This window comes from Silene latifolia, chromosome 3 (genome assembly GCF_048544455.1).
Source record: "Silene latifolia isolate original U9 population chromosome 3, ASM4854445v1, whole genome shotgun sequence".
NCBI lineage: Eukaryota > Viridiplantae > Streptophyta > Magnoliopsida > Caryophyllales > Caryophyllaceae > Silene > Silene latifolia.
This window is the reverse complement of record NC_133528.1, coordinates 14,306,821-14,450,999: the sequence shown is the minus strand read 5'-3', so window position 1 is coordinate 14,450,999 and position 144,179 is coordinate 14,306,821. Positions and strand designations below refer to the sequence as shown.

The 144,179-nt window shown below is 37.8% G+C and overlaps 5 protein-coding genes, 4 long non-coding RNA genes, 13 other non-coding genes and 2 pseudogenes across 23 annotated transcripts; 19 read left to right on the top strand and 5 right to left on the bottom strand.

Annotated features, from left to right (window-relative positions):
• The first annotated feature begins 20,132 nt into the window (after nucleotides 1–20,132).
• On the top strand, nucleotides 20,133–20,709 carry LOC141647261 (histone H4). Its single transcript, XM_074455382.1, has one exon. The coding sequence runs from the start codon at nucleotides 20,208–20,210 to the stop codon at nucleotides 20,517–20,519; it is 312 nt and encodes a 103-aa protein (XP_074311483.1). The 5' UTR covers nucleotides 20,133–20,207; the 3' UTR covers nucleotides 20,520–20,709.
• A 5,018-nt stretch (nucleotides 20,710–25,727) lies between these two features.
• Nucleotides 25,728–25,859, top strand: LOC141650174 (U1 spliceosomal RNA; annotated as a pseudogene).
• Nucleotides 25,860–26,866: 1,007 nt separating this feature from the next.
• On the top strand, nucleotides 26,867–27,083 carry LOC141650434 (small nucleolar RNA U3). The gene has a single exon (XR_012546469.1). It is a non-coding gene; the product is annotated as a small nucleolar RNA U3 (small nucleolar RNA).
• Nucleotides 27,084–34,101: 7,018 nt separating this feature from the next.
• Nucleotides 34,102–67,127, bottom strand: LOC141645940 (uncharacterized). The gene is made up of 3 exons (XR_012545234.1): nucleotides 66,768–67,127; nucleotides 34,438–34,883; nucleotides 34,102–34,333 (listed from the first exon to the last, which is right to left on the bottom strand). It is a non-coding gene; the product is annotated as an uncharacterized LOC141645940 (long non-coding RNA).
• Nucleotides 42,635–42,795, top strand: LOC141650697 (U1 spliceosomal RNA). Its single transcript, XR_012546715.1, has one exon. It is a non-coding gene; the product is annotated as a U1 spliceosomal RNA (small nuclear RNA).
• Nucleotides 45,615–45,775, top strand: LOC141650082 (U1 spliceosomal RNA). The gene has a single exon (XR_012546144.1). It is a non-coding gene; the product is annotated as a U1 spliceosomal RNA (small nuclear RNA).
• On the top strand, nucleotides 46,816–47,033 carry LOC141650425 (small nucleolar RNA U3). The gene has a single exon (XR_012546460.1). It is a non-coding gene; the product is annotated as a small nucleolar RNA U3 (small nucleolar RNA).
• Nucleotides 51,423–55,290, top strand: LOC141647260 (uncharacterized). Its single transcript, XR_012545698.1, has 9 exons — nucleotides 51,423–51,692; nucleotides 52,027–52,123; nucleotides 52,212–52,298; nucleotides 52,939–53,036; nucleotides 53,121–53,207; nucleotides 53,379–53,449; nucleotides 53,548–53,592; nucleotides 53,670–53,822; nucleotides 54,150–55,290. It is a non-coding gene; the product is annotated as an uncharacterized LOC141647260 (long non-coding RNA).
• Nucleotides 55,991–58,920, top strand: LOC141647259 (uncharacterized). Of its 2 annotated transcripts, XR_012545697.1 has the most exons (3): nucleotides 55,991–57,147; nucleotides 57,896–58,047; nucleotides 58,428–58,920. It is a non-coding gene; the product is annotated as an uncharacterized LOC141647259 (long non-coding RNA). The 2 variants fall into 2 exon arrangements; XR_012545696.1 differs by lacking the exon at nucleotides 55,991–57,147 and having other exon boundaries at nucleotides 57,155–58,047.
• LOC141650093 (U1 spliceosomal RNA) lies at nucleotides 61,449–61,592 on the top strand (annotated as a pseudogene).
• On the top strand, nucleotides 65,581–65,799 carry LOC141650426 (small nucleolar RNA U3). The gene has a single exon (XR_012546461.1). It is a non-coding gene; the product is annotated as a small nucleolar RNA U3 (small nucleolar RNA).
• Nucleotides 66,760–66,920, top strand: LOC141650049 (U1 spliceosomal RNA). The gene has a single exon (XR_012546112.1). It is a non-coding gene; the product is annotated as a U1 spliceosomal RNA (small nuclear RNA).
• Nucleotides 67,128–67,957: 830 nt separating the features above from the next.
• On the top strand, nucleotides 67,958–68,175 carry LOC141650422 (small nucleolar RNA U3). Its single transcript, XR_012546458.1, has one exon. It is a non-coding gene; the product is annotated as a small nucleolar RNA U3 (small nucleolar RNA).
• A 2,419-nt stretch (nucleotides 68,176–70,594) lies between these two features.
• LOC141645938 (uncharacterized) lies at nucleotides 70,595–72,984 on the bottom strand. The gene is made up of 2 exons (XR_012545233.1): nucleotides 72,623–72,984; nucleotides 70,595–71,227 (listed from the first exon to the last, which is right to left on the bottom strand). It is a non-coding gene; the product is annotated as an uncharacterized LOC141645938 (long non-coding RNA).
• Nucleotides 72,615–72,776, top strand: LOC141650003 (U1 spliceosomal RNA). The gene has a single exon (XR_012546069.1). It is a non-coding gene; the product is annotated as a U1 spliceosomal RNA (small nuclear RNA).
• An 829-nt stretch (nucleotides 72,985–73,813) lies between the features above and the next one.
• LOC141650428 (small nucleolar RNA U3) lies at nucleotides 73,814–74,026 on the top strand. Its single transcript, XR_012546463.1, has one exon. It is a non-coding gene; the product is annotated as a small nucleolar RNA U3 (small nucleolar RNA).
• A 4,438-nt stretch (nucleotides 74,027–78,464) lies between these two features.
• LOC141650038 (U1 spliceosomal RNA) lies at nucleotides 78,465–78,625 on the top strand. Its single transcript, XR_012546101.1, has one exon. It is a non-coding gene; the product is annotated as a U1 spliceosomal RNA (small nuclear RNA).
• A 1,037-nt stretch (nucleotides 78,626–79,662) lies between these two features.
• Nucleotides 79,663–79,877, top strand: LOC141650430 (small nucleolar RNA U3). The gene has a single exon (XR_012546465.1). It is a non-coding gene; the product is annotated as a small nucleolar RNA U3 (small nucleolar RNA).
• A 4,440-nt stretch (nucleotides 79,878–84,317) lies between these two features.
• On the top strand, nucleotides 84,318–84,479 carry LOC141650881 (U1 spliceosomal RNA). The gene has a single exon (XR_012546891.1). It is a non-coding gene; the product is annotated as a U1 spliceosomal RNA (small nuclear RNA).
• A 20,767-nt stretch (nucleotides 84,480–105,246) lies between these two features.
• On the top strand, nucleotides 105,247–105,403 carry LOC141650857 (U1 spliceosomal RNA). The gene has a single exon (XR_012546869.1). It is a non-coding gene; the product is annotated as a U1 spliceosomal RNA (small nuclear RNA).
• Nucleotides 105,404–106,395: 992 nt separating this feature from the next.
• On the bottom strand, nucleotides 106,396–111,750 carry LOC141647258 (cysteine synthase-like). The gene is made up of 11 exons (XM_074455381.1): nucleotides 111,647–111,750; nucleotides 110,379–110,431; nucleotides 110,185–110,294; nucleotides 109,996–110,053; nucleotides 109,278–109,541; nucleotides 109,051–109,188; nucleotides 108,705–108,756; nucleotides 108,199–108,278; nucleotides 107,896–107,955; nucleotides 107,492–107,572; nucleotides 106,396–106,683 (listed from the first exon to the last, which is right to left on the bottom strand). Exons 2-11 carry the CDS (start codon nucleotides 110,418–110,420, stop codon nucleotides 106,591–106,593), a joined length of 978 nt encoding a protein of 325 aa, XP_074311482.1. The 5' UTR covers nucleotides 110,421–110,431; nucleotides 111,647–111,750; the 3' UTR covers nucleotides 106,396–106,590.
• An 8,234-nt stretch (nucleotides 111,751–119,984) lies between these two features.
• On the bottom strand, nucleotides 119,985–120,870 carry LOC141647257 (uncharacterized). The gene has a single exon (XM_074455380.1). It carries the CDS (start codon nucleotides 120,664–120,666, stop codon nucleotides 120,091–120,093), a length of 576 nt encoding a protein of 191 aa, XP_074311481.1. The 5' UTR covers nucleotides 120,667–120,870; the 3' UTR covers nucleotides 119,985–120,090.
• Nucleotides 120,871–122,500: 1,630 nt separating this feature from the next.
• Nucleotides 122,501–124,292, top strand: LOC141647256 (putative transcription factor At3g04930). Its single transcript, XM_074455378.1, has one exon. The coding sequence runs from the start codon at nucleotides 122,657–122,659 to the stop codon at nucleotides 124,013–124,015; it is 1,359 nt and encodes a 452-aa protein (XP_074311479.1). The 5' UTR covers nucleotides 122,501–122,656; the 3' UTR covers nucleotides 124,016–124,292.
• A 6,828-nt stretch (nucleotides 124,293–131,120) lies between these two features.
• Nucleotides 131,121–136,194, bottom strand: LOC141647255 (B3 domain-containing protein REM16-like). Its single transcript, XM_074455377.1, has 6 exons — nucleotides 135,946–136,194; nucleotides 135,734–135,859; nucleotides 133,319–133,952; nucleotides 132,236–132,514; nucleotides 131,942–132,096; nucleotides 131,121–131,611 (listed from the first exon to the last, which is right to left on the bottom strand). Exons 2-6 carry the CDS (start codon nucleotides 135,854–135,856, stop codon nucleotides 131,315–131,317), a joined length of 1,488 nt encoding a protein of 495 aa, XP_074311478.1. The 5' UTR covers nucleotides 135,857–135,859; nucleotides 135,946–136,194; the 3' UTR covers nucleotides 131,121–131,314.
• Between the last annotated feature and the right edge of the window lie 7,985 nt (nucleotides 136,195–144,179).

The following is a 144,179-nucleotide window of genomic DNA, read 5'->3' as shown; positions in this document are numbered from 1 at the left end:
ATGTATTTCGTTTATGACCTTTAATCATCATTGTTAAATTCGTTATAATCCTTCTAGTTTAAGGGAAGTATACAGATTATTTCCCACAGATAGCACGATAATCGGATTCATTTTCAATCGGGAGATCATCTTGTCGAGTGAGGGGCGGATAAGGTAGCATAGGCGTTGTAGACGGGTTACTATCCAGCATGTTGTATCGAGTGAGAATATCAGTAATATATTTACATTGATTTAAATGCAAACCTTTCGTTGTCGGAGTGACCTCCATCCCGAGGAAATAAGACAAATATCCTAGATCCTTGAGAGAAAATCGTGATGAAATTGCAGCAATAAATTTGTCGACTGCAGTAGCATTAGTTCCTGTAACAATTATATAATCGACGTAGACTAAGGCATACAAACGGATATTAGCATTAGCGAGAATAAACAATGACGAATCAGAAATAGAGTGTCGTAAACCATAAGAAATAAAATATCGTTTGAGCTCATTGTACCAAGCCCGAGGGGCTTACTTGAGCCCGTAAATTGCTTTCATTAATTTGTAGATATGTGACGGAAATTTGGAGTCAATGAATCCAGGGGTTGGACCATATAGACGTCTTCATTCAAAGTACCCTGCAAGAACGCATTATTGATGTCGACCTGTCGCAATGACCAACCATGGGTAACGGCTAGAGATAGGATGAGTCTAATGGTGGTTGGTTTAATAACTGGGCTGAATGTATCGGTGTAATCGAGTTCGGGTCGTTTGTGGAATCCTTTGGCTACAAGACGGGCCTTATGTTGTTTTAAACTACCATCCGGGTTATATTTGATACGGAAAACCCACTTGCAACCGATGACATTGGGAGTTGAATCAGGAGAAACAAGAGTCCATGTTTCATTACGGGTTAAGGCGGCATATTCTGCTTGCATCGCAGCACGCCAGGACGGATCAACAAGCGCCTGTTTTATGGTGGAGGGAGTGACATGTGGTGAAGGTAAGGTGGAGACAAGGGTTGTGGTACGTTTGGAGGAGGTAGGAGGTTTGACGCATTTCGGGTTCGGTTTAATAATGTTGTTAGACAGTCGAGTTGTTGGTCGAGATGAAGATGGGGGTGGCGGTGGTGGAGGTGGTGGGGCAGAGGAGGACGGGGCAGAGGCAGGGGGCATCAGGTGTGGTTGATGCGGCAGTAGCAGGGGATGGGGTAGGGTTACTGGTAGGTTGCGGGTCGTGTTTTGAGGAGGGAGTGGTGGTGTCAGAGGTGGCGTGGGCAGAGGCGGGTGTGGCAGTGGAGGGTACGGTCGAAGGGAGGGGAATAATTGGGACAGAAAATTGACACCAGTCTGTGGAATTGATAGAGGAGGTAGGAGATGGTATTTTCAGCAGGGAATTATAAGGAAAATTATTATCAAAGAAACGAACATGACGCGAGGTGTATATGCGGGACTTAATAGGATCAAGGCATAAATAGGCACTTTGTGTCGGAGAGTAGCCTATAAACACACATTGAATGGAGCGGGCTTGAAGTTTGTGAGTCGTGTATGGACGGAGCACAGGAAAGCAAAGACAACCAAAGTTGTGAAGTTTAGAAAATTTCGGATTTTGACGAAATAAGTTAAAATAAGAAGACTCATTTTGTAGAATGGGAGTAGGGAGACGATTAATTAAATACACGGCCGTAGAGAAGGCATATGGCCAAAGTGAGGATGGGAGTTGAGCATGAGTGAGAAGGGATAAGCCGGTTTCAACAATATGTCTATGTGGACGTTCGGCAAATCCATTATGCTCAGGCTGTGTGGCGGAGATGTTAAATGTATAATTCCATTAATATTTAAGTGAGAAGTTAATTTAACAAATTCACCGCCATTATCGGAATAAAATTGTTTAATCGGTTTTTCAAAAAAATTCTCAACGATGGCATGAAATTTTTGAAAGACGGTTTCGGTTTCAGACTTTCGTTTAAGTGGATAAATCCAAATATAGTGTGTAAAGTGATCAACAAATGCGACATAATACTTGTATGATTCGGTTGAGGTAAAGGGTGACGTCTATAAATCGGAAAATATTAAATCAAAGGGAGCTGTGGAGGTAAGAGTAGATTGCCCAAAAGATAATTTGTGACTTTTATTAACTTGACACGCAATACATGGATCGGAAAGGGAAATACGGAAATTAAACTTAGAATTTAGAACTTGAATAACTTTGTTGTAGGGATGGCCAAGACGATGATGCCACGAGTCTTGACCAGGGACGACGGCTGTGTGTGTGTGAGGCGGAGATGGCGTCAGATGTATGACCCATCAATAAGGGATCCTTGAAGTAGAACTGCTCCCGTCGTTTTTGCCTTAAAACAAAAAGAGCTCGATGAGAAAATAGCAAAAGCATTATTATCATTACAGAATTGAGTGACGGATAGTAATTTTCGTGATATAGACGGAACGATTAAGACGTTATTAAAATAAAGAGAATAATTAAGGGAGGTAAAAGGAAAAGAACCGGTGTGTGTGACCGAGAGAGCTGAACCATCTCCAATTACAAGATCATCACCATCATAAGGTTGGTGAATGGAAAGAGTATTGAGGTCATCGAAAATATGGTGCGAGGCACCACTGTCAATAGTCCAAGCATTCGAGGGTTGGGTCGATGGCTGAGAGGCAGTATGGGCTTGAGGGGTAGGGCCACGGTGCTGTCGGGTTGGGAAAACAACATCGGGGTACTTAGCTTGAAAGTCACGACAGTCGGATGCGACATGACCAACTTCATCGCAAAACTGGCAGCGACCTTTATAGGGTTTGGAGTAGCTAGGTTGGGAATTCGGTTTTGGAGTGTAGTTGCGGTTTTTTTGATTGGTGCGTAGAGTGTAGGTAGCACGGTTTTGGTAGTTGGTGTGGGTTTGATGCTATCGGGTATGAGTATCATTGGCAGAGGGGGTAAAGTTGTTGGACGGGTTGGCAGCGGGTGCGTGTTTACTAATTAATCAACCCAATTAAAACCCCCCAAAAATTAGGGTTCATAAGACTACTATTAAAAGGGGTAGATCTCAACTTACAAGGTGAAAGGATGAAGGAGAAGGTGAGCAATTCTCTAATCCAAGCTTGAATCTCCTAATGTGGTGTTTGTGAGGGTTTTAGAGAGAAGGGATGGAGTTTGGAGAGATAAGAAAGAAGATAAAATGAATGAGGATAAGGGCATAAGATTTCCTTATCTCTTGTTCTGATTCAGAACCACTCGGTCGAGTGGCGAGTCCACTCGGTCGAGTGTCACTCACTCGTTCGAGTGTCGGTCCACTCGGTCGAGTGCGACGCAGCTTTCAACAATGAGCAGTTTTCGTAAAACAGTCATATCTCACTCGTGTATTGGTAATTTTGGGTGTGTGACCTATAGTTAGAATCCTAAGAGAACAAAATTTCACCTCCAATTGGAATCACATCAATATCATGTCTAGATCTCAAGTTATGACAGTTTGAAGACGACCCTTCTACAGATGGGCATTATCACAACTTCACTAAGTCTAATATAGGTTATACTCGGTCCACTTGGTCTCCTCGGTCGAGTGAACGCCTTAGAAACTACGAGGTATTACATGTTATATGGAAAAATTTGGATTTGATATATTTGACCCTAAAAATTGGGATGCTCTAGATTCTAAGATGGTTGATGTTATAGTCGAGGAGGGCCTTAAAAGGGATATGACTATTGATCAAGGTCTGAAGGATAATTTAAATAGATTTTTCTCATCCACTTCTTATACTAGAATTTTACTAAATGGAGAAAAATGTGACAGAGATTGATTTGTTTATTCAAAGGAACTTGATAGAGTCTTTTGTTTTTGTTGTAAGGTTTTTAGTAAAGATTGTGCAAGAAGAGGCAGATTAGCGATGAAATGTTTCGATAGTTGGGTACATCTTAGTGGTAGGCTTAAAGAACATGAATCAAGCTTAGAGCATATTCAAAATATCACTACTACAAATCCAGACAACCACAACGGCCCTTTAACAAAGCTTATTCACGAAAATCACCATAAGACGTTGTAGAATGGATGGCGCGAATTTTACTAAACTTAATTACAACGGTTATGTGTTGTTAACCGTTGTTATTGGTTTTAACAACGGGTCAAACTTGCACAACCGTTGTTAATATAAAAACTAATAACATGTAATACCCCGTATTTTATATAATCAATTAAATGGATATTATTATATATTAATTATTATACATTTTATATTACTAGTTAAGTCGGGTTAATGGTGAGTCGATAATTACGTTAAGCTATCGTAAGTTAAGTAAGACGGGTTTATAAGGAATGCGAAATGTGAGCTAACCCATTTGAGTTGGCCCAATAACATATTAAGCCCATTTAACCCTTAACCCTAAACCCTAACCCTAATAGTACCCTAACCCTGCAAACCCTACTCCCTCAACCCGCCTCCCTCAATTCATACTCCCTCAACCCGCCTCCCTCTTTTCTTCAACACCAATCTCAGCCTTTCACGCATAGAGAGAGAAAGAGAGAGAGAGAATGGCCGTGGGTGTTGACGGCACAGCAAGGAAGAGCTAGGGACGATTGTCGACGGCCGTGGGTGGCCCTGGTGGCGGTTGTGGTGGCGGAAAGGTAAGCATTCAACCCCCTCCTCTGTTTTCGCATTGATGTCGGGTTGTTGGTTGTTGTTTCGTGTCTTATATAGGTGGTTATGGTGGTTGTTGACAGGGTATATGAGTAGTGTGGTGTGAGACGAGTGACTTGGTGGTTGTTGGGGTGGTTTTAGGTGGTGGTATTGGCAGGGAGAGGCGGCAGCGACAGGGAGGAACAAACGGGTTTAAGATACGGGTTTTCAGGTGAGTTAGAGGGTTAGGATTGGGGTGGCGTCACCGTGGACTCGGGGGAGGTCGAAACGACGGCGCCATGTCGTCTGGGTTCGTGGGCTGACGGTGAGCAGGACAGTGGTGAGTTGACAGGTAATAGGTGTTGGCTGCGGTGGTGGTAAGGAGAGAACAGGGGGTGTTTGGTGAGGCACGGTGGTGAACCAGGCCTTATGGCAGCCCTGGTTCGACTCGTCGGCGGCAGTCGACCAGGCTGGTGGCGGTTGTTGGTGGTGGGGTCGAAGTGGGGGGCACGGCTGGTGGTTGTCACGGTGGTTCAGGCGGCGCGTGAGGGTTTGGGCGAGTGAGATGTCACGGGTTGTGGATTCGGGTTTTTCGAGTTGTTTTATGTTTGTTTCGAGTTTTCTTAAATCGTTTAATTCGTTTAATATTTTATTTATCATATTAGTTATTAAATGCAATTCCCGAGTCTTTTAAAATAATTAGAGACGGATTTTGAGTCGGGTTTGTTAAAAGAGAAAAGTTACTATATCGGGAAAGTTTCCATTTTAAGAAATTCTACTTTAGTAACTTTCTATTTTGGGAAGTTGGGTCAAATACTAACCGGGTTATTTTAGTTATCAGTTGGGCATAAGTTTGGTGTCGGGATTGTATTTCGGGAAAACTTCTATTTTAGGAACTCTCTATATTGGGTAACCTATCTATTTTTAGTAGCTTCTACTTTGGGAGATTTCTATGTTTAGTAATTAGTAATTATAAATATTATAATTGTTTTAGGTGAAGGATTCGTGAAGGATCGATAATCAAATTCGTTGCTTTATTTTCTGGACTGCTTAAACTGCTTAATTGGAATTGCTGGCACTTTGAGGTAGGGAAATACACTTGACTTATTATCGTTGTTGTTGAATTGTGTTGACTTGATTCACGGTTGTTGATTTATGTTATGATTCATATACGGAAGGTGATTGACTGAATTGATCGTATTGAGTATGATATCACAACATCGGGTAACCGGCATGATTTTATGATTTATCAATTCAGTGATTTATATATATATTGTGTTGCATTAATTTCTTTTGAGCATTCATATGCATTGGAGATGGAGGATGTTGTAGTGATGTGGTGTGGTGATGATGATGTTGTGTTAAGGCCCAGGCGGGTTCTGCAGAACTTGCCCTGGTGTCCTCAGCTGCGAGCTGGCAGATCGGCTACGGTCGATATATATAGTCTACCGGGGATCGGTATGGCTGGGCGTTCCAGGTTATGAGTTATGAGAAATGAGATACGAGATATGAGTTGAGATGCGGAGATGGAGGTGACGGAGGATCATGCATATCATATTTTGTTGTTTAATTGTTTTCCCTACTCAACCTCGTGGTTGACCCTGTGTATTCGTGAACACCTGTGATGACCCAAATATTGGCGAGCAGACTTGACAGGTTTAAGAGATAGGACGGGAGCTTGGTGGGCGTGAGACATTGGATCAGAAGACTTAGTAGCTAGATCATCATCTAGAAGACTTTCACTTTTATTTATGTTAGTTCTTTGTAATTTGACGTAAAAGAGGTTTTGTAATAATTAAGTTAAAAATAATTATATAAATTGCCTTGGAGTTTAATTTTTTATTCACTACCTCGGGAAACCGAGATGGTAACAGTCCGGTTTATTAGGGAATGTCTTGGCGAAGGCTCCTTCATAAACCGGGGTGTTACATAACAACAGTTTACTCTGTAATACATTATAACCGTTGTTAATAATTTGGCGCAAAATTAGTGAAAAGTAATTATAACGGTTATAATAAAACCCGTTGTTAATACTTTTTAACAATGGTTTTCAAAGGAACCGTTGTTAATATATTATCTAATGACAACGGGTTTATGTGTAATAACTGTTGTCAATACTTATACCACATTATATACCGCACAAACACAGATCAGCTACAGCCACAAACACAAACACAAACACAAACACAAACACAAACACAAACACAAACACAAACACAAACACAAACACAAACACAAACACAAACACAAACACAAACACAAACACAAACACAAACACAAACACAAACACAAACACAAAATCACACTCTTTCTCATCGTCTCTTTCTCATCGTCGATTTATCATCTCCGTCACTGTTGTTGTCATCATCTCTTTCTTTCTCTAATTATTAGGTAAATATCTATCGCTTTATGGTTTTAGGTTTTGTCATCTCCGTCATTATTGTTCTTTCTCTAATTATTTTATTTGCATGTGTTTTTCTCCGTCATTATTCTTTCTCTAATTATTATTCGTTTAATTAGTTTTCATGCGTTTATTAGTAAAACAAATTAAATAAAATAAAACAAAGAAGATGCTGGAGAGGAATGCATAAACTTAATTAATTGATATATATACATAAACTTAATGCATTGCTAAAAATACAATTCGTAGATGTTCATATAGGGATGCATTCTCTGCTATGATATTCATCCTCTCCTCCTTTGCTATTTGGAGGTTTCATTCTGCAGATGCAATATCGTCATATAGCTGCATTATTTGCGGCTCTAACAAGCCATTTTTTTTGGCGTCCTTGAGTGCGATCCGAGCTTCCTCAAGGTAGAGCTTGTTCTTCCTCTCGATTTCCTGCAAACGGCGTATGAAACTTTTGTTTTACTCGGTCATAATGCATGTAAAACGAATGGTATCATTCATTATTTAAGGAAGTTTGGAGTTTATTAGGTTTTAAAGAGTTAGGGTTTGGAGTTTAGGGTGGAGATAGTGATATAATAGATTGGTTAAGATAGTGGAATGAATTTATACTTAGTAATGTGTCGTTTGAGTTGTTTTTTAATTAATATGTTTAGGAAGTTGTGTCATATCCTGCTTCAAATCTTAAAACCCTTCGCATTCCATATATTGTGTTCTTTCATATGCAGGGATTTGGCAATAATAATGTATGCATCGGAAGCATAAGGGGCAGTAATAATGTATGCATCTAGTAATATATAATTTTTTTTTTTTTTAAATCAACAACAACGGTTATTTAAAAAAAAACCGTTGTCTTTAGTTATAACAGTTTTTTCTATTGTAACCGTTGTTATAACTTTTCCACCAAAAATTAGTCACACTTTCCACAACGAATGTCTCGTAACGACAACGGTTTTTAATTGTTGTTAATAGTTTTCACAACGGGTTTCTTAGAAAAACCAACCGTTGTTAAAACCTTTAACAACGGACGCTTTAACAATGTCTACTTTTTTTATATAACAACGGTTTTTAACCGTTGTTATAACCTGTATCTGTAGTAGTGTATGACCACATGGTATGATTTACATATGAGACTTCGGAATAATCAAATAATTGATAGTATAAATCAATCTCAAATTAAAAAGGAAAAGGAGCAGTGGAATCAAGTTTTATTGAGAATAATTTCAATTGGGAAGTTTCTTGCTAAGCATAATTTAGGATTTCAAGGTCACAAGGAGCGTTTGTACGAGGGTAATAATGGAAACTTTTTGGGTTTAATAGAAATGTTATCTAAGTTTGATCCTATTGTTCAAGATCATGTTCGAAGAATCACAGATCATGATACTCATGTTCACTATCTTTGTCACAGAATCCAGAATGAATTAATCCTTTTGTTTGCCTCTCAAATTAAATCTGAAATCGTAAGAAAAGTAAAACAAGCAAAGTATTTCTCTGTGATACTTTATTGTACTCTTGATAGAAGCCATCAATAACAAATGACTATGATATTAAAATATGTTGATGTTTCTTCAAAATGTGTTACCATCGAGGAATCATTTATGGGATTTTTGAATGTTGATGATACAACAAGTTAGGGCCTTCTGATGTTCTCGAAGTTGAACTAAAAAATATGGGTCTTGACATATACGATGTAAGGGAACAAGGTTATGATAATGGCTCAAATATGAAAGGGAAGCACGAAGGAGTTCAAAAGAAATTGATAGATATAAATCCCCGAGCTTATTATATGCCTTGTGGTTGTCGTAGTCTTAATTTGATATTGTGATATGGCTGAAACCTGTGGTAAAGCTAGAGACTTTTTTGGAATTATTCAACGCATATACACGATATTTGCGAATTCAACTAAAAGATGAAAGATTTTACACAATAATGTAAAAAAGTTAACTCTTAAACCATTATCAGTCACTCGTTGGGAGAGTCGTATTGAAAGTATAAAGGTTATAAGCTTCCAAATTAGGGACCTACGAGAAGCTTTGCTTGATGTAGCCGAAAAAGATAATGATTTCAAAATAAGGAGCGAAGCAAAATCTCTTGCATTAAATGAACTTGGTGATTTTGAGTTTTTAGTGGCAATAATTGTTTGGTATGAAATGATCATGTTATTTTGGTGAGCAAGAGTTTGCAATCGACGGATATGTTTATAGATGTTGCAATTAAAAAGATGAAGGGTTTAGTTACTTTCTTTGAGGAATTTGAAAAACTGGTCTTGAAAACGCTATTGAAGAACTAAAAAGATTGCTCTTGAAATAAATATCAACCCCGTATTTCCTCAAAGACGAGTAATTCGAAGAAAGAGGCAATTTGATGAAAATCAAAATGACTCATCAGTGGTTAATAATCAATGTGCTGAGGAATCCTTCCGAGTTATTTATTTTTTATTCATTGTTGATCAAGCCATTACTTCATTTAAATGAAGGTTGGAAAAATATCAAGACTTTGAGAATGTCTTTGGCTTCTTATTTACTTCTGAATACTTCTCTCCATGAGTCCATGGATGACACATGCTTAAAATTATGTTGCATTGGTCTTGAAGATGCTCTTAAGAAAGATGAACAAGCTGACCTTAATGGAACTGATTTATACACGGGGTTGAAGTTTTTTAGGGGGGTCTTGTCTAAGGAGAAATTGAGAGCGGTTGAGGTGTTAAACTTCTTGAAGAATTTTAGTTGTTTTTCTAATATGATTATTAATTAGAATCATGCTCACTATTTCAGTAACTGTTGCAAGTGCGGAAAGAAGCTTTTCGAAACTCAAATTGTTGAAATCTTATTTGCGAACTACAATGTCACAAGAAAGGATAAATGGTTTGGCGTTGATTGTGATCGAGAATGATATTTTAGAACAATTGGAATAGATTCAAGCTAGATTAATTTTATTATCCATTTATATTTAATGTTTTGCAAAAAAAACAATATTTTACATTGATTCTATTAGAAAATGTGAATTATATATATATATATATATATCTTGGGGCCTCAGTCTTACATTTTGAACATGGCCATCAAAAGTTGTCGGCCGCCCCTGTCGTCATGACATGGAAAACAAGATCTCCACGAGTTACGAAATTTGCGGTCTAATATACAGTTGAAGATCATAAAACTCTATTTCTTAAATTTTACCAATATCACACTTTCATAATTTACTTGAATTATTTCACACACTTACATACGGATTATGAAGTTTCAATTTTTAAGAAGACTTAACACTTTCACATTGCATTATTTTCTCGGAATTCGAATTTTATTAAACACACATCCTAAACTAAAGAGTAATTTATCGATTACACCCACGCTCAATCCGCTTTTTTACACTCACTCCCACATCATTTTTTTTAAAATTATACCCAAATTAATACCTCCGTTTATAAATTGCACCCAATGCCATTTTTAGGTGAATTTTTTTATAAAATGACGAATTTGCCCCGCATCCATTCGTCCTCAATCCTCCTCCATTTACCAGAACTTCCCCTCTCTCGTCTCTACTTCCTCCAATTCATCTTCATCAACATTCAGCTTCACTGGATTTTCCTCCATTTTCCCCCTTTAATTACCTTCGATCATTATTCTAATTCATTATCTACCTTATGAATTATGTAGTTTTTTTTCTCCATTGTAAATTGGGGCTTTCGTAATTCCTGGGCAAACATTGGTGTTTATAGCAACTTCTTCATTATTAATCCTTACTTCTTGAAAAGAGCAAACTTCATGAACTGTAGCAATGAATAGTTACAAGGCAATACCCTCCTACACCGTTGAATTCCTCCTAAAAATCTCGTCCCTCCATCTCTCCTTTATTCACAGCCACACTCTAAACTTTTTTTTCCAGTCATTCCACTCCATTCATTCTCATCCGTCTCTCTTATCTTCACTCTTCACAAATCGCTCAACCAAGCTCAGTCTCACATCCTCCCAAAGGTATTTAATTTTGTTGTTTATTATTTCAAACTTATCTTTGATTTCATTGTTATTGTTATTATTATTGTTACTTGTTCTCATCCGCCTCTCGATTTTTACTCTTCACAGATCTCTCAAGAAAACTCGGCGCCTCACATCCTCCGAAAGGTTTTTAATTTTAGTATTTCGATCTGATCTTTGTGTTCATTGTTATTATTATTATTGTTACGTCATGCTCTAAAAACTTAACAATATTTTAATACACCGATAGATCTAACTTCGACAATGGCGTTCGCGGATCGGGATTTAGTTTTTCGAACTGGCTACGTTTTGCTCGGGTAGTTTTCTAGGCATACAATGTTGAGCTTATTTACGCAATTGATAGGGTTATGGGTTTGGGAATGTGTGTTTGGGTTTGATTTCATAGGGGAACGTAAATTGGTGTCTTGAATGTCGTCCGGTTTTTTTTTTTTTTTTTAGAATGGTGTTGCGGAATTGTACCTTGGATTGTGTGCAGTAAAGGGTTTTATTTGGTTTTAGGGGTGTTATTCTGTGGTGTTACTTGACACTTGATTGATCTAACTTCGACACTGCCTTCGCAGATTGGGATTTTGCGTTTCACTCTAGCATTGGTTTTACTCAGGTAATTTTCTAGGCGTGCAATGTTGAGCTGATTTTAGCAGTTTGTAGGGTTATTGGATTTTAAATGTGCTGGTTTAAGTAAGGATATGGAAATGTAAATTGGTGTATGAATGTCGTCTGTGCGATTTTTTTGTTTGCATAGTGTTGCGAAATTGTACCTTAGATTGTGATAGGGTATTGTGGTTTATTTGGTTGAGGGAGTATCATCTTTAGAAGTTGCTTTTCATCAACAAATTCCTTTTCAGTCACCAGTTAATATTTACTTATGGTTGCAGCTTGTGAGACGTGCAGCTGTTTTGGCACTGAGCACGGCTGCCCATAATAAACCTAATCTCATCAAGGGCTTGCTTCTGGAATTGTTGCCTCTATTGTATGATCAAACTGTTATAAAGGTAACATTATATTTGATAGCGTTGAGCCGTTGACTATGCTATATATTATGTTTTTTAGTGGTGTGAGATTCCTTTTGAAAACCTACAAAAAATGGAAAAATCTGTAGTATAAAGTCTGGTGGAGCTGTCATTCACTGCCTAATTTTAGTTATGTTTTAAGTTGGTGATCTTTGGCTTTGTGCAACAATTGATAAAGATCGACCAGTTTCAGTCTTGTGTTTGATTTTTTATAGGCTAATGTTCATGCTACTCTCTTCAATTTAGTGTTTTCTAATGCCATTTTGTTTTTGTTTTTTGTTAGTGACAGTAGCTGGGGTTACACCAAGTCATTCATCACTAATTAGTAGTGACCTATTATTTTCATTTTGTTCAGTGTCTATTTAGTTGTTTTATAACACATTTTATGTTATAAAATGATGTTGACATGATGCTCAACTAATAGTCAATACCATCTTTTATCGGATTATATTGGATGTGTAAGGCGGCCTCCTTGATAAAAGGGTGTATACTGAAGAGCCTTGAACTCCTCTGCTTTCCTTTTCACCCAATTAACACTCTCAATTAAGTGCATGTTATTTTGAAGTAATTAAGATGTAAGTAGTCAACATCTACTTCAACCTTACAAATAGCCATGTACTCCCTCCGATCCAGACAAATGGTAACATAGGGAAAAAGTGGTTATTTAAGAAAAGATGAAAAAGTGAGGGGTAAAGTAGGAAAGTTTGATTGGGGTCACATGGATTTAGGTGGATTAAATAAGTAGTTGGTGAGTGGGTGAATGAGTAGTAAAGTTGTAAATAGGTAGTGAATGTAAGGGTAATTTAGGCATTTTTCATGCCAAATATGGTATGTTACCATTGATGTGATTCATCCATTTTAGGTAAGTGTTACCATCTGTCTGGATCGGAGGGAGTATAATTTTTGGGAGGGGTGAATTTGATGTATTTGAAGTGAAGTATTTATGCGTGCTTCCCTTCCTGAGGTGTTATATTGGTAGCGCGTGGTCTTGCACCGTCCTCTTGTAGAACTGTGCAAAGCGTATTAAGTCTATATGAGAGGTTTAGACTCTTGTATATTATTGGAAACCAAAATTGAAAAGCTCGGCGGGTGGAGAGCTATGGTAAACTGAGCAGTAGCTAGAACTTAATGAATAGAATGAAGAAAAAGCCTTAATCCTAAAATGGTGTGGGTACGACGTAGATAGCCGTAATTGAGGCGATGGTAAGACTACGAGAATGCCTTCATCTAGATTCTGTCTGTCGTTTCTTAACTGTTGTGTAGATTCTGAGTTGTGCAAACTATCTTGGTTTGATGAACCCTTGGGATTAGGCATCGTTGTAGTCTCTGCTAATTATTATATACAATGAAATAAAGTTAGATCGCATGGCGATCTAGAAACAGATTAGCAAATGATCCATATTTCTCTTTTCAATCTTATGTTGCTTACCGAGTTGCGTTCTAACGATTCATTGCAGAAAGAGGTGATCCGAACAGTTGATCTTGGTCCAAGCCTTATGCAACAGAAAAAAGGTGCAGCCAACTGTTGCTGCTTGCCATGATTGCCGCGTTCTGACCTGTAAATGGCAAACATCAGGTACCAATCAGTGAACATCAGCACACTTCTGTACTACCCAGGAATTGGATTTGATCTTCGTAGTTAACCCAGTGTTTCCGAGTCTTCAAAACTTTACATTATTCTGAGTGCCTAACAATACTACTTGCTTTTGCTGTAATCTATGCAGGAACACATGTAATAGCTGTGTGCATTCAAATGCCTATGCCAGGCTGTGGATTGCTGCTCCTCCAAGAGTGCTGGAATGCAGATATCCCTTCGCTCATTCACAGTTGGTTTAACCTTATAATTCCCAAATTGCCTCTAGCTTATTTCCGCCTAGCTTGTAGCTTAGTATACCTGCTTAGCTTTCTGAGTGTTGATAAGTTGCCAAATTGTTGCCAACGTTTGGCCTCTAATTATGTGAATTAGTAAGTTGAGCGCAACAGTTACGGCATGACCTATCAGCAACACCTTGTTACTACTGGTTAATAGTTAGGGTTGCCTGGGGATAGTATCAGATTATGAACATGTTTTTTGGGATTTATAATTTGCGGAACAAATACCCTATTTAAGGGTCTACATTCTATTACGACCAACTAATTTGTTTTTTCTTCGATATTTTGAACTGTTTTTTTTGGATGTGTGTGTTTTTCCCCTTATGCTTACTGTGAGTTTATTGGCACCCACCAAAATATACATTCATTCCCAACTAATCGAGGTTACTTCCTCAACCCTAAATGCTTCTTTTAAGGTTTGGTGCATGACACCAAATTCAGCTATATGCTATGTCTTATGATGTGGAATAGGCTGATTAGCGTGAACGTTTACTCTGCATTTGGTAACCTTATTCCTAATAAACTCCTGCAACTGCCCATCTGTGCAGGTGGCAACCACCTCTAATACTGATTGTCATTTTTGCGCCTTTGTGAAAGGCAAACACCGGGTTCCAGACAGCACCCGCCAGCGTACTTATGTACTACTATGAAACTAATTTGGGTTTTCCTTACTTAACTAAAAGTCACTTGGACTTTAAAGCCTTACAATATTTTGCCTGCATAACAATACAACTTACTTCTGCCGTAAACAATGCAGGTCAAGTACATTAGTTGCGAAATTTTGGGAATCTGTGGCATGCTATGGAATCCTATCCTTCCCGTATGTGATTGGAATGCATATATCAAGTTTGCTAATGCATGGTCAGTTTTACCTCAGAAAAACCATAATACTTATGGGTGTTTTAGCCTAACTTGTAGCTTAATATACATGCTTAACTTATTGTATATTGCGAGGTTGTTACATAGTCTCCTAAACGTGGCATTTAGTTGTGCGAGTTAGTGAGTTGGTCGCATTAGTAACAGCTTGCCCTATCGCCACCACCTTCTTGTTCGTGGTTAACAGCTAGCCAAGCTTAAGCAAGCCTACCTGGCAACCCAATTACCAAATTTACCTCAATTGTGGTTGCTAGCCAGTTCGAACAGTAGCCAGCTTAATTGCTGATTCCATTCTTGGATTGGTCTTGAAATGCCCATTTTAAATTTTCAGTTTATTGTTTGCGTTGTTTAGGTGGCGGCCCATCGGTTCCGCCAGGATAAGGGGGGTCCTACATCTGCTGCGCTGTCAACTCAAGGCTGCAGCTGAACCACACCTAACTGCTCTGCAAGGTATAACAAGTTTTTGGCCTTGCCTTCTCACACTAATTAGGTTGCCAATTGTTAGTAGCACTGCTCCTAATACTTTCGTACTCCTAAAATATTCCCTGCAACTTCTTACCTCCTATTTATCTTAAGTGAGTTATCCTGCCACGGAGTTAAATTAACTTGTGTACGCAGAAACGTGTGGCTACCTAATTCCTAATGGCCGTTACTTGAACCACAGGCACACCATGTATATTAACCATCCAACCTATGTAAGGCTAGGGCATGCGTGTGTAATGCTTAACTAATTTAATATAGCTTTTGCATGTGAGCCGGAATGTGACATGTGGCTATCTGGATACCAGCTGACTGTATGGAATGTTCCAAACTTTCAGAATTACAAAGTAGATGTGCGTGGGCGCTGTAGTTTAAGGTACTTCTTCTAGGGCCTCAATAACGCTATTGTTATGTGTGCATCGCTTGCTCACTAGTGTCATGTACGAACTACTCTGTTGCATTCCTCACCACCCTCACACCCATGCACACAGGGCACATGCGCACACCGCAAAGGCCCTCCTATGATGACCTACTCCTGCCACCTACCCTAATAAACACAGACAAACTCCCCAAAGAAATACGGGTGCCATTTGGATACCTGACAATATTTATGAAACAGAAAGTGCAGTGGGAATGCGAAAGGATGAAAGAAAACAGGCTGGACAGGGGAATAAGGGGATGGCTGAGGCACCCATCGGCCTTGACAAGAACTAAAGTAAGTCCCTTCTGACCTATTCATAATTTCCTGAAAACTTTCCAAAGTTAAAAGCGTACCTTAGCGTAAATGTACCGAATAACGATGACAACAAAGAAGTGATTTCCCGCCCCAATTTCAAAGGATAGCGTTGTCGTAGGTGGCGGTTTATGGGAAAGAGAGGGGGAAGGGAGGAGGGTGCATCTTATTTATAGAGTGCCTTGTGTATAAGCAATTGTGCCATTTAATTATGTGCTAGCCATCTGGCTATTCTCTGGCCACATATTATGCGAAACTGCTATCGCAGTGTGAAGCCTACATCTTACATCTATGTCACACTTTACTGTCAATCTAGGAAGTCCACTACATTTAATCCACGAACCGAACTCTGTATTCTGCCTTGGATTACTTGGTAAACTAGCCGAACTTAACATCCGCATTGCTTATTAGTAAAAGAGCACCGCGGAAAAGGGCTAACTAATAGAACATAACGGACAACTGCAAGCATACTTCTATGATTGGCTTTGTATGCAGCTTACTATATAGAACACTGCAAGCACGCCTTGATTGGAAACTGAATACCTTCCGTAGTATCATAAGGATTTGCACAGCGTCTTAAAAGCCCTTTATAGTATGGTCAAATAAACAACTGTCGCTTTTGGAAGGTGGAGTATGTTCTTTAATCACTGTGCAGATTTTAGTTTACCTGCCCCCCACGCAATGTGCCATTATATGAAGCATTCATCCATCTTAACAGCAGTGTGCCTACAATTAGAATACATGTATATCGCTATGTAAAACTAAAGTAAATACATGTGTCATTCCTGCAGGAAAAGGAAAGCTACATCAAGTACACTGAGAACAAATTAAGGGATTCCAAACTATACGTTCAAGTTGTGCCTACCAGAGCTCTTTATCGGAAACAACAACTGAGGTGGGCGCTCAAAGAAGTTTCTTTGAAATAAACGCCCGAAAGATCGTAGGCTACCTTGACAACTTTTGGTCCATTTTGTAAACGCTATGCAGTTCTACCTATAAGGATGTAGAATCTCAGGGTTAGGGTAGCCTTAAATCAGATGCATGGGTATATGAAACTGCAGAAGCATATAAACAACTAGCTTCAGCCGTTAGAAGATAATTAGAGCTTAGTATTGTGTATAAGTAACTAACTTTTCTGCTAAACTACGTTTTCCTCCTTGCATGCATCTATCTCTCAATTTCTCCTATCATAATCCTAACAACCCTATGTCAAAATCCGTGTATTATGCCTTTGCTAATTAGGTAGTTACATATATATATGTGTATTTGATCAGGTTTACAACAACATTTCATTTCCTGCAATCAACATTTAAATACAAGGGTTCTAATTGCTCGTACATCCCAATATGGAAAGTACTTGATTCCGACAAGTTTCACAACGTAGTTAACAAACTGTTCTATAAACATAAGCACGAAAATAACACGATAGTAATATCGGGAATCAAAAGACGGTTCTACAAATTGGGGCTCCGCGCCCGGAAGGGCGCGGCACAACAACTAGTTAGAGGAAAAAGTGACAACTTTTTACTTATGGATTAGAACAAATTTCACAAGTTTGGTCTAATTGTTAAACCAATGTTTTTTTTTTGAGATGCCCAGATGGTTTAGTTCGATCTGGGTTTGGTATTTTGGTGAGAAAAGGGAAGATTAATGGTGTTAACCAAATTGATTTGTAATGTTTATGATTTGTAACTTTTGGATTTTTGTCAACAAATCGCCGAAACCGCTCCCAAACAACACAACATCAATAATAACATGCTTGGGAAGAACCGAATTGAAAATCATAATTGCTTAGCATTAACCGAATGAGAATGAATGAGAATCGGGCTTTTGGTGGCAGGAGACAAGGAGAATGAGAATGAGGAGAAAAAAAACAAGCTGATGAGAAGTATGCTTCATAAAAGAAGAAGGAAGGAAGTGCAAAATCGTCATAAAATCAATGTATTAACCCAAAAATTTTCAAATTTGACGGAAAAGTGGCCTGGATCCGATATTGGGGGCAGTTATAAACGGAGGTATTAATTTGGGTGTAATTTTCAAAAAAAATTTAACGAGGGAATAAGTATAAAAAAACGAATTAAACGTGGCTTTAATTGATAATTTATTCAACACTAAAGTCTTTCCCAAAATGTGGAATCCCCTATCTATAAAAGCTGAAGCAATTAGAGGATTGTGATTGGTCCCTGATTTGTAGGGAGTAAAAAATCTTTTATTTCAAAATGCAACCCACGTTCTATGAAATAGATTAATTACCACCTCTCTTCTACCTAACTAGGTTCCAGCTTTCATAAATAAATCCATAAATAAATCAAGATTAGATTAATTAACATTATACTATGCTTTCATTTCATAATTAATCCGTGAATCAATAATTAAAATGATTAATAATTACATCCAAAATAACCAATTACAAAATCAATATACTACGTTTATTATAATTACAAAACAAAAAAAATCTTCATTTGCTACTGATGTCTTCACGATACAATTTAATGCCCAATTAAAATTTATGCCACTCAAAAAATTCAATAGTGGTATTAAATTTACATTGCTATGATTTTAAAATACAAAATCACTAAAAAAAATATCATAAATCATAATTTAGAAAAAAAATAATGTCGGCATGATTACAAAATCAAAATAATTATAACCAAATTAAATACATAAATAAATCCGGTTGAAAAAAATGAAGCTTGGATTGAACAACTTAAATAAATTGGTGCGATGATTAGAACTTGAGTTTCAATCAAAAATTTTACCTGGAGGCATTCAACAAAAAAAAAAATCATGAAAGCAGGGAGATCTAAGGTAAAAATAGATTGAAATAGATAGATATGTGAATGTTATGAAGTCCATAAATTGTGCAAAGACTCCATTGTATTGTGTGAGTATTTAATAATTAATGTGTTTTATAGAATATGAGATTGAATTAAACGGGTTGTGTATATAGGAGGAATATATATGAGGTTTTGATTATGAATAAATGGTTAATGGATACAAGGTTAATGTGATAGAAACTATAGAAGGTGATCAAGTGAGTAAGTGAAGGAGGCGGTTGGAAGTTTGGAACTTGGAAGTATGTTCAAGAATTTAGGTTTAGTAATTATGATGGGTTGGGCTTGGTATACTTGGATATAGACGTGGTAAATGGGATATTCAGGTTGAGTTCGGGTCGGGTCACATCGGATCGGCCCAATAATTTATATGATCACTTCGAACCGGGTTATATTGGGTCGGGCAATCTGGGTCGTTTATGTTATTTTGGGTCATGATTTTGCAGTAATTAAGTCATTTTAGGTCAATCGGGTCACTTTGGATCGGGTCAGTTTTGGGTCGGGTCACTTCGGGTGTATTGCGTCACTTTCGGGTGATACATTTCCGCTCATTTTCGCGTCTCGGATCATTCGGATCGGGCCAATTTTGCTTGGTCTACTTGGATAAATGGATAGTTGAATTTCATTACTATTTCACTTTTTGTCAATAAAAAAATATGAGAACTTAATTCCGGATTATAATTTAAGCTACGACATATTCTAGATCGCTTTCCTTGATTATTTGTTTGCTTTGACTTTAGCACATAGACAAAAAAGGGGTAGGTCAATCATTAGATGACAAGTGGGAAAAATTGAAAGATCGAGGATTCAATTCTCTATTATAGGCATCCCTAAAATAGAAAAGCAAACAAATAACTGTGACGGAGGGAGTATAAACAACTAATTTACATCTCACATTTTTTTAGTTATAATTCGAACATTCAATTTTATCATATCAAATCCATAATTCTCAGAATAACAAATCATATGTAATAAGAAGTTAGATAGAGAAATCATGAAGTACTTCACCTAAATATTTACATCTCATTATATTTATATGAATTATCAGACGTCGAATATCATAATTTTAAAAGAATCCCGTGCAATTTTCTGCACGGGTGTAAAACTAGTTATCGAAATATCGACCGCGTGTTTCCTCCACAAAATCTCCCGCCATACCAAATCCTAAAAACACAAATCCACAATCCGCACACCATTTCCCATCCAATCTCAACCCTCCACCAAATTCAATCAACGCCTCACAACGCTCTTCACAAGCTCACACGGATCGCTCCTCTCACCCTTCATAAAATCGCACACCTATATATAAACACGAGACACACCCCACACCTTTCCCATTTCCTCACCTGCAAAGTGTAAACAATTCAACTCTTTCTCAAATAAAAAAAACAAGAAACTTATTCAACAACAAAAATGTCAGGCAGAGGAAAGGGAGGAAAGGGATTAGGAAAGGGAGGAGCGAAACGACACCGTAAAGTCCTCCGCGACAACATCCAGGGTATCACCAAACCAGCCATCCGCCGTCTAGCTCGCCGTGGTGGTGTCAAGCGTATCAGTGGTCTCATCTATGAGGAGACACGTGGCGTACTCAAGATCTTTCTAGAGAATGTCATCCGTGATGCTGTTACTTACACTGAGCACGCCAGGAGGAAGACTGTTACCGCCATGGATGTTGTCTATGCTTTGAAGAGGCAAGGAAGAACTCTCTATGGTTTTGGAGGTTAATTGATTAATCAATTAGGTGTTTGGTATGGTTTTTAGGGTTATGTTGTTGTGGATCTGGAATTAGTTTTCAAATTAGTTTAGTAATGAGTAATTAGTAATCGTAGTAGTTGATGCTGATGATGTGGTTAATGTAATTGAAACAAGTGTTATTACCTAAAGTTTGGATTAATGAAAATCTTGTTCTTGTTAATTCTTGTTTTCTGCCGCACATTTAATTGTTTCTTCAATTGACGATTAATTTCAACTTAAGCATGTTATTTCTGGTTTGAGCTAGCTCAAATTCATCGAAACAACAATTTAATGATCAAATGATACAGAGTTCTTCAATTTAGACCAACTCTGAATTGTTTATTTATTAATTTGTAATTTGCATTGGCGATGTTCTGTTTACTTCAAATGGAATATAGAGGAATTGACATTGTGAAGGCGATTTTTGGCTGGAAATGCGGAAATAAAATGCTGAGTACACAAGATTATGCATTAAAGCACATGAAGTTGAATGCAACATCATGAGTTCTTTGCATAATTAGTTAATCGATTGAAGTTTTATCCGCAGTCCTTTGTTTTCTATGTAATCAATACTCATCTAAGGTAGTACCTCAGCTCATATAGTTTTTGAGCATATAAACATTTTTTCTAAGTATATTAACATTTATAAATATAGTTTTTGAGAAATATTATATTTTTTTTAGTGTAATATTTTAGTAAATGTGCTTAAAAAATTTATACTAAAGCAAAACTCAAAAACTTTAAAATAAAACTCAGAAAATAAACCATAAGAGGTACTACCTCAGATGTAGTCTATGAACTGTCAATACTCCGTTAGAAAAGGATGAATAAAATGAAAGATTAATGTCCTATCGACTCCGTTAACAAAATCTCACTAAAACCCGATCGATGTCCTTAGTTATCTCATTCTGATAATTACAAAACATACACAATTTTTTTCTTAAAAGGGGAAGGGGATACTTATTTCTCTACAAAAGTGTTCTTTATCTTGAGCCACGTTTCAATACGACTCAAAAGGTAGATATAATAAAGCCAGTCTAGTCTCACTCGCTGTACAGCAAAAGTGAACGCCCTCAGTTGTTGGGATACTCTCTATACATAGTACTCCGTATTTCATTTCTAACATTGCATAATCAGCTACCCTTGCTGCCTCGACCTAACACGCCTACCCAACCTACGCTTCTTTTTTCGCTTTTCTTCTTCTTCCTTGTTGCATCTCGACTTCATGCTTCCAACTCAGGCCTTGGCTCAACTTCCATGCTCCGTCTACTTGCTATAAATCCATCTCAATCTCAAGAGCTAATATAAAAGTGTTGGGAACACGATACACAAAACACCGCTCTTGGCACCTTGATTATCACTTAATCTAGAAAGACCTAAAAAGCCATGTATTCGAAATTGTATATTGTTATATACGAGCTTTAATATAATATTAGTTATTTTTTTCTAAAATATTTTTTGTGTGACATTGTAAAATTCCTAACCAACGTATCTAAAATGACTCGATAACAAGCATGACTCGCATAAACTCTCAACTTAGCTAGTCCTTCTCGAACAACTTTTTTAGTCATATCCCTTCTACAGTTTGTACCATCGGTCTCAATTATCAAAAGATTGCGGTAATCTCTCTCTTCATTCATCCTTCTTTAGCTTTGATTTCACTTTTATATCCATTTTTTTTCTATTAAACCCCAATTAATGATGATAATCACTCACACTTAGGTTATTACTTAGTTCTAATTTCTAAATCATCTAGAAATTATCTATGTTTAATGCATTAGTTGAGCACCATATGAAATGCTTCGCGAAATAATAAAACAATGTCGTTTCAATATCGAAGCCTAAGATGGATTTCCTCTCTTTTTAGGTATATATAAGATCATAATGTTATCACTTGAATTTAGTATGATTTTTATAAGCAGTGCAAAGTAGTATAGAAAACGTGTATTTATATTAGGTCAAAATTAGTTACTAGGCACGACCTTACTTGAATAGGATCTTTCCTATAGGGTTGTACCTCTGTATCCTTGATCAGAGCGTGATTAAAGGCGACCGGCAATCGCCAGGTTTTATGTATTTATGAGATGGCATATTATTACTTTTTATTGCATAAAATTGAATTAATATGCATTTATTTTATATAAGAGTTAATAAATTATGATGCATGTTTATTTTTAAATAACCACTTGCATGTTCTATTTATGAGAATTAGTGTTTTTATAAATTAATGTGATTAATTTAGTTAGTTTATTGATTTTTATTTGATAGAAATCGGTAAATAATGATTATTTAGTAAATAAATATTAATTAATTTTTGGGCTATAATTTTTTTTTTTTGTTTTTAGCTAGTGGAAATGGTTCCAAAATGATCAAAATTTTATTTTGATTTTTTTTTAGTTTTTATGATTTAATTTGGAATTAAATCCAAAGTGTAATAGAGTAGTTAATTAGATTAACTAGGTGACCATATTAGGATTTATTGTTTTTATGTTTATGCATGCATGCCAAATCGTCACTACATGTTTTTCTTAATGAATCAGCTTACTATGCCCTTATTTAGTTCCAGGGCTAGAAGACGGGATTTAATAGTTAAATTCGTCAACCAAGAGTTCTATTAGTAGAATCGGTCCAAAAGTTGGCCCACCAAATTTGTGTAAGTATGGGATGAATCGGCTCACCGTGCCCATATTTATATAAAGATGGATATTGGAATCATTTATATAATTTAATGGGAGATCATTATATAAATGCTATTATTTAAAAATTGTTTTTAAATTTACGATAAATGTTAATTGTTCCTTCCACTTCCGTTTTGTAGTAATTGAAAATGGCTACAAGTAGTCAACCCGTCACCATATCAAAAGATTCATGGCTTCGCTTATTCATGGACAAATACACTTTAAAAGCAAATGGTAGTAACTTTAAAGATTGGGAAGAACAACTTCGTTTAACCGCCGTTGCCGATGACAAGTTACGTTATCTTGTTGAACCACCCATTGCAATACCAACCACTCGAACTAGCACCGCGGCAAGGGATGCTTATGAAGAATACCAAAGGGAATCCCTTGCCATCAAGAATGTCTTGATTTTTGCTAGGGGGTCGTCCTTGCAAAAGCAATGCATCAAGTTCGACAATGCTTATGAAGTATTCTCAAGGCTTTCCACCATGTTCTCTTAAGCCCCTAGAATCGTACAATACGATGCGGCGGTCCGTTTCTTTGAGGCTAACCTCAAGGAAGGACAATCCGTGAGTTTACACGTGCTTAAAATGATTGAGTACGTCAAAGAATGCAGTGCTACATGCGAGAAGTAAACATATCGATGTCAAATACTATTTCTTGAGAGATCCACGCAATAATGGAACAATTGATATGGTGCATTGCAAGAGTGAAGATCAATTTGCCGACATATTTATAGAAGCACTAAACAGAGATACGTTTGTGAAATTTCGAGAGTTAATGGATGTTCGTTCGTTGAAATTAATATAGTTTAAACTGATATCAAGACATCAGTTTAAGGGAGGCTATTAGAATAAATTATTTCCATTATAATTGGTGGATTATAATCATTTACTAAAAACTAGTGGCTTTGATAAAATCAAGCACTACCATTAGTTGTTTCTTAGACACCTATAAAAGGTGATTATAGTTTGTAAGTTTATATGCAAAAAGAAATAAGTTCCCTCTTATCTAATTTTTATTATTTGTATTTATTATCATTCAGTCGGTTTAACGATTAAACTGTCTAGTTCTCATCATCTTAAACTAACTTTTTACTCAACTAGTAGCAGAAAAGCGAAGTCCATGAACTTTATTAATACATCATCTAGCCTTGAAGACTTAGATATTTACAGACATGTAACAGGGCCAGGATTAAAATTTGATTGTAAAGTTAGCATCGAATTTTCCATAAATTCCACTTATAACTTTCAGACGTGGAAATAATTGGGACTTTGATCAAAATAAGACATATAATATTAGAACAACATTAGAGCCTTAATATCAAAATGAGATTATGGGGCTGATGTCCAAACGAATGAAGAGTGGGCGTAACAACTTGAAAAAATAGTTTATTTGTTGGATTTCGTACACTAGGTGAGACGACTTAATTCCCATAATCGGAGTATAAATTGCATAAGAATAAAAATTTATTGGATTACCAAATCGGTCATTGAGGAAAATAGTGAGAATAGAATACGTATGTCCCTCCCCAGGATACTAGCTGGTACTGGAGAAAAATCTGCAAAGTGAAGGTTCTCCTCAATACCCCCTTCCTGCAAAAGAGATGGGATAACATCCCCGGTAAAACCTATACTATTTCTAAGGGGTATGAGTTCTTACGCAATCGAACTGAACAAGTCCCTTGGACTTCTATGGTCTGGAATCAATTGACTATTCCCAAGCACAGCTTTATCGCATGGATTTATTACCATAAGGGTCTGAACACAAATGTAAAATTGAAAAACATTGGACTTGATATTGATACTACCTGTCTTATCTGCGGAGATGGGACGGAATCCCTGGAGCACCTCTTCTTCTCCTGCAAATACAGCCAAAGAATCATTATCAAAATTGAACAATGGATGGGGAGAAACTTACCTCGGAACGATGTGATTGAATGGCGGAATAACATCCAAGGATCTCAGGATACAAAGGATACTATCAATGGAATTATCAATGCTTTGGTTTATTCCATTTGGAATCAAAGAAATCGCAGCAAGCATGAGGCCAACATAATCAACCCGGATACAGTGGCTACTGGAATCATCAACGAAATGAAAATTTGGATTACTCGAGTTGTGGCAAGGAAGAAAAAACTGACGGATCAATGGATCTATGCGCTAAATGGAGCTTGAGGTGACGCCGGTGTCTCTTTCTCTCTGACTGTTTTGTTTTGTTGTTTTAGGGGTGAAAATGGTGATGATGTAGTGAGTGACAAGTAGGTGTGTGTATTTTGGTAGAACGGGAATTGGGCCTTAGAGCTCTTTTCCTGGTGTTGGATTGGCATGTGTGTATGGACCACTCAAGGTCGTAACAACATGTTGTATGGTTACGTTTTTTTTCTTTTGATTTTAATGAAAGCTTACATTTTATCAAAAAAAAAAAGAGAATAGAATACGTATATATAAGATAAGAGAAGGATAATTAGCGAATTACATAACAACCCATCTACTATAGATGAGTGGCTTTCAAAAACAAATTACTTACCTGGACGGGGTCAATGATTAAGGTTCATGGCCTAGGTTGGTGCGCCTGCCTAACGTTTCTTCAAGTGGGAGATCGTACGTCATAATTTTTTAACTGTGGGGGTCTGCGTTCGTGCGACCCCTGCCCATTGCTATTGCAAACTTATTGCCCATTGTGTTGTACACTTATACCCCTGTCTACCAGTTGCAAGAGCTTGAAGCATTTCGGAAATGAAGTAATCATTCGTGGCTCGACATGCACGCAAAATCAAGAAACATACATGTTCGAAGGTTTTAGACAAAAACAAGAGGTTTAGACAATATCGATAATTTGGTGTATGCTCACAGCAAAATCCCAAAAGTGAAATCGAGGTCTACTGTACCAACGACTCATTTATGTCTCACCATTCTTTTGCTCGACATTGCTCATTGCCTTCTTTAGTTGTGAAGTTTCAGAAGGGGGGAAATATTTCTCTATAAATTAAAGCCTTCTTCATCTTGAGCCTCGCTCGTTTCAATACTACCAAAGGTAGATAATAATTCCAACTCGGGTCTTGGCTCAACTTCCATTCTCGGGTTACTTGCTATGAATCCATCTCAAGAGCTAATATAATTGTGTTACGAACACAATACACAAAATATGTATTATGGCCCAGCCCCCATGCCCATAAAACACCGCCCTTAGGCACCTTGAATATCACTTAATCGACACTCTAAACACGTACTAATCCCGTCTCATCACCTTTGAACATACCTTAATTAGAATGACCTAAATCAAACCCATTCGTTTTTATTATGTACCGTCTAAACTTGACCTAACTAAAAAAAAGAACATTTCAAATAATTTAATCTTCCTGAAAAGTACTCGGCTTAAACATAAATCAATCAGAACTAACCCATACTTCAAGGGGAGTGATAGCCTCGAAGATAAAACACACAGTCGTAGTTGTTATATACGTGCATTATAACCACCGTATCTAAAATGACTCGATAATAAGCATGACTCGCATAAAACCTCAACTTTGCTAGTCCTTCTCAAACAAACTCATATAGTCCATAGCCCTTCTATATTTTGTACCATCGGTCGCATAACCACACCGGCGAAGTAGTATAAAAACACACATTTATATTAGATCAAAGTTGGTTACTATGCATGACCTTACTTGATCAGGATCTTTCCTATAGGGTTGTACCTCTGTATCCTTGAGATCTACAGAGGCAGGTGACTGGGTGTGGTTGATGAACCAATAGCCGTGCTATCAGAGCGTGATTAACGGCTGCCAACAATCAATCGATTGGTGTACTGTAGATGATCGTTCCTTAGAGACCGTAACTGGGCTTGGGATGATCGCACGGCTGTCTGACACATCTTTCTTTCTTTTTTAACCGGTTGTGTCTAACATACGAGTTTTCGAGCTTCACAGCAAAAACGTATTTTTAAATTGCTTAACTGCAATAGGAAGCTTCCAAAATTATTCAACTCGTAAAAACAACTTTAACTTTTTATTTAGTTAGGACAGTGAAAAGAAACCAGCTGATCGTGGGTTGAAGCTGAGGAGGGTGGAATTAGCCTGCCATTCTCACGTACAAACAATAAACTGGTGAATTAGCTTGATTTTGTAGTTGTGTAATACTAAGTCTCATTCATTCGTTTGTATTTATAGAGGAATTTATCAAGGATGCAAAATCAAGTCAATGTGCAACCGATTCAAAACCGAGTCAATCGACTCCTATTCTTCCTCCTAGCCCTTCTTCTAGTCAGACTTAGGGGGTGTTTGGTTGGAGGTCTATAAGAAAGGGAAAGAGAAACAAAGTTATTGATTTTCTTGGTTGGTGTTTGTTTGACAAACAAAGCCTTACCCCTAAATCCATCTAATTCCTTACCACCCACCTCCAAGGTATGCGATTTCATTACTCTTGTTACCCTTCAACCACCTTATTTACCTACCACCATACTTACGACTCTCACCACACCAGTCACCATCAAGACGACATCGCCACCACCACCACGGCCACCCCACATAAACCACCGCCACAACCACCATGACGCCACAACCACCATCACTGCCACCACCACCATCACTGCCACCACCACTACCACCACCGCTACCACCACACCACTGCCACCACCACCACAACCACCCCACCACAACCACCACCCGCACACCAAAACAAACCACAACCCACCACACTTCATTTTCTTGATGTAACCAAACAACTAGTTAAGTTTTAGGTAATCCCTTACCTTTTCCCCTCTTACCCTTTCTAATTTCATTTTCCTTTCCTTTTCTCTAACCAAACACCCCCCCTTAGTTGTTTTAGTCTTTCCTTGTACTCCTATATTATTGTAATTGTTAGCTATTATCTAGGATCTTGTTAGCTAGATTAACTCTACAATGCTTTCTATATATACCTTACTTTGTATACTGTTTAACTCATCAATAACAATCACATTACTGATGACCTCAATACGCTTTCTCTTCATTCACCATATGAGGGTCCAGACGATCTTTATATTGGAGATGGTTCTCCGCTTCATATCATCCATACCGGTTCATTCACTCTCTTAAACTCCTCCAAATCGCTTTTGTTTAATAATGTTCTTGTCGTACCAAAAATTTCTCGCAAATTATTTTTCGTCTCTCAATTTTGTTATGATAATCATGCCTATCCTATATTCTCACATTCCTCTTTTTCAATTAAGGATATCCAGACAGGCAAGTTTCTTCTTCAAGGCCCACTAATTGATGGAATGTATGCGTGGACTCTGGCTTCGCCTCACGCGCACCTAGCTCTCTCACTAGGACAATCGTCGTGGCATCATCGTCTTGGTCATCCGTCCAACAAACTTATGCAACTTTTTAATTTAAGATTTAATTTACGTCTTCCTATTTCCGATCAATGTATTTCTTGCCATCTTAATAAAAGCCACAAACTACTCTCAACTCATCCGCTCCTCTCGATCTTATTTATTCTGATGTTTGGTGTTCTCCTATCGTGTCATCTGAGTCATACAAGTACTATGTTATTTTTGTTGATCATTATATATGGCTTTACCCGCTAAAACAAAAATCCGACACCGAGTCTGTTTTTCTTAAATTTCGAGCTCTTGTTGAAATTTTTTTTGGGAAAACAATTCGTCGATTTTATTCGAATAATGGTGGTGAGTTTAAGAAACTTACTCCGAATTTACATATTAATGGCATTACTCACCTCACATTTCCCCCTCGTACACCAGAACACAACGGTTTCGCTAAAAGGCGTCACCGTCATATTGTTGAAACGGGTTTATCTTTACTCACTCATGCTCATCTTCCTTTATCGCTTCGGCCTCACACCTTCACTACTCCATCTTACTTAATAAATCGTCTTTCTACGCACACTCTCCAAAACCGATCTCCCTATTCCATCTTATTTAACCAAGAGCCAAATATAAATATATTACATAACTTTGGTTGTTTATGTTTTCCTTGGTTACGACTCTATACCCGTCACAAACTTGACCCGCGTTCTATACAATGCATCTTTATTGGTTACTCTTCCACTCAAAGCGCTTATTTATGCCTTGACCTCATTACATCTCGTGTCTATAATGAAGGAAATGTAGATTCATATACATACTAACATACTCATATATGTCTAATTAATTTGTCATAAAATTAAAACGGATTTTATGCATGCAAACAAAATATAAATAGAAGAGAAATCACATCCTTACATTGATGTTTCGGTTTTATTGGGCACAAAAGAAATCTCCTTTTCTTTTGTTCTTGAGCTTTCCTTATGGATGAACAAGATCTAAGTATAAGATCTCTCCCTAAGCTTTATACCCAAGGCTTTCTCTTAATCTAATTAATATTATTTTGAGCTAGTATAATATTAATTTAGGTAGAAAATTGAACCAAAAATAAATTGTAACACTTGAATATTTTCGGTTTTATGAGAGAAGATTAGGAGGATTTATTCTCTCTAGGATTGTTAATTTTGGAAGAACAAGTGAATGAATATGATACAATACATTTTGTATATAATTAGGTAAAAATATGAGAAAACCATCATGGTTTTCTCTTCTCAAAAACCGGGTGGTAGGAGGGGCTTTTGGGTGAGCCAATGCATGAAGTTGTTGCTCTTAACAATGTTCATAGGCTTGCATGGCTAGACCATTAGGTAATTATTATGTTTACTTAATAAATTAATCAACACAATATTAACCCAATACCCCATTATTTCGGTACAATCATAATATGGTGTCCATATTATTTTTGTCAATTTCTCAATATGTAACATGTCACATGTAACATAATTTGTTATGTATTTTTAACATATTAAAAATCAACGTATTAATAAAAATACGTCACATACAAAATCGATTTAGTAATTCCATAATTACTTGTGCCGAAATATTTTTACCAATTTATAAATCGCATTTACAAAAATTCATTCAATTCCGATTGTTTCCTTAAACAATAATTTCATCCGAGTAATGAAACAATTCGATTACTCAGACCGTATCTCATTTAATCACATTTCAATATGATACGTAAATTTTACTTCCAAAATCGTTCGTCAATTTTCAAGTAATTTAATTAACTCGTAACGTTATACGATTAATTAAATAATCAATTAAGAGTATTGCCCTTTAGGTATGACCTAGGGGGTCAACTGATCACCACCGTCACACGACAATAATGTCAAACTCTAGTCACCAATCATTACCGATATATGTTGACCATTGACAAGAACAATATTACTTCCCAATTGCATTCATTTTAATGAGACTTAAACATGTGATCATCATGATCAACAGTCGTGATCGCATTATTGTCGGAGGACATATATTCCAACAATCTCCCACTTGTCCTCGACAAGTGTGCGTCACCAATTCTCTTGTCCTATTACTATCTCCCACTCAATGCAAGGTGTCTTTCGGTCGTACTTGCAAGTGATCATATCGAGAGTGGTTTCCTCGATCTGGAGAATAACTGATTGACCGGACTTATCTATCATAGATACTTTCCGAGCGTGGCCACGCATTTCCAGTTCATTACTCCTCGAGTGGCCCTGAGATATTGTTATAACCCTGACTAGGGGTGGACAATTCCTATCGCACTCATTCCCTTCGACTAGCCACAGCCATCATAACCCAAAATATGCCCATTTGACCCCATTTACGAAGGTCGTAGTAACACAAATCAAAGTTAATCTGAAACTGTGCCATCTTAGGAGAATAGTCTTTAGTCAAAAGAATCGACTCATTTGAATACTATAGTAGCTCTCGCCACGACCAGGCTATATAAATTTGCCAGAACTCTATAAGCGGTCATAAGGCCCGACAAAATGTTCCTAACAGTCTGCCTATGTGATCGACTAGTCATCTCATATGACTCTATGACACTTGAACTTGCCATCAATCGCCTCACACTCTAGTCACTTCGAGACGTCACCTCATACAAGTGACTATGGGCAAATACTATGTTAATCCGTGTTCACTTTAACGGGGTTCAATTGTCTCTACAACCCGTTTGGATGTAACAAAGTATAAATTAAAGATAAAAGACAAATGTGATTATGAACATGAACAAAAACAACACTTTTATTTCATTTCAAATCTAACAAAAATTTGGTACACGTTTAAGTCCCATGGACGTAACATGTCCATCATGCTTAGCCTGCGATAAAGGCTTGGTGAGCGGATCGGCTATGTTGTCATCCGTCCCAACCTTACAAATCGCAATTTCCTTTCTTTCAATGAAATCTCTTATTACATGATACTTTCTAAGTACATGTCTAGATCTATTACTAGACTTTGGCTCCTTAGCTTGGAAGATCGTCCCACTATTATCACAATAGAGAGTGATGGGATCATCGGCGGTAGGTACTACTTTTAGACCTTCCGTGAATTGCTTGATCCACATAGCTTCCTTGGCAGCTTCTGATGCTGCTATGTACTCAGCCTCCGTAGTAGAATCCGCGGTTACAGCTTCCTTGAAGCTTCTCCAGCTTACGGCACCACCATTGAGCATGAAAACAAAACCAGCTTGTGATTTCATGTCATCTCTATCTGTTTGAAAACTTGAGTCCGTGTATCCATTAACACGCAACTCAGTGTCTCCTCCAAACACAGGGATAGAGTCCTTAGTTCTTCTCAAGTACTTAAGGATGTTCTTGACAAAGAAATCCAGTGACTCTCACTGGATTTCCTTGATATCTACTCGTCATGCTCAAGGCATACGAGACATCAGGACGCGTGCATATCATGACATACATGATTGATCCAACAGCGGAAGCGTAAGAGATCAACTTCATGCGTTCAACATCATGGGGTTCGGAGGGACATTGAGTCTTGCTCAATATCGTCCCGGTTACCATAGGTACCAAACCCCTTTTGGATTTGTCCATGCTGAATCGTCGAAGAATCTTATCAACATAAGACTCTTGACTTAGTGCCAATATCCTCTTGGATCTATCTCTATAGATCCGGATACCTAATATGCGTTGTGCCTCTCCTAAATCCTTCATTTGGAAGTGGTTACCTAACCACTTCTTAACAGAAGACAACATTGGAATATCATTTCCAATGAGTAGTATGTCATCGACATACAAGATTAGGAACACAACATTGCTCCCACTGAATTTCATGTATAAACATGGTTCCTCAATATTTCGAGTGAAACCATTTTCCTTTATAACATGATTGAATCGATGATTCCAACTTCTAGATGCTTGCTTAAGACCATATATGGATCTCTTAAGCTTGCACACTTTGTTAGGATTTTTAGAATCAACAAAACCTTCGGGTTGTATCATGTACACCTCCTCTTCTAAATGCCCATTTAGAAAAGCGGTTTTGACATCCATTTGCCATATTTCATAATCATGAAATGCGGCGATCGCTAACAAAATCCGTATGGATCTTAGCATGGCTACGGGGGCGAAGGTCTCATCATAATGGAGACCTTGGACTTGGGTAAATCCTTTTGCCACTAACCTAGCTTTGTAGACATCGTCATGTCCTTCTATGCCATTTTTGACCTTGAATATCCATTTGCATTGGAGGGTCTTGCCCCTTTAGGCAAATCTACCAAGTCCCAAACTTGGTTTTCAAGCATAGAATCCATTTCGGACTTCATGGCTTCAAGCCATAAGGTGGAATTAGGACTAGAGATTGCGGCCTTGTAGGTGGCGGGCTCGTCACTTTCCATAAGCAACACATCGAGTGTTCCATCTTCCTCGATAAGTCCCACATATCGATCGGGATGGCGAATTACTCGGCCCGTCCTTCTTAGTGGAGGAGGTACAACCGTGTTAGACGACGAAGGAACATCTTCTTGCGTCTCTACCTCGGTTTGTGGCTCTTGAACTTCATCAAGTTCAAAATTTCTCCCACTATGTCTCTTAGAAATAAATTCCTTTTCTAAGAAGACAAACCTCAAGACACAAACACTTTATGATCTTGAGGTTTGTAGAAGTAATATCCTCGAGAGGTCGAGGGGTAACCTACAAAGGTGCATTTTTCGGATCTTGGGGCAAGCTTGTTGTCGTTCTTAGTTTTGACGTAAGCATCACATCCCCAAATCTTCATATAGGATATATTTGGGATCTTACCCGTCCACATCTCACATGGAGTCTTTTCGGTGGACTTTGTGGGACTATTATTCAAAGATCGAATTGCGGTTTGTATCGCAAATCCCCAAAACGAGTTCGGTAACTCGGTTTGACTCATCATGGATCGGACCATATCAAGTAAGGTTCGATTTCTCCTTTCGGCAACACCATTAAGTTGAGGTGTTCCGGGTGGAGAAAGTTGTGATATAATACCACGACTTTTCAAGTGTGAATCAAATTCAAGGCTAAGGTATTCTCCACCACGATCGGATCGTAGTGCCTTAATCCTTTTATTCAATTGGTTCTCTACTTCGTTTTGAAATTCCTTGAATTTCTCAAACGCTTCACTCTTATGTTTAATTAAATAGATATACCCATATCTACTTAAATCATCGGTGAAGGTTATGAAGTAGTCATAATTACCACGAGCGGTGATAGTCAATGGTCCACATACATCGGTGTGTATGAGTCCCAATAGCTCACTAGCTCGTGTCCCTTTACCACTAAAAGTATTACGAGTCATTTTGCCAATTAGGCAATATTCGCATGTACCATATGATTGATAATCAAATGGTGTAATCACATTAGTTGAAATTAATCTTTTGATGCGATTCTCGTTTATGTGACCTAATCGACAATGCCAAATGAACACTTCACTTGGGTCACTTGTTTTGAGTTTCTTTGATTGAATGTTATAAATATCTTTTGTCGGATTTGAGGTTTCTAAAATGTAAATGCCATTGATGGAAGTAGCTTGGCCAATAACCAAATCATTCCTAGAAATAGTACAACAATTGTTCTTAATGGCAAAACAAAAACCGTCCATGTCTAGCATGGCGATTGAAATAATGTTTTTAGAGAGTGTAGGTACATAAAAACAATTATGCAAATACAACTCAAATCCACTTGGCAAAGCTAAAACATAAGTTCCCTTGGATTCGGCCGCTACCCGAGCTCCATTTCCAAGGCGTAGATCCACATCTCCCTTGCTAAGCCTCTCCACATCTCTTAAACCCTGTAAATGATTACAAAGGTGAGAACCACAACCGGTATCTAGTACCCATGTCGTAGTGGAAGTATAATTTATATCAATAACATAAATTTCTTTAGGAATTGTACCTTTTGGAGTAATGAGTCCTTCCCTTATATTTCGCAAATACATAGGGCAATTCCTAAGCCAATGTCCCATGCCATAGCAATAATGGCACTCATCATTAACTTGCTTGAAGTTTTTGATTTTCTTTCCTTTCTTCTTGAACCTCTTGCCCTTTGTAGCAAGAACTTGATTGCTAGAGCTCCCACTAGCTTTGGTATCTTTATCTTCCAGAGACAAAGACCCTATAGATTGCATGAGGTAGTCTTCCCGAGACGGACTCACACGAGGTCTAGTAGTAGTGGGTGGTTTAGAAGAGGTGATGAAATTAAGGTTTCCATCCGAACCTATCCCAAAATGAAGTTCTCTAGTTGTATCGAAATCGTTGTTGGAGCAAATGTCGTCAAGAACATTGTGATAAGAATCAATAGTAATTGGTGCGGTAGCATTTGATGGATTCATTGTTTTAGAACTACAAATATGGAGGAAAAAGAAATATTAACATTTGTCTTTTAAAATCATACTTGTAAAAAATTAACAAGATATGAACATTTATATAGTGACCTCTACCCAACTATAATAAATGATTCCAAGACCCAAATTCATATCGACTTAGGCACGGTGGGGCCGATACATCCTTTATCAATATAACTCGGTGGATTAACGTTTAATCGATTCTACTTTTAGAACTCTTGGTCGATAATATTACATTAACAATTATCTATAGCCCAAAACACATCGACAAGGGCACGGTGGGGCCGATACATCCCTTATCAAATACTTTTGTTGAGTTCAATCCAAATTTCGAATAAATGTGTCCATGATCCAAACCCACATTAACTTGGGCACGGTGGGGCCGATACATCCCTCATCAGCATGAATTCGGTGGATTAACATTCATCACCCACTTCCCCTACGTAACAAGGTTTGTACCCCGGTGTGGCCGAGTGCACTCCCTCACGAAATAGGTTTTCATGGTTTCTACTATTTGGTAAGGCTATGTCTCAATTGATAGTTTTAGCGAGAGGTCATGTCAATTTATTATCTATCACGTTTTAAGTGAACTAAAGCGGTGAACTACGATAATTCTAATTGACACGGTCGATAAACTCGATAAAAAGACAATGCATGTTTAGATATGGCGATTTAGCGATGCATGTGACATAAAATAAAATGCAAGCATAAAGATAAATAAATCCTAGTATGGCCTTCCTAAAATAGAAAAAATATATAACTATTACATATTCGGAAACCAACTCCATTGGTCCCTTGAACTTCGGTTGTGGCACACATCTCGAGGTAACACCGTCTTTATATATCGCCATTCTTGAAGAAATCCGTCTTTTGGAACTCCGGAAGGAATAAAATTACATAACAAATTACATAATTTCCTATTATACATTTGTAACTAAAATAAATCTATTAAATTAGAAAACGGTGATACGAGATCACAATAAAAATTACAACCGAATCGATATTCCCATACATTTCGGGAAATACCAATTAAATCTAAGGCCATACTAAGTAAAATTACATAATTCAAAAATTACATAAATTAAAATTATGACAATCATAAAGAAAATGCAGCATTATAATATGTATGAACATGCTCAATTTTATGCTAAATCGCCTTTAAATTGCCAATATCGTATATTACTCGGTTTTTACGGATTTGCGTGATTTCAACATTTTACAATCACAAAAATACATAAACTCATATTTATGCATAAGTTAATTACCCTAACCTCTTAGAACTCAAAATTTAGTCTTCACTAATAATTTGACCATAATTAACCCATATTTTATAAAATTGTTCATAAATGGACTAAAATTACAAAAATAAGCTATTAAACTTCAAATAAATCACAAAACTTCAAATAAAATTCAAAATTTGAAATTTAAATTCATGAACATTCTGGAAAAATTCCATGACACTCATAATGTTCAAAATCTTAGGTTAAAAATTTCGAAAATTTTCCGGAAAAACAATGTTGCGGTTTATCGATTTTTAATAAAATAATCATAAAAACATGGGAAAAATTATTTTTATTAACTTTTCAATTTTAGATCTGAAAAATATAATAAAATGCAACATTACACTTTTTTCCTAAGTCATAGATTATGTTTTATTAATTTTCCACTAATAATGTCACTATTTATGCTATTTTTCTTCAAAAATTCATAAATCATGCAAAAAGACTTCTTTATAGCCAATTATTTTACACACATCTTGTAAGATTGCATGTGACAACATATTAATTTTCTATGACCAGATTCGAAATTTAACTCATATTAACCTATTTTTCACTTAAATCCGAATTTAATAATGAAAAATTCATTTTTCGAGCATAACAAGTCCAAAAATTATGAAAATTTACAGGTTATCTCAAAATAATATATGTGACAACATATCCAAAAACCAAGTGAAAATTCGAAGTATAGCTATTTTTAGACCAAAAATGACATTTTTACTCATAAAATCACATTTAAATGTCATTATTGTAAATTATGAACAATAAAAATCCGAAAAATTAACCAAAATATCCTAAAACATTTTAGGACCAGAAATATTAACATGCATGTAATAATTTCGTGATATATCATAATAACACAAATTTTACAAGTTTTATTTGTTATTCTTATAACTCGGAAAAACTTTTAACCAATTTACATGCAAACAACCGTGGCTCTTGATACCGATTGAAGGAAATGTAGATTCATATACATACTAACATACTCATATATGTCTAATTAATTTGTCATAAAATTAAAACGGATTTTATGCATGCAAACAAAATATAAATAGAAGAGAAATCACATCCTTACATTGATGTTTCGGTTTTATTGGGCACAAAAGAAATCTCCTTTTCTTTTGTTCTTGAGCTTTCCTTATGGATGAACAAGATCTAAGTATAAGATCTCTCCCTAAGCTTTATACCCAAGGCTTTCTCTTAATCTAATTAATATTATTTTGAGCTAGTATAATATTAATTTAGGTAGAAAATTGAACCAAAAATAAATTGTAACACTTGAATATTTTCGGTTTTATGAGAGAAGATTAGGAGGATTTATTCTCTCTAGGATTGTTAATTTTGGAAGAACAAGTGAATGAATATGATACAATACATTTTGTATATAATTAGGTAAAAATATGAGAAAACCATCATGGTTTTCTCTTCTCAAAAACCGGGTGGTAGGGGGGGCTTTTGGGTGAGCCAATGCATGAAGTTGTTGCTCTTAACAATGTTCATAGGCTTGCATGGCTAGACCATTAGGTAATTATTATGTTTACTTAATAAATTAATCAACACAATATTAACCCAATACCCCATTATTTCGGTACAATCATAATATGGTGTCCATATTATTTTTGTCAATTTCTCAATATGTAACATGTCACATGTAACATAATTTGTTATGTATTTTTAACATATTAAAAATCAACGTATTAATAAAAATACGTCACATACAAAATCGATTTAGTAATTCCATAATTACTTGTGCCGAAATATTTTTACCAATTTATAAATCGCATTTACAAAAATTCATTCAATTCCGATTGTTTCCTTAAACAATAATTTCATCCGAGTAATGAAACAATTCGATTACTCAGACCGTATCTCATTTAATCACAGTTCAATATGATACGTAAATTTTACTTCCAAAATCGTCCGTCAATTTTCAAGTAATTTAATTAACTCGTAACGTTATACGATTAATTAAATAATCAATTAAGAGTATTGCCCTTTAGGTATGACCTAGGGGGTCAACTGATCACCACCGTCACACGACAGTAATGTCAAACTCTAGTCAGCCAATCATTACCGATATATGTTGACCAGTTGACAGTAACAATATTACTTCCCAATTGCATTCATTTTAATGAGACTTAAACATGTGATCATCATGATCAACAGTCGTGATCGCATTATTGTCGGAGGACATATATTCCAACATATAAATCCCGTCATGTCCGCTTTATTGAAGATCATTTCCGTATCCCCGTCTCCTCAAACTTTCCTCTCCTCCTGCCATTTTCGATAACACCGACGGACTCTATCTGTTCCTGTTCTGATGTACCTCCCTCCCCTGCATCCACATCTTCTCCCTCGGTCAACACCTCCTCTAACTCGTCCTCTCCCTCTGAACCCGACTCCTCTGTATCCGACTCTTCTGTCATCCCTTACACTCATTCCAACATTCCTTCCACTACCTCTATCTCCTCCTCGACACCCAATACCACGGCTTCCACCACTGTCACACCTACTCTCCTGCACCAGGCTACTCGACTCGGCCATAATATAAGAAAATAGAATCCCAAATATGCCAAACTCACATCCCTAGCTTCTTATTATATCACTCCTAACACGGTTAAACAAGCATTTATCGACCCTCTTTGGAGGGCTGTTATGCAAGAGGAATTTAATGCTCTTCTTCACAACTCGACTTGGTCACTCGTTCCTCCTGATCAAGCACAAAACGTTATTGGTTTTAAGTGGGTCTTTCGCATCAAATATAACCCTGATGGTAGTCTTAAACAACATAAAGCCCGTCTTGTTGCTAAAGGCTTTCATCAACGACCCGGTCTTGATTACTCCGACACATTCAGTCCCATCATCAAACCCACAACTATCCGTCTTATCCTATCTCTCGCTGTAACTCATGGTTGGTGCCTCCGTCAAATTGATGTAAATAATGCTTTTCTTCAAGGAACGTTAACCGAGTCTGTGTATATGTTTCAGCCACCCGGGTTTCCGATACACCTAATCATGTTTTCAAATTAAGTAAAGTTATTTACGGTTTGAAACAAGCTCCTCAAGCTTCGTATACTGAGCTTAAGAATTATTTCTTAACCTATGGTTTTCGCAATTCAATTTCTGATTCGTCTTTATTTATTTTTGAATGGACTAATACTCGATTGTTTGCTCTTGTATATGTCGATGATATAATCATTACAAGTCCAAATCAAGACGATGTTACTGCCTTTATTCATGTTATATCTCAACGTTTCTCGCTTAAAGATTTGGGTCCCTTATCTAACTTTCTCGGGATGGAAGTCACCCCTACCTCCGCTGGTCTACATCTTAATCATACCAAATATATTTCGGACATTCTCACTCGGTACAACATGCTTGATTGCTCTCCGTCAACTACTCCTATGCTTTCACATCCTCCATTAAATCGCCAGAATGACCAGCCCGTGGAAGACGAGTCCTCTTACTGTGCTATTGTTGAAAGTTTACAGTATTTATCACTCACACCAGCCGATATTGCTTTTCCTGTCAACAAACTTGCTCAATTTCTTACACATCCTACCTCTACTCATTGAACTGCTTAGAAGCGATTCCTACATTTTCTAAAAGGCACTTTGCATCAAGGCATTTATCTTCTCAAGAATGCACCATTTAATCTTCATGCTTATTGTGATGCGGATTGGGGCGGTGATTAGGATGATTATGTTTCTACTACTAGGGATATCTTTTTTCATTGGACAAAATCTTATTTCTTAGTCTTCCAAGAAGCAACGAGCCCAGCTCCCGTTCCTATACCGAGGCCGAATTTCGAGCCATTGTAGATACTACGTCGGAAATGTGTTGGTTGAAGTCACTCTTGTCCGAGCTACGTATCTCTCTGCCTCGTGCTCCTGCTATTTACTGTGACAACTTGGGTGCGACGAATTATTTTGCTAATCTTATTTTCCATTCACGGATGAAACATTTGGCTCTCGCGTTTCACTTCGTTCGTGAACAAGTTTAGCTGGGGACAATACGAATACAACATATCAATGGCGATGATGATCAGCTTGCGAACATACTCACTAAGCCATTGTCGCAATCCCGTTTCACATTACTTGCCTCCAAGATTGGCCTTTTTTTAAGACCGCCCATCTTGCAGAAGCGTATTAAGGATACAAAATCAAGTCAATGTGCAACTGATTCGTTTAAAACCGAGTCAATCGACTCCTATTCTTCCTCCTAGTCCTTCTCCTAGTCAGACTTAGTTGTTTTAGTCTTTCCTCTATGTTACATTGTTACTCCTATATTGTTGTAGTTGTTAGCTATTATCTAGGATCTTGTTACCTAGATTAACTCTACAATACTTTGTAATTTGTATATATACCTTACTTTGTATACGGTTTAACTCATCAATAACAATCACAACTCATCTTATTCTTTACAGAATTATCTTCACATTTTCATGTCCTTTTTCGATGGAGGTGATGATTATATTTTCCTTTTCCGGTGGAGGTGATGATTGTCCGCCTTTCATTCTATTATGGTTTGATAAAACGTGAACCAAATTTTCATGGCCGGCACTCAAACTTTGGTTGGGTCATAAAAAATCCACGTCCGAAGCTAGGTAAAGTCGTATATGTTGTTGAGATAAGCGAAAATTTGCCTAAAATGGATGAGCGAACTTATAGGTTGTAGACTTGCACTCTTTTTATGCAATGAGGATCATCTGTCCTATATTTGTGTCACATCCTCTATCCCATGCTCTCTCCTTTTGACACATACATAAAAATATATATTTGGTTTATTTTTTGACTTTCTATGTTGATGTGTCAATGCATGAGTAACATGGGACAAGAGATGAGACAAAATATGAGACATAGGATCCTTATTACTTTTTATGAGGACTATAATATTACTCTAATGTTATGATTCACAATGTTCATAATACTAAGAGAATAAGGCATCTAAAAAGTTCACTCCAAAATGAATTTTTTTATTCACAAATGGGATTTCTTTCCTTAATTATTTTTTTTCATCTCCTATTAAATAAAGGGTTATGATAAATACAACTCTTAGGGTTGTAAAGAAGAATTTAACGTATTTCCTTTAGTGGAATTAAAGTAGGCATGTATGATAATTTTACACGTCTATTGATGTCATTAATGCTTGATTTAAGCGTTTATTTCCTCTTTTGAATCCTTAAATACAACCCTAAGGGCTGTATATATCTGTAAATATCAAACATAATACGGAGTAGTAAAAGTTGGGATTGGTTCACTAGTAACATAAATTAGAACAAATAAAGATACAAAAAAGAAGGATCGAACTGATGTGTATGGGGATACTGGATTAGTGGATAGTGAAGGATCGAATTAATTAATTTGCATAAACCCCTATATTCAATTTGGGAAAAATTGCAAACAAACTTGGTGATGGTTGAGAACCGAGAGGAAGACGTCAACGACGAGGTGGAGGCTAGATGTCGTCGGTGTCGGAGGTCACCTTGTCGTAGGTGTTGGTTGCCGGAGTAGTAACAAAGCCTTGTGCTTTTGGGTTTAAGTGAGGATAAATAATAGCCCAAAGGTACACATCTCATCTTATTGACATTGTGTTACGACAGTTGTGGATCAGGATGTTAACATTTCAAAATCTGACCTACATCAATTTATTTTTTGAGCATTACTAAAAAAAGAGTTTTGATTAAGTACATTACACTCTTATAAGAACACCGGAAATGTCCTTTGTCTATTGGTTAAAACGGAAGTATTGTGAACAATAGGTCTCAGGTTCGAATCTCACTCTCTTTTGTAATGCGACTAAAAACCATGCTTCGTTAGACCCCCAAAGAAATTAATATCTTATTAAAATCCATCTTTAAAATCAAAATAATTGTAAAACTTACTGGCAATTGGCAAACCACATTCATTCCCATCATATATTTGCCGACAACGGGATTTCCCCCTTACAACTTACTGCATGGTAGTGCTTCCGTATTTTATTTGCTTCCGTATTTTTTTTGGTCCAATAGGAGTCATAAGGGCGGTTTTAATGCTGACAGGATTTGAATCAAGTCATGAATACCACCTCTCAAACTTTACCATCTAAGTTAGTTGACATGTGCGTGTAGTATTTTTCGTATAGTATCCATATCTCCAATTTAAAAATGCTTACACCGCATACGTCATAAGTACTAAATTTCTCATTCTGTTAGGTAATTTATGTGTTAGATTTCATTTCAATCAATACTTCTAAACCCCTAAAAAATTGTGCATTGTGTTACATCAAATATAATTATTTAAACAAATATATTAACTCTACATCTGCTGACCATGTAGATTAGATCGACAAAATATTGGATCTCAAGGTTCAAATCAAAATTAAGATGGCAGAGGCCTAATAGTCTACAGCTTTTCCTATCCCACATCGATCAGGAAGCATACAGAAGAATACAACTCATATAAATAAGGAAGGATTGGCAACGTGCTAATCACTTACCTGGACGGGGTCAATGGGTGATCAAGAAGACTCATGGCCTGGGTCGGTGACCTCCATTGCACGCTGGAGGGGTGCCTACCTAACGTCTCCCCAAGTGGGAGCTCGTACGTCATAATTTGTTATAATGGGGGCCTGCGTTCGCGCGGCCCCTGCCATTGCTAGTCCCAACATTGTAGCGATTTATGAAAGTATGGATCTTATGTTATGAAGGAATGTTATGAAAGTTTATTTGACATAAAACGACATTTCTATTGGCTAATCTAAAGTTTCTTAACACTCTATTCGGTTTTAGGTTCCATCTCACTGTAATTGATACGATCAAAAAAATGCTTTAATTGCTGCTATTAACGAATCTTTGATTGGATTCTATCAGCATTAGAAGCGATATTTTGTTCGATTCAATTCTGGGTTTCAGTGATTTCGATTTACAAAAGCGATGCCAATTATTTTCTGAAACATAAAGTCATGTCAATTTGAGAAATTATAACTATAGATCATGGATGATTTTTTATTTTTATATTTGTTCCTGTGTAAAAGAAGGCACAACTGATTCTGATGCTGGCGCAATTTGAACTAAAGCCATAAACACACCACCAATCAAGACTTTACTACCACTCATTGATTTGAAATCAGATAATTTAGATTGTACTTCCTTCAAAATTAATACAACTCGAGAAAAATAATTGGGTGTCCTTAGTTATCTCATTCTGATATTTACAAAACATAAGCATAATTTTTTTTTAAGATTCACTAGAGCGAGTATTGTCAATTAACTGTGTAACAAAAAACGTGAACAAATTAAAATAAAATTGCACTTGCATACGCTAATCCATCGAAAAATAAAAGAGCTAAAGTTGCTTACTTCTGTTACGTCTTTAGCAACCTTCTCCACCATTTTGAATGATAACAATATTGTTCAGCTTTAGTATCTGTTACTACTAAATGCTAGTGCAATATATAACTGCATCAATGTAAGTAGACGATGTCGGTGTATAGATCTTCAGCCTAGAAGATTTAAATATCTCACAACAGGGTGAGAATTAAAATTGATTGTATAAATCAACATCAAAATGTCAATAAATCGAACACATCACTTTCAAACGAGGAAATAATTGTGACTTTGATCAAAACAAGAGTACATGACATAAAATAGTACAACATCAGAGTTTTATACCAAAATGAGATTATAACATCTTTCTTGTCACCGTGAATATACTCTAATCGACCATCTAAACACGTATTACACCCGTCTCATCACCTTTGAACATACCTTAGTCTAGAACATTGGTGGAGCCAGGAATTGAACCCAGCGGGGGCAAACGGGTAAATGGTATAACGGAAACTCTATTTTTTTTAAGAAAATTTAACTAAAACTTTTGCCATTTTTAATTTATCCGCTAGCGGGGAGCGCGCACTCCACCACTGATATAGAATGACGTAAATCAAACCCATTTGCTTTTGTTAATAAGCATACATTTCCAATAATATAACTCAATCTTCCTGAAAATCAGAACTAACCCATGCTTTAAGGGGAGCGATAGCGTCGAAGATAAGACACGCGCTCGTATGAAGTTGTTATATACGAGCATTGATATAATTTATAAAATATTTTTTTCTAAAATATTTTTCGTGTGACATTGTACATTTTCGAGAGACATTATAATTTATAACCACCGTATCTAAATGACTTGATATAACAAGCATGAGTCGCATAAAACTTCAACTTTGCTAGTCTTTTCTCGAACAAACTCATTTAGTCATATCCCTTCTACAGTTTGTACCATCGGTCACTATTCATCCTTTTTAGCTTTGATTTTATTTTTATCTCCATTTATTTTTCCGCAATTATTTTATCTATGATTAATTCATTAGTTAAGCGCCATATGAAGTGCTTTGCAGAACAATAAAACAATGGCGTATCGCAATCGAGGCCTATGACGGACTTCCTCTCTCTTTTCAGATATGGGGTTTTCTAACGTGTGCCCTTAGGGCACACATTAATAACCCATATATGGTAATATTTACAACATATTCAAATGAGATATTCAAGTATATTCTCTATTTTACCATATTTAATTAGAATATGTTGTAAATATTACCATATATGGGTTATTAACGTGTGCCCTTAGGGCACACGTTAGAAAAACTCTTCAGGTATATAAGCTCATAATGTAATCACTTATTATGTGATTTTTATGAGCTGTACATTCAGATTACCGAGGAAAAAATAGTCTACTTAAGAATCGAACCCACTTCAGCAAAGTATTCAATGAAACGCATGTATATATTAAGATAAAATAGAGCACATGACATGACTTTACTTGAACAAGATCTGTTCTATAGGCTCGTACCTCTGTATTCTTGAGATCTACAGAGGCAGGAGACAATATGTGGATGAACCAATAGCCCGTGTGATCAGATCGTGATTAAAAGCCAATTCTTGTTTTCTTTGGCCTCCACAGTACGATGGAGGTGCGCTTGCCTAACGTCTCCCCGTGTGGGAGATCATATGATACACATCAAAATGAGGCTAAGGGTAGCTTGGTTATTATATTTTTTGTTTCTTATTTCCCAAGTCATTAGTAGCCTATATAAGGGCATTAGTTCTCTTGTAATAAGCAATTAAAGAATTTTATGAATGATGTATGAGATTTATCTCATTTGGTTAATAGAATCTTGGTGTTAATTACACCACAATTCTGTTAAATTGGGTGACCTATCAAACTTTGTGTCGCATTTTCTATCATTTTTATTTCCGTCTTACACCACAATTCTGTTAAATAAAGCTGTAATTTTCAAAAAATGATTTTTAAAAGGCTGTAATCAACACTTTTCTCTAGTAGTATAGACAATGAATTTTTTGGATCTAAAATTCAAAATATTATATAGCTATTTAATTCCCACATCGACAACGAACCTAAAAGAAGAGAATACAACTAATATAAATATCGAACGGTTGGAAAATCATAACATAACTTACCTTGACCGGGTTAATAAGTGATCAGGAAGACTTATGACCTAGGTTGGCGACGTCCATTGCACGTTGGACTGTTGCCTACCTAACAACTCCCTTGGAGGGATCTCGTACGTCACCTATTTGTTATGACGGGGCCTGCGTTCGCGCGGCCTCTGCTATTACAAGTTAAAATAAAATTTAGTCCGATCTTGCTCACTGTATCTTGACGTTATTTAACGCATTCAGTTGGAAGAATTTGAATCTGTTTTAAAATAATTCGAATTGATTGGGTTTGCAATTTTAGGATCCACAATGAATTTGAAATAATTGGAATTGATTGTAACGTCAATTGTAGCAATTATAATGTATATTATGAATGTTGATTGAAAAAGGTCTGATGTCAATGTATATTATAATGTAGCAATTATAATTTGATTTTTTCGATGGTTGTTTGCCTCTCGCATCACCTCCATTGATTGTAGAACTAAATTTGCCGTATGCGTTTAGTCATCGTTCCTTTGTTGTGCGTGATTTTGCCTTTGATTGAACAACCATCCTTTTTTTTTTTTGTGTTAAATGAAAAGTGATTCATGTTTGTGTTTCACTTATGTGATGAAGATAATGTGAGTTGAACTTGGTGTATCATGTGGCGTTCAATGTTGATTTCCTAGCATCAGTCGGACAATTGATATGATTTTTTTTTTGGCAATCGTAAATGAAAGTTTTTAGTTTCGGGCAAATTATTGATAAAAAGGATGTGAAAGTAGAAACAATGCATACAACTTACGATGAACGTGACTTAAGTCAATGTCTTTTATGAATACAGATGAATGTGAACCGATAGTGTTATAACCTGGGCTTGATACGTTAAAGCTGGACAAATACATCCAAATCTTAATTAAAAAGAGAGCCATTCCAAAAAATCGGAGGCAGTATCTTCTAGGCTTCTAGCGACTTCTCTAACGTCGTTATTTCAATATCAAAGCCTAAATTTAGTTAAGCACAATATGAAGTGCTTCGCAGAACAACAAAACAATGCCGTTTCAATATGAAAGCCTAAGATCATAATGCTATCACTTGATTTTAGTATGATTTTTATAAGCGATATATTCAGATTATTGAGGGAAAAAGTAGTCTAAATACTTATAATTCTAACCACACCGGCAAAGTAGTATAGAAAACGCATATTTATGTTAGTTCAAAATAGGAGACTTGCCACGACCTTACTTGAACAGGATCTTTCCTATAGGGTTGTACCTCTGTATCCTTGAGATCTACAGAGACAGGTGACTGGGTGTGGTTGATGAACCAATAGCCGTGCGATCAGAGCGTGATTAATAGCGACCAGCGATCGCCAGATTGTTGGTTCACTGTAGAGGATCGTTCCCTAGACCATTACTGGGCTTGGGATGGTCGCAAGGTTGTCTGACACATCTTTTGTTCTTTTTAACCGGTTGTCGTTCCGTTATGTGTACGAACAAACTATGCGGAGTAGATGTCTAACATAAGTATATGATGAACAAAGAATCAAACGAACACAAAACTTGTATGGCTGAATCCGCCAAAATATACACTCCGTCCCATTTACATTGTCAACAACTCACCATGGATTACTTACAGCAATAATCTAAGTACACCCCTGCAAGTCTTTAGGCATGATCATGGATGAAAGTGTCAAGTTCTCATCATTTTAAACTTTATTTTTACTCGATTAGCCGCAGGAAATCGAAGTCGTTAAGCTTTATTAATACACCTCCTAGCCTAGATGGCTTGGATATAATTAAACACTCCTCTTTCCTCCAAAAAAAAAAAATAGTGGAGCACAATAGGATGACTTTAATATTTTCTTTTAGTTGTTTCAAAAATATGTAGAGAGAAGGACATGATAGAGAATCGAGTTTTCGGTGCTGGATCTGAAGTCACAACCATTCAAGCAAAAAATTCCTAGAACTGGAGTATCTATTGGCTTAAGAATACATATCTATTGAATTATCACATCGATCGTGAATGAAAAGAATGAGAAAAGAAAACGTATATAAGTTAAGAGAAGGACATTTAACAAATTATTTAACAACCCATCTAATACATATGGGTAGCTTTCAAAATTTGATTACTTACCTTGGACGGGGTCAATGATCAAGAGTCATGGCCTAGATTGGCGACCTCGAGGTGCGCCAGCCTAACGTCTCCTCATGTGGGATCATACGTCATAATTTTTTACTGTGGGGGTTGCGCCCATTTCAAGTAGAATGTTAAATGTTAATAGCTAAGCCCTGTAGTATTATCAGTTGAAGACTCAATAGTATAGCTGGCAAAAGCTTACCCGACCCGAGGAACCAGACCCGCCCCGCCTGAAACCCGACCCGATACAACCTGAAAATTGGGTGAACAAAAACCGAACCAATCCGATAACCGATAACAACCTTATTTTCTCCAACACGAACCCGACCTGAACCGACCGACCCGACCCGTGACCCGATATTTTCTCAACCCGATAGATAACCCGATAATGAACTAGCTTAATAATGGTTTAAATAACACCAAATTGACATTCATCTTAATTATTTTCACTTAAAACTACAATTAATACACCTACCTATTATTTAAACATAAAATTACCATCTAAAACGAAATATATAAAGACAAAATATATGCTGATAACCTGACCCGACATTGACCCGACCCGACTTGCCACCCGTTGATGACCCGGCTCAAAGACGACCCGACATAAACCGAACCGACCCGAACCCGTCACTGACCCGGCATAACCCGAATCCGATATGACCCAACCCGCTTTGACCAACCCATAACCAACTCGAGTGACCCGATTGCCACCTCTACTCAATAGGCATGCTCTAAGCTTCCCGCCTCGGAAAACCACCTGAATAGCCGATTAGTAATGATGGATCAGGCTGCTCGACAATTGCTATTATTTGTACAAAAACAAAAGCAACATTCACAGCCAAAAACGAACAGCGCGAGAGTAGTTGTTTAGGAATATCAAACACGAGTGCATGTCGACGTGTCAAGCTTAATTTTACACAAAGGCCATATGCTAACATCATAAAATGAAATGTTCATGAGTAGAGCATGGATAGGGATATACAGTGCAAAAGAGTTGGGTCAAAATGTTTTGGCCATATACTCCTTAAAATGTTAGGAGAAACAAAAGAGTTGTGTTTTCTCTCTAAGTTATGAAAAATGTATCCGATCCCTTATGTGATATATTTTGGATATATGGAGCATGTTAAAGGAAAATTTTGTATAGTTTTATGCAACATAAAATTTGGATCTAAAATAAATTGTTATGCATAGATGGTTATGATAATGAATTATTTGACATCCTGTTTATGATGTTAATAATTTCCAATATGACAATATTGATCTTTGGTGACATGTTTCAGAAAGGTTAATTTTTGTTCATCATCTTATATATGCCATCTCGAATGTTAGCTTTGAAGCCTAAAATATTGTCAATGATGTCTGCTTAGTCAATGCTTTGAGTAAGTTGTGGACTGTGGGGGCGTCTAGCGAAGGTATGATTACCCTTAACTTTGTCATCGTAAGACAATTGAGTTTCAATGTTGGAAGTGTTGATAATGACAATTACATGGGATTGGTTGATAGATTGTGAATACTTTGATATTGAGATAGTATAAACTTATTTCTCCGAATAAGGATTTATGTATGGTTGTTCGATAATACATGTGTTGGAGTAATTACTTTTTATTTGGTTTAAATGCTTATAGTAAACCAAGAAAAGGAAAAAGACGCATAATCTATATTTATTTGGTTTTGATTTTGCGATGTTTCTTTAACAGAAGTTGGTGATAATTAGATCACTAATACATGAGTTTTTTTAAGATGTATTCTTGAGTTTATACATGACAAAATGGAATTGGTGGAAGGGTTGTTACATTCATATATGTGATGTTTGTACGCGTTATGAGAGATATGATATAGCTTATATCGTTGTTATAGGTGATGGACACCAAGATTTTTCGTAAGCTAATCTATGAAAATAATTGTATCATTGGGAATGAGTTTGCAATTTAATTGAACGTCGAATAATTATGATATTTATTTGACTTTGAAAAACAGTGTCTTTCATAATGCTATATCATGCAAGTTATCGATGCATAATTGAATTGTTGAATATGTAATGGAGTATAAATATATTGTGAAGAGTTTGCACGATAAGAAGCTCAAGCTTAATGGCTAAGTGGTTGTATTCCTTTGTGGGAATATTTTGACTCCATTAATTGTCATGCATCATAATCTGAAGCATCAGGTTTTTTGGCAGATTATCAAGAGTGATAGATAATCTAATCGGATAATGGGTTCACAAAGGTTGTGAATTGTAAGTGGATATTGAGATCTCTTACACAATGTGTTATCATGATAGTACGTACGAAAATTGTGAAGAGGATATTGAGATCCTCCTACCAATGGCCATGGTAGAAGTTGGTGTTGGTGGCACTACAAGGAATGGGTTTAAAGCCTATTGGGAGTGAATCGTGACGGGGCTCCCCGACTTGGGTTTACCAAGTTCAATGGGTCAAACGAAGTCACGAGGATCTCATGTTGTAATACTACTACCATTTCTATTTTAATAAAAGTGATGTAGTATTCTTCTATAAATTAAGTTATTTCTGTCATGTGAGGAAGGTTGAGCTATGCTCTTAATAAGGCCATAGTCCTTGTTTAAAGATGGTTTGTGACAGTCAAACCTGATGGACTTACCTATGTGAATGTGGGGGAAATGCCCTACCCCCTATGAGGTTCTTAGGCTTTAGGATCTCTAGAGCGTTAACGAGATCCCGGGCATGTGAGGGCACCTTTTATGACATTTCGCGAGGACGAACACAGATTCGAATGCAGGTTTGTGCGCAGTTATCCGTTACAAACCACCGTGGAGAGTCCAATGCCGAGAGCAACTCGATACGGCTGTAGCAGGTAATTGTATGCACTGGGTGACAATTCAATTCCTCAGGAACATTGTCATCTTAAGACTTACGTTCCGTTGCCTTATATCAACTATTCTGTTTCTCTTCTTTTGAATCATGTGGGGGATTGTTGGAGTTAGTGCTTCAAAAGAAGCAAATGGTAATTCCTAATTAATCATGGGATAGTTTTCAAAATTGATTGTGCATTCTCCCATACTTGATTTATGAGATTTTCAACATTGATTGTGTAGTATCCTAAAATTACCATTTTATGATACTAACTTTGTGATTTACCATACCCATTTCACTACTATATAAACCCATCCCTACCACACAAAAAAGATACAACAATTATTCTCTCTTCTATTCCATTCCTCTCTAAATATTTCTCTTGTATAAAGCTGATATTTGGCAACGTTCTGCAAGTAATCTTCATTCTGAGTCTTTGTCGTACACCTTAGACTCGGACGTCGTGTAACCCTGGGGGTTGGTTGCCAAGAGGCCGTGTGTATCGAGCGGGGCAAATTCAACTTTAGGGCAGTGATTCTATCACGCCACGACATCTTTCTCTTCAAGTTCTGTAAGTTTATTTGTTCATAGTTCGTCTTATAGTCATACCGCCTACATCTCAAACACAATAAAGAAAAGGCAATGATTTCGGTGAAAATGCCAACACCTATGACCGATAAAATTGTTCCAAGGTCACATCGATCACATTGGAGGTTGTTTTGGCCAAGACAGCTGATTGTGGATCAAACATAAAATCGATTTAAATACCATTGTCCTACTGTAGGAAAGGAAACACTTGATCAAAAAAAAAAAAAAACAGTAGGAAAGGAAACAAGTAAATTTTATTAATCCTAAACTCTTAAAAAGTTTATACTTCCTACTACTATTCATATGAATAGTGCCGCTGAAATCCTCACCTTCCGTTGGTTTCTCCTTTTCAATCTACTCCCTCCATTTCTCTATTACTCCTAACCACTCCTTTACAACACTCTTTGTATCCACTCCTTTCCATCTCAGTCCTCTTCACTCCTCAACAACTCATCGATCTCTCTAACCCTTAATCTCCCTTTTCCCGATTCTCATTTATTGATGGTAACAACTCTAGCAAGGAGATCTCTCCATCGAAGTTCTCCCCAGAGGTATTTGCTTCTTCTTATCTTATTCTTATTATGAGATGTGCGCTACTTTTTTGTTGTTGTTTCGATTTGATGTCGGCATTGTTAGGTATCATAATGTTTTTGATTGTTGGCAAATAGTTTATTTTGGTCCTGTATGCGATTTGGTTTCGTATTTTTGGGTTACCTAATTTGCCGATTTCATTGTTTTCGTTTGGGGCTTACGATCAGCCTTGTCTTTGAAGGTATGTCTTCTAATTATGTTCTGATTTGATTTGAACGATGAGTTAGGTGTTTATTTGTCCATTTCATTTCATTGTCCGTGTTGATTTGTACATTTGTTTTTTTTGGTAATTAGTTCTTTTTATGTGCTTGGAGTTCTGAGGATGCAACTACCTGGGATTGGAATTTGGATCATAGACTACGACTTCAGTTGATTTGGCTTCCTCCGAAAGGTTAGTCGCGGTTACAGCAACGGCTTTGTTGATATTTTTATGATGCTAACTGTGATTTCGGATTGATGTGATTGTTGGATGTTTTCAGGCTCGCGGCTTTGGTTTGGGGGGTCTCTTGCTGCCTTTCCTTGGAGGCGCCTTCCGTTTTATTGTTTTCGTTTAGGGCTTACGGAAGGTATATCTTCTATTTATGTTTTTATTTGCTTTGACCGATAAGCTACGTGTTTATTTGGTCCTTTCAATTCATCGTCGTGATGATTTGTTCATTTGGTAATTTAATTACGTGATCGGGTATCATCTTGGATTTTTTTTTTTAAAGTGCTTTGAATTACCAGGATGCTACTACCTGGGATTGGGAACTTGATCATGAATAAGATTTAAGAAAACTGTTTAGTTTACGGGGTATGTCCAGTGTTTGATTCTGCTGGGTAATGTCTAATTTGTTTGTTTACTTTATTGTGTCTTCAGTGAATTCGGGGTTTTCATGTTATGTTGCTTTGACTTAACAGTTGTTAGAGAGTTTTCCTTGCTTAATCAGATTTCTACTTCAATTGAGTAACTTTGGGTTTTAATTGCGCGTGCTCACTGTAGAGGTGGTTTATAATTATTCATCTGTTGTTGTGGATGGTTAATGCGTAGCTTCTGATCTTTTAAATTATAGTGAGTTTGGGGTTATATTGATAATTATGTTGTGATTTGGTTTGAACATCAAGTTAGTTGTTTATTTGTCTATTTCATTTCATTTACCGTGTTGATTTGTGCCTTCTTTTCATTTTGGGTGATTAGTTTTTTGGATTTTTTAATTTAATTTTTAGTGTGCTTGGACTTCTGAGGATGCGACCACCTGGATTGGGATGTGGATCATAGATCACGGATCCCATCGTTCTGACTTCCTCTAAAAGGTTATTGGCAGGTACGGCAACGGGTTTGTTGATATTTGGTGATACTAACTGTACTTTCGGGTTAATGTGTTTTTTGTACTGTTGGATGCTTACAGGCTCGGATTGTTGGTTTGGTGGTTCTCATCCTACCTCTCCTTAGGGGCGCCTTCTTTGTTATTGTTTTCGTACAAACATTAGAGAAGGTATATTTTCTATTGATGTTCCTATTTGCTTTCACCATTGAACTGCGTGTATATTGGGTCCTTTCAATTCATAGTTCATGTTTATTTGTTCATTGTGTAATTTAATTACGTTTTCAGGATGTCAGGTTGTTTTTTTTCCTTTTATGATTTAAATGTGCCTTGAATTACTAGGAGGCTACAAACTAGGCTTGGATTCTTGAACGTGAGTTGGCTCTGCAGTTGATTTCACCCTCCTCTTAAAGGTTATTAGTGGTTCCGCCAACAACTTTGTTGATGTTTTTTCCTATGCTTGCTGTGTTCCATGACTAATGCGATTGTTGTAATCGTTGGCAATTTTAAGGGCTCGCCTTTTATAGGCCAGATTCAAACATGCCTCTCCTTGAAGGTGCTTTACGCTTACCCTCCCTGTTTTGGGTTTTAGCGTAACTACTTTCTTACCTATTAATGTTTGATATGGTACAGGTCCATCGTTCGTGTGGTTGTTGTTTTCTAAAGCCTCCAGTTGTTTGGGCGTAACTGCTTTCTGGTCTATGCCTGCAGTTGCTTTTCCTTTCTCAGAAAGGTTCTTTTCGGTGACAACACTGGCTTTGTTCGTGGTTTCCTTTGGACTATTATGTGCGTGTTCAATTGTACAATTCAACCCAGGGCTCGTGTTGAATTGTTTATTGGGTTACTTGATTACGTGGCCGAGTCTCATTTTGAAACTTAGTTAGAAATGAACTAGGAGTCCTGTCGTGTGCTGAAATCTGGGATTGTAATTAGGGTCATGGGGTACGGCTTCCATTTTTTTTTTCTTTTTTAAAAAAAAAACTCCTTTTCCTTTTCCTTTTTTTTTTGTGTGTTCCGTCCTATGTCCAATAGTTTCTTGACAACAGTGGCTTCATTCATATTTAAGCCATGCTTACTGTGAATTCTTACTTGTGTCCCCTGTTGTACTTGAAGGATGTTTCCGGACTCCCGTCTTGTGTTTGGTGATCCTCATGCTTCTCTTCCTTGGAGGTACCTTTTGTTTACTTATTTTCGCTAGAGGCTGATGAACAACCTTGTCTTTCAAATTGTCTTTACTAATATGTTCTGAAATACTTGGGCTTCTGATTAACGTCTTCGTTTGTTCATTCCAATTCATTGCTTGTGTTTGGTTTGTTCATTTAATTTTCTGTTTACGTGGCCGAGGATATTTTTCTAATTGTTTTTTGTTGCATGCGCTTGTATTTCTGGGGCTGCTGCTTGCCTCTGTCTGCGGTTAAAGACTTAAAGTCATAGCCTGCAACCCTATGATGGGTTAGTTGTTTTTTACGCTACCTAGCGATCACGACTACATTTGGTGATTTTACCTCCGTTTAAAGGTTATTAGCAGTTCCAACAACGGTCAGTTTATAGTTAGGAAGTGCTTATTGTGTATTGCGATACTTGTTGTAGGCGGTATCGCAAACTGTCTAGGGAGTTGTGGCTTAAGTCTGGCTTATTGCACTCTTCAGGTGACTTGTAGTTTGTTTGTTTTATTTCTTTGGAATGAATTTGGATTTCGAGATTAATTAAAGTGGGCCAGAGCCTCATTGGGAAAAAAAAAGAAAGAAAAAAGTAGCAGCCATGCATTACAGGCGTAAAAACACCAGACATTATGGTGGCCTGCCCCGATCCGAAACAAACAACATAACTGTGTGTTTGTTAATCTGGAACAGGACACAAGACATAGTGTGCTGAAAGTTTTAGTGTCTGAAATAGTTTAGCATATTTTTTTTTTTTTTGCTAAATTGCCTATTTGAGTGCTTTGTGTTGGTGACCATAGGTTATCTGTGAATAGACCTGTACCATTGGTGAAGTATTTGTGTTTGGGATTTTGATTTTGCGTGTTTAAAACCTCCAGGAACTGAGGGTACCGCTAGGTGTCTAGCTGGTGAACACTTTCCGTTCTTTTAGTTTAGGTTAACACTGTTACAAGTAGTGATGGTGTTGGGCTTAATCTTTAAGCATATGTTTTTTTATTGGATCTTAATTTGTCAGGGTTATTGAGGAGGTTCGTATGTTCTTGCTTGCTTATTTAGGGTTTTGGTAGTGCATATTTAGGCGCTGATTCTGCTCGGTCTTAGAGTATATAGAAGGATCATAGGCTTAATAGCAAGGATGACGAGAAGGAAGCCATTACAAGAAGAAATTGCTCGGAACTAAACCAAGAGTTGCTTGTTTAGCTATGAAAGTATGCTAAATGAAACGACATCGAAAAATCAAGTGGTCTATGTAACACCCCGTAATTTTCACGTCATCCTATATAATAAAACTCCTATTTTAAATAATAAGAATGATTGACAATAAAATCTTATCCTTTAAAATCTATTATTTTTCGATAATGATATCCAAATACCCATCCTAAATTTACACTCCCTATGCCGACGAATAACTACTTCGTCGTTGATGCTAATTTTTTGATATTTTAAAAAGAAATTAGCTCTTGGTCATAAAATGAAAGTTGTAGGTTTTTCTCTTAGCTTTCTAACGCCACTGAAAACACCTCAATCGGAGTTGTGTAGATGAAATTATGCCCGAAATACGAAAGGCTGTCGCAGAAATCCGCGAACAAGATCCACACTCGTTATTCCTCTTTTCACCTTGATTTATCATTTACCTCATCACCTAGGCACATGGCAAGTTGACAACTTGATTTTTTTTCCATGAAGCCCAAGGCCTACCCTCATAGGCATGTGACTACTTTACCTAAATTAATAGCGTAAAGACTAGCCTTAATCATTTCTACCACTCACTCTTTACTAGCTTCCTATCAGTTCCTGCTAAGTCCTTTCTTCATACTTTACGTAAATTCTGCCTAATCCCTCTCCTTTCTTATATTTTAATTTCTTTGGCCATCAATTATTTCTTAAGTCATTTATTACCGAGGCTGCTTGTTACTTAAGACGTTTATTGATTTGTTTACACGAGTTGCCTGGGTATTTGATAGTGGCCTATTACTAACATCATCTTACCACGTCCTTATTGATTTAAATTACATTTACATTATGTGGTTTTCAATTACTTTACGTACATTCGATGACATTGATCTTGTTAGTTATCAATCACTTTCCGGGATTAATATTCGCCTGCTATACTTTCAGTGCATATTAGAGGAACTGTGCCTCAGAAAGTGTTTTCAGTGTTAATATCAAACTGTGTTTATCGGTATTTCATGGACCTTGATGATCATTTTAAGTTTTGAAAGTTTCTGAGAGATCTAGACACTGAATTCGGAATCCTAATTACTCTCCAACATCTGGGGAACTGAGAATTATGTCAATGTAACATGATCATGATTTCTCTTTATGTTTTTGGGTAAATTAGAACTGCTCAGTAGATGAATTGTAATGTATATGCAATTGTTGACATGCTCATTGGATGTGGTATGGATTTGTAGATGAAGTTGCGGTTCTTTTTAGTCTGCCAACTCAGTTAATGAATTGCGTAAAATAGATTTCTTCTCCTTAACACTTCATTGTTTGCACTGGTCTTATGGTTTCTAATTTGCTAACATTGTTGATGAAGGCAGAAATTTGGAAGGGCCTTGACACTGCGGCCAGATGTATCACTTGATGGGGATGGTAACATTTTTATTCTCTTGTATGATATCTTACACATCAGTGATTTCGCCATTTCAGTCACCATATAGTTTGCCAATTCCGGTCACCATTTTATTCTCATATTTGGTTGTTCCTTTAGATAGCGACAAGGAAAATGCTAATTTAGCCCAGATTTTCAATTGAATAACCTGATCTAATTGTGAGCCTTGGTGTAGCTTAGATGGTTTGATCGCCGCTTTGGAGTAAGAGTTTTTAGTACTACCGAAGGGGATCGCAGGACCATATATACCGGTATAATTTGCTCTTTTCAATTTTTTCATACCAAAGGGCATCCTACCTAGGCTTCGTTCACTACTCAAACAAGAATTTTCAAGGTATATATTTTAATTTTCCCTAAAATTATTAATCCTAATTTCCGAATTTGATTGATTTTGAATAAATCATTAGATTTCTTTGTGCTAAAAATCCCTTATTATACGATTAACCATTTATTTGTAGTCTTTTCGTTTTTGCGGTTGCGGTTGTCTCAAATAATCACTCTGCCTTTCTTTACTAATTAGCTCCATCCTTGCGTCAAACATATGGCTTTACTGGTTGAATTTTTGTTGATTGTGAGGTGTTTTTTTAGTTTATTGAGTTATTAGTTGAAGGAAGTGGAGTTCTATATAAGTTCTATATTATTATTGATTGATTCCGTATTACTCCATCTGTCTTAGTCATTTATTTACCTTATTTGTTCTCCGTGAGGGGTATTTTAACCAAAGGTAAACAAATGATTGAGACAGACGGAGGGAGTATTATTTCAGGGGGTTTACTTCAGATGGGTAGCAAAGATGCTATTGAGAAAGAACGTGCTCGACTGTATGTTTCTCAGTTTACATTTCATTACTTTTTAGTTGTGTTTAAGCCGAATACTATTTATCCTTTTCGACATGTAATGCAGTAAAGATGAGATGAGCAGAGGTTATTTTGCAGATATGTCTGATCTCAAAAAAAAATGGTGGCAAGGTTTTTTGTTTATTACAATGTCAAAATTTATTGCTTTCTTTGCTTCATGTAAACAACTCGCAATTGGGTAGCTGTCAATTTTTGGTTATATGGATTCTAATGTTGTTTTCGTAGATTGTCGTCGCAAATCAAGCAATAATTCCTGCTGCCACAGCAGTCAAGTTTCCCACACTCGAAGATAGTTATTCAGATGGCAAAACAATTAAGCTGCAGGGGATCAACTTAAGGCCACATTACTTTGTCTAAGGTTTCGTGCTAATTCTCAGGTTTCGACTTGCGCCTGTTATGTCATTTTCTGTTTTTGTATGTTCCTAATGTGAATCATTAGTAAAGGATGCACTGCCTTTAGTACTACTAGAGTTCTATTGTTTTTGAATATCAAAAATTGATTTTGATGTTAAACTCCACAATTACGTTGGTTGCTTGTAGTTGAGAGTTTGGATTTTATCATACTACATTTTGCCTTTGAAATGATTTCTAAGAACATGTTTTCACGTGATGCTCATTTTGCAAACCTGAATTTTCTTTGATTCACATGACTACAATTTATATCATACTTTATCACTGATTTATTCAAGCTAAGCTTTTCATGGCTTGGCATTAAGATGGCAAGAGCAGAATCCTTGACATGGCTACAAATTTGCAGGGGAAGAAAGTTGCAGCTGAAGTACATTAGAGTCATTTTCAGTGCAAGTGTATACTATGCATGACATCAAAGATAGAGAGCTAAGATGGAGGATCTCATTTCTAGCCAAAATATTATTGTGAATCAAATTAAGGAGATTACGTTCAGATGCAACCAGTTGATTAAGCTCCCTTTAAAGGGAAAAGATGCAAGATTGGTTGAGCCGTGAGCACATTAGCTTGTATTAGAGACATTGTGGATGTGGAACTAATCTAAACAGCAAGACGGTTTTAAGCTGCCTTAGCAAGTTTTGATCAAGTTTATTAACCGCTGTGCCACTGATAAACAGCGGCCGTCTAATGTTAGGGTGTTTTGTAATAAACTGCAAAGGCATATAAAGAATAGCTCTTGGCAGTTGCGCTTATTTAGTAACAACCGACTAATAGATCCACATTAAATATCGTGTATAATTAACTATCTTTTCTACAAGACTATGTTGCTCACTTTCTATGCACTATTTGCTTTGGCGCATCATAATCTCAAAGCTAAAACTGCAAACAGACGTGGGATTATAACAACTTTATTACCCCAGATCGGCAGGCTTATACACAAAATGTACTATGCACAAAACCGTTAAATATTCGCAAAGTTTCCTCAAATCTTACTACGCACAGAACCACAAATCGGGGCCCGCGCCCGGGAGGGCGCGGCGCAACGACTAGTAAATATTAAAAGTTACGTGTACAATCGCTAATGTATCCTCTGATTCTAATATGCTGTAAGGGGTACGTGTACGGGGTACATGTGAGGGGTGCGTTGTAGACAACTTTAATTACTCTACGAGCGATGTTAATTTGATTTCTTGAGAGGGTCGCGATGACTTGAATCTCTCTTGAAGGTTTGAATTTGTGATTGAATTTTCAACGCAGGCGGCACGATTTGACGGGTTTTATAATTAAAAAGGAGGAGGTTACACAGTATCGTGGGTTTTATTTTGTTTTGCTATTGATTCTTATTTCTTTAGTGGGCTCATTTTTCTATTGGATTTGTCCTATGTTATAGGACGGTCATATGAGAGAATTATTATAAAATTTGATTTGACAAGAGTATAGACAATGAATTTTTTGATTGGAAAAAAATAATTGGAATTTTTTGACAAGAGTATCAAGACGTTATTTAACTTGCATTCAGTTGGAAGAATTTGAATCTGTTTTAAAATAATTGGAATTGATTGGGTTAGCAATCTTAGTATTCACAATGAATTTGATTGAAAAAGTTGATGACAATGATACTTTAAATTCAGAATAGTCATGTCTGGAGCAACAATTATTGTAGACCGGGACAATTATAACTATAAGTATGTTGTGAATGTTGATTGAAAAAAGTCTGATGTCAATGATATTCTAAAATTTAAAGTAGTCATGTCAATTGAATCTAAGCAATTATAATTGTAGATTGTGGATGGTTCTATATAGGTGTCCAAAATCTGGGGTATTTATGGAGTTTCACTGGTTTTGTTTATAGGAAATTTGTCGTATGCGTTTAGTCATCGTTCCTCTGTTGAGCGTGATTTTCCCTTTGATTGAACAACCATCCTTTTTAAATGAATGGTGATTCATGTTTGTGTTTCATTATGATGAAGATAATCTGAGTCGACCTTGGTATATCATCTGGCGTTCAATGTTAATTTCCTAGCATTAGTCGGACAATTGATATGATAGTTACGTGCAAATTAATGATAAAAAGGATGTGAAAGTAGAAACAACGCATACAACTACGATGAATGTGACTCAAGCCAATGTCTTTTATGAATACAAATGAATGTCAACCGATAGTGTTATGACATGGGTTTGATACGTACGTTAAAGCTGGACAATTTACATCCAAATTTTAATTAAAATGAGTGCAATTCCAAAGAATCGGAGGCAATATCTTCTAGGCTTCTAGCGACATCTCCAATGCCGCCATTATTTCAATATCAAAGCCTAAGATTAGTTGAGCACAATATAAAGTGTTTCGCAGAACAATAAAACACGGCCGTTTCAATATCAAAGCCTAAGATCATAATGCTATCACTTGATTTTAGTATGATTTTTATAAGCAGTACATTCGAAATTATTGAGGAAAAAAGTAGTCTACTTATAATTTTAACCACACAGGCAAAGTAATATTGAAAACGCATATTTATATTAGGTCAAAATTAGTTACAAGGCATGACCTTACTTGAACAGGATCTTTCCTATAGGGTTGTACCTTTGTATCCTTCAGATCTACAGAGGCAGGTTACTGGGGGTGGTTGATGAACCATTAGCCGTGTCGGTTCACTGTAGATGATCGTTCCCTAGACCATAACTGGGCTTGGGATGGTCGCACGGCTGTCTGACACATCTTTCTTTCTTTTTAATCGGTAGTAGCTGGATATAAGCATCAACGACATTATTGAGATATTCTAGTTACGTAATGCATTAACACTTGCACACTCTAATGACTGTGAGTCTTATTTTATAGCAATAAAATGACTGCAGCTGATGCAATATATACCTAGAGCAATCTAAGTACACCCCTGCAAGTCTTTAGGCATGATCATGGATGAAAGTGTCAAGTTCTCATAATTTTGAACTTTATTTTTACTCGATTAATTAGCCGCAGGAAATCGAAGTCAAGAAGGTTTATTAATACACCTCCTAGCCTAGATGGCTTGGATATAATTAAACACTCCTCTTCCCTCCAAAAAAAAAGTAGTCATGCACACTAGGATGACTTTAATATTTTCTTTTACTTGTTTCAAAAATATGTAGAGAGAAGGACATGACAGAAAATCAAGTTTTCGGTGCTGGATCTTAAAGTTTAAAATGATGCAAGCGAAAAATTCCCAGAACTTGAGTATCGATTGGCTTAAGGATAGAGATCCATTGAACTACCACATCCGTCATGAGGGAAAAGAATGAGAACTGAAAACGTATATAAGTTAAGAGAAGGACAGTTAACAAATTAATTACCAACTCATCTACTATAGATGGGTAGCTTTCAAAAATTAATTACTTACTTACCTGGACGGGGTCACTGATCAAGAGTCATGGCCTAGAATGGCGACCTCACGAGGTGCGCTAGCCTAACGTCTCCCCAAGTGGGAGATCGTACGTCATAATTTTTTACTATGGGGGTCTGCGTTCGCGCGACCCCTACCCATTTCAAGTGGAATGTTAATGTTAATAGGGAAGCCCTGTAGTCTTAGTTGAAGACTCTAGGCATGCTTTAAGCTTCCCCCCCTCGCAAAAACCACCATTTCAAGTAGAATGTTAATGTTAATATAGAATGTGCACTAAGAAAAGTATGCAAACTTAAGGTGCCCATGATATTCTTTAGAATGGCTAGGCCATGTGCAGCAAGTGCCTAGGCATTCACGCCATTTACCATAAGGTGGTAAATGTTAACATTTCAAGTAGAATGTTAATGTTAATCCTAACAAAGTATGCAAACTTAAGAGATCCATTTATGGTCTTAAGCAAGCGTCAAGGAGTTGGAATCATCGTTTTGATCATGTTATTAAACAGAATGGTTTTTCTCGAAGTGTTGAGGAACCATGTTTATACATGAAGTTTAGTGGGAATAAAGTTGTTTTCTTACTTCTTTATGTGGACAACATATTAGTCATTGGGAATTATGTTGATATGCTTGCTTCTGTTAAGAAGTGGTTGAGAAATCACTTCCAAATGAAAGATTTGGGAGAATCTCAGCGCATCTTGGGTATCCGGATCTATAGGGATAGATCCAAAAGAATATTAGCATTGACTCAAGAAGCCTATATCGATAAGATTCTTGACCGATTCAATATGAAAAACTCCAAGAGAGGTTTTCTACCTATGGGTAGTGGGATCACTTTGAGTAAGTCACAGTGTCCTACTGAGCCTAAGGATATTGAACGCATGAAATCGATTCCCTATGCTTCCGCTGTTGGATCGATCATGTATGCTATGATGTGTTCTCGTCCTGACGTCTCGTATGCTTTGAGTATGACGAGTCATTTTCAGAAAATCCAGGTGAGAGTCACTGGATAGCCGTCAAGAATATTCTAAAGTACTTGAGAAGGACTAAAGATTCATTCTTAGTGTTTGGAGGAGAATCTGAATTACGTATAAGAGGTTATACGGATGCCAGTTTCCAAACCGATAGGGATGATTTGAAATGCCAGGCTGGTTTTGTCTTTTTGTTGAACGGAGGGGCGGTTTGCTGGAGAAGTTTCAAGGAGTCTGTGACTGCTAATTCGACAACGGAAGCTGAGTACATTGCAGCCTCTGAAGCTACAAAGGAAGCTGTTTGGATTAGGCAATTTTTTGAGGGACTGAAGGTTGTTCCTACCGCCGAGGATCCTATCACTTTGTATTGTGATAACAGTGGGGAAATTTTTCAAGCAAAAGAGCCCAAGACTAGAAACAAATCTAGACATGTACTTAGGAAATTTCATGTAATTAGAGATTTAATCGAAAGGAAGGAAATTATAGTTTATAAGGTTGGGACAACTGACAACATCGCTGATCCTTTAACCAAACCTTTGTCTCAAGCTAAACATGATAGTCATGTAGTTTCGATGGGGTTGTGACGAATGCCAGAACTGTTGTAAATTATATGATATGTAATAATCAAAATATTGTATTTATTATTTCATATATGATAAGTTGCATTTATCGTTATATTCAGTTTTATGTCTGAATTTATATACTTTGTTTTCTCCAAATAGGTTGTAAAGACAATGTCGAACCCTATTAAGTGAACTAGATTAACATTGTATTTTGTCCCTAGTTACTTAATGAGGTGACGTGTCGGAGTGACTAAATTGTAAGGCGATAGATGACAGGTTCGACTGTCATATGATCATAGTGATGACTGGTCGATTACATAGGCATATTGTGAGACAATTTGTCGGACGGTGACCGTTTATAGAGTCCTTTTGTTGTTAGGTCGTGACAAGCATTTCTATTTATTCCTTTGAGTCAATTCTTAAGACTGGTGACTATTTGTTTGAGCTGGTACGGTTTTCCGGTGGCTTTGGTTTTTGTTCTAGGTCGCACCGTAAAAGGAGGCCGATGAGCATTTACTGGGTCATTGTGATCTGTATCGAATGAAGAAAATAGGTCAACGGGATTGTCCCTTTAAGTCATATTTATTTCAAGGCCACTCGAGGAGAGATGACCGTGAATGCGTGGCCACGCTCGGATGCGATATATAGTAGATTATCCGGTCAGACAGTCATTCTCCTGATCGAGGAAACCACTTTATGATATGATCACGTGCAAGAACAACCTGAAAGACATCTTGCATTGAGTGGGAGATATTATATGGTTGAGTTTGACACTCCATCATAGGCATTCACGTGAATTGTTATATAGTTGAGTTTGGTGGACAAATGATGTTCTTTAGAAAAGTAATGAGATGTCGAAAAAAATTGATTATAAGTTGGTTTTTGGTTTTAGAAATGCGAATAAGTTATATTTAACGTCAAATTTTACCTTTGTTTATTTAAATTTAATATCAAATACTTTTTCAAAAACAAAATCACACATATATAACTACAAAATTTATATTTTATTAAATTTAAATAACGTGTCCCGTGTCCTACATTTCATGGGATGCCGTGTCACGTGTCCGTGTCCGTGTCCGTTTTGGTGCAACCTAGTTCTACAGTTTGTACCATCGGTCACAATTCATACCTTTTTAGCTTTGATTTTATTTTTATCTCCATTTTTTTCCGCAATTATTTTATCTATGATTAATTCATTAGTTAAGCACAATATGAAGTGCTTTGCAGAACAATAAAACAATGGCGTATTGAAATCGAGGCCTATGACGGACTTCCTCTCTCTTTTCAGATATATCAATATTATATATTAAATCCAGAAACCAAGGGACTTTAATGTTATTAAAGAAAGTTATACAAATTAATTATACTATATAGTTCTAAATCAATAGCACCGTGTCATGGACCCGATTAAGGGATCTCAATGCAAATATTATATAGTTTGGGTTAAAATTAAATTATATAAAAGCTTGGTAATTTTCCTAAACATGGTCAATTTCCTTAAAATAAAATAATTAATTAAGATGATCAATTTCCTTAAAATAAAATAATTAATTAAGATGGTCAATTTCAAGGAGACTAAAAGAAAGAAGATGTCTGGTAATTTTCCTAAATATTTATAGAAGACTAGAAGATGATCAATTTCCTTAAAATAAAATAATTAATTAGTATAAACATGCACACTTATAGTATTAATTATTATAATCATAAAATTATATATTAAATTTAAAATCTATGCAATTTTATTAAACTTTATAGTTTATTAGATGTATAGAGATGTTAATTATTTAACATACAAAAATATAATAAGTAGTTTATAAATAATTCAAGTTAGATTCCATAATATATAATATTGCATAATTATTTCAATTTGATTTAATGCATATATGTAATATATTTATATAAATATACAATCCTCTTAAAATTGCATGCCTAAGTATTAAAAATAATTTCGTCAGTAAAGAAAAGAATTGTAGTAACATAGGATATAGTTATATGATAATAATCACTCATTTGAATAGTAAAAGTAACAATATTATCAACGAGATTAGTGAGAGTGGTAGAAACAACAACGGTAGTGAAATAATCAATATTAATACGACAATAGTGAAAGTAACAATAATTACGGCGGGAGTAGTGAAATTATCAATATTAATGTGACAATAGTGACAGTAATAATAATTACGACGGGAGTAGTGAAAGTAACAATGATTACGGGCAAGTAGTGAAATGTCATTACTATTGTTTCATTAATAAGAGTAAAATACTAATAGCGAGAGTAGTGAATTTGTCTCAAAATTTATTTCATCGCAATTTTAGGATATGTTATAAAAAATATATTAATGATAAATTTATGAGTTATACAACTTTAAGTAATTTTTTTTAATGAAAAAAACAATTTAATGGTAAGTAAAGGTAGGCCAGGCGAAGCCGGACACCAATACTAGTAAGCTCATAATGTAATAACTTATTATGTGATTTTTATGAGCTGTACATTCAGATTACCGAGGAAAAATAGTCTACTTAAGAATCGAACCCACTTCAGCAAAGTATTCAATGAAACGCATGTATATATTAAGATAAACTAGAGCACAAGACACGACCTTACTTGAACAGGATCTGTTCTATAGGCTCGTACCTCTGTATCCTTGAGATCTATAGAGGCAGGAAACGTGGCGTGGTTGATGAACCAATAGCCGTGTGATCAGAGCGTGATTAACGGCTGCCGGCAATCAGTAGGTTGCTTTTGTTTGCTGAAGATGATCGTTCCTTAGGTCAGTAGGGGCTTCGGATGGTCGCACGGCTGTCTGACACATCCATCTTTTTTCTTTGGCCTCACTAAGTGCCACGCAAAATCAAGCTCATAATGTAGTCACTTATTACGTAAAGGAACTCTAAGTGCCTAGTCTTCAGCTTTTCGTATGCGATCAATCCAAAACTATGTTGTATATGACTTTTTATATACTACTCCGTAGTATTTATTTCATTACATTAAAGCTCCTTTTTTTCTAAGTTTTTTCTAACTAAGTGGGGTACTTACTACTTAGTCGCATTACAAAAGAGGGATGGGAATTCAAATCTGCTACTCGTTGTCCACAATGCCCCCATCTTAAACACTAGACTAAGACATTTTCGCTACATTAAAGGACAACTTGCAAATTATATACCAACCCATCAACAATAGATGGGTAGCTTTCGAAAACTAATTCCTTACCAGGACGGGGTCAATGATCAACAAGACTCATGGCCTAGGTGGGTGACTTCCACAGTACGATGGAGGTGCGCTTGCCTAACGTCTCCCCGCGTGGGAGATCATATGATACACATCAAAATGAGGCTAAGGGTAGCTTGGTTATTATATTTTTTGTTTCTTATTTCCCAAGTCATTAGTAGCCTATATAAGGGCATTAGTTCTCTTGTAATAAGCAATTAAAGAATTTTATGAATGATGTATGAGATTTATCTCATTTGGTTAATAGAATCTAAGTGTTAATTACACCACAATTCTGTTAAATTGGGTGACCTATCAATCTTTGTGTCGCATTTTCTATCACTTTTATTTCCGTCTTACACCACAATTACATTAAATAAGGTTTAATTTTCAAAAAGTGATTTTTAAAAGGCAGAATCAACACTTTTCTCTAGTAGTATAGACAATGAATTTTTTGGATCTAAAATTCAAAATATTATATAGCTATTTAATTCCCACATCGACAACGAACCTAAAAGAAGAGAATACAACTAATATAAATATCGAAAGGTTGGAAAATCATAACATAACTTACCTTGACGGGGTTAATAAGTGATCAGGAAGACTTATGACCTAGGTTGGCGACGTCCATTGCACGTTGGACTGTTGCCTACCTAACGACTCCTTTGGAGGGATCTCGTACGTCACCTATTTGTTATGACGGGGCCTGCGTTCGCGCGGCCTCTGCTATTACAAGTTAAAATAAAATTTATTCCGATCTTGCTCACTGTATCTTGACGTTATTTAACGCATTCAGTTGGAAGAATTTGATTCTGTTTTAAAATAATTGGAATTGATTGGGTTTGCAATTTTAGGATTCACAATGAATTTGAAATAATGGGAATTGATTGTAACGTCAATTGTAGCAATTATAATGTATATTATGAATGTTGATTGAAAAAGGTCTGATGTCAATGTATATTATAATGTAGCAATTATAATTTGATTTTTTCGATGGTTGTTTGCCTCTCGCATCACCTCCATTGATTGTAGAACTAAATTTGTCATATGCGTTTAGTCACCGTTCCTTTGTTGTGCGTGATTTTGACTTTGATTGAACAACCATCCTTTTTTTTGTGTGTTGAATGAAAAGTGATTCATGTTTGTGTTTCACTTATGTGATGAAGATAATGTGAGTTGAACTTGGTGTATCATGTGGCGTTCAATGTTGATTTCCTAGCATCACTCGGACAATTGATATGATTTTTTTTTGGCAATCGTAAATGAAAGTTTATAGTTTCGGGCAAATTATTGATAAAAAGGATGTGAAAGTAGAAACAATGCATACAACTTACGATGAACGTGACTTAAGTCAATGTCTTTTATGAATACAGATGAATGTGAACCGATAGTGTTATAACCTGGGCTTGATACGTTAAAGCTGGACAAATACATCCAAATCTTAATTAAAAAGAGAGCAATTCCAAAAAATCGGAGGCAGTATCTTCTAGGCTTCTAGCGACTTCTCTAACGTCGTTATTTCAATATCAAAGCCTAAATTTAGTTAAGCACAATATGAAGTGCTTCGCAGAACAACAAAACAATGCCGTTTCAATATGAAAGCCTAAGATCATAATGCTATCACTTGATTTTAGTATGATTTTTATAAGCGATATATTCAGATTATTGAGGGAAAAAGTAGTCTAAATACTTATAATTCTAACCACACCGGCAAAGTATTATAGAAAACGCATATTTATGTTAGTTCAAAATAGGAGACTTGCCACGACCTTACTTGAACAGGATCTTTCCTATAGGGTTGTACCTCTGTATCCTTGAGATCTACAGAGACAGGTGACTGGGTGTGGTTGATGAACCAAAGGCCGTGCGATCAGAGCGTGATTAATAGCGACCAGCGATCGCCAGATTGTTGGTTCACTATAGAGGATCGTTCCCTAGACCATTACTGGGCTTGGGATGGTCGCAAGGCTGTCTGACACATCTTTTGTTCTTTTTAACCGGTTGTCGTTCCGTTATGTGTACGAACAAACTATGCGGAGTAGATGTCTAACATACGAGTTTTCAATCTCCAAATTTTGCTATGGTGAGCAAGATGATAACAATAAAACTCCCTAACCCTAACCAAGTTTCTTTGTTACTTACTAGGTTTCCCTTCAGAGAATACAACACTTTCGACTGCTTCCACGCCAATTAGCTGAAAATAAGCGAAATTAATAGCCAAGTATATGATGAACAAAGAATCAAACGAACACAAAACTTGTATGGCTGAATCCGCCAAAATATACACTCCGTCCCATTTACATTGTCAACAACTCACCATGGATTACTTACAGCAATAATCTAAGTACACCCCTGCAAGTCTTTAGGCATGATCATGGATGAAAGTGTCAAGTTCTCATCATTTTAAACTTTATTTTTACTCGATTAGCCGTAGGAAATCGAAGTCGTTAAGCTTTATTAATACACCTCCTAGCCTAGATGGCTTGGATATAATTAAACACTCCTCTTTCCTCCAAAAAAAAAATAGTGGAGCACAATAGGATGACTTTAATATTTTCTTTTAGTTGTTTCAAAAATATGTAGAGAGAAGGACATGATAGAGAATCGAGTTTTCGGTGCTGGATCTGAAGTCACAACCATTCAAGCAAAAAATTCCTACAACTGGAGTATCTATTGGCTTAAGAATACATATCTATTGAATTATCACATCGATCGTGAATGAAAAGAATGAGAAAAGAAAACGTATATAAGTTAAGAGAAGGACATTTAACAAATTATTTAAAAACCCATCTAATACATATGGGTAGCTTTCAAAATTTGATTACTTACCTTGGACGGGGTCAATGATCAAGAGTCATGGCCTAGATTGGCGACCTCGAGGTGCGCCAGCCTAACGTCTCCTCATGTGGGATCATACGTCATAATTTTTTACTGTGGGGGTTGCGCCCATTTCAAGTAGAATGTTAAATGTTAATAGCTAAGCCCTGTAGTATTATCAGTTGAAGACTCAATAGTATAGCTGGCAAAAGCTTACCCGACCCGAAACCCGACCCGATACAACCCGAAAATTGGGTGAACAAAAACCGAACCAATTCGATAACCGATAACAGCCTTATTTTCTCCAGCACGAACCCGACCTGAACCGACCGACCCGACCCGTGACCCGATATTTTCTCAACTCGATAATGAACTAGCTTAATAATGGTTTAAATAACACCAAATTGGCATTCATCTTAATTATTTTCACTTAAAACTACAATTAATACACCTACCTATTATTTAAACATAAAATTACCATCTAAAACGAAATATATAAGACAAAATATATGCTGATAACCTGACCCGACATTGACCCGACTCGACTTGCCACCCGTTGATGACCCGACTCGAAGACAACCCGACATAAACCGAACCGACCCGAAGCCGTCACTGACCCGACATAACCCGAACCCGATATAACCCGACCCGCTTTGACTCGACCCATAACCGACCCGAGTGACCCGATTGCCCCCTCTACTCAATAGGCATGCTCTAAGCTTCCCGCCTCCGAAAACCACCTGAATAGCCGATTAGTAATGATGGATCAGGCTGCTCGACAATTGCTATTATTTGTACAAAAACAAAAGCAACATTCACAGCCAAAAACGAACAGCGCGAGAGTAGTTGTTTAGGAATATCAAACACGAGTGCATGTCGACATGTCAAGCTTAATTTTACACAAAGGCCATTTGCTAACATCATAAAATGAAATGTTCATGAGTAGAGCATGGATAGGGATATACAGTGCAAAAGAGTTGGGTCAAAATGTTTTGGCCATATACTCCTTAAAATGTTAGGAGAAACAAAAGAGTTGTATTTTCTCTCTAAGTTATGAAAAATGTATCCGATTCCTTATGTGATATATTTGGATATATATGGAGCATGTTAAAGGAAAATTTTGTATGGTCGTATGCAACATAAAATTTGGATCTAAAATAAATTGTTATGCATAGATGGTTATGATAATGAATTATTTGACATCCTGTTTATGATGTTAATAATTTCCAATATGACAATATTGATCTTTGGTGACATGTTTCAGAAAGGTTAATTTTTGTTCATCATCTTATATATGCCATGTTTGTTTCCCTTAATTACCCACTAATCCTAGCTAAGAGACTACTCACTCATTATCAAGTTTAACATGCTAACAAGGTTGTCAATCATATTAACAAGGTAAAACATGATGAACAAGTAATAAAGATAACAATAATTAAAACAAGGATTAAGAGAGTTATACCTATGGAGATTCCAAAATAATAATGCAAAGAATAATAGAAGAAATTGATGATTGATGGAAGGTTGTCAATCTCCCAATAATAACCCAATAATCTTCAATTACCCAATAATAAACTTAAATAATAAACTTGAACAATAACTATGGAAAGATTTATGTGTAATTTGTGAAAAGATTAAAGAGTAATCTATTCTAATCTACTCCTAATCTAATCTAACGAAGGAGTTTTCTAGCTAAAAGATTCCCATGATTATTTACAAGTGGGGTATTTATAGTAGAAATTAGGTGGATGCATTAGGGTTAACTAAGGGCTAAACTAGTAATTACACTTTTTAGATTTGAGCAGGGAGAAGCCGGTATTTCTTGAAGGAAGGGCGTCTTTCTTTGAGGCTTGAAGAAGACGAAATCGCGCTGTGCTGGAATCCGGGCGGATTAAGGTCGGGACGGGCGGATTCTGGCGATGGAATCCGAGCGGATTCAAGAGAATCCGGGCGGATTGGTGAAGAGGAAAACGGGCGGATTGGGGAGAAGACGCACGGGTTCCGTGTATTGTGGACGGACGGATTTCAGAGAATCCGCTCGGGTTGGTCTTCAGTTCACGTTTTCTTTTCTATTCTTCCCTTTCCTTCACTTCCATTTTATTCTTGTAGGCTTGGTCTTTAGTTCTTGCTTCCTCCTCATACTGATCCATCAAATGTCATCAAATAGCTTCCGAATATGCACGAAAGACGGGAATTTCCGCCTTATTCTCTTCTTTCCTACAAAACATATAGAATGCGATAGAAAAGCAAATAGGAAGGTTTTGACGGATAAAATGGCCAAAGAATGCTATAATAGTATGCAAAATGGGCTCAATTAGGGGACTAAATGTGTGCAAATAATGGTCACATCACGAACCCACTTCAGCAAAGTATTCAATGAAACGCATGTATATATTAAGATAAAATAGAGCACAAGACACGACCTTACTTGAACAGGATCTGATCTATAGAGGCAGGAAACGTGGCGTGGTTGAAGAACCAATAGCCGTGTGATCAGAGCGTGATTAACGGCTGCCGGCAATCAGTAGGTTGCTTTGGTTTGCTGAAGATTGATCGTTCCTTAGGTCAGCAGGGGATTCAGATGGTCGCACAACTGTCTGACACATCCATCTTTTTTTTTTTTTTTTTTTTTTTTAAGCCAATTCTTGTTTTCTTTGGCCTCACTAAGTGCCACGCAAAATCAAGCTCATAATGTAATCACTTATTACGTAAAGGAACTCTAAGTGCCTAGTCTTCAGCTTTTCGTATGCGATCAATCCAAAACTATGTTGTATATGACTTTTTATATACTACTCCGTAGTATTTATTTCATTACATTAAAGCTCCTTTTTTTCTAAGTTTTTTCTAACTAAGTGGGGTACTTACTACTTAGTCGCATTACAAAAGAGGGATGAGAATTCAAATCTGCTACTCGTTGTCCACAATACCCCCATCTTAAACACTAGACTAAGACATTTTCGCTACATTAAAGGACAACTTGCAAATTATATACCAACCCATCAACAATAGATGGGTAGCTTTCAAAAACTAATTCCTTACCAGGACGGGGTCAATGATCAACAAGACTCATGGCCTAGGTGGGTGACTTCCACAGTACGATGGAGGTGCGCTTGCCTAACGTCTCCCCGTGTGGGAGATCATATGATACACATCAAAATGAGGCTAAGGGTAGCTTGGTTATTATATTTTTTGTTTCTTATTTCCCAAGTCATTAGTAGCCTATATAAGGGCATTAGTTCTCTTGTAATAAGCAATTAAAGAATTTTATGAATGATGTATGAGATTTATCTCATTTGGTTAATAGAATCTAAGTGTTAATTACACCACAATTCTGTTAAATTGGGTGACCTATCAATCTTTGTGTCGCATTTTCTATCACTTTTATTTCCGTCTTACACCACAATTCTGTTAAATAAGGCTGTAATTTTCAAAAAGTGATTTTTAAAAGGCTGTAATCAACACTTTTCTCTAGTAGTATAGACAATGAATTTTTTGGATCTAAAATTCAAAATATTATATAGCTATTTAATTCCCACATCGACAACGAACCTAAAAGAAGAGAATACAACTAATATAAATATCGAAAGGTTGGAAAATCATAACATAACTTACCTTGACGGGGTTAATAAGTGATCAGGAAGACTTATGACCTAGGTTGGCGACGTCCATTGCACGTTGGACTGTTGCCTACCTAACGACTCCTTTGGAGGGATCTCGTACGTCACCTATTTGTTATGACGGGGGCCTGCGTTCGCGCGGCCTCTGCTATTACAAGTTAAAATAAAATTTATTCCGATCTTGCTCACGGTATCTTGACGTTATTTAACGCATTCAGTTGGAAGAATTTGATTCTGTTTTAAAATAATTGGAATTGATTGGGTTTGCAATTTTAGGATTCACAATGAATTTGAAATAATGGGAATTGATTGTAACGTCAATTGTAGCAATTATAATGTATATTATGAATGTTGATTGAAAAAGGTCTGATGTCAATGTATATTATAATGTAGCAATTATAATTTGATTTTTTCGATGGTTGTTTGCCTCTCGCATCACCTCCATTGATTGTAGAACTAAATTTGTCATATGCGTTTAGTCACCGTTCCTTTGTTGTGCGTGATTTTGACTTTGATTGAACAACCATCCTTTTTTTTGTGTGTTGAATGAAAAGTGATTCATGTTTGTGTTTCACTTATGTGATGAAGATAATGTGAGTTGAACTTGGTGTATCATGTGGCGTTCAATGTTGATTTCCTAGCATCACTCGGACAATTGATATGATTTTTTTTTGGCAATCGTAAATGAAAGTTTATAGTTTCGGGCAAATTATTGATAAAAAGGATGTGAAAGTAGAAACAATGCATACAACTTACGATGAACGTGACTTAAGTCAATGTCTTTTATGAATACAGATGAATGTGAACCGATAGTGTTATAACCTGGGCTTGATACGTTAAAGCTGGACAAATACATCCAAATCTTAATTAAAAAGAGAGCAATTCCAAAAAATCGGAGGCAGTATCTTCTAGGCTTCTAGCGACTTCTCTAACGTCGTTATTTCAATATCAAAGCCTAAATTTAGTTAAGCACAATATGAAGTGCTTCGCAGAACAACAAAACAATGCCGTTTCAATATGAAAGCCTAAGATCATAATGCTATCACTTGATTTTAGTATGATTTTTATAAGCGATATATTCAGATTATTGAGGGAAAAAGTAGTCTAAATACTTATAATTCTAACCACACCGGCAAAGTATTATAGAAAACGCATATTTATGTTAGTTCAAAATAGGAGACTTGCCACGACCTTACTTGAACAGGATCTTTCCTATAGGGTTGTACCTCTGTATCCTTGAGATCTACAGAGACAGGTGACTGGGTGTGGTTGATGAACCAAAGGCCGTGCGATCAGAGCGTGATTAATAGCGACCGATCGCGTTTGTTGGTTCACTATAGAGGATCGTTCCCTAGACCATTACTGGGCTTGGGATGGTCGCAAGGTTGTCTGACACATCTTTTGTTCTTTTTAACCGGTTGTCGTTCCGTTATGTGTACGAACAAACTATGCGGAGTAGATGTCTAACATACGAGTTTTCAATCTCCAAATTTTGCTATGGTGAGCAAGATGATAACAATAAAACTCCCTAACCCTAACCAAGTTTCTTTGTTACTTACTAGGTTTCCCTTCAGAGAATACAACACTTTCGACTGCTTCCACGCCAATTAGCTGAAAATAAGCGAAATTAATAGCCAAGTATATGATGAACAAAGAATCAAACGAACACAAAACTTGTATGGCTGAATCCGCCAAAATATACACTCCGTCCCATTTACATTGTCAACAACTCACCATGGATTACTTACAGCAATAATCTAAGTACACCCCTGCAAGTCTTTAGGCATGATCATGGATGAAAGTGTCAAGTTCTCATCATTTTAAACTTTATTTTTACTCGATTAGCCGTAGGAAATCGAAGTCGTTAAGCTTTATTAATACACCTCCTAGCCTAGATGGCTTGGATATAATTAAACACTCCTCTTTCCTCCAAAAAAAAAAAATAGTGGAGCACAATAGGATGACTTTAATATTTTCTTTTAGTTGTTTCAAAAATATGTAGAGAGAAGGACATGATAGAGAATCGAGTTTTCGGTCTTTGGATCTCAAGTCACAACCATTCAAGCAAAAAATTCCTACAACTGGAGTATCTATTGGCTTAAGAATACATATCTATTGAATTATCACATCGATCGTGAATGAAAAGAATGAGAAAAGAAAACGTATATAAGTTAAGAGAAGGACATTTAACAAATTATTTAAAAACCCATCTAATACATATGGGTAGCTTTCAAAATTTGATTACTTACCTTGGACGGGGTCAATGATCAAGAGTCATGGCCTAGATTGGCGACCTCGAGGTGCGCCAGCCTAACGTCTCCTCATGTGGGATCATACGTCATAATTTTTTACTGTGGGGGTTGCGCCCATTTCAAGTAGAATGTTAAATGTTAATAGCTAAGCCCCGTAGTATTATCGGTTGAAGACTCAATAGTATAGTCGGCAAAAGCTTACCCGACCCGAAACCCGACCCGATACAACCCGAAAATTGGGTGAACAAAAACCGAACCAATTCGATAACCGATAACAGCCTTATTTTCTCCAGCACGAACCCGACCTGAACCGACCGACCCGACCCGTGACCCGATATTTTCTCAACCTGATAATGAACTAGCTTAATAATGGTTTAAATAACACCAAATTGGCATTCATCTTAATTATTTTCACTTAAAACTACAATTAATACACCTACCTATTATTTAAACATAAAATTACCATCTAAAACGAAATATATAAGACAAAATATATGCTGATAACCTGACCCGACATTGACCCGACTCGACTTGCCACCCGTTGATGACCCGACTCGAAGACAACCCGACATAAACCGAACCGACCCGAAGCCGTCACTGACCCGACATAACCCGAACCCGATATAACCCGACCCGCTTTGACTCGACCCATAACCGACCCGAGTGACCCGATTGCCCCCTCTACTCAATAGGCATGCTCTAAGCTTCCCGCCTCCGAAAACCACCTGAATAGCCGATTAGTAATGATGGATCAGGCTGCTCGACAATTGCTATTATTTGTACAAAAACAAAAGCAACATTCACAGCCAAAAACGAACAGCGCGAGAGTAGTTGTTTAGGAATATCAAACACGAGTGCATGTCGACATGTCAAGCTTAATTTTACACAAAGGCCATTTGCTAACATCATAAAATGAAATGTTCATGAGTAGAGCATGGATAGGGATATACAGTGCAAAAGAGTTGGGTCAAAATGTTTTGGCCATATACTCCTTAAAATGTTAGGAGAAACAAAAGAGTTGTATTTTCTCTCTAAGTTATGAAAAATGTATCCGATTCCTTATGTGATATATTTGGATATATATGGAGCATGTTAAAGGAAAATTTTGTATGGTCGTATGCAACATAAAATTTGGATCTAAAATAAATTGTTATGCATAGATGGTTATGATAATGAATTATTTGACATCCTGTTTATGATGTTAATAATTTCCAATATGACAATATTGATCTTTGGTGACATGTTTCAGAAAGGTTAATTTTTGTTCATCATCTTATATATGCCATGTTTGTTTCCCTTAATTACCCACTAATCCTAGCTAAGAGACTACTCACTCATTATCAAGTTTAACATGCTAACAAGGTTGTCAATCATATTAACAAGGTAAAACATGATGAACAAGTAATAAAGATAACAATAATTAAAACAAGGATTAAGAGAGTTATACCTATGGAGATTCCAAAATAATAATGCAAAGAATAATAGAAGAAATTGATGATTGATGGAAGGTTGTCAATCTCCCAATAATAACCCAATAATCTTCAATTACCCAATAATAAACTTAAATAATAAACTTGAACAATAACTATGGAAAGATTTATGTGTAATTTGTGAAAAGATTAAAGAGTAATCTATTCTAATCTACTCCTAATCTAATCTAACGAAGGAGTTTTCTAGCTAAAAGATTCCCATGATTATTTACAAGTGGGGTATTTATAGTAGAAATTAGGTGGATGCATTAGGGTTAACTAAGGGCTAAACTAGTAATTACACTTTTTAGATTTGAGCAGGGAGAAGCCGGTATTTCTTGAAGGAAGGGCGTCTTTCTTTGAGGCTTGAAGAAGACGAAATCGCGCTGTGCTGGAATCCGGGCGGATTAAGGTCGGGACGGGCGGATTCTGGCGATGGAATCCGAGCGGATTCAAGAGAATCCGGGCGGATTGGTGAAGAGGAAAACGGGCGGATTGGGGAGAAGACGCACGGGTTCCGTGTATTGTGGACGGACGGATTTCAGAAATCCGCTCGGGTTGGTCTTCAGTTCACGTTTTCTTTTCTATTCTTCCCTTTCCTTCACTTCCATTTTATTCTTGTAGGCTTGGTCTTTAGTTCTTGCTTCCTCCTCATACTGATCCATCAAATGTCATCAAATAGCTTCCGAATATGCACGAAAGACGGGAATTTCCGCCTTATTCTCTTCTTTCCTACAAAACATATAGAATGCGATAGAAAAGCAAATAGGAAGGTTTTGACGGATAAAATGGCCAAAGAATGCTATAATAGTATGCAAAATGGGCTCAATTAGGGGACTAAATGTGTGCAAATAATGGTCACATCACGAACCCACTTCAGCAAAGTATTCAATGAAACGCATGTATATATTAAGATAAAATAGAGCACAAGACACGACCTTACTTGAACAGGATCTGATCTATAGAGGCAGGAAACGTGGCGTGGTTGAAGAACCAATAGCCGTGTGATCGGAGCGTGATTAACGGCTGCCGGCAATCGTAGGTTGCTTTGGTTTGTCAAGATTGATCGTTCCTTAGGTCGGCGGGGGATTCGGATGGTCGCACAACCGTCGACACATCCATCTTTTTTTTTTTTTTTTTTTTTTTTTTAAGCCAATTCTTGTTTTCTTTGGCCTCACTAAGTGCCACGCAAAATCAAGCTCATAATGTAATCACTTATTACGTAAAGGAACTCTAAGTGCCTAGTCTTCAGCTTTTCGTATGCGATCAATCCAAAACTATGTTGTATATGACTTTTTATATACTACTCCGTAGTATTTATTTCATTACATTAAAGCTCCTTTTTTTCTAAGTTTTTTCTAACTAAGTGGGGTACTTACTACTTAGTCGCATTACAAAAGAGGGATGGGAATTCAAATCTGCTACTCGTTGTCCACAATACCCCCATCTTAAACACTAGACTAAGACATTTTCGCTACATTAAAGGACAACTTGCAAATTATATACCAACCCATCAACAATAGATGGGTAGCTTTCAAAAACTAATTCCTTACCAGGACGGGGTCAATGATCAACAAGACTCATGGCCTAGGTGGGTGACTTCCACGATGACGATGGAGGTGCGCTTGCCTAACGTCTCCCCGTGTGGGAGATCATATGATACACATCAAAATGAGGCTAAGGGTAGCTTGGTTATTATATTTTTTGTTTCTTATTTCCCAAGTCATTAGTAGCCTATATAAGGGCATTAGTTCTCTTGTAATAAGCAATTAAAGAATTTTATGAATGATGTATGAGATTTATCTCATTTGGTTAATAGAATCTAAGTGTTAATTACACCACAATTACATTAAATTGGGTGACCTATCAATCTTTGTGTCGCATTTTCTATCACTTTTATTTCCGTCTTACACCACAATTAATTAAATAAGGCCGTAATTTTCAAAAAGTGATTTTTAAAAATTTAATCAACACTTTTCTCTAGTAGTATAGACAATGAATTTTTTGGATCTAAAATTCAAAATATTATATAGCTATTTAATTCCCACATCGACAACGAACCTAAAAGAAGAGAATACAACTAATATAAATATCGAAAGGTTGGAAAATCATAACATAACTTACCTTGACGGGGTTAATAAGTGATCAGGAAGACTTATGACCTAGGTTGGCGACGTCCATTGCACGTTGGACTGTTGCCTACCTAACGACTCCTTTGGAGGGATCTCGTACGTCACCTATTTGTTATGACGGGGCCTGCGTTCGCGCGGCCTCTGCTATTACAAGTTAAAATAAAATTTATTCCGATCTTGCTCACTGTATCTTGACGTTATTTAACGCATTCAGTTGGAAGAATTTGATTCTGTTTTAAAATAATTGGAATTGATTGGGTTTGCAATTTTAGGATTCACAATGAATTTGAAATAATGGGAATTGATTGTAACGTCAATTGTAGCAATTATAATGTATATTATGAATGTTGATTGAAAAAGGTCTGATGTCAATGTATATTATAATGTAGCAATTATAATTTGATTTTTTCGATGGTTGTTTGCCTCTCGCATCACCTCCATTGATTGTAGAACTAAATTTGTCATATGCGTTTAGTCACCGTTCCTTTGTTGTGCGTGATTTTGACTTTGATTGAACAACCATCCTTTTTTTTGTGTGTTGAATGAAAAGTGATTCATGTTTGTGTTTCACTTATGTGATGAAGATAATGTGAGTTGAACTTGGTGTATCATGTGGCGTTCAATGTTGATTTCCTAGCATCACTCGGACAATTGATATGATTTTTTTTTGGCAATCGTAAATGAAAGTTTATAGTTTCGGGCAAATTATTGATAAAAAGGATGTGAAAGTAGAAACAATGCATACAACTTACGATGAACGTGACTTAAGTCAATGTCTTTTATGAATACAGATGAATGTGAACCGATAGTGTTATAACCTGGGCTTGATACGTTAAAGCTGGACAAATACATCCAAATCTTAATTAAAAAGAGAGCAATTCCAAAAAATCGGAGGCAGTATCTTCTAGGCTTCTAGCGACTTCTCTAACGTCGTTATTTCAATATCAAAGCCTAAATTTAGTTAAGCACAATATGAAGTGCTTCGCAGAACAACAAAACAATGCCGTTTCAATATGAAAGCCTAAGATCATAATGCTATCACTTGATTTTAGTATGATTTTTATAAGCGATATATTCAGATTATTGAGGGAAAAAGTAGTCTAAATACTTATAATTCTAACCACACCGGCAAAGTATTATAGAAAACGCATATTTATGTTAGTTCAAAATAGGAGACTTGCCACGACCTTACTTGAACAGGATCTTTCCTATAGGGTTGTACCTCTGTATCCTTGAGATCTACAGAGACAGGTGACTGGGTGTGGTTGATGAACCAAAGGCCGTGCGATCAGAGCGTGATTAATAGCGACCAGCGATCGCCAGATTGTTGGTTCACTATAGAGGATCGTTCCCTAGACCATTAGGGCTTGGGATGGTCGCAAGGTCGTCGACACATCTTTTGTTCTTTTTAACCGGTTGTCGTTCCGTTATGTGTACGAACAAACTATGCGGAGTAGATGTCTAACATACGAGTTTTCAATCTCCAAATTTTGCTATGGTGAGCAAGATGATAACAATAAAACTCCCTAACCCTAACCAAGTTTCTTTGTTACTTACTAGGTTTCCCTTCAGAGAATACAACACTTTCGACTGCTTCCACGCCAATTAGCTGAAAATAAGCGAAATTAATAGCCAAGTATATGATGAACAAAGAATCAAACGAACACAAAACTTGTATGGCTGAATCCGCCAAAATATACACTCCGTCCCATTTACATTGTCAACAACTCACCATGGATTACTTACAGCAATAATCTAAGTACACCCCTGCAAGTCTTTAGGCATGATCATGGATGAAAGTGTCAAGTTCTCATCATTTTAAACTTTATTTTTACTCGATTAGCCGTAGGAAATCGAAGTCGTTAAGCTTTATTAATACACCTCCTAGCCTAGATGGCTTGGATATAATTAAACACTCCTCTTTCCTCCAAAAAAAAAATAGTGGAGCACAATAGGATGACTTTAATATTTTCTTTTAGTTGTTTCAAAAATATGTAGAGAGAAGGACATGATAGAGAATCGAGTTTTCGGTGCTGGATCTGAAGTCACAACCATTCAAGCAAAAAATTCCTACAACTGGAGTATCTATTGGCTTAAGAATACATATCTATTGAATTATCACATCGATCGTGAATGAAAAGAATGAGAAAAGAAAACGTATATAAGTTAAGAGAAGGACATTTAACAAATTATTTAAAAACCCATCTAATACATATGGGTAGCTTTCAAAATTTGATTACTTACCTTGGACGGGGTCAATGATCAAGAGTCATGGCCTAGATTGGCGACCTCGAGGTGCGCCAGCCTAACGTCTCCTCATGTGGGATCATACGTCATAATTTTTTACTGTGGGGGTTGCGCCCATTTCAAGTAGAATGTTAAATGTTAATAGCTAAGCCCTGTAGTATTATCAGTTGAAGACTCAATAGTATAGCTGGCAAAAGCTTACCCGACCCGAAACCCGACCCGATACAACCCGAAAATTGGGTGAACAAAAACCGAACCAATTCGATAACCGATAACAGCCTTATTTTCTCCAGCACGAACCCGACCTGAACCGACCGACCCGACCCGTGACCCGATATTTTCTCAACCTGATAATGAACTAGCTTAATAATGGTTTAAATAACACCAAATTGGCATTCATCTTAATTATTTTCACTTAAAACTACAATTAATACACCTACCTATTATTTAAACATAAAATTACCATCTAAAACGAAATATATAAGACAAAATATATGCTGATAACCTGACCCGACATTGACCCGACTCGACTTGCCACCCGTTGATGACCCGACTCGAAGACAACCCGACATAAACCGAACCGACCCGAAGCCGTCACTGACCCGACATAACCCGAACCCGATATAACCCGACCCGCTTTGACTCGACCCATAACCGACCCGAGTGACCCGATTACCCCCTCTACTCAATAGGCATGCTCTAAGCTTCCCGCCTCCGAAAACCACCTGAATAGCCGATTAGTAATGATGGATCAGGCTGCTCGACAATTGCTATTATTTGTACAAAAACAAAAGCAACATTCACAGCCAAAAACGAACAGCGCGAGAGTAGTTGTTTAGGAATATCAAACACGAGTGCATGTCGACATGTCAAGCTTAATTTTACACAAAGGCCATTTGCTAACATCATAAAATGAAATGTTCATGAGTAGAGCATGGATAGGGATATACAGTGCAAAAGAGTTGGGTCAAAATGTTTTGGCCATATACTCCTTAAAATGTTAGGAGAAACAAAAGAGTTGTATTTTCTCTCTAAGTTATGAAAAATGTATCCGATTCCTTATGTGATATATTTGGATATATATGGAGCATGTTAAAGGAAAATTTTGTATGGTTGTATGCAACATAAAATTTGGATCTAAAATAAATTGTTATGCATAGATGGTTATGATAATGAATTATTTGACATCCTGTTTATGATGTTAATAATTTCCAATATGACAATATTGATCTTTGGTGACATGTTTCAGAAAGGTTAATTTTTGTTCATCATCTTATATATGCCATGTTTGTTTCCCTTAATTACCCACTAATCCTAGCTAAGAGACTACTCACTCATTATCAAGTTTAACATGCTAACAAGGTTGTCAATCATATTAACAAGGTAAAACATGATGAACAAGTAATAAAGATAACAATAATTAAAACAAGGATTAAGAGAGTTATACCTATGGAGATTCCAAAATAATAATGCAAAGAATAATAGAAGAAATTGATGATTGATGGAAGGTTGTCAATCTCCCAATAATAACCCAATAATCTTCAATTACCCAATAATAAACTTAAATAATAAACTTGAACAATAACTATGGAAAGATTTATGTGTAATTTGTGAAAAGATTAAAGAGTAATCTATTCTAATCTACTCCTAATCTAATCTAACGAAGGAGTTTTCTAGCTAAAAGATTCCCATGATTATTTACAAGTGGGGTATTTATAGTAGAAATTAGGTGGATGCATTAGGGTTAACTAAGGGCTAAACTAGTAATTACACTTTTTAGATTTGAGCAGGGAGAAGCCGGTATTTCTTGAAGGAAGGGCGTCTTTCTTTGAGGCTTGAAGAAGACGAAATCGCGCTGTCTGTGCTGGAATCCGGGCGGATTAAGGTCGGGACGGGCGGATTCTGGCGATGGAATCCGAGCGGATTCAAGAGAATCCGGGCGGATTGGTGAAGAGGAAAACGGGCGGATTGGGGAGAAGACGCACGGGTTCCGTGTATTGTGGACGGACGGATTTCAGAGAATCCGCTCGGGTTGGTCTTCAGTTCACGTTTTCTTTTCTATTCTTCCCTTTCCTTCACTTCCATTTTATTCTTGTAGGCTTGGTCTTTAGTTCTTGCTTCCTCCTCATACTGATCCATCAAATGTCATCAAATAGCTTCCGAATATGCACGAAAGACGGGAATTTCCGCCTTATTCTCTTCTTTCCTACAAAACATATAGAATGCGATAGAAAAGCAAATAGGAAAGTTTTGACGGATAAAATGGCCAAAGAATGCTATAATAGTATGCAAAATGGGCTCAATTAGGGGACTAAATGTGTGCAAATAATGGTCACATCACGAACCCACTTCAGCAAAGTATTCAATGAAACGCATGTATATATTAAGATAAAATAGAGCACAAGACACGACCTTACTTGAACAGGATCTGATCTATAGAGGCAGGAAACGTGGCGTGGTTGAAGAACCAATAGCCGTGTGATCAGAGCGTGATTAACGGCTGCCGGCAATCGCAGGTTGCTTTGGTTTGTCAAGATTGATCGTTCCTTAGGTCAACAGGGGATTCAGATGGTCGCACAACTGTCTGACACATCCATCTTTTTTTTTTTTTTTTTTTTTTAAGCCAATTCTTGTTTTCTTTGGCCTCACTAAGTGCCACGCAAAATCAAGCTCATAATGTAATCACTTATTACGTAAAGGAACTCTAAGTGCCTAGTCTTCAGCTTTTCGTATGCGATCAATCCAAAACTATGTTGTATATGACTTTTTATATACTACTCCGTAGTATTTATTTCATTACATTAAAGCTCCTTTTTTTCTAAGTTTTTTCTAACTAAGTGGGGTACTTACTACTTAGTCGCATTACAAAAGAGGGATGAGAATTCAAATCTGCTACTCGTTGTCCACAATACCCCCATCTTAAACACTAGACTAAGACATTTTCGCTACATTAAAGGACAACTTGCAAATTATATACCAACCCATCAACAATAGATGGGTAGCTTTCAAAAACTAATTCCTTACCAGGACGGGGTCAATGATCAACAAGACTCATGGCCTAGGTGGGTGACTTCCACAGTACGATGGAGGTGCGCTTGCCTAACGTCTCCCCGTGTGGGAGATCATATGATACACATCAAAATGAGGCTAAGGGTAGCTTGGTTATTATATTTTTTGTTTCTTATTTCCCAAGTCATTAGTAGCCTATATAAGGGCATTAGTTCTCTTGTAATAAGCAATTAAAGAATTTTATGAATGATGTATGAGATTTATCTCATTTGGTTAATAGAATCTAAGTGTTAATTACACCACAATTCTGTTAAATTGGGTGACCTATCAATCTTTGTGTCGCATTTTCTATCACTTTTATTTCCGTCTTACACCACAATTACATTAAATAAGGTGTAATTTTCAAAAAGTGATTTTTAAAAGGTCATGTAATCAACACTTTTCTCTAGTAGTATAGACAATGAATTTTTTGGATCTAAAATTCAAAATATTATATAGCTATTTAATTCCCACATCGACAACGAACCTAAAAGAAGAGAATACAACTAATATAAATATCGAAAGGTTGGAAAATCATAACATAACTTACCTTGACGGGGTTAATAAGTGATCAGGAAGACTTATGACCTAGGTTGGCGACGTCCATTGCACGTTGGACTGTTGCCTACCTAACGACTCCTTTGGAGGGATCTCGTACGTCACCTATTTGTTATGACGGGGGCCTGCGTTCGCGCGGCCTCTGCTATTACAAGTTAAAATAAAATTTATTCCGATCTTGCTCACTGTATCTTGACGTTATTTAACGCATTCAGTTGGAAGAATTTGATTCTGTTTTAAAATAATTGGAATTGATTGGGTTTGCAATTTTAGGATTCACAATGAATTTGAAATAATGGGAATTGATTGTAACGTCAATTGTAGCAATTATAATGTATATTATGAATGTTGATTGAAAAAGGTCTGATGTCAATGTATATTATAATGTAGCAATTATAATTTGATTTTTTCGATGGTTGTTTGCCTCTCGCATCACCTCCATTGATTGTAGAACTAAATTTGTCATATGCGTTTAGTCACCGTTCCTTTGTTGTGCGTGATTTTGACTTTGATTGAACAACCATCCTTTTTTTTGTGTGTTGAATGAAAAGTGATTCATGTTTGTGTTTCACTTATGTGATGAAGATAATGTGAGTTGAACTTGGTGTATCATGTGGCGTTCAATGTTGATTTCCTAGCATCACTCGGACAATTGATATGATTTTTTTTTGGCAATCGTAAATGAAAGTTTATAGTTTCGGGCAAATTATTGATAAAAAGGATGTGAAAGTAGAAACAATGCATACAACTTACGATGAACGTGACTTAAGTCAATGTCTTTTATGAATACAGATGAATGTGAACCGATAGTGTTATAACCTGGGCTTGATACGTTAAAGCTGGACAAATACATCCAAATCTTAATTAAAAAGAGAGCAATTCCAAAAAATCGGAGGCAGTATCTTCTAGGCTTCTAGCGACTTCTCTAACGTCGTTATTTCAATATCAAAGCCTAAATTTAGTTAAGCACAATATGAAGTGCTTCGCAGAACAACAAAACAATGCCGTTTCAATATGAAAGCCTAAGATCATAATGCTATCACTTGATTTTAGTATGATTTTTATAAGCGATATATTCAGATTATTGAGGGAAAAAGTAGTCTAAATACTTATAATTCTAACCACACCGGCAAAGTAGTATAGAAAACGCATATTTATGTTAGTTCAAAATAGGAGACTTGCCACGACCTTACTTGAACAGGATCTTTCCTATAGGGTTGTACCTCTGTATCCTTGAGATCTACAGAGACAGGTGACTAGGTGTGGTTGATGAACCAATAGCCGTGCGATCAGAGCGTGATTAATAGCGACCATCGATCGCCAGATTAGCCAATCCTAACTATGCGGAGTAGATGTCTAACATACGAGTTTTCAATCTCCAAATTTTGCTATGAACACAAAACTTGTATGGCTGAATCCGCCAAAATATACACTCCGTCCCATTTACATTGTCAACAACTCACCATGGATTACTTACAGCAATAATCTAAGTACACCCCTGCAAGTCTTTAGGCATGATCATGGATGAAAGTGTCAAGTTCTCATCATTTTAAACTTTATTTTTACTCGATTAGCCGTAGGAAATCGAAGTCGTTAAGCTTTATTAATACACCTCCTAGCCTAGATGGCTTGGATATAATTAAACACTCCTCTTTCCTCCAAAAAAAAAATAGTGGAGCACAATAGGATGACTTTAATATTTTCTTTTAGTTGTTTCAAAAATATGTAGAGAGAAGGACATGATAGAGAATCGAGTTTTCGGTGCTGGATCTGAAGTCACAACCATTCAAGCAAAAAATTCCTACAACTGGAGTATCTATTGGCTTAAGAATACATATCTATTGAATTATCACATCGATCGTGAATGAAAAGAATGAGAAAAGAAAACGTATATAAGTTAAGAGAAGGACATTTAACAAATTATTTAAAAACCCATCTAATACATATGGGTAGCTTTCAAAATTTGATTACTTACCTTGGACGGGGTCAATGATCAAGAGTCATGGCCTAGATTGGCGACCTCGAGGTGCGCCAGCCTAACGTCTCCTCATGTGGGATCATACGTCATAATTTTTTACTGTGGGGGTTGCGCCCATTTCAAGTAGAATGTTAAATGTTAATAGCTAAGCCCTGTAGTATTATCAGTTGAAGACTCAATAGTATAGCTGGCAAAAGCTTACCCGACCCGAGGAACCAGACCCGCCCCGCCCGAAACCCGACCCGATACAACCCGAAAATTGGGTGAACAAAAACCGAACCAATCCGATAACCGATAACAGCCTTATTTTCTCCAACACGAACCCGACCTGAACCGACCGACCCGACCCGTGACCCGATATTTTCTCAACCCGATAGATAACCCGATAATGAACTAGCTTAATAATGGTTTAAATAACACCAAATTGACATTCATCTTAATTATTTTCACTTAAAACTACAATTAATACACCTACCTATTATTTAAACATAAAATTACCATCTAAAACGAAATATATAAGACAAAATATATACTGATAACCTGACCCGACATTGACCCGACCCGACTTGCCACCCGTTGATGACCCGACTCGAAGACGACCCGACATAAACCGAACCGACCCGAACCCGTCACTGACTTGACATAACCCGAATCCGATATGACCCGACCCGCTTTGACCCGACCCATAACCGACCCGAGTGATCCGATTGCCACCTCTACAGTCAATAGGCATGCTCTAAGCTTCCCGCCTTGGAAAACCACCTGAATAGCCGATTAGTAATGATGGATCAGGCTGCTCGACAATTGCTATTATTTGTACAAAAACAAAAGCAACATTCACAGCCAAAAACGAACAGCGCGAGAGTAGTTGTTTAGGAATATCAAACACGAGTGCATGTCGACATGTCAAGCTTAATTTTACACAAAGGCCATTTGCTAACATCATAAAATGAAATGTTCATGAGTAGAGCATGGATAGGGATATACAGTGCAAAAGAGTTGGGTCAAAATGTTTTGGCCATATACTCCTTAAAATGTTAGGAGAAACAAAAGCTGAGATGGACATTCTGCATCTCGAACACAATAAAGAAAAGGCAATGATTTCGGTGAAAATGCCAACACCTATGACCGATAAAATTGTTCCAAGGTCACATCGATCACATTGGAGGCTGTTTTGGCCAAGACAGCTGATTGTGGATCAAACATAAAATCGATTTAAATACCATTGTCCTACAGTAGGAAAGGAAACACTTGACCAAAAAGAAAAAAAAAACAGTAGGAAAGGAAAAAAGTAAATTTTATTAATAAATATTAAAACTTACGTGTACAATCGCTAATGTATCCTCTGATTCTAATATGCTGTAAGGGTTACGTGTACGGGGTATATGTGAGGGGTGCGTTGTAGACAACTTTAATTACTCTACGAGCGATGTTAATTTGATTTCTTGAGAGGGTCGCGATGACTTGAATCTCTCTTGAAGGTTTGAATTTGTGATTGAATTTTCAACGCAGGCGGCACAATTTGACGGGTTTTATAATTAAAAAGGAGGAGGTTACACAGTATTGTGGGTTTTATTTTGTTTTGCTATTGATTCTTATTTCTTTAGTGGGCTCATTTTTCTATTGGATCTGTCCTATGTTATAGGACTGTCCTATGTTATAGGACGGTCATATGAGAGAATTATTATAAAATTTGATTTGACAAGAGTATAGACAATGAATTTTTTGATTGGAAAAAAATAATTGGAATTTTTTGACAAGAGCATCAAGACGTTATTTAACTTGCATTCAGTTGGAAGAATTTGAATCTGTTTTAAAATAATTGGAATTGATTGGGTTAGCAATTTTAGTATTCACAATGAATTTGATTGAAAAAGTTGATGACAATGATACTTTAAATTCAGAATAGTCATGTCTGGAGCAACAACAATTATAACTATAAGTGTAGATTGTGAATGGTTTTTGATTGGGAAAAATCTAATAATGATATCCGAAAATTTACTAGTCACGCCAATTGCAGCATAGAGTTTATTGTTATTCTAGTTTAGAGGAGTAGATTATACTGACTCTTAGAATAGAGTTTATTGTTATTCTAGTTCCTAATTAGAAGGATATGCTAGGTGTATATAAACAGATTGAAATGTAATGAGAAGAACACACAAAATTCCACAAACTCTTTCTTCTTATTCTATGTTTTACTGCCATTTTGCATAACATGGTATCGTGAGCCAAGTTTATCTTGCGATATTATTCCGTTATTTCATTCTTTCTCTGTTTTCGTTCTCCTTTCTTTCACAATGGTCGACGATAAGTCCGTCCATACTGAAGGGAAACAACCTGTCAATCCAATCTATGCCCTTTCGAACCAGGATGGTACGGGGGCACGGATCACTCATGTTGTCTTAATGGGATCCAAAAACTATGCCGAGTGGGCTAAAGGTTTTCGGGTTGCATTGGGAGCCAAAAGGAAACTAGGGTTCATTGATGGGACCCTCAGAAATAAGCCGTCTAATCCACAGGAGGTGGATGATTGGGCCGCTGTTAATTATACTATTATTGCGTGGATTTTCAACACCATCGGTGACAGTCTACGTCCGTCAATATCCTATCGAGAGATTGCCTTTGATCTCTGGGAGGATATCCGCTTGCGTTTTTCTGTTGGTAACGACATCAAAAATTTTCAACTTCAATCAGACATTGCTGAATGTAAGCAAAAGCCTGGTGAGTCTTTAATGGATTATTTTGGTCGAATTAAATTGTTATGGGATAACATCAATGATTATGATGTTCTACCCACATGTAATTGTTGTTCAAGATGCGATGTGCAAGGTATTATTCGTGGGTTCCTTATGGGACTTGATCCGGTGTATGCCACAGTTCGTTCCAATATACTCGGTATCACTCCATTACCTGATATACATGTAGTGTATTCACGTATTGCTCAGGAGGAGCAAGTTCGTTCAGTGACTCAATCTCGTGACGACGACGTCAATCCAATGGCGTGTGCGGTGACTGGCAAACATCAAAAGTCAGACCGCCCTCGTTTTAAATGCTCTCGGTGTAACAAAGATGGGCACTCTGTAAGTCGCTGCTGGGAGATAATCGGGTTTCCGGTTGGCCATCCCAAACACGTGTCCAAAACAGGGGACATGTCGTCTTCCGCTGCATCCTCTAATAATGTCAAAGTTAATGCTGTTTTCGGTGAGACTCCTGTAGTCACAAATATGGTGCGATTGAGTGGTAAGCTTCCTTTCACGTGGATAATTGATATGGGTGCATCCGTTCATGTATGTTATAGTGAAGAATTATTTGAGTCATGTGTTTCTATTGCGCCTGTCAATATTGGTTTACCCACAGGTGCTAATTTGGTTGCTACAAAAGCCGGGACTGTCAAAATTAATGACCATTTATCATTGTATAATGTGCTCTTGGTTCCGTCTTTTAAGTGCAACCTTCTGTCGGTTTCACAACTTTTATCCACTACAAATTTATGTGTGAAATTTACTAATAATCAATGTGTAATACAGGACCATGCCTCGACGACGATTGGGAAGAGTGACATGGTTAATGGGCTGTTCTACTTGAAGATGACGGAACCTATTCGTGTTAATGCAGTGACCGGGGATGCAAGTGTGGCATTGTGGCATCAAAGAATGGGACATCCGTCAACTCGGGTTATGAAGCATATTCCTTCTATTTCTAGCTTTTCGTGTGATTTTTCGAATTGTGACATTTGTTTGCGTGCTAAACAGACTCGTAGCTCGTTTTCTTCGAGTAATAATAAAGCTGAATGTTTGTTTGATTTAATACATTGCGACGTTTGGGGTTCATATCTTCCTAATCGTGCTTGTGGTTCTCGCTATTTTTTGTCTATTGTCGATGATTTTTCGAGATGTGTTTGGGTTTATTTAATGAAAACAAAGGATGAGGTTTCCAAAATTATGCGTGAGTTCTTTGCTTTAATTGCTCGACAGTTTAATGGTCATGTAAAAATTGTTCGGACCGATAATGGGACTGAATTTCGGGGACTTATTCCTTATTTTCATGAGAATGGTATTATTTTTCAGACGTCTATGGTTAAGACACCTCAACAAAATGCTCGGGTCGAGAGGAAACATAGACGTATTTTGAATGTTGCTTGGGCTTTGCGTTTTCAAAGTTCATTACCCGTTGATTTTTGGGGGGAGTGTGTTTTAACAGCGGCACACTTAATAAATCGCACACCTACTCGTCTTTTGAATAATGCCACTCCTTTTGCTTTAGTATTCGGCAAACCTCCTGATTTGAGCTTACTCCGTGTTTTCGGGTGTTTGTGTTATGCTAAGAATATTAATTCCCGTGACAAGTTCGATTCTCGAAGTCGACGTTGTATTTTCCTTGGTTACCCTTTTGGGAAGAAAGGCTGGCATTTATATGAAATTGAGACGGGTAATTATTTCCAATCTCGAGATGTTCAATTTATCGAAAATGAATTCCCATTTGCTGTATCCAGTATTCCAGCCAGTTCGGACGAACACGAATATGCTGATGAGCCTCAGTTTTTTCCTTCTTCGTCGCTATCACCCAATGCAGAACCCGACATCACAGGTAGCTCGTCACAAAGCCCAGAAACAGTAGCTTCTCCTGACAGTGTGAAAGGTTCCTCTTCTGAAACCGTGCCTGCATCTACTTTAGTTCCTCATAATGCAGGAACCACGACTGATATAGCTTCTGATGGTGAAAACATGGGTAGAGGAAAAAGACAAAAATTTGCTAATTCTAAGAATAAGGACTTTATCTCTTGGGATGAAGTTAACGAGCACATTAACATGACTTCGGTTCCGTGAGGCCCGTCACTCAACCCATCGACCGTCTCAGGTACTCCGTATCCCAACTCGCATTATGTTGATTATAAGAGTTTTTCTCCTGCCCATAAACATTTTCTTGCAGCCCTCACTAATGATGTTGAGCCAACCTCTTTTAAAGAGGTTGTTTGTGATCCACGATGGAAGCAAGCAATGGAGGAAGAAATAGCAGCCTTAGAAGAAAATAATACTTGGTCTATAGTGGATTTACCGTCAAACAAATCCGCTATTGGTTGTATGTGGGTTTATAAAATCAAACGAAAATCCGATGGGTCTATTGAGCGGTACAAGGCGAGATTAGTAGTGTTTGGTAATCATCAACAAGAAGGGATCGATTTTACCGAAACTTTCGCTCCTACTGCTAAAATGGTTACTGTTCGCACTTTTCTTACTATTGCTGCAATAAATAATTGGGAATTACATCAAATGGATGTTCAAAACGCTTTTCTTCACGGTGATTTGGAGGAGGAAGTTTATATGCGATTACCACTTGGATTCGGTCATGGGCATCGAGGAAAGGTATGTCGACTTCACAAGTCTTTATACGGCCTTCGTCAGTCACCTCGTTGTTGGTATGCTAAGTTGGCCACCGCGCTTCATGAGTATGGTTTTTCCCATAGTCCGTGTGACCACTCTCTTTTTATTTATCGTAAGGGCGATGTTGTTATTAACATTTTGGTATATGTCGACGACTTGGTAATTACTGGTAATAATAGTGCCCCCATTCACGATTTTAAAACTTACCTTAGTCAATGTTTTCGTATGAAGGAGTTAGGTAAGTTAAAATATTTTTTGGGTCTTGAGGTGGCCCGGAATGCTCGTGGTATTTTTCTTTGTCAAAGAAAATACTCTCTTGATTTACTTACCGAGACAGGGCTGATCGGGTGTAAACCGGCGTTGACCCCCATGGAGGAAAAGCACGATCTTGCTTTGCGAAAAGAGCCCTTGTTTTCTGAGCCCACGAAATATCGACGCTTAGTAGGTAAACTCATTTATCTTACTCTCACCCATCCTGAAATTACTTATTCTGTTCATATCCTTTCCCAATTTATGAAAGCTCCGTCTCAAGCTCATTGGGATGCGGTTATTCGAGTTGTTCGATATTTGAAAGGGAATCCGGGTCAAGGTATTCTTTTACGTGCTAACACATCTATGACTCTTGTAGCCTATTGTGACGCCGATTATGATAGCTGTCCTATCACTCGCCGGTCCATAACAGCTTATCTAGTGTTTTTGGGAGGCTCCCCCATTTCTTGGAAAGCAAAGAAGCAAGACACCGTGTCTCGTTCATCAGCTGAATCTGAATATCGTGCCATGGCCACTGCTACTTGTGAGATTCTTTGGTTAAAAGGGTTGCTCCGAAGTATGGGATTTGAACATCCTACGGCTATTAAGTTACATTGTGATAATACGGCAGCAATGCACATTTCTAATAATCCCGTCTTTCACGAAAGAACAAAGCACATTGAAATTGACTGTCATTTTATCCGTGATGAAATTTTACGTGGCACGATCCTTCCGGCATATGTTTCTACCTCTACTCAACTTGCAGATATTCTCACAAAAGCTCTTGGACGGCCTCAGTTCCACCGTCTTTTGGGCAAGTTGGGCATAGCTAATCCCCATGCTCCAACTTGAGGAGGGGTGTTAGCATAATATTAGGAATACTTTCCTAATATTCTGTAACTAGCTAGGATAGATTTTATATTTGACTTATTCTTTTCCTAGTTTAGAGGAGTAGATTATACTGACTCTTAGAATAGAGTTTATTGTTATTCTAGTTCCTAATTAGAAGGATATGCTAGGTGTATATAAACAGATTGAAACGTAATGAGAAGTGATGGGGCATATTCTGCACCCGCTGACCGAGTCAACATATTGAGCAAGGTCAAAGACAAAAGACAGCAAGTCAACGTATTAGACAGCCTAACCGACGTAGCCTGTCGGCCTGTCACTTGGGTCTCGGCTAGGCAACTAGCCAGCCGAGAGACATATCCGCGTACTCACATCCAAGTCCCCTCGGCATGGAGTCAACCAGGTCAGCCGGCCTGCCATGGGTCCCTCGGCCGAGGGTAGAACAGTCTTTCCACCTGCTAGCCACTTGGCCACTACGTGACAAAAGGTGAAAGTCTATAAATACTCCTCAATCCTCATTGAGAAAACGATCGAATAATCCACAATTCATCCATAAAACTCACTATTAATCTGGTATAAACTCCCTCATCTCTCTACAATATACTTTGCCAAGTAACACACAACTTAACCTCTTTAAGTTTACTGACTTGAGCGTCAGAGTGAGTACGCTCGGTACCAAGCCGAGCCCTCAGTTTGTTCATCGTTTCAGAAGAGGCCGAAAGGAAGAGTCAAGCAAAGACATCATTCACTAAGCTTACGTGGTAACAAATCCTGCTCCGGAATTACACCCGGAACAATTGGCGCCGTCTGTGGGAAAAAGATACTAAAAGCTAGTCACCTCCCTTACAAAAAAAAAAAACAAAACAAAACCCACTCAGCAAGCTAAGAAGATGTCAAAACAACAGGAAATAATTGAGAGCGACGAAACTGCATTCTACCAGGATGACACATTCCCTAATTCTGAGATCGGGAAGTCCCCCACCGGCCGAGTGATTGAGCCAGTGAAGTACGGGATGCCAAGAGAGCCAGAAACACCGCTGCCCACCGGCCAAGTCACTGTCATGGGACATGTGGTCGATGCAGCCAAACTGAAGCTATTCCTGGACCTGATGGGTAGTACGCCGATCACCCCCGCCGCAACGAACGACGTGACGACAAGCACCCACAGGAGACCAGGGCCCATAAAGTGACCCCGAACAACTTGTCCGGGGCGATACAAGGAGCCATGCATACTAGGACGCCGGCGGAGCCCGTGCTGCCAGTGGCAGACCAAAGTCCCTCCCCCACTCGCGGGAGGACAGCGTCGCCGCGGCAACAACGAGGCCCCCCCTGAAGAAATGAAGAAAGAAGTCCGACTCTCCAAAGTCGGACAACAAGAAGCCCTTCCCGCCACGGGGAGAGAAGCCGGACTAGGGTTGCGAGGAGCCGATCGCCACGTGTCATTCGACACGTAGTCAGACAGCCCCTCAGTGCCTATGTCCTCGGAGTCTCCGTGCCGACCAAACTGAAGCTGCCGTCCCTATCATACAAAGGGGATAGCGACCCAACCGACCATGCCGAGGCTTTCGAGTCGTACATGTCGGTATGGGAGCAGCCCGATGAGGTATGGTGCCGAGTCTTCCCAACAACCCTGCATGGGATGGCCCAGAGTTGGTACAAGGGGCTACCCAATGGTTCGGTATACTATTATGCCGACCTGAGAGACAACTTCATAGCCCAGTACGCTTGCAACAAAAGAAGGGCCGTGGAGACATCAGATCTCCTCACTATCCGACAGGGGAGGACGAGTCCCTCCGGAGCTACGTGAAGAGATTCGACGCAAAAGCTCAACAGATCCGTGAGCTGAACAGTGAATTGGCGGCCTTCGCACTGATGAAGGGCCTCCCGAAAGGCGAGCTCAAAAACGAGCTGATCAAATGCGAGGACCTCAACCTGGACTCCGCCAGAAAGATGGCCGACCGAGCCGTAAAGGTGAAGGACTACCACAAGACCTGGGTAGGCCACAGCGAATCTGGGCACCAAGAGAGGAAGAGCCGCCGGGAGAACGTTGATGAAGGTCGCCGTGACATGAATCGGTCACGACCTGAGAGATTCAACAGGAAGCAGAACTCGGCGGGCGCCGGGGGGAGTTCGGGACCATACACCCAGAAGCGGTACAGCAGTCTCACCCCCCTGGTCAAATCACCGGCCGAGGTCTTTGCCTTAAGCAAGAATGAAGGGCAGAAATGGGCGAGGCCCCCCAAGGCGAGGGGGGACGACGACATGAACCAGTTTTGCGACTACCATGGCCATGCCGGCCATAAGACCGACAACTGTCGGCATCTGAAGAACGCCATCGAGGAGCTGATCCAAAAGGGGGCCCTCAGCAAGTATGTAGCTAGAGGCCCAGAAACAAGCTCCGACGGGGGCGAATATAAAATCGATATTCCAGCGAATGGGAGTGATCCAGGTTGTCATCGGGGGGAACGAGAACGGTGGGTCAGCTAATGGGCACAAACGGCACCTGAATGAGCTATACCAAGCCATCAACTTTGTGCCCAAAACAGCGACCCCCGCTTCCACAATCCCCGATATAACCATTGGGAAGAAGGACTACGAGGGAGTCGTCGCTCCGCACAGCGACTCGCTTGTAGTCCACCTAGACATAGCCAACCACTTGGTCAAAAGGTGCCTGATTGACACAGGCGCCTACACAAACATCATGTTCAGGGAGTGCTATCTCAATCTCGGCAAATGGGTCGAGGCTGTCGCGGTACCTGCCAAGACCACGACGGCCGTAAGAAAGGTGATTTGGGAGAACATCATAACTCGTTTTGGGTTACCCCAAGTCATGGTATTTGACCACGGCCGAGAGTTTTGGAGTGACATGGTGATGAACTGGCTAGAAGAGCTCGGTATCAAGTTTGCATACTCCTCCGTCTGCCACCCTCAGAGCAACGGGGAGGCGGAAGCAGCTAATAAAACAATCCTAAACGGGCTGAAAAAGAAGGTCGAAGATCTAAAGGGAAGGTGGGCTTATGAACTACCCGGCGTCCTGTGGTCCCTTAGAACCACGGAGAAAAAAGCAACGGGGTACAGTCCATTCCACCTTGTCTATGGGTCTGAGGCCGTCCTGCCAATTGAAGCAGCGGTGCCGACATTCAGAACGCAAACCTTTGACCCAGCTGAAAATGAGGAAGGCCTGAGAGCCTCCCTAGACCTGGTCGAAGAAAGTCAAGACACGGCACGACTAAACTTGGCAGTATATAAAAACCGGATGAGAAGAGCATACAACCGTAGGGTCCACAAAAGGGACTTAAGAGTAGGAGATCTAGTCCTAAGGAAGTCGGCCGCAACAAACAAAGGAAACATACATGGTAAAATGACGGCCAACTGGGAAGGACCCTACAAAGTGGTTGAAGAAATGAGGCCGGGGACATACCGGCTGACATACATGGAGGGAGTGCCTCTAATGAGCCACTGGAATACCAACAACCTAAGGAAATATTTCATATAGCGGCGAAGGTGTCCGAGACCGTTGTGGACACCCCAACGTGTGATTATACCTTATGAAGAATGACCCAAGTTTTCCATCAAAATGCTTGTCCCCTCCGAAGTCACTACCAAAGTAGACGCCGAGGCCAAAGCCGGGCAGTCACTACCCAAGTATAAGAGCGTATAAGTACAGTTGAGACGCAAATCCGACTGCCCCGGCCAATCCGGGAGTGGCGGAGGAAGCGATCAATATGTCTATAGATACGGAAAAGCAGTCGAAACGTAAAATCGATTGCCCCGGCCAAAGCCGGGAGTGACGAGGGAAACGCGGTTTGCCAACAGCAGTTGATACTCGCGAAAGCGACCAACATGCTTAGGAACGTATAAGTACAGTTGAGAAACGCAAATCTGACCGCCTCGGCCAAACCGGGAGTGGCAGAGGAAGCGATCAATATGTCTACAGATACGAACGCTGTCGAGCCGTAACCTCGATTGCCTCGGCCAAAGCCGGGAGTGACGGGGACACAACGACCGATACGCTAACATGTTCACAATGGCGGTTGGGAAGCGCAAATCTGACGCCTCGGCCAGACCGAGAGTGAAGGAGGAAGCGACCGACATGCCAACATGTTTAAAAAACGTTTAAGTACAGTTGAGATATGCATTCTAACTGCCTCGGCCAAACCGAAGGTAAAAACGAAAAAAAGCGCTCAATTAAAAACGTAAGAAGACAACTGAATGAAGAATTGTGATCAAAGCCCCGACCAAGCCGAGGGCAAATAAACAAACTTTATTAAACATGTTTACAGGTGATACAAAACGAAGTCGAAGGCCGTCCCAATAAGGATAGTCTAAACTCAACCTACCAAAGTTTTACAAAAAAAAAAAAGAAGAAGGAACAACAAAAATTATCACATTAAGACAATGAAGCGCCAAAATGATGGCAGGGAGAGAAGGCTCAAAAGTTGGCCCCCGAACAGCTGAAGCTATCCGAAGGGCCAGGTGAGTCTGGTGACGACCGCCCGTCTCCCTATGCCTGTTGCTGCTCGCCACCGGCAGCAGCAGCAGCATCATCTTTGGTGGGCGGCCTAGAAGAAGGCTTGGCAGCTTCACATGCCCTTGCCCTCTCAGCCTCCTCTCTGGCCTCCTTCACCTTGGCATCCCGGGCCGCCCTCTCCACAGCTTCCTCAGCGGCCTTCGCCGCCTCTGCCTTCTCCGCAGCCTCTGCCTCCACAGCAACGGCCTTCTCATCCAGAAGCCGGTCAAACTCTTGCCACGGGAAATCGCCTTCCGGAAGGAGCTTTTTGATAACATCCCTGGTAGCGTCTTCGGCCTGGTCCCGGTACTGGGCACACATGTTAGGGATAATGACGGTTTTAAGCGTCTCAATGTCCTTCTCCCTCTGGGCGAGGATAGCCTTTGTGTTCTTGTGATCCTTCGCCTCAGCCGAATGAAGAGTCTTCCACCTCTCCTTTTGCCCAACCACGGCGTTATAGCCGCCCTCCAATTTGTCCCGCTCCTCCCGCAGCTTAGCGGCATCAGCCAGTACAGCCTCAACCTTGGCCCTCTCGGCTAGGACCGCCTTCTCAGCGTCCTCCCTGAGCTTTCGCTCAACGAGGAAATCATTTTCGGCGGCTTGGAAGTCCTTCTTCGCCTTCTCGGCCTCTTGCTTAGAAGCAGCAAGCTCAAGCCTAAGCCGTTCGAGCGCAAGAGCTGCCTCAGCCATGAGCTTCTCTTGCTCCATAATGTGAGCGCCGGCTATGTCAGTCCACTTCGCCAGCCACTTGGACAACCTTGCACCCTCCGCCGCAATCTGGGTGGGGGAAGGCTTCAGGGATGAGGAGTCGACGGTGACATTCTGATCACCCTTCTGCACAGGCCGCTTCTCTATTTGCCGTTCAGTAAGAACGACAGCTGACGGCGGCTGATCTACAAAAAACCCTGACAAAGCATCCATGTCAACATTTATTGACATGTCAGAAAGTCTGTCATCAGGAATGCCTAATGAACCTGCTAAATCCGAGCCATAGGTTAGATCCGTACCAGCCTTGGCCTTCTTGGTTGGAGGGCTGGCTGGTCCTTTTTCTTTCCCGGCATCGGTAACAGCAGCGGCGAAAGGCGTTGCCTCTTTTCTCTTGTTTGAAGAAGGAGGACCTTCCGCAACGGTGACCTCCTCTTCAACATCAACAATGACCACCTGCTCCTTTTGGATTACGGGGACAGAAGATTGAGCTGGAGCTGACGTCGTTGCCGCCGCAGACGTCTTTGGCCTCCGGCGCGGCACGTTACCAGCAATCTGCGCTTGAGCCGCCGCCACATCCATTGCCTTCAACTACTGCTCCATAAGTTCGTGAGGCGCCGATCTGCGATCACGTGGCCCGGCCTTAGGATGCAGCTCAACAACTCTCCCGTTCTCGTCAAGTCCCAACCTCTTGAGGACGGAGACAGGCAGTTCCGGGCCAAATCGGTCTGCAAAAGAAACGAAGCAGGAGTTAAGCAAAAGAAATAAACCAAGGTTCAAATACAGAAACGTAAAAAGCAAGGGTGGGCCTCACACCGACCCCACTCACCCTGTTCGAGGGCCGGTATGAGGCCGACGTGGCAAAGCGGCTCATCCTGAAGAACGATCTGCATCGGGGGCATCCATCCTCTCGGCGTGCCATCCTTCTCAGCCTCAAACAGACTCATTGCCCGCGTTTCGTCCTCATTAAGATAGACCCTGCCGGCGTCCATCTTAAGCTTACTCCGGGAGACATATTTGTCATGCTCCCCTTGGTTCTCGCACCGCAAATTGACGCGGCTCTGAAAGGACCGGAGCAGCGAGTAGTCCTCCGGAACCTCAACGTATACCCACCGCCCCTTCCAGTCCTTGCAAGAAGTAAGCTTAGAGACGGTGATATAACCTGGCTCAATCTGTATGCTATACCACCCCGTGCCACCTAGGACAGTCTGTCGAAGGTGGTGAAGCCGGCGAAAGAGGTTCACCGTTGGGGCCTCCCCTTTGAAAAGACACAACCATACAAAACCAACAATCGTCCTGATGGCCAACGGATGCAGTTGAGCTACGGCGACGTTCATAGCTTTAATTATGGCCACAACGTACTCATTCAGAGGAAACCGGAGCCCATACTCCAGGTGTCTGATGTATACGCCGATACAACCCTCGGGAGGGCAACAGACGGCCTGACCCTCCTCAGGGATAACAATTTTATACCCCCTGCCGAAGGAGTAATGGTGTTCAAAAAGTTCAGAACCGGAACAACTGGCGAACTTGTTCGTCCAGGCACGGTCAGGACTGATCGAGCAGGCATCACCGTGCCACGAAATAAGCGGCCTCTTTACGACAGAAGGGGTCGCCTCATCATCGTCATCATCAATACCCTTCAAATATCTCTCATCAATTTCAGGAGAAGGAGACCTGGGGCCCCCGAACCATATCGGGGTGACGGCAAGTGGCTCCTGCTCATCAGGATGCGACGGTTCGCCCCCCGGCGCAGAGGTACTTGGTCGAGCATCCGCAGAAGACATAATGACAACAAAAACTTGACAATTAAAAAGTTGGAAAAATTTGTTTGTTTACCTTGGAAAAGTGCTACGCCGTGTAACGCTTTGAAGACTAGAGAGAAGTTTCTTCGAAAAACTAAGAGAGAGGACATTTTTTGAGAAAATGAAGTTTGATGGCCAAAAAACGGGGCACACTGCTCTATTTATAGAGCAAAGCCCATGAAACGGACCAATCAGGGCAAAGCCCATGAAACATCGACCAATCAATGCCAAGCCACGCGTCAAGCATGCAGCCATGGAATGTCAATCGACATACAGTTACAAATCTTCTTCAACACGCTCCTTAGTATTACTTGCTAACAGCCAGCTAATCGACAAAGCAAAGACAGCACCGGCCGGGGGCAATCAAAAGTACAAACGGCACTCTCAACCTTGGTCTCGGCCAGCGCCACTTTCTTTTCCACATAGGATGCCCATTACACATCCATGTGGAGGGGGGATATGGTACAGCCTGAACAGAACCAAGCCGAGGAAGAAGAAGCCGGGGAAGAAATTCAACTTGCGCAGAATACGCTCAACACTCATCGAAGGTCCATACCACGGCATAGACTACGCTGGGGGCAAATTGATGGGGCATATTCGCACCCGCCGACCGAGTCAACATATTGAGCAAGGTCAAAGACAAAAGACAAGCAAGTCAACGTATTAGACAACTAACCGACGCAGCCTGTCGGCCTGTCACTTGGGTCTCGGCTAGGCAACTAGCCAGCCGGGAGACATATCCGCGTACTCACATCCAAGTCTCCTCGGCATGGAGTCAACCAGGTCAGCCGGCCTGCCATGGGTCCCTCAGCCGAGGGTAGAACAGTCTTTCCACCTGCTAGCCACTTGGCCACTACGTGACAGAAGTTGAAAGTCTATAAATACTCCTCAATCCTCATTGAGAAAACGATCGAATAATCCACAATTCATCCATAAAACTCACTATTAATCTGGTATAAACTCCCTCATCTCTCTACAATATACTTTGCCAAGTAACACACAACTTAATCTCTTTAAGTTTACTGACTTGAGCGTCGGAGTGAGTACGCTCGGTACCAAGCCGAGCCCTAAGTTTGTTCATCGTTTCAGGAGAGGCCGAAAGGAAGAGTCAAGCAAAGACATCATTCACCAAGCTTACGTGGTAACAAATCCTGCTCCGGAATTACACCCGGAACAAGAAGAACACACAAAATTCCACACTCTTTCTTCTTATTCTATGTTTTACTGCCATTTTGCATAACAAATTATAATGTATGTTGTGAATGTTGATTGAAAAAAGTCTGATGTCAATGATATTCTAAAATTTAAAGTAGTCATGTCAATTGAATCTAAGCAATTATAATTGTAGATTGTGGATGGTTCTATATAGGTGTCCAAAATCTGGGGTATTTATGGAGTTTCACTGGTTTTGTTTATAGGAAATTTGTCGTATGCGTTTAGTCATCGTTCCTCTGTTGAGCGTGATTTTCCCTTTGATTGAACAACCATCCTTTTTAAATGAATGGTGATTCATGTTTGTGTTTCATTATGATGAAGATAATCTGAGTCGACCTTGGTATATCATCTGGCGTTCAATGTTAATTTCCTAGCATTAGTCGGACAATTGATATGATAGTTACGTGCAAATTAATGATAAAAAGGATGTGAAAGTAGAAACAACGCATACAACTACGATGAATGTGACTCAAGCCAATGTCTTTTATGAATACAAATGAATGTCAACCGATAGTGTTATGACATGGGTTTGATACGTACGTTAAAGCTGGACAATTTACATCCAAATTTTAATTAAAATGAGTGCAATTCCAAAGAATCGGAGGCAATATCTTCTAGGCTTCTAGCGACATCTCCAATGCCGCCATTATTTCAATATCAAAGCCTAAGATTAGTTGAGACTTGAGCACAATATGAAGTGCTTCGCAGAACAATAAAACACTGCCGTTTCAATATCAAAGCCTAAGATCATAATGCTATCACTTGATTTTAGTATGATTTTTATAAGCAGTGTACATTCGGATTATTGAGGAAAAAAGTAGTCTACTTATAATTTTAACCACACCGGCAAAGTAATATTGAAAACGCGTATTTATATTAGGTCAAAATTAGTTACAAGGCATGACCTTACTTGAACAAGATCTTTCTTATAGGGTTGTACCTCTGTATCCTTGAGATCTACAGAGGCAGGCGACTGGGTGTGGTTGATGATCGGTTCACTGTAGATGATCGTTCCCTAGACCATTACTGGGCTTGATCTTTCTTTCTTTTTTATGTGGAGTATATGTCTTAACATACGAGTTTTCAATCTCCAAATTTTGCACTCCCTAATCTAAAGTACACCCTGCAAGTCTTTAGGCATGATCATGGATGAAAATGTCAAGTTATCATCATTTTAAACTTTATTTTTACTCGATTAACTGCAGGAAATCGAAGTCGATAAGCTTCATTAATACAACTCCTAGCCTAGATGGCTTCGATATCTACTGACAAGTAACAAGATGACACTCATCTTTCCTCCAAAAAAAAAAATAGTTATTGCATTTAGCACACTAGAAAGTTTTCTTTTAGTTGTTTCAACAATATGTATAGATAAGGGCATGCTAGAAAATCGAGTTTTCGGAGCTGGATATTGATCTTAGGTTTCAATCATCAAAGCAAAAAATTCCCAAAATTGGAGTATCGATTGGCTTAAGAATAGAGATCCATTGAACTACCACATCCGTTATGAAGGAAAAGAATGAGAACAGAAAACGTATATAAGTTAAGAGAAGGACAGTTAACAAATTAATTAACAATCCATCTACTACAGATGAGTAGCTTTCAAAAATTAATTACTTACCTTGGACGGGGTCAATGATCAAGACTCATGTCCTAGATTGGCGACCTTAAGGTGCGTCAGCCTAACGTCTTCCCATGTGGGAGATCGTACGTCTGTGGGGGTCTGTGTTTGCACGACCCTTGCCCATTTCCAGTAGAATGTTAATGTTAATAGCGAAGCACTGTAGTATCAGTTGAAGACTCTAGGCATGCTTTAAGCTTCCCCCTTCCCCCCTCGGAAAAACCACCTGATTAAATGATAGATCAGACTGGTTGACAATTGCTATTAGGTGCGTAAATATAGGAATAATTAGCTAGGCAAAAAAAAAAAAAAAAAACAGATCGTACGTCATAAATTTTTACTGTGGGGGATGCGTTTGCGCGACCCCTGCCCATTGCTAGTACTATGTTTATTGGCTTGTATTTCATCAAAATGAAAACAATTTTGGTAGCATTAGTTTGGTTATTTTATAGTCAAATTTGTGATCTGGTTCGGTTTCCCTAATTCTTAGTTAAAAATGCTGATTAATAAGATCCGCAAAAACAATCAATGAGCTTTGAATTCTTAATAATTGCCTTTTTTTTTTGTTAAAATAGGCCTCACAAATCTTGAAAAGGGGGTCAATTTTAAAGTAAAATAGTCCCCACAATTTTTTTTAAAAAAGGGTATAATTCCAAACAATCGGATGGGGTATCGGTCCAGCGACATCTCCACTGCCAACATCAACCACATACCGAACACCCTTAAACAAACTAGGATCTAGTGATTTTGGCCTTAATGGTCCTGATTTCTAAGAACAGACTACTGAAAAACCTATAGTTAAACATCCCAAGTCCCTAGTTGAACTCGCAAAACTTGACCAAAATAACCCATCGATTGCAAATTTTCGCGCGGATTCACTATTATGGACTCTAGCTAACGCAACCTCTTTTTGAGAGTCGATATCGGCATCAAGTTTTTCAAGTCAAATTCATTGATTGCAAATCAAATAACTGGATGTCCGTAGTTATCTCATTCTGATAATTACAAAACATACACAATTTTTTTCTTAAAAGGGGGTACATATTTCTCTACAAAAGCGTTCTTTATCTTGAGCCACGTTTCAATACGACTCAAAGGTAGATAATAAACCACTCTCGTCTCGCTCCCTGAACGGCGAAAGTGAACGCCGTCAGTTGTTGGGATAATCCAATCAGAACTAACCCATTTACTTGATGGGGAGTGATAGCATCGAAGATAAAACACACACTCGTAGTTGTTATATACGAGCATTAATATAATATAGTTATTTTTATCTAAAATATTTTTTGAGTGACATTGTACATTTCCTAACCAACGTATCTAAAATGACTCGATAACAAGCATGACTCGCATAAAACCTCAACTTAGCTAGTCCTTCTCGAACAACTTATATAGTCATATCCCTTCTACAGTTTGTACCATCGGTCTCAATTATCAAAAGATTGTGGTAATAATTTCTCTCTTCATTCATCCTTCTTTAGCTTTGATTTCACTTATATATCCATTTTATTTTGTAATTAAACCCCAATTAATCGTGATAATCACTCGCACTTAGGTTATTGCTTAGTTCTAATTTCTAAATCATCTCGAATTAACCGTATAAAGTGCTTCGCATAATAATAAAACAATGGCGTTTCAATATCGAAGCCTAAGATGGATTTCCTCTCTGTTTTTAGGTATATAAGATCATAATGTTATCACTTGATTTTAGTATGATTTTTATAAGCAGTACATTCAGATTATTGAGGAAAAAAGTAATCTACTTATAATTTTAACCACACCTGCAAAGTAGTATAGAAAACGCGTATTTATATTAGGTCAAAATTAGTTACTAGGCATGACCTTACTTGAACAGGATCTTTCCTATAGGGTTGTACCTCTGTATCCTTGTGATCTACAGAGGCAGGTGACTGGGTGTGGTTGATGAACCATTAGCCGTGTCTGACCGATACAAGATTTCCAGGGTCACAAGTTCACAACATCACATTGGTGGCTGTTTTGGCTGCGACAGCTGGTTGCCAGCCAGATCAAACTCTGGCGAGTGCCGCATTGCAAATTGACCACAGGCACGTATTTTAAAACTAAGATTGGTGTAGTAGAACAATTTTCGGGCCTCTTTGCCACTTTAACAGCAGCAGCAGCAACACCAACAGATGAAATCCCTACCTGAAATACGTAACTCCTCAAGTGCTCACCATAAATCAGGCAAGAATACTTGTTACGAGGGCAGAAATATCTAAAAAAGGCATATAGCACATTAATAAACAAAAAAGCTTACCAACAAACCTTCTTTTTGTGCAAGCGTTTTTGACATTTCAGTAGATTCATCACTGTCCGACCTATGCATGAGATACGCGCAATTTCAGAATTCCAATATTACTCAGACTAGGGTGCGAGTGTCGGACGGGTACTTATCCAACCGTCAAGACAAAATTACATATATGGAGAGCTATTGGCTTAAGAATAAAGATTTATTGAATTACCACATCGGCCATGAAGGAAAAGAATGAGAGCAAAAAACGTATATAACTTAAGAGAAGGACGATTAAAAAATTAATCATCAACCCATCTACAACAGATGGGTAGCTTTCAAAAATTAATTACTTACCTGGACGGGGTCAATGATCAAAACGTACTCATGGCCTAGGTTGGTGACCTCCTTTGCACCATGGAGGTGCGCCAACCTAACGACTCCCCAAGTGGGAGATCGTACGTCATAATTTTTTACTGTGGGGGTTCGTGTTCGAGCGACCCCTACCCATTTCAAGTAGAATGTTAAATGTTAAATAGCTTAAGTCCTGTAGTATTATCAGTTGAAGACTCAATAGGCATGCTCTAAGCTTCCCGCCTCGGACGAAGAAATTTTTCGTTCTTTAATCTTATATATGCTGTGGGGCTTTGTGTCCCTATATGCTCTTAAGCTTCCCGCCTTCAAAAACAAATTACTTACCTGGACGGGTCAATGATCAAGAAGATTTATGGCCTAGGATGGTGTGCCAGCCTAACGTCTCCTCACAGCAAGAGATCGTACGTCATACTATGTTTATTGACTTGTATTTCATTAAAATGAAAACAATTTTGGTAGCATTACTATAGTTATTTTTAAGTCAAATTTGTGATCCGATTCGGTTTCCCTAATTCTTAGGTAGAAAATGCTGATTAATAAGATCCGCAGAAACAAACGTTGAGCTTTGGAATACACAAATATTCGTTTCAATTCTTAATAATTGCCTATTTTTGCCACACAAATCTTGAAAAGGGGGTCAATTTCAAAGTAAAATAGTCCCCACAAATCTTAAAAAGGGTACAATTCCAAAGAATCAGATGGAGTATCGTTCTAGCGACATCTCCACTGCCAACATCAACCACATAGCCAACACCCTTGAACAAACTAGGTTCTGGTGATTTTGGCCTTAATGGTCCTGATTTCTAAGAACAGTTGGAACTCGCAAAACTTGACCAAAAATAACCCTGTGAATTCACTATTATAGACTCTAGCTGACGCAACCTCTTTTTGAGAGTCGAGATCGGCATCAATTTTTTTGAAGTCAAACTCATCGATTGCAAATCAAATAACTGGATGTCTTTTGTTATCTCACTCTGATAATTACAAAACATAAACATAATTTTTCTTAAAAATATATCGTGATGTTATGATTATCGGAACAGTTTGGTGTTGCCCATATCCACCAGTTGCAAGAGTTCACGAGGCATTTGGGCCAAGTGTAAAAAACATACATGTTTGAAGGTTTACGAGGAAAATAAGAGGTTTATAGAAGGACAATTGTAAAAATTTGGCATATGCATACAGCAAAATCCTAAGAGTAAAAGCAAATAAGTAAACATAACAGACTATTATTATTCAAATGCACAAGAAAGTCGTCAGGGAAACGGAGCAGTGGAGCATCGTGATTTGTGAATTAGTGAAGCTCTGTAGTATCATTTTAAGACTCAATAGGCATGCTCTCAGCTTCCCGCCTCACCGATTCAAACAATACAGAGGATAAGTATCGCTCTCCAAAGCTTGGAAAAACCACCTGATTGATTAGTAATGATAGATCAGATTGCGATACAATTGCTATTATTTGTCAAAAAACTAACAATCAGGTGCATACATATTGGAAGATTGATGCAAAAACGCATAGAATGAGAGTAGTTGTTCAGGAGTATCCAACATTCCAACACGCATGCATGTCAAAGTGTCAAAGCTTTAATTTTCAAAAAAAATCCACATGCTAACAGCTTAAAAGGGAATGTTAAGTAGTAGAGCATCAGATAGGGATGCTCAGTGTAATATAAAATGTCGGAGAAACAAAGGCTAGGATGGGCATTGTACATCTTGAACGCAATAAAAACAGGTCAAAGATTTGGGTTATAATACTGTTTCGTATTAAACCCATGACCAATACAAGTGTTTCAAGGTCACAGCAATCACACTGGAGGCTGTTTCGGCCAAGACAGCTGATTGCGGATCAAACCTAAAATCAATTTAAATACATGGACCAGTGGGAAAGGGTAAAGGTTCAAGATTTTGGGCAGGTTCCAAGTTCTGAGTCACCTTACAGCAATAGATCTAGGGCAGTCTTACATGAAAGTCTACTGTGAAACTGGTAATACTAACAAATCAAGTGATTCCTAGTTTGTCTCTAACAAGTTTTGGCTAGTGCCCTATTGAGAGTTGACCAAAGGCGCGCTTTTTTTAAACTAATTGGTGCATTGGAATTTAGAAGAGTTGAAGGGATCTACTAAGCCAAAAGGTCCGAAGTAACCAAACCGCTATTAGAAGAGCTTGACCCTAGATGCATATGAATATGACGAGGCGTTGAAAGAAGAAAGCAAACTTACAACAATGAGTTTTCCAGCATTTTCAGGCCTCTTTGCCACTTTAATGGCAGCCGCGGCAGCACCACCAGAGGAAATCCCCACCTGAAATATGTAACTCCTCAGTCTCACTGTAAATCAATGTAAATCAAAAAGGATGTACTCCCTCCGTCCTGGTCAATTGTTGTCCTTTGGTTTTGGCACAAAGACAAGGAAAGAGGAGGGGGCCAATTACTAAATGACAAGTGGACTAAATTGAGTGTGAATGATCAAATTGTTCATCAAGTTCATTCTTAAAACAGAAAGGACAACAATTGACTGAGACACCCCAAAATGGAATAGGACAACAAATGACCGGGAGAGAGGGAGTATGAACTAAACAAATAAGAAAAAAAACATTTAGCACACTAATAAACAAAAAGGCTTACCAGCAAACCTTCTTTGAGTGCAAGTGTTTTTGCCATTTCAATGGATTCATCACTGGACACCTGTCGAATGAGAGAGGCGCAATTTTAGGAATCCATTTACAGTCTATGTTACTTTAACTCGGGTGCGCGTGTGGGACACGGGCACGTATCAAACAGTCTAGACTCTAATCTTGAGGCGTTTACCGGCTCAAAACAAAATTAATTACATATATGGAGCTTACCTAACATAATAACACAACAAATCTACAATCAAATGCAGGGAGTGGGGTGAAGACAGGAAGCCAGAACGAAAGAAAGGCTCACCTGAACCACTTCATCAAGTATACTCACATCCAGAACACCAGGTATAAAGCCTGCTCCAATTCCTTGAATCTTGTGTGGGCCTACGTCATAGATTTATTAAAAATTCAACTTCACTTAGTAAAAAGGTTATTTCAAATTACTTAAAATGCGGCTCTCTTATTAATGGGTGGTTGGCAAAATAATAAATATTTGACACAATCAGTTGAAACATTTGAACGAAATTTCAAAAAATTGTGTTATGATTGACTTGGTGCTCATGCATGTACAAAGTAATTGTTTCTGGTAATCATTTGATTGTAATAAGAAGGAAAAAACTAAAAGTTATTGCTGAGAGCCTGAGACGGACTTGAGGTAACCATTTGCGACCATTTTACAATGAAAATTAGCAACTAAATTTTGTTAAATCACGGAAAATCTAGCCTTCCTTGCACAGTTGCACATAACTCTAGTGAATAGGATGGTAACAATAAAACTGTCCAGCCAGTTTTTTTGGGGGGGTTACTTACCAGGTTTCCCTCCAGACAATACAGCACTTTCGACTGGTTCCACACCAATTAGCTGAAAATAACGAAGTAACAGATAATTAAGAGATGGACAAAGAATCAAAAGAAAAGCATGCCTGTATCCGCCAAAAGACTTTGGTGGTCACACTATGTTAACTTTGACGAATATTTTCGCACAATGTACAACAATTACCACAAAGTACTTTTAAAAATTAATGATCAAAGTTGATCACCAAAGTTTAACTGCGACAAGAAACTAGGTGTGGAGGCAGTACAATGTAACAGGGATGCTGGTGCACTTCTCAGAGCCCTTGTAAACTTTTCCTTAAATTTCACATATACAACATACCTTCACTTTTGGATCTTGTTCTTTAAGAAATTTTCCTGCGCCTGTTACTGTACCTCCAGTCCCAATTCCAGATACCAGTATATCAATTTTCCCGGCAGTACCTTTCCAAATTTCAGGTCCAGTTGTTTCATAGTGAACCTAAAAAATTGTTTCAAATAAATATCAGTCAATGAGGCATGAGGGTGGTAAGCCATCAGTCAATTTCAGATAAGCCCGAATATCATTACCTTAGGGTTGGCCGGATTCTCAAACTGCTGTAGAATAAATGAGTTGGGTGTCTTATCACGGATCTCCTCAGCCTTTTGGACAGCCCCTTTCATCCCTTTAGCTGGTTCAGTTAGAACTAGTTCCGCACCAAAAGCCTTCAGAATGATCCTTCTCTCAAGACTCATTGAAGCAGGCATCGTTATAATGAGCTTGTAACCTTTAGCAGCTGACATGAAAGCTAGTCCAATGCCCGTATTTCCACTAGTTGGCTCAATGAGCACACTCTAAGCAAAATTTTGAACAAAAAACACGTACTTTAGCACAAGAAAGAAGCACTATATACAAACTTTGTGCTATTCAGGTCTTCCTCACTTGAATTTGCCATAAATATCCCGAAAAGGAAGAGATATAAGAAGCAATAACAATACTAGTTTAGCGCCTTCAATATTCCTACAATAAATCCTACCTATGGTGGGTAAGAAGCAGGTAAAATGAAGGTTTACCCACACTATAAACATAAGAGGGAATTTCTGGATGGCCCGTAATAAAAATTGCATCAAAAAGTTGTTTCACAATACAAGAAGTCTACACGGCTTAGTGTGTCATTTTGCTTCCCCCCGCAGATTCCAAATCCAAAGAGGCGAGTTACATTTTCAGCAAAAAATAAAAACGTAGCCATTAGTGACATCACCAACATGAATATGATAATTCCAGAACTAAGCGTCACAGAATACCAACCTCACCAGGCTTAATTAGGCCTTTTGCTTCAGCATCAGCAATCATACTGTACCCAATCCTGTGAGAAGAAAATAACTACAGTCAGCAATGATGTAAGCATATATAAAAAATGTGGATCTTCAGAGTCACAGCCATTTAAAAAAAAAAAAAAAAAAAAAAACAGGAAACACGCTTAACAGAATGAATAACCTGTCTTTAACACTAGAACATGGCTCCATTGCTTCCAACTTGGCGGCTATACGAGCAACACAACCATCCACTACATTATTGAGATATACCAGTGGCGTATTGCCAATCAACTGTGCAAAAAGAACGTGAACATATTAAAAAAAGTGCACTCGCATGCACTAACATTGAAAAACAAAAGAGATAAATTTGCTTACTTCAGTTACGTCTTTAGCAATGAAAGCCTTCTCCTCCACCATTTTGAATGATACTGAACCAAGTCAACAATATTGTTCCGACGTTAGTTTAAGTGATTAAATTCTAGTAACCCAATGACACCCAATAAAATTCAAAGTTAGGATAAAAAAGTTGTCTGCTTTAAAACATTATCCATTTTTTTTTGAGGGAGAACATTATCCAATATTTAGTGAAGGTTAAAGCACATAAATCAATTTGTTGCTTGTCATAGTGTCAATTGCAAAAGCAACGAGTTCTGAATTTAAGACTATAGTTTTAATACGGAGTAAATAATTGCGAGTCAAAACTACGGCAAGAGAATGATCACAACCTAATGCTGGTGCAATATATACCTGCAGCAATCTAAGTACAACCGGAAAGTCTTTAGGCATGATGATGGATGAAAGTCTCTAGTTCTCCTCATTTTAAACTTAATTTTTACTCGATTAGCCGCAAAAAATCAAAGTCGATAAGCTTTATTAATACACCTCCTGACCTCCTAGCCTAGATGAATCAGATATCTACTGACAAGTTACAGGGTGAGAATTGAATTTGACTGTAATTCAGCCTCCAATTTTCCATAAATCCCATGTACCACTTTGATCAAAACAAGGAAATAATCAAGTGATTTTGACATTTAACACCTACGAGAACAACAACAATGGCTAATTATTTTTAATAAACCCGAAACTATGCTAACTGAACAGATTAGCTGAAAACATCAGCAGTTATAAACAAATAGATCAAAATATTCAATAAATTGCACTATATGACAGTAAAATCAATATGATCATCCATCAAAACCCAATATCACCAAAATTACTCCGAAAAATAACAAAATTTATCATCAATTAAACAATCAATCAATACCCATTATCCAATAAGACACAAAATTATAAAACTGCACTAAAAATCCACCTCGGAAAAGGTCAGAAGTTGATATACTCCCTTTGTCTAGTTCATTTCTTTACCTTACTTATTCTTTGTGACGGATATTTTAATCAAATTTAAATAAATGATTGGGACGAGGGTGTATACAACGATTATAAAAATACAAAAATGAATAATCAATTATTTATTGACTAATCAACGGATAAACAAACTAAAAAATGCACTGACAATTGATAAAATGAGTAGAAAATTTCCAGAAAACAAAGGCAAACACAAATTACACTAAAAGGGATAATAAAAAGATTGAAATCAACGAAATAAGCGATGAATTAAGAGAAAATAAGAGGTGCCCAGATACCTGATTGAGAGAAATTAAAGTGAAGGGCGAGCTTTGTATAAAATGGTCACAATTCACAATATAAAAAGATGTAGTAGAACACTAGAAGACTGAAGGTATATATATGGTGGCATTTTTTATTTGGTATATATATGGTGGCATTTTTTATTTTTAAGTTATTCTTTTTCTTGTGGCTTAGGTCATTAGGTGAATGTATCTATCACACGTATTAGAGTAAAATTCATCAACTCAAAATGTGGGTTACCAAAATATCCACGTTTATATGCAGATTCTTATTTAAGGTAAAAAAAATCTAAATATTATTACATGATAAGAATGAATGTCTAAGTAGTTGGTTAATATATTATACAACTGGTTGTATATACAAGGAAAAATTACAAATAACCACCACGTATTTGCGTCTTTTTACAAATTACCACCACGTATTTCTATTTTTACAAATAACACCCTACCTTCATTGTATATTCCCCAATCACCACCGTATTTTTGATCCGAGCAGCGTTTTTCTTATTTTCCGTCTCGTTAGGTGACGACTTAAGTGAAATACCCAAATTACCCTCCAATATTCATTAAAACACCCTAATTACCCCATATACATTTCATTTTCCCAGTTCAATAACCCCAAAATCCCCAAATTCATGTCATAAATCCCCATTTTTTCTGGATAAGCCATAAGCTGCAATCCTCATTTAGAGATGCCTTTTAACATCAAATTATTTTTACTGATCTACGAGCTAATTCTAGCTCTTTTTCAATGTCAAATGAAGGGACTGAACTTGGTCAATTTCCATTTACGACATTTCTGCCATTAATACTCTCTCCGGTTTTAAATGGCCGAGTCCTTTCTTGTCTTTGACCATTCACATAAGATGCATCTCAGGGAGCTATAATAATTGATATTTGCCTTCATAGCTAGCTTTTTTAAATTGCGATCTGAATTGGGTGATTTTTCTTAAATTTGGGTTTTTTGAGATTGATAACTTCATCAGAATCAACAAGAAGAGGATCCTTCATCCACGGAGCAGTCGGCATTCGAATTTTGGTTTTATCTGGAGTTGTAGCTTTATTATTTTCCTGACTATTTTTATGTTCATCCCCATTGTTGTTGCTGATGTTGTTAGGAGATGAAATTGACGGATTTTGGGGGGAAAGTAAGAAGTGGCATTTGGGGAGAGAGAATTGAGGGGTTTAGGGTTCATTCGATGGATTGCAGATTGGTGGTTAAAGGAGGAATTTAGGGATTTAGGGTTATAGGATTGGGGAAAATGGAATGTATAAGAGGTAATTAGTGTGTTGTAGTTATAGTATTGGAGGGTAGTTTGGGTATTTCACTTAAGTCGTCACTTAACGAGACGGAAAATAAGAAAAATGTTGCTCGGGTCAAAAATACGGTGGTGATTGGGGAATATACAATGAAAGTTGGGTGTTATTTGTAAAAATAGAAATACGTGGTGGTAATTTGTAAAAAGACGCAAATACGTGGGTCTTTGTAATTTTTCCTATATACAATTTACTCAATGTAATTGAGCGTCGTTACAAAGTTGTCGAACTATAAATTATTGAGTTATGGTACAAAGTTATTGAGCTTACCAGAATAATTATTAGGAAAAATTACAAATAACCACCCCATATTTGCGATTTTTTACAAATTACCACCCCGTATTTGCGTTTTTACAAATAACCCCCAAACTTTAACGTATATTCCCCAATCACCCCCGTATTTTTACTCCGAACATCATTTTCCTTATTTCCCGACTTGTTAAGTGACGATTTAAGTAAAATACCTAAACTACCCCTATTTACTTATTACGCATACTCTACATCCCAACCCAACTGATTATTTTCATTTCATTTTACCAGATATCCCAATTTCTTCATTCTACTCTAACCCTAAATCCCAATTCTCTAATTGTATCCCCAATTCATCTTCTTTTTCCCTAATTCAATCAATCGAACTGATGAACCTTAATTAAGTCGATTAATCGACTGCACAATTAGTAGCTGAATACATTCAACAATTAAACTTGGGCAACCCAGATTGCAATTAGTTCCGTCCAGATTTTCGTCGTTGTTTGCAATTAATTCCGTCCAAATTTTCGTGAAATAGTCACTTTTTCATTCCAGATTTTTAATTTTTGGGTATTTTTTTTTTAACTATGTTAGCGGAAATGACGTCGAGTAGCGGAAATGTCGTCGTGTGCAAGTACCATTTGATTCTGGTCTTGGCAAGTGTAAGTGTGGATTTCCGGTTAAAGTTGGTAGCATGAAGATGAAGTTGTAATGTTCTAAGACGATGTTAAGTTTGTAATGTTCAAAGACGAAGTTGTCAAGTATGAATTTTGAGGCTATGTGTTAATGATATGTGATTGTTATCCACTTGTTATATCATCTGGCTTATCAATGAATAATGCTCATCTCAACTAATAGGGTAACAAACAAATTGCTTAACGTTCAATCACATTTCGTAACATTCAAACACATAAATCGAAATTGTTAAAGAGTGTTATAAATTACCTCCGACTAAAATAAAGAGTTTTACAAATCACCAAGTACGTTTTATAAGTCTTACAAATGACTAATTAGCCAAAGTACTGATAAATTTGTTAATCCAAAGATGGTTGGCTCTCAATTTGTCTCAAAATGGTTTGATCATGTGTCGTCTTTGCCTTCTTCGCATCACTTTTCTTCTTTGCAGTCTTGACCCAAGTTGAATTAGTCGGAGGTCTTCCACCTTTGTTCTTTGATTGAGGTGCAGATGGGGCATTCTTGCAGCTCTTGATATTGTGGCCAAGAGCTCCACATTTGCCACACTTCACTGTCCTCTTTGCTTTTTTCCCTTTAAAAGCCTCGTCAGCTTCCTTCTTTCTCTTCTTATTTGATGGTCTCCCAGGCATCTTCCTCATTATGGGAGGCAATGGTTGTACATGGTCAGTCCTTTCCCACTGGCTAACTCCAGGCATTGGGTTCACTGCCCAGGCTACTGGATATATGTTATTATTCCCATCCATGACCACAGCTATAAGGATCATACCAGGGTACATCCCTTTAAGATGGCAACCATCTACTCCAACTAAAGGCCTACACCCTTTTCACAAACCCATCTACACAAGCCTTTAGACAGATATACATTCACATCATCAACATTCAACAAATGAGCATTTCCTGAAACCTTGGTTTGTGAGCAAGACTGGTTCAATGTGTTATTAATTACATTGATAAGGGATTCATCAATATAATCAGAAAACAATTCCTCTCCTACTAAATCTCCTTCTATCTCGGTTTCACACAACAATATCACTAAAAGAACTATCCTCACTCCAATACCCCTCCAAATCCTCGGAGCCGGAGGGCCACTCATCCTCATTCACTACCTCGGTCATCTTTTCGCTTCTCTTCTCGAAAGCACCCCAAATTTCTCCTTACCCTTCCCTTTTTCTTTTTCTTTAGTCTTACTTGCATCATCTAACACCAGTTATCTTCTAGGTTGTAGCTTCTCAATCCTTTTCAAAGGGGAGACAGAAATTTCAATAGGGCTATTCAATAGTCTAGGGGACCTCCTAACTGAAGTTGGACTTTTTTCAGGGGTATTCTTTGTTCTTGGGATAGCATGTGTGCTTGACGGCCTACTTGTCTGAACAAAGTACACATCAAGACGGTTGTCATCATCCCTAGAGTTAAACAAGTCAGTCATCCCATCCGGACTTTCCAATTTCTTCAGCCCGGTTACGAAGCTTTTACCTTTAACCTTGAAAAATGATTCAAATGGCTTACCATTTAATAGAGACAAACCGGCCTGAATAACATTACGATATGAATAGCTCTCTGACCAAAACCCAAATTGAAGATTCAATACACCCCCAAAATAAGCTACCATTTGCACTCGTCTCAAATCTACCTCCATGATGAAATCTAACATCAAATTCAAACGGCTCTGACAACCTACAATTAATAGAAAACAAAAATTGTAACAACAATCAATATCATAACAAACTGACTTTAGCATAGTATTTCGTACAATCTAAATACAAATTTCTTACTTGCCATTTTCATTTACATGTACATCAGTTTACCCATGGACTAAACTTAGCATAGTATTCTTCATGGATGTTATAATCCATATTCTTTTCTTTTTTTGGGTAAAAATCTAAGTAGAATATATGAAAATCCTAAGATAATACAAACTAATAAACCAAACAAAAATACGAAAATTATGTTGATATTAAGTTGGAATCTTACTTGTCATTTTCGCCTGATTTTTTACCCATATTATTCAAATTGTTGAATATATTCAGCTACTAATTGTGCAGTCGATTAATCGACTTAATTAAGGTTCATCAGTTCGATTGATTGAATTAGGGAATAAAAAGATGAATTGGGGATACGATTAGAGAATTGGGATTTAGGGTTAGAGTAGAATGAAGAAATTGGGATATCTGGGTAAAGTGAAATGAAAATAATCAGTTGGGTTGGGATGTAGAGTATGCGTAATAAGTAAATAGGGGTAGTTTAGGTATTTTACTTAAATCGTCACTTAACAAGTCGGAAAATAAGGAAAATGATGTTCGAAGTAAAAATACGGGGGTGATTGGGGAATATACGTTAAAGTTTGGGGGTTATTTGTAAAAACGCAAATACGGGGTGGTAATTTGTAAAAAATCGCAAATATGGGGTGGTTATTTGTAATTTTTCCTAATTATTAAGCTCAATAACTTCGCAAAATAGCTCTATAACTTATAAAATAGCTCAACAACTCTGTGTAAGAGCTCAATAACTTTGGGACGGTTGTACAATACTATTATAAAACTGGTTGTAGTATAGTATTTGTGCAAAATGTTTGACCTTTATCTTTTTGAGGAAAATAGTACGTAAGTGGTAGCATTTGGATCGTTACCATTAAAATGAATATTATCATTTTAAGCAATACTAATTGAGTTTTATAATAGAAAAACCCTAAATACTAGCTACAAATTTACAATATTATTAATTTTAAATCTTTGCAATAAATTAGCTTATACTTCGTATATACTTTCCTAGCCATATTATCTTATATATTCATTTGTATACTCTTGCTTAAAAAATTCACGAAACTCAGTTCTTTCAATCTCTAACGGTATAACTTTTTTATGTCCGCTAGGGCAGAGTACAGATCGGGTATCCGATTCCAAAGTGTTAGTTCGGATCGGATATCCATATTATAATTCCTGAAGTTAGATATCCAATATCCAAACCAAATGTTTCAAATATCCAATGTTCGGGTATCCAAAATAATCGGATTGGAAGCGGATATCCATACTTTTGAATTTACATTAAAATTAAGTTTGAAACACGATTATATTCATAGTCTTACATGATGATTTTCTTTAGTATTCTTACTCCAAAGTTCTCGACATAAAATTTAAGTAACACTTACATATTTCTCTAATATTTTAAACATTAAATAAGTTGTTGTATAACATAAAATTTTATTTTCTCGAAATTATACTAGAAAACTATAGTTTCGGATCGGATATCCAAATGTTTTAATTCTAATATCCATATCCAAACTAAAACCAAAGATTTTGAATCAGATATCCAAACCAAACTTAACTTTCGGATTGGATATCCAAAAATTCGGATCGGATTCGGATCGGATATCGGATCGGTTTGGATAATCGGATTTTTTGCTCAGCCCTAATGTCCGCAAGGTGGAGTCTGATGGTTAAAAGTTAGGTGAAACTTTTAAAGATTTCAGGTTCAAGCCACTTAAAGATCAATTTTGTGGAGATTATTATTGGCCTTAAACCATACCTTTTAGATTTCAAACATGTCACCCTCTTGTGGCTGATCTAACCTATGCGATTTATAGGCTATCACGTATACTCAGGGGTTTACCCAATACGCCTTAAAGGTAGCGCTTGCGGATAACCTCGTCATTCAAAAAAACAATATAACTCTTTAAATCAATCAAGTTCCATCATTTAGGAATCCTAAATGTATAATAAGTATTTGATTAGTTAATTGCTAATTATTAAGCAAATTATTTTTGTTCATTTTTTAGTAATTTTATTAAGTGATCATTTTATCATTATCAATGATATTTTTTATTTAGTAAATTATTTTATACTATTAGTACTTATTTTAGGGCTGGTAAATGGTGCGAGTCGGTCAGGTCCGGCCCAGGTCAGGGGGAGGGCCAAGTTTGGCTTGGGAGACCGGGAATTGACCCGAGATTGAAGGCGGGTCGGGTAAAAGGTGACCTCGTGAAGCGGGTTTAGGGCTGGGACGGGCTGGGATTGGCATTGGAGTCTCGAAACCGGCACGGATATAGGACGGGTCGGATCGGCCCGGGGGCAGGTCGAGACGGACCAGGCCAAAGTGATCCGGTGGGCTGACCCGCACTTTTGACCACTCCTAACTCATATACACTTTTAATCATTCTTTGACTTTCAATCACGAAGTAAGTTAAATATTTCTATCATAAAAGTGTATTAAACATGTGACTATGTAAGTCCGTGAGGTTTCAAAATTTCACAAGTTTAAGTTTTGACGTACATAATAAAATGTGAGGTTTGATTAAGTTTCTCGGTTGTTTATTGGAACAAGAATAAATGATAGGTTAAAAGGAAGAAGAATAATATGTACGAGTTCTATTGATTCATAATTGACAAGTAATAACAAATCAAAACTGCATGTCAAAGCTAATTCTTAAATGGAAAACGAGTTGCGATTATCGCATTGATAAATGTAAGTGTTAGGGCATCAATATGCCACCCAAACTAGAAGAGATAGCTCCTCGGAACACCATAAGACCATGTTTGCTACGTGTACATGACCTTCAAGACAAGCCATAATCCAACTTATGCTCATTCATCATTCAGAAGAAGTGTATACATTGACAATCACCCGAAGACTATAATAGGAATATTTATAATAGTTGGGCCTCAATCATTACCTTAAGGTTTTGGTTGAGATGGTTCATCTATCATGGTATCAGAGCCAGTGTGACCGAAGGTCACGGGTTCAAATCCTGGCAACCTCAAAACTCCTCAAAAACTCGAAGTGGAAACCCAGCACACGGTACGAGGGAGCCGGTGCACAACTAACCATAGTTGGGCCTCAACCATCACCTTAAGGTTTTGGTTGAGTTGGTTCATCTATCAGACTATTGTGTTACATTCATTTGATTGTTTTTACCCGGGACAAAAAGACAATCTTCCTATTGAGCTTGGTACGAGCAAAAAAAAGAGATCTTTGATGGTATGATGGAGTATGTAAGAAAGAGAACATCAATACCACTGATACGATCTTAACTATCACATTATATTAGAGTTTAACGACCCTCATGTCTTAAATTCCATTCTTGGAAGCCCCTAGATCTCACATGTGGAAATTTGTGCATTATCCAGGCTCTAAGTTCAAATTTCATAAGCTCAACATTTTGGTTGAGATGGTTCTCTCACATATTTACCTATTTTATTTTCAAAATGTCTCAATTATTTATTTAACTTTCTAATTAGCTACATTCATAATTGATCGCATCAAGTTTGGTTTATAGAAAAAACCAAATCTAGATCTAAGATCTCAATCCTTCTACACTAGTATTGAGAACGCAATTTATATTCAAAATATGTAATTCCTCCTATTTAATAAATTCTGTGCCTTGATTAAAGTAATCCGCAATCCTCACAAAATAATAAAAACAAAAAGAATTTGTTGACTACGAGTAAGTATCTAACCCATCACTTTTTTAGTCTAACCCCGAAACCATAGTAAGTTGAGGTACGGATATTGTTGTTTTAAGCAAAACCAGTTGAAGGTCTTCAAGTCTAGAATTTAGTTCAGACAATCACACTGAGTTCACTGGTATTGGACTATCAGATATCACCAACAATCAACCTTTGCAAGTTTATAGTCCGGTGCCAGTACACGATGCAGAGTAATTTGGTATGGCAGAGTTAGTGTCACATAGCTTCAAAGCCGTCATAGGCACATTGAAGAAGCCTGATAAAGGAGTTATCAACTATCATGCCATTACCAAACAGAGTTCAACTAATGCTGTTATCAAGCTATGTAAAGCGGAATATCGACTATGTTCGATGTAATAGACGTGCATAAATATAACCAAGGTCACAATACCAAATTCAGGCTGCCACATCGCATCACGACCATTCTAATAAGAGTTTCAAAGTTCTCAATCACCACATTTTGAGGCAGTACCGATCAGGCGATCATTAATAGCCGCTTTGGCCGTGATCATTAACTCAATACCTTGGCTAAGGGAAATTGTTACATATACCGGTATAGCAGAATTCTATAATCCAAAGAATACGAGAGAGTAATCAAATCAATGCAACCCGCATTTCCCTCAATAATCTTTACTAACTTCGACATTAAAAAGATATACCAGTAACACAATTACAACCCTCCAATTCTCCAAATTGTATATTATTATAATTACATAACAACTATTGCAAAAAATAACCAGATAAAAACAAACCAAAAAACAGAAACAAAGTACCATAAATAAGAATAGCTTTCTGTCCAGAAGTAAGCGAATTACCCCCTAAACCAAACTGCTGATTTTGAGCAAAACCAGCAATCTCCACACTCTTACTATCAAAGAAACTTTTAGCAGCACCGCAAGTCGGACATCTCCAATCTTCCGGCAACTGCGCAAAAGGTAGCCCGGGCGGGACAGGGTAACTAGGATCACCAGCTGCCTCATCATATTTATACCCACATGACCTACATTCATATATCCCAGTATTCAACACCGCGAACTTCTCTTCCAATCTTTTCTTATCAAAACTCTCTTCTTCTTCTGTAGTTGTTAATTCCTCTGATCCTGAAAAGGGTATCTCTGATTTTGGCTCCTCTGAAATGGGTTTGTCTTCTTTCGACACATCAACCGACTTAATGCATAGTTTTGGTGCTCTAAAACTGTGGATTTTTGGTGAACATTGATGAAATTTGGGTTTTGGAAGTGAAGGTGAGGTAAGTTGGAAGTAGAAGGGTGTTGGTTTTGTTATGGTTGAAGCCATTTTTAGGAAGTTTATGCAAAATGTGTGATTTTGTTTGTTTTTTAAGTGTGGGAATGTTGAAATTTGGGGACAAAAGTTAGAGGGTTTTGAGAAGAGAAGGGGAAAGAGGGAGGATCCATGGGAAAGTATATGCCATTTTTGTAGACCTTTGATTTTAGGTGGGGAAGGTGTTGAAGGATAAGGTGTGGGTTTTGGATGTTTATTGGTTAACTTAAGCTCCACCACTCCAATTTTAAAAGGTGTCTTGCTGACTTGGTGTTACCAAATGGTCAATGTTGTGTTTAGATTAGTAAAACGGGCTTGTTGAAAGCATTGACTATTTAAGTATTTGTGTATGAGAATACAGTATGAGATTGCAAGGTGTTTTTTTCCCTCTATTTTTAGATTTTTTAAATAAGGCATACTACATTAGAGTGGTCAAATGGGCTAGACCGGGCTAAAGATGCTAGACCCAGACATATTCTGGGTAGGGGGTGCATCAGTGCTAAGGCGGGTTAGGGTTTAGGCGAGTCAATGGGCATGTCGGGTATGATATGATGGACCTGGACACGACTCGTGGTGGAGGCCGGGCCGAGCCAAGCATAAAAGGGCCCGACTTGCGAGCCGGGTGCAGGTGGGCCGAGCAGGCCTTGAGCTTTGACCACGCCTAATACACATGATGTAAAACTCAACGAGAGAATTAATATACGAAGGAAACAACAAACTAAAACATACTACGTAGGTAGGCTCACAAATCACAGTAGCTACAAATAACATACCAAAAGTAATAACCCCAATTTGAGTGGATGTGTCCGGAGAAGATGCGAGATTTGAGTTGATGTGTCTACGTGTACACATATTGCCTAATAAGTAAACAAACCCATGTAATGTAATTTATTTTAAACTTAACAAATGTTGATGGGATAAATCCCACCCGACAACTTATTAAGTCGAATGGTCTGCTCGAGTTCGAGCGACTCTAAAGGCTTGAAGACCCCGTGACGAATGATCCTTTTGTGGATAGATAGTGAGAGTGTTTGAGGCTTCACCCTAGGCCGAATTTCACCTTGTAGGACGACCATCATCGCATACCGGCCGAGATGATAATTTAGCCTCAAACTTATGTACCCCTTCTCTCAACCAAAACAAATGTTAATCCAATATTTAATGATTGATTCTAGGTAAATATGAATAAATGTGTGTTACTGTGTTTCTGCTCATACAAAAAAATAAAATAAAATAAAAAGAAAATTCTATGGTCGGAAGCCAAGTTCCACATAAGTAAAAGTAATTGTTGTTATTTGACCAATGTGACCTGACACGACAATCATATCTCCAATCCCACGGCTTTGATCCGCACCTAAGCCCGACAAACTCAAGGTTGGCCTTTCCCGACTCGACTTACCCTCAATTCACCAAAAAAAAGGTTCAACATACTACCTAAACCTGGCAAAGTTGACTTACCCAAATAACCCGACCTGAGCCTGATACGAACCTGATCAATTGACCCATACCCGAACGTTTATTGTTGCACACTGATTATTATCCATAAATAAGTTGATAGTAGTTGACCCGAAAATAACCCGAACCCGAATTAACCCGGCCCGACCTAACCCGACTCGAACTTTAGAAACCCGTACTAACCCGACCAAATAGGTTAATCCGTTCGCCAGATCTAATATTAGCTACCCTCGCTCGACCTACTCATAATCAAATTTATGGCCAAGCTTGACTGCTTGAGCTAGTTCGGCCATACCTGACCCGATCTCTGCAAAACCGGTTCGACTCAATTGGGCAAACAGCAAACCCAGGCACGTCTTTTGGGTTGGATTAATTTGAGCCATTAATTGGGCAAACTACATTTTGAATATGGTGTAGTCAATTTTTGAACCTAACCTACCCCTAGTCCTACACGCAACCCACACCTCCCAATCCTCACAAACCTTCCAAGTCGTCGCCCAGTCTCCCTCCTCCCTTTGAAACCTCTCCTTTCCTAACCACACCTTTAACCATGGTTGACGATCCGATGCTCACCATCTCCCCCAACTTCCCCTCTTCCGATCTCGACTACGACGTCGTTTCCTCCTACAACTCCTCCGACGATGACGACGACGTCGACGTCGAACCCCTAAACGACATCGTCTCTTCCCCCTCCCCCTCCTCCGACTCCCTCCCTCCTCCTCCATCCGCCGCCGTCACCATCGCCATCACCCCACCACCACCCACCACCACAATCACCACTCTCGCTCTCCCCACCACCACCAACACCACCGCCTCCACCGCCGCAGTCGACTCCCGCCGTCTCTTCCAACGCCTATGGACCGACGAAGACGAGATCGAACTTCTCCAAGGCTTCCTCGACTACACCGCCACCCGCGGCCCCACCGCTTCCGGTCACTACCATGACACCGCCGCCTTCTACGATCAAATCCAATCCAAACTCCAACTCCATTTCAACAAAAACCAGCTCGTCGAGAAACTCCGCCGGTTGAAGAAGAAATACCGTACTGTTCTTGCTAAAATCAATTCCAACAACAATTCCAAAGATTTCGTGTTTAAATCTCCTCATGATCAGGCTACTTTCGAGATTTCCGCCAAGATCTGGACTAATTTGTCCCCTCCTAACCCTATCCCTACCCTTACTACCCCTGCTACTGCTTACCAAGGCGGCGGCGGCGGCAGCGTCATGGGTGGAGATTTTAATGACGGGGATTATATTCATAACGTGAACCCGGTTACGGTTGTAGCTGCCACCCCGCCTAGACCGGCGAATAGTAGTTATGTTGTTAGTCAGATTAATCTGAATTCGGCCGGTGTGGGTGTGGGTGGAGGTGGGGGAGGGTTTGATCCTATGTTGACTAGTTTGACCGGGAATGGGGGTGGATTGCCGAAGTTGTGTACGAGAAAGCGGTCAAGGATATCCACCCCCACGAAAATGGAGGAGAAGTGTGCTGATATTAGTAATGCTAGTGCTGATAATACTGTTGCTGCTACTAATAATAATGTGGGTAGTGTTGGTGTGAATTCGCCGTTGCAGGGATTGGTGGAGGAGACGTTGAGGAATTGTTTGTCACCGGTGTTGAAGGAGCTTATTAGTAGTGTGGTTAATGGCGCGGGTAATGCTGGTCAGAGTGGATTAGAAGGAGGAGGAGGAGGAGTAGAGGGAGGAAGTGGCAGGTTTAAGGGGGTTGGGGAGTTGGGATTGAATGCTATGCCATTGAATTTTTCAGGGGTGGGTGTGGAAGGGGGAGTTGATGAGAAGTGGAGGAAACAACAGATACTTGAATTGGAAGTGTACTCGAAGCGATTGGAGTTGGTTCAGGAACAAATTAAGGTGTCATTGGAGGAGCTTAGGTCTATGGAAAGTTGAGGAAAGTCGCGTAGAGTTGTGGATTTGTAAGTGAGTTTTCGTTTTAAGTTATGTTGATGTTTGATGTTTCAATTACGACTAATGATGATGATGATTATATGTGTAGTTAGTACTTAGTAGTAAGCTTAGTAACCGTCTTTTAGTTTGACAGAGAATGAGTTGTTGAATAATGTTTAATTAATTATCTGTGTACTGTGTAGCTAGCTACTCTTTGCGCAACTCTTAAATTTTTATGTATAGCAATGGCTCGGATAGAGAAAGCGCATGTTCTTGTTGATGTCTTGGTGTGTTTTTTAGTTTCTGCACTGCTGATGCAATATTTGTTAAGGGTTAGATGCGTTTGATACAAAGTTTGATGATATTATGTATTTATGTATCAGTGTATGTGATGAAGGGAGAGTGTGAGTTGTCTTCTAACAAAGTGAGTTGTCGCTTCTAACAAAGTTGGGTGAGTCGGTTTTGAAGCGTGAACTTCATGTTTGATGATATATGTGCTTCTTCTAAGCCTGATTGCCAATTTTTGGCTTGAGGGATGTCAATTGGTCCCAACCAGACTATAATGTGAGCAAGATTAACCAAGAGCGAGATGAGGGTTGATGACTTGATGGTGAGGGTCAAGGATCCCACTTTTGCTGCTGTTGACTTGGTCAGTGTGCATCTCCCTTTTGATCCTTAGACGGGAATCGTGTGATTGCAGGCTTGCAGCCATCTACCCCAAGAATAGGCAACCCCTACTCGTCGCTGTTATCTCCATGACTCCATGTCATGTTGTTGAGATATATTCTAAATCTTTGGCTCAGATTTCGACTTTGCTCATGTTCTTTTCGACTCCTTAAAGTCTCCCTTATAATCTGCAAACTCCTTAAACTGTTGTAGCTTGACTGGTATGCTGTTGTTGTCGTCAATGTCATGCTGTTGCTTGCCCCTGTCGTCCAGATTTTGTGTGCAGCACTGAAGTTAGAACATTGGCTGATCGTAGCTATTTCATCATTGAACACGGTTTGATATGTTCCCTTTCGCATGATTGTCTTTGTTGTGTGATTGGCAGTAGAGGGAGAATCCGGGTTCTTATTAGAACCCTCCATTAGGCAAGTGCTATTTCCACAGGATGTGATTGGCTTTTAGTCTTTTACATTTGGAGCTTCCGTGGCATTAGCCATACATATTAGTGGAAATCTATGTTACTCCGACACTTCACTTAACTGCCGTGTCGCGTGTCAGACACGTGTCGGTGTCCGACACGACACGACACTTCGACACTTCAATTTAGACCACAAAACATGAAAATTCACCCCAAATAGCCGTGTCCGACACGCCGACACGTGTCGGCGTGTCTGAGTAACGCAGGTGGAAATATGCAAACCCGGAAAAGCTCATTGTCACACGGAAATCACTTGAAACAAAGTGTCTTTTTATTTGTTTTCCTCTATCCTTCCCACCATAGATTGTCTTGCAACAGCAGTTGACCGCCATGAACCAGCAGTGACTACCATTAGACAAGCGGGGGATTGGCATCCGACTAGATTTTCAATTTTCGCTCATGTTTCTATCCATTTCTTAAAATCTCCCTTATAATGAGGACTCTTTCAACTGTTGTAGCTTGAGTGGTATGTTCTTGTTGCCGTCAATGTCACATTGCTGCTTGCTACGTGTTGCCTGTCTTGATCGTCCAGATTTTGGGCGAAGAGTTTCAGTTAGAACATTGGCTACTCTTTAGCTATTTCATCTTTTACCAATACTTGGTGTGTTCTCTCGGGCTCTGTAATTGGCAGTATAGGAGAATCCGGAGCCTTGCCTGAAGTCTGAACGGCTGAACCTTAGGCACCCGATTAGAGTTTACTGGGGGTTGACCTGTTTTGATTTTTTGACCATTCTTGATTGGGTTTACACAGTTAGGAGTGTCTAAACCTTCCGCACCAATTGAAACTACAAAGTTCAAACCGTAGGCACCTATAGTGAAACTACGCGAAGTTTGGATATCCGAATTGAAGCTATGTTCAAACTCTAGATAAAACCTTTGAAGTAAGATTACAATCATCGATTGAAAGTATACCTCTGCTCTCAATAGTCAATGGTCCATGGAAATGATACCATTACACTCTCCTCGTTTGAAAGTACATACTCCTCCAACATTTGGGTGCTTGAGAAAGAGACCGATACCTTGTCACGAGCATACAAGTATCAAAGGTCTCCAAACTCTTTTGAGCCTCCACTCTCTGAGACTTATGAAGCTTCTTATTTTGTAACACAAATCAGTATTGGTGAGGGCATGGGAGCTTACTCACCCATCAAATCAATATTTGAGTAAAGGTTTCATTATCGGCTCTGGTGCTCTTTTTCAGTACTAGACATAACTGCGCATGATGCTTTAGTTGATTCTATAGCTAAGTATTTCGACGATTTTTATGGTTGGAAGCCGGCGTTCTTTGAGGATTTTTCAAGTTATGTTAAAAGAAGAGTTTTCCCTATTATTTCCATTTTCACTGGAAGAACAAATCGAAGAGGTAGATATGGCTATGGAGCCCAAGAATATGTTTTACTGGTACGACGACACGAATGAGTTCTGTATGAGAGTGCTACCTAGTAACTCTCCTGGAGTCCTGGTTTATCCATACTGGAGCATTTCAACTAGCTAACTTTAAGTTTTTGGCCTAATTCTTTTTGGTTGAAAAGAGCTGAACCGAATTGAAGTAAAATAAGGGTTAATTTGTGAAGAGATGAGATCAACTGAACATATCCAGATAAAGGTAAATTGAACTGAAATTAAGTCAGAAAGAATAGGGCATTTGTATGATATCTCCAATTGTCTATTATATTTTGTATACCTAAAAAATGCCAAGAGAACCAGGTTACGTAGCTCATCTTGCTATAAACACATTCTGATAAGCAAAAGTAGGTACTACACAATTTACACGATGATGCAATCTTCTTTTTGCGTTTTCAAAAGATGATAAAATCCAAATATGGCAAGTCAAGAAGCCTCCCAAATATGGTTGGAATTTGCTATTTTAAATATGCTACTAATAGCAACATGAGTTTGCTAATTATCAAACGTCATTTTTAGTTCTACTAACTTGATTTGATAGTAAACCTGCTACTAAAATATACTAATTATATTCTGTTAACTTTATCCGCTAGTATGAATTTGCTTCCATCGTTTGCAAACAGGGTTAAATAACATTTTCACGTTTTATTTTTCGATAAAAAATCAGATAAACTGCTACTAATGAGAATCGAACCCGCGCTAACTTTATAACTATGTAAGAGCTCTAAGTTAACCAACATGGCAATGAACTTTAATTGATATTAAGTAAGAGAAAAATAAATTTATCATATATGAGTGTTGGGAATTATTAGTATTTTTTTTATCAAATTTCCATTTTTCCTAATTATTTGTTTGTTTTTATTTTGTTTCTTTGTGAGGTAAAGGCAAACAAATTATTGCGACCGTAGGAGTACTTTATATTTATATATAAATATACTTGTATTTATATTAGGGGCCCATTTTTTCAATTTCGCACAAGGCCCCCAAAATAATAGAAACGACCCTGTATTTAACCAAATAAGCTACCTGAAATGAAAAGCTACCTAGAGTAGCATTTGAGATTTTAGGTACCTAATTCGATTTGCTTTTCTGGTTTTACCCCTTAACTTTATACTATTAAATAATTATCATATACTTTTACGTCTTCATCAAAATTAGTTACCTTTTCAGTTAGTTTGCCAAACATTTTTTTTTATATAATCAGCTACCTTATCAGTTCCTAGTTTTCAGCTACCTTATTAGTTACCTTTTCAGGTTTCAGTTAGCTTTTCAGTTTCCAGCTACCTTTTTAGGTTTCAACACCTTTTCAGTTAGTTTTACTAAACAGAGCCTAAATAGATTTTGGACAATTTTTGGTATGTAATCGAGATTTTGACTAACATTTTGGGAAAAAAATTGTTGAGATTTCGCAAGATTTTTAAAGTTTATTACTCTCTTTGCTGAAATTCTATACATTTGAATAATATATTTGATGTGAGTAGAAAGGGTATTTAATTTTAAAAAAGTATATTACTTGTATGAATTACTTTTTTTTTGTAATAATTTTTAACTATCTTATAAAAATAAAATAAAAATATCTACCTTAAAAAAATAATCATGATACAAAAAATTAAAAATTGTCCAATCAAACACAACCTCTCATGTAAAAGTCGATACATTTACAATTTTTTATTTTTCATGAACGACATTAATTTCGCATTGTTTCTTACCTTTTTTGACCGTTTATAATGAGATTTTGTATATACATTTTAATTTCCTATTAAAGTTTACCCTCTACTACCTAATTTTCTAGACTCTTATCATCAAGAGGAATACTATCAACCTTCTCTTTTCTACATTCTCTTCCACTTTCTCCTCTAATCATCAGTTAAAATATTGTATATTTTGCCTCATCCACTTGCCATCAGACCCCACAATCCCACATGATACATACTCCCTCCAATTTTCTTTTATCTTCCCCTTTGTTTTGGACACAAAAATTAAGAAAGGGGAAGAAAGAAGGAATAAAGTAGAATAAAGTATTGTAAGTTCTGAAATTTAAAGGTGAGAGAAAATAATAAAGAATGAATAATGAATAAAAGAATAGATAAAGTAATGAGAGTTGTTGATTTTTTAGGAGAAAGAAATTAATAAAAAATGAACGAAACTTACCAAAAAAGGAAAGAGAGAAGATAATCAAACTTGTGTGAAAAAAGAAAGAGGGAAGATAATAGGAAATTGGAGGGAGTATTTGTTTAACCCTCTATCATGAACAAGTAATAAATTTACAAATCTTCCACATATGGACTAGCCGATTTATTTCTTTTTATTGTTTTTAAAGACTACCCATCTCTAGTAGATGGGTTGGGAAGTGTAAAATACATATAATACCAATTGCCAAAGCACAATTCCTCTCTTTAGCAAATGAAAACAACAATGCCTCATATCTCTTTATTCCTTGTATTCTTGCTCTTTATAATCATTGCGGAATTTTCCTTCATCTCCATTACCAATGGATTCGTCATGAAAATGATCCCAATAGACTCGCCTCATTTGAAAATCCATCAATTTAACTCCATTTACCATGAGCGATATCAATTTCTAGCCAACATATCTTTGTCACGGGTCCTCGATCATCAAAATGAGTTAAACCGGGTGACACCAAATTCAATCAACCTAACAATGAACATATTCAAAAACGGTTATTTTATGACTCAAGTTTTTTTTGGCGAAGGCCCGGGTACTTACTCCCCTTACTTACTCTTAGACACGGGTACAAGCGTGACCTGGGTTCAATGTCAAGATTGCGATCCTTGCTTTAAATTAAAAGGCCCAAGTTTCCCCTACAAAGAATCCACTTCTTTTGCTCAATTGGGGGTACATGATGGTTTGTGCCCCCTCCCTGTGGTCGAATATCAAGGCGCTTGTGGCCTTGCGCTCAACTATAGCCAAGGCACCACCAATATAACCGGCGTTTATGGAAAAGAAAATTTCCGATTTTTAAACTCTACAACCGGAAAACTAGACCCATACCCGGGTTTAATATTCGGGTGTGGGTTAAAAAACGTAAATTTTCACTCTGGGTCTGAAGATGGACCAGAAAACAAAATAGCCGGTGTATTTGGCCTCGCGGCCTCTACACCATTATCACTTATAAACCAACTAAGCGATCAAATCCAAGGTCGATTTTCTTACTGTATATCGAGGTTTGATGATGAGAAACATTCAGAATCAACTATGTATTTTGGAAATGATGCTCAAATAAAGGGGGATTATACCAGAGATGTCCAAGTAATCTCAATGAAAAGCGCGTCGACATACCATTTATACTTGAATGGTATAAGTGTAGACGGAAATCAACTACCAATCGACCCATCCGTCTTTGCACCAAACAAAGATTTTAGCAAAGGTTTCATTATCGACTCTGGTACTCCTTTCTCCGTATTTGACAAAAGTGCACATGACGCTTTGGTTAAAGCTGTAGCGAAATTCTTCCTTTATGAATATGGTTGGAAACCAATGCCTGTCGACGGATCTTTTAAGTTATGTTACAAGGGGACTTATCCCGAAAAATTTCCATATATTGTTTTCCATTTTTCAGTAAATGGACAAGCCGAAAATGTAGATATGGTAATGAAGTCGGATAATATGTTCTACTGGTTCGCGGACAAGAAGAAGTTTTGTTTGAGTGTGCTACCTAGTACCTCTCCTGGCTTCTCTGTGTTAGGAGCGTTTCAACAAGTTAATTTTAAGTTTTTGTATGATATTCCCAATAGTCTATTGTACTTTGTACCTCAAAGATGCAAAAAGAACTAGCATACATAGGCCAGGGTATCGCCTGAATTTTCCGTACTTTTTTTCCATGGAATTATTAAAAGATGTGTAATAAGGTCATTCAAATTGAGGATGAATATGGGCTATATTTGTGCAAGGATACTAGTGCAATTTACTGGAAACTAGACCTGGTAAATCGGGTCAATCGGGTCGGGTCAGTTTGGGCCAGGTCAATTCGGGCCTGTCACATATTTCGGGTTGGGTTGGGTCAGGTCACTTTCGGGTTTCGGGTAACCTGATGTCGGGTCATTTCGGTTATGGGTCATTTTGGGTCGGGTTGCATTTGAGTTAATGGCTAAGCACTTAAGTTAGTACTATTTTGATTAAAAAATATTATTATGTAAATTTAACTATTTATTAGGGACCGTTGTAACTAATGAAACTTTATTTTGATATATATAATATTAATATGACTTAGTACTAGTCGTTTCAGGCCACTTCAAGTCATTTGGGATCGGGTCAATTATGAGTCGGGTCTTTTCGGGTTGGGTCACCTCGGGTCGGGTCAACATTGGGTCAGGCAATGTTCTGGTCGGGTCTGGGTCGGATTTCGGGTCAAGCAAGTTTGGGTCATTTTCGGGTCTTGAGTCAACTTTTTCGGGTCGGGTCATTCGAGTCTGAACCATTTTGCCAGGTCTTGAGTGGAAACCAATTCCAAAACTGAAACTGAGAAAGTAAAAACAAGAATTATCAGAAGGGGAAATTGCAGTGCCGACAATTTTGCACCTGGTATTTGCTGCCAAAATAACGTCTCAACTGAACCTGGCATTTCAGTCTTGAAACATTACAAACGAGAGAATAGAGATGCTCCTATCAAGCATAACTCCTAAATAACACACAATCCAACAGCATTCCTAGTACATTTCCTCAAGGTTTCGAGTACATAATACACCGACTTTCAAATTCTCCATCCATAGATAGATTCATACGATATGTTGGGTTCATACGGAACAGATCAAAGGGGTAAGAGGTGTAATTTCTTGGACAACTCGGAATATTTCAACATCAAGGATTAGTGTAGCATCATCCTTTTTAGTAGCTGGTTTAAAGACACAAACATCAGAGTCTTCCAAATTGTTTTGAATAGCAAAGTTCTTCCACCCAGTTGCAAGCCCACCTGTATGTCCCCTTCGACCGTAATAGTGAAACATTGTGACCCATGTTTTCTCGCCTACACGGAGGATCACTTCCTTGTGTCGATTAGGAAGGTTTTTGCTCACCCATTCTGCTGGAATGCTCTGAACCAAAAAAAAAAAAAAATGCCGATATTGAAAGGCTGACACTGTAAAGACCTTGCAAATAGGTTATTCAGGTTCGTGGTTCTGTTATTCAGGTTCGTGGTTCTGTCACTATTAGCTTAGACCTTGCAAATGGGTAAATAGGTCGTATCCTTTGAATTAGTCATTTCGGATTGTTTTCGGTTGTGAATTGTTTAGATTGGTTCTAATTCTGGTTCAAGTAGGTCAATTCTAATTGGGTCACAGGGTCGGTTATATAAGCTCGATTTTAAGTATGAAATAGACGGTTAGTTTTCAATATGAATTACGGAGATAGCTATGATTATGTACCAAGTAAAATCGCTTGTAAACACCAGTAGGCCGCATCATCACAATGAAGCCTCCTTCAGGCAATGCTTCATTTGCCCGTCTTAAAGCATCCTCCATCTCTTCACTAGTCACCGGCCTTCTATGAGACACGTACTCCTTGGAAAGCCTCTTGCTACCTGTAATTAATTGTAGACAAAAGAAGCATAATCAAATATATCCGAAAAAAAGGACAAAAAAAAAACAAATTTCTTTTTTTACTAAAACTAACCAATCCACAGCCTGAAAATTGATTTGGAAGCTAAATGTATAACTCACCACTTTTGAACACCAGTTTTCTAACAGAATTTGAAAGCGATCGCCTTCCTGGCCTACCCCTTTTCCCGCCAGGTTTACGAGTATTATTCGTTGTGGGCAAACTGTCTCCATTCATGACTTCAACAGATAAAGCATCCTCAGAAGTTGCATTACACTTGTTAACAGCACTACTAACAACCTTTTCATGCACATCCCTCTCTTCATTTTCTGTCGGAGTTTGCTCCACTCCATTCAATTGATAGAGCTCCCTAGCAGTGATATCTTCACCTGGCTTCCTCGCTACCATATGACAACATTTCACAATAATCAGTTAATAACAAGACGCAACATAAATTTTTATCATATTAACGATGAACGATCCTTAAGCCTAATCCTACCAAAAATTCCACAACCCTAAACAATTCTTCCAGTCGAGTTTCCATACCATTAAAGTTACAATTCTTATCAAATCAACGATCCATTAAATCTATATTATGTCGTTTAAACAAGTCTACAATAAAGTACTCCCTCAGTCCCTGTAATTTGTTGTCCTTTGATTTTGGCACAGAGACCAAGAAAAGAGGAGAGAACCAATTACTAAATGACATGTGAACCAAATTGAGTGTGAATAAAATACTCCCTCAGTCCCGGTCATTTGTTGTCCTTTGATTTTGGCACAAAGACCAAGAAAAGAGGGGAGAACTAATTACTAAATGACATGTGGACCAAATTGAGTGTGAATGACCAAATCGTTCATCAAATGCATTCCTAAAATAGAAAGGACAACAATTGACTGAGACATCATAAAATGGAAAAGGACAACAAATGACCGGGACAGAAGGAGTAAAAACTTATGTGCTAATCGGATTGGGGTCAACTTCGGGTATAAAACAGTTTACTCATGGATTTGATTTGAGCCTTAGTTTGTTTGGCTGCGAGCTAGGTTTGGAACACTTTGGATAGCGAGTCTTGGGATAATAGGGTTTTAATCAGAAACTTTTCTTTCAAGTTTCATCAACCTGGTTTTGATTTGTTTGGATAGCGAGTCTTGGGATATTATGCCGAAAACAAATACTCAAGTAAACTGGCATTTATCAAGCTTACCAGCTTGGGCTTTGGTTTTGGTTGCCTCACTTGGTCCGCCTCTCTCTTTTGTAACAACTTCATTTGACAAACAACTCTTTGAGCCTACTACCTCCACAATGAAATCGTCTATCGCCTTGTCCGACATAATAAATTCAGGATCATCATCATCGTCGTCGTAATCATCATCATCATTATCCTCAGAAAATTCTTCATCAGTAGGGATTGTCCTTGGGGTTTCGGCAATATCCTTCTTCGGCTTCTTGGAATATACACACTCAAAGCGACCAACATCATCATTATCTCCCAATAGCTCAGTGCTAGCTATATCGCCCACACTTCTCTTTCTATCAATTTTATTTTCAAGCCTCGGCAAGGATTTCTTAACGAAGTAGCTAGATTCCTTCTCACACATATTCTTTTTGTCAAAGATCAAAGCCTCAAAACTCGAGTTTTGCTTATACTTAAACACCATCATAAGATTTTCTTCCAAATTATAGGCTTTAGCAAAATCTTTCCATCCATCTCCAACAAGAGAAACTTTTTTGCCGGCCTTTGATACCTCTACGTCCCAAGAGGAGCTACTCGGGCCTATAAGAGACACCTTGTTGGGTAAATTGCTTGACACATGTTCAGCAAATTTGGAAGGAAGCACCTGCATGATGAAATTCACGCAATTAAACGGCTGGAAAAAGACAGCAACTAAACAAGTAGATTAGATGGTCGAAAACAATAGCGAATTTAGTGAAAAGTTAAGGTTCTACTAAGCTCAAACTCAGTTGCAAGTATACTGCGAGTAGTATATATACACCGTTTGCCAATTTTGTTAAGACTCCTGTTTACGGATCAAAAGGAAGTGTTCAATGTTGAGAGTCATATTGAATACTGATACAGTCATACCTATGTCTGAGCAGAATGAGTAGAATTTGACACAGGTGTCGGAGTTACTAGTTTACTACAAAACGGCCAAGTAAATGCGTCATTGTACATCCCCCTTATACTAAAAGAATAAGAGATCTCCAAGTTTTCCCGCCTAAATGAAATTTACTCTATAATTGGACTTCATTATGTAATTATCTACAATTGGGCCATGCTGTTTAATTTCATTTACTCCCTCCCCTCATTCAAAGTTCCAAATCAAAGCTTACATTTTCTTTTCAGAGTCCAACTTCACAAATTTTGACTGTGAATACTATCAAAAGTATAAAATTTTGATAGCCGAAATTTAAATATATATATAGATTTGTTATGAAAAAAATTTACATAAAATGTTATTTTTTTTGATAAAAAGCGACAAGTATTAAAAGTGTTGAACCCTCTCTTTTCTACCTCTTAATACTAAACATTATTAATAGTAAATTTTATAATTAAATTTTAATTGAAGTTAATACTATTACTAATTGTTAATTTCTCTAATATATCTATCTAGAAAACTGCGCATTTGCGCGGGATATATACTAGTATTACTAATAAACATCAAACTGTAGATTCTTAATCCCAACTCAATTCACAGTCGGATACAAGAACAAATCAAATACTAGTAGGAAACAAGTATTGAACAGCAAAGTACTGCAAGTGCATCAATTTCATACAAATGACCACCACAAAGAGGGGTATATAATTTTTTAATGTCATTTTCATCAGTCCTCAACAAAGAACTAGCCATCTACAAATTATTTGAAAAAACATCAAACACCATATACTAAAATACAAATTCTCGTGTAAGCCCGCCTTACCATCTTTTTAGTAACTATAATTTTCCCTTAAAAGAGTGATGATATTTGTGACTTTGTGTTAAGAGAGAGTAGTATGTTTTACACAATTTTTGTGTAGGGCGGTCGTACAAGAGATTAAGTGATAAAAATTCATAAATTTGGAAGAGGAAGACACAAAGTTGTACAAAATGATACTTCATCTGTCCAAATCACTTGTTTAACTTCGATTAAAATACCCCTCACAAAGGTAAACAAATGACCGGAACGAAGGGAGTACTCCATACAGATAAAAAACAGCAAATTTGGCGAGTTAGTAAAGGAAAGATGAACAATTTTAACTAAGATTGTTAGGGAAACCCCCTATTTTATAAATTCCTAAAATTAAAATATTCCCCTAATCATAATTATTAGAATATGTCAATAATCTCCATATATTTGTTAGCTATAATTGTGTAATTTAGTTCCTCCTTATTAGGATAAAAATGTTGATGGATCATGAACAACGTCAAACATGGATTTAAACTTTTGGTTGAGACGATTATTATTATTTGATAAAAAGTAAAAGCATGCAACACTATTACTGAGTACGGAGTACAACATTATGATCTTAGTCTATTTGTTTGCCTTTTATATTCTTTATGAAACCGGTATTTTAATCAAAGACAAACAAATGATCGCACGGACGGAGTACATTTTAGGATATTGTAAATGTAAAACTTACAAGGTGATGATGAAAGTCCTTAGGAAGGACAATATAAAAGTGCATGGCATGAAAATGTTTCCAATACATCTCCTCTTCCCATGTCTTGCATTGATCATCATTTTGCGATAACGACATCTCCATTTTCTTCAAGCAGTAAAAAAAACAAGGTAATAAAAATGGAGCAAAGGGTAAAAATTAGGTAGGGAAGAGTAGAGTAGAAAAGTAATTACCTTTACCAACCGTGGTGAAATGCAATAATGGAATGAAGCGTGTGGTAGATGAGGTAAAATTTATGGGATTTCTACTTTTAACAGAGGGATTCAGGATATCTTGGCATTTGTCAATCACTCACTGTAAATTTTCAGAATAACTTTTACCGAGGTGGCTTTGTGATTTGTGACTTGTGAGTGCTCTTTGGCTGCATTTGCAAACCAGGATTCTCTTTATTCCTCTCAAATCCAATTTGGGGACGTTTCTCTAATTTATGTCAATTTAATGATTTTCCATTTTAAGTGGAGATTTTTGTGACCAATTACTACTACTAGAGTATTAGTTAGACTTGGTAAAATTGACCAACCTGATATTCGAATTTAAGATCCAAAATTGAATTGATCCGATTTAATATTACCCAATCCGAATGTTTATGTATTTTATAAGGTTGTATGTTACTCTATAAATTTAATATGACTAAGAATTTCATAAGTTACGTTTAAATGCGGAGCAGTATAGAGTAATACTTTAAAATAGAAACATTATTCAACATGACATTATACCTACAAATTTATGATGTGATACTAATTCTAAACTTTAAGCATGCACCATACTCGCCACGATCTCCACGGCCGCATCTTTTTCGACCGCCGATCAACTATCCACATAGATGAGATCCTAGAAGGCATTCCATCCTTGCCTCCTCAAGAGTGATTCCACGAAGATCTTGGAGCCAAGGAAACGAGTTCGGCACCTTCTTCCACTGGGGTCGTCGAACTCAGATGTCGCCTCAACCTCCTCGGGTTCAGGAATCGGCTCAGGAACCGGAGACGTAACCGGGCTTGAATGACGCCTACTCTCTAGCACCGTGCTCTTTGTCAAGTCGACATGGGCAAACTTGCATCTAATTCTCCACCGTGCTCCTTCTCCCAAGATTCGTGAGGGCTACTCTTGGGTCGTGGGGGCTAGCTCTTTATTGCCTAAAAACTTGATTATTGACCTACGAGTCTTCGGCTTTGGTCTCCGCTTCATGCTTAATTGTTATATGCGTCCATTTAGTTCCAAAATGCTTTGTTTATGCAAGATTAGCGCTCTCTTCCTACGAATGGCATGCACAACATCTCATAGAATAACAAATATGAAGCTAAAGACATAAGAAAGGATCCTAATTGGCACACAAAAAACATGTGAAACGAGGCTAGTTAGAGGACTAAAAGTGTGTAAATATGAACCACATCATCTGTGATCAAATTAATATAAAAAAAACTTTATAAACAATATTCCATACACTACTACAAATACAGGCAACTACAACGGCTCTTTAACAACGCTTATTCACGAAAATCATCAAAAGACGTTGTAGAATGGATGGCGCGAATTTATCAAACTTAATTACAACGGTTCTGTGTTGTTAACCGTTGTTATTGGTTTTAACAACGGGTCATACTTTCAAAACCGTTGTTAATATAAAAACTAATAACAACGGTTAAATTTTAACCGTTGTTAATAATTTAGCGCAAAATTAGTGAAAAGTAGTTACAACGGTTTGTTTAGAGCCCGTTGTTATTAGGTTGTAACAACGGTTGTTTACTGAGTAACCGTTGTTATTAATGTAATGCAAATCTTAAGAACAACAGATTGCTTTATTCTGCTATACGCTACAAAACACAAACACAAGCTAATACTGCTACTATATCATCCTCCATTCCTCCCTGATCGTCTCTCTGTCTTCATCTCCGTCACTGTTGTCACCGTCTTCTCTCCCTCATCGTGTTTATCAATCAGGTATATATGTTTCTTAGCAACGCTTATAGATATAGGATTTTTTGGGTTATTATCTAATTTGTTGATAATTTAGCTTAATTGCTTTCCTGAATTTTGTTTATTTGTTTGCCTATTATTACGAATGTAGAATAATGACTCGAACTTGGATGATTGATGCAAATATGAGTGACCGCAACTATAAGGATGGTTTAGCTGAATTTTATGAAGTCGTTTCGAACAATTTGAAAGGTTCTTCTAGTATTGCATGTCCTTGTGAAAGATGTGGTAATATTAGCTATATGGCTTTTCCGGACGTTAAAATACACCTAGAAAAGTGGAGATTTAGTCGATCCTATACACGTTGGATTTTCTCATATTTCATACCCACTCCTCTTATTAGTCTACTCGTGGGTATAAGAAAAGATCCATATTTTTGGATAAACTTCCATATTGGCCTGACCTAGAGGTCAGGCATTGCCTCGATTTCATGCATATTGAGAAAACTGTCTGTGATAATATTATCAATACCCTTCTGAATGTTCCTGGTAAAACAAAGGATAACGCCGCAGCTAGGGAAGATATGAAAATGATGGGTATTAGGCTAGAGTTGGCACCACAGAAGAGAGGTAATCGTACATTTTTACCGCCAGCAGCTTATACCCTTTCACGGAATGAGAAAAAAGAGTTATGTGCATACTTGAATGGAATTAAAGTGCCACATGGTTATTCGTCGAACATCAAAAGCCTAGTGTCGATGCAAGACCTAAAACTCACCGGGTTAAAGTCACATGATTGTCACACTTTGATGCAACAATTACTACCTGTGGCTATTCGTTCCATTTTACCTGAAAAGGTAAGATATGCTATAACTAGATTCTGTCTCTTCTTCCAGTCCATATGCAAGAAAGTCATCGGTCCCGATGACGCGGATTCATTGCAGGACCTCGTTGTAACCTCTCTTTGTCAGTTGGAAATGTATTTTCCACCCTCTTTCTTCACTATCATGATTCATCTGACCATTCACTTGGTTAGGGATATTTTGTACCTTGGGCCCGTGTACTTGAGATACCAGTATCCTTTCGAAAGATTGATGAAAGTCTACAAGGACTATACATCTAATCGGTATCGTCCGGAAGATTGTATTGCTGAACGCGCTATTTTAGACGAAGCTCTTTCATATTGTTACGCTCATCTCTCCCCCGAGGAGTTGATTGACGTTCCTAAGAATCGTCATAGTGACTGGATGACCGGAAAAGGTATTAAGGGCCGGGTTGAAAAAATTGTGATACGTGAAATGTTGCAGTATGTGCTAAACAACGAAGATGAGGTGCAACCTTATATTCAACAACACAAAGATGAGCTCAAATACGATCACCCAAACAAGACCGAGAAGTGGATTGCAAACGAGCATACGAAGACGTTTGCAGAGTGGTTTAGGAATATTGTCTTAGAGTGTACGAATCAAACTGATGATGACATCTCTCCTAGGTTACTACGTCTTGGTTTAGGTCCAAATGTCAGGGTCACCTTTTACAACAGTTTTGCCATTAATGGATATACTTTTTACACCCGCGAGCAAGATGAGTTGAGCACAATGCAAAATAGTGGTGTGAGTTTTGAATTTGAGGCAATGCACTTTGCTACTTCAAAAGATAAAAAGCCTATTTGGGGAAAATGCCTTTATTATGGTGTTATTCAAGAAATATTGGTACTAGATTACATTGATTTCACAATGCCTTTGTTTCGATGTAACTGGGTTGATAACAACCTCCATTGTGTCCGAAAGGATAAGATGGGATTTACGTTGGTCAATCTGGGTAAGGTTGGCAATAATAAGGATGATCCTTTCATAATGGCATCCCAAGCTAAACAAGTGTTCTATGTCACCGATCCTATGGATAAGAAGTGGTCTGTTGTACTGTCTATAAGGAGTAGAAGGAGTAGTCCATCCGATAATGGTGATGATGATCAGGATGTCGTTTTTGAGGGAATAGATCACTCTACCACTATATCTTATTTCGACGATGTTGACACTGATCACGAGGACACTGAAAGCATCTATATGCGTGATGACCATGGTGAAGGTATTTGGGTTAACGAAGAAACTATGACATCCAAGAAACGTCCCCGATCCTGAGATGGTTCATCGGAGACACAAGATATACGTCGACCAACATTTTGAGTCATTTTCAGACCAGTAATTTGATGGTTTAATTTATTTGTGAGTTGTGGGGAGCTAATGGGATGCCTGAATTTATAGCAAGTTTGAGATGTGTTGTATGTCTTTAGTTTTTGGTAGCTTTAAAAAGCCAATAGAACCAATAATGGTCATTGTTAAATAAAGATTCCCAAATTTGCATGGCATGGTAAATCCTGTAGCTTAGATATGCGGTATGCATGCATCTTTGGTGTTGTCTTATTTTCTTGATCTTATTATTAGATGTGGATCTTTGGTGTTGAAATTGTTTGAATAATGTTGCAGATATGGTGCTTCAACACATTTTACGATATGTATTGTTACAGGTTTGGACTGTAATGGAACTACAGTAATTTAAAAAAAAAAGGGTTCAACAATAACAACGGTTATATTTAAATTACCCGTTGTTATTACTATCAACAACGGTTATAGTTACATTACCCGTTGTTATTACTTTCAACAACGGTTGTGGTACCCCTACCCGTTGTCATTTATTTTTTTAGACATATTTCATTTTGGCGCAAATTTGGTGAAAATATATTACAACGGGTATATTTTAACCGTTGTAATAAAGTTTTGACAACGGTTGACTTTTATTGACCCGTTGTTATTAACATATAACAACGGTTTTGTTTTTAGGACCCGTTGTCAATAGTTTGTCTTAATACAAAACTAATTTACAAACACATACAACATACCACACAAACACACACAACACCAGTTCAACCATTGGTATCCTGAGTTTATTATTCTCTCTTCCTCGCTTTCTATATTCTCGTTGCCGGCCGTCGCCCAGTTTCCGAGGCCCAGTTTCCGTTGCCTTCCCTTATCATCCTGCTCGTTCTATTTATCATCATCATCATCAAGTATGTTCACTTTAATTTTGTGTTTCGTCATTAGGGTTTTAAGACGATCATCTTTTTTCTTTTTCATGCATCTGTTTGTTTTTCGTCTTCTTTGTTATCTTTATCATCCCGCATCATCTACTTCACTCCTCCACTACTACAAAAATGATCAAAGAGAACGGTTGGTAACCGTTCTTATACGTAGTTTGGACCGTCCTGTGGCCAAGCGTTCTCTTTGATCTAAGAGAACGGTTGAAATTAAGTCAACCCGGTCTCTTTGTAACAACAATCAGAACGGTTGCTTTTTAGAACCGTTCTCTTTGATATATCAAAGAGAATGGTTGCATATAAGAACCAGTCTCTTTGATAAGGCAGTTCTCTTTGTTAGAGTTTTAGATTTTTTGGCGCCTTAGTTCTACCTTTTCAAAGAGAACAGTTGTGATGATACTAACCGTTCTCTTTGATCCTGTTATTTTAAAAAAAAAATATATATTTCTATTTTTATCGTAACCCTACACGATTGAATCGTATAGTTCATAAGAATTAAACCTGTTACAATTCAATTCAGAAACTCCAGCAATTTTTACACAAGAAAAACCTTCTGATTAAATTTGAACCATTAGGAAAAATTCTATTGAAACAAAATACAAAATCGTATCATGTTGTTAAGAACCTACAAATATCGAAGATACGCTACCATATGGAAAACATAAATAAAAATCCTTCAATCCTCATCACTTAGTCGCATCATAGCGCAAATAAATCGAACTTCAAAAATTAAAATCATCATCTGCAGAAAAATGAAGCTTGCATCAGTTTCTATAGCAGGACTCTCGTGAATATTTGATACCGGGTACATAATTAAAAGACTTAGTAGTGTGGAAAATGTTACCTGAGACAAAATAGGGATAGATGAATTGATGATGATGATGATTCAAGGATGAAGATAGAGTAGACGATGATTACTCAGAAGAAGTGAGAAAAAGTAACAAGGGACAATTGAAAAGAAGAGACAAATATACCACAACATAAGGACATCAGCTACACAGGTAGGCCATCTCCTTGGAATCTATTTACTCAATAATTTTCATTAATTCTATAAGTTTCTCTTCCAATATGCAAATCTTATCCTAATCTCTTACGGACAAACTAATTCTCAATACGCATTACATTTACAACAATACACGCAATGAGTGATAGATACACAACAAATGGTTTTACAACATCTCGAGAGTAGTATTTCGTTGGAAAGCAACCGACTCAACTCTGGTCCAAGCCACAACAAATGGCTATCCACTGCCTAAAATCATTCTAAACGTACTTGTAAAAATGACAAAATTACTCTCAAATTAAATTTTGTAAAAAAAAAGGATGACATACCATCTTCATTGAGCTTCCTTAGCAACTGCGCTTAGTAGGTAGAGCATACATCCCAACAGCAACAGCTTTTCTGATTGCCCAACCATTGATATGGAGCAAATACTTTAGAATAAGCATTAGAAGCTGCATCTTTCACAGAGTCCCCCCCTGGAAACACCACAGTGTTTTCAGCAACAAATAGATACAAAATGGGGGGTAGGTATTGTCCTAAATGCATGCTGAGATGTAACGCTTTTCCATCCCAACATCACTTCTAATAATAGCAGCTAACCCATGTCACTTAATGAGTTATTTGCATGCAAATTAGCCTAAGCGCCATTTCCAAGTAAACAACTAAACAAGACTAATTTAAGGTTGCAGTCTTGCAGGATAGTACCAAATAAATCCCCCCGAAGGATAGAATGTTAGCAGTTGGATAGTATGCTACCAGTTACCACTAAGTATGCATAAGGTAGAAGTTGGAAAACACGGGTTAAGGATATTTATTATTAGCAATCAAATATTTTTAGAAATAAATGAACGTGTTGAAGGTATGGACATAAACAGCAATGACAATACCTCAAACGTTGAAGGTATCTAATATACTTTAACGACAACAAAAATGCCCCAAACGTCTATGGTCAGTTAGCCTCAGCCATGTATGTTTTAGAAGAGACTGTTTTATATACATTTTGGACCGCATTTTAAAAGATATTGACATACTACAAGTCTGCCATTGTGTCAATTAATGTTGTATGCGTACAAAACAAAGACAAAGATAGATTTAAAAAGAGGATAAAGAGAGAGAAGATACTCGGTAAGAATGATGTGCTCAAAGAGTACTTTGACCATGTCGAGTCCACGCTTATCTCTCAAAAGGTTTCTGGTGTGGCTACCAGGTTTTTGTACAGTTTTTGCCTGGATGTCTTGCACTCTTGCTCCAACACTGCTTATAACGTAGAAATAGAGCTTGAGGCGTCACAAAGGTCCTTAACCTGTTTAAAATTCATACAAATATGAAGTTGGGAATCTTGGGTTTGCCTTTAAGAAGGAGTGTCTTGGTTTATTAAATATAAGGAGGCAAGGTTACCTTAGCAACATAGTCCCTCTCAGCAAACTTAAAGGCAATGCCAAGACAAACAAACAAGGGGGAAACAAGGGTACAAGCATGGGAAAACGGAGCACCCGCAAGATGAGAGTCCACCTGGGAATTAACAACGAATTAACACAAACTGATAAGACAATAAACGATAAACTTGGCAGCTGACATAACGATAAATGTAAAGTATTCAAATCAAAACAAGAGAAAACTTGGTTTATACTTGAATTAGGTTTTGCTGACATAACGATAAATGACATTTTGAGGTTTAAAAACCTCAAAAATGTAGACTAGAAATAAGATGTTTTGGGACATTATGCGGTAATACTCGACTCAAACCCTATAGAGTGGCTATAGACTAGTTAACTAGATGTTTATCTAGGAACACAAATACATTTGATTGAACACAAAAACTGTTGTATCAAAAGCTTACAGCTTCCAGCCAATGTCGTAAGGCCAACTTTTGAGCTTTCTCATTTTGGGACCAACCTTTTCCTACCTACAGTTGGTACAAAAACTATGTTAGTTCTCAAATACTACATATGGAGTCCTAAATCAAGAAATAAACAATCCGGAGTTTGGATTTGAGACATTCCTATGTACCTTAGCAACCCTTGTTTTTGCCCTTTCCCATTTTGCTACAGCACTTTCCTGCACAAGAACTATCGCAGTCAGAATGCTCCTCATATGGGAAACTCGCTCTAGATGGACGAGAGTCTTCACTAGGAAAGTTTTCAATAACCTGCATTTATGCATATCATGACAAAGTCAGATATACATAATTGATTTAAGCTGAGTTTTAAATTTGTAGTTTTACAATGAAACAAATAAATAGAACACACAAATTAATCCATTTGATTATGAGAGATGCATTGTTTGAAACTTTCCTGGTAAGCATTCATGTCACCTGACAACTTATATAATACGCTGCCTATTTTGATGACGATTCTCAAAATAAAAACCATTCAATTAAACCATTTGATTATGATA

Excerpts from the sequence above, each read along its gene's own strand:
- LOC141647261 (XM_074455382.1), top strand. The coding sequence starts at position 20,208 with ATGTCAGGCAGAGGAAAGGGAGGAAAGGGATTAGGAAAGGGAGGAGCG.
- LOC141647258 (XM_074455381.1), bottom strand. The coding sequence starts at position 110,420 with ATGGTGGAGGAGAAGGCTTTCATTGCTAAAGACGTAACTGAA. Across the intron at positions 108,279-108,704 it reads ATTGTCTGGAGGGAAACCTG|GCCCACACAAGATTCAAGGA; the intron begins GTAAGTAACCCC and ends TCTATGACGTAG. Across the intron at positions 107,956-108,198 it reads TACTTGATGAAGTGGTTCAG|GTGTCCAGTGATGAATCCAT; the intron begins GTGAGCCTTTCT and ends CTCATTCGACAG.
- LOC141647257 (XM_074455380.1), bottom strand. The coding sequence starts at position 120,666 with ATGGCTTCAACCATAACAAAACCAACACCCTTCTACTTCCAACTTACC.
- LOC141647256 (XM_074455378.1), top strand. The coding sequence starts at position 122,657 with ATGGTTGACGATCCGATGCTCACCATCTCCCCCAACTTCCCCTCTTCC.
- LOC141647255 (XM_074455377.1), bottom strand. The coding sequence starts at position 135,856 with ATGGAGATGTCGTTATCGCAAAATGATGATCAATGCAAGACATGGGAA. Across the intron at positions 132,515-133,318 it reads CAAAACCAAAGCCCAAGCTG|CGAGGAAGCCAGGTGAAGAT; the intron begins GTAAGCTTGATA and ends GTCATATGGTAG. Across the intron at positions 132,097-132,235 it reads AAAACTGGTGTTCAAAAGTG|GTAGCAAGAGGCTTTCCAAG; the intron begins GTGAGTTATACA and ends AATTAATTACAG.